This window comes from Eptesicus fuscus, chromosome 5 (assembly GCF_027574615.1).
Source record: "Eptesicus fuscus isolate TK198812 chromosome 5, DD_ASM_mEF_20220401, whole genome shotgun sequence".
Classification (NCBI taxonomy): Eukaryota; Metazoa; Chordata; class Mammalia; order Chiroptera; family Vespertilionidae; genus Eptesicus; species Eptesicus fuscus.
The window spans coordinates 94637276-94781454 of NC_072477.1; the positions used below are offsets into that span (position 1 = coordinate 94637276).

The 144179-nt window shown below is 39.8% G+C and overlaps 1 protein-coding gene and 1 non-coding gene across 2 annotated transcripts; one reads left to right on the top strand and one right to left on the bottom strand.

The window, feature by feature from the left end:
* Nucleotides 1–9626: 9626 nt before the first annotated feature.
* Nucleotides 9627–120790, bottom strand: ANKRD26 (ankyrin repeat domain containing 26). Its single transcript, XM_054716586.1, has 33 exons — nt 120507–120790; nt 113061–113175; nt 112727–112900; nt 107113–107219; nt 102376–102449; nt 98181–98214; nt 95459–95522; nt 88491–88551; nt 88197–88399; nt 85404–85533; nt 85043–85104; nt 81361–81454; nt 79615–79713; nt 78959–78987; nt 78793–78865; nt 72344–72417; nt 70417–70577; nt 63460–63511; nt 63042–63183; nt 54411–54624; nt 52669–52852; nt 52000–52137; nt 49951–50907; nt 48290–48442; nt 45324–45394; nt 44898–44991; nt 40479–40591; nt 38520–38649; nt 31891–32181; nt 30752–30966; nt 28871–29099; nt 10907–10952; nt 9627–9814 (listed from the first exon to the last, which is right to left on the bottom strand). The coding sequence occupies exons 1-33, from the start codon at nt 120749–120751 to the stop codon at nt 9687–9689; spliced, it is 4956 nt and encodes a 1651-aa protein (XP_054572561.1). The 5' UTR covers nt 120752–120790; the 3' UTR covers nt 9627–9686.
* A 6463-nt stretch (nt 120791–127253) lies between these two features.
* Nucleotides 127254–127321, top strand: MIR9209B (microRNA mir-9209b; the record flags this gene model as incomplete). The annotated part of the gene is given in 1 exon segment (NR_130503.2): nt 127254–127321. It is a non-coding gene; the product is annotated as a microRNA mir-9209b (primary transcript).
* Nucleotides 127322–144179: the final 16858 nt, after the last annotated feature.

Here is a 144179-nt window from a genome sequence, read left to right on the forward strand (position 1 = left end):
ACTTTAGGAGGTTGGAAAGAGGAAGTATATATATTGGGAGAAAGGTATCCTCATCTTCCATAGTAGGGAACTAACTGTTAATATAAAAAAAACTGAGACATTACTCCTGCTTTCTTTTGATTAATGTTAGCCTGGTATACTTTTCTATCTCTTTCCCTTAATCTATACTAAATGGAGTTTCTTATTAACAACATATAGTTGAGTTTCTTTTAACCTAGTCTGACAATTTGTCTTCTAGTTGGTGCATTTAGACTATTGATGTTCAAAGTAATTATTAACCATTAAGGAAATTAAAGATAAATATCACTAATCTTCCCAAACTTTATAGATAATTTTAAAATAATTTTAATGTCACCTAAGCCGGTTTGGCTCAATGGATAGAGCATTGGCCTGCAGACTGAAAGGTCCCAGGTTTGATTCTGGTCAAGGGCACATGGCTGGATTGTGGGCTCGATACTCAGTAGGGGGTGTGAGGAGGCAGCCGATCAATGATTCCCTCTCATCATTGGTGTTTCTCTTTCTCCTTCTCTCCCTTCCTCTCTGAAATCAATAAAAATACATTTTAAAAATAATAATAATTTTAATTTCAGAATCTTTACTGGCAAAACAAAACTGATGCAAATATTACTATTGTATAAATTAAGTTGATCATATGAAGTTCTCAAAAATAACACTAATATAAATTTTCTAATATCACAAAGAAATATTGTGCTCTCAACTCAACATTTCAATGGTGTAACACTTAAAAGAATGTTACATAATTTAAGAATGCTACTTAATATAAGCTTTCAAACATTGAAAAGCATAGTGAAATATATTTTTGTGAGGGAGATTATTTTATGATAGTACATATGACAACTATAGTTTTTGATGGAAAAACACATTTGGAATTTTTTATTAAATTTATTGAGGTGACATGGTTAATAGAGTTCAAGACATGATCTGTATTTTGCATTGTGTGCCCACCACCCAAAGTCAACTACAATGAGATACCAACTCACACCTGTTAGAATGGCTATCTATCTATCTACATATATACTAGTAACCTGTTTGCACGAAGATTCGTGCAACAGACCTTCATTCACCTGGCTGCCTGCACCAGTTTTCTGCCGGCACCGGGGACCCAGGCCTTGGCTGTGGCCACGGCCTTCTGCCTTCTTTCAGGGTCGGGGCTTGGCCCGGGCGGTGGCCTTGGGCTCGGCCGAACACAGCATCCCTGCTAAGGATCGCAGGAGCCGACCCCCAGTGGTTGCCTGCGATCCGTGCAGGCTCCCCGCTGGTGCCCAAGGCCAGGAAAGCCTCCACCCGAGGCTTTCCCGGCCTTGGGCTCCGCCACACCCCAACGTCCCTGCAACAGTTTCCTGGTGGGCGTGGCTTGGTTGGTGGGCGTGGCTTGGTTGGTGGGCGTGGCTTGGGCGTAGCAAAGGTGCGGTCAATTTGCATATTTGTCTATTATAAGGTAAGATATTTAAGGCTAATATGCAAAGTGTCCCCTCTGAAGTTCAACCAGGAGACCAGGAGTTCTATCACTCGGTATGATGTGCACTGACCACCAGGGGGCAGTGCAAAACGAAGGAAGGCCCTGGCCAGCAGCTGGAAGGAAGGCCCTGATTGGCCCTGCTCGCCGGCAAAGCCTAGGGACCCTATCTGTGCACGAATTTCATGCACCAGACCTCTAGTTATTAATATTTGGAATTTTTAAGAAAAATCTTATTTCAAAAATTCTTACTGAAATATCAAGAAAGTTATAGCAGAGAGGCAATTTGGGGAAGATGAAAGAGGTAATTCTAAAACAATCCAGGAAGCCATATTAAAGGAGAAATGAGTCTGGCCGGCATGTCTCAGTGGTTGAGCATCAACTTATGAACCAAGAGGTCATGGTTCGATTCCTGATCAGAACACATGCCAGGGTTGCGCGTTCAATCTCCACTGTGGGGCATGCAGGAAGCAGCCAATCAATCAATGATTCTCTCTCATCATTGATGTCTTTCTCTCTCTCTCTCCCTCTCTGAAATCAATAAAAATATATTTTTTTTTAAGAGAGAAATGAGGGTTCATCTAAGGTAGTGGTTCTCAACCTTTCTAATGCCGCAACCCTTTAATATAGTTCCTCATGTTTTGGTGACCCCCAACCATAAAATTATTTTCGTTGCTACTTCATAACTGTAATTTTGCTACTGTTATGAATCGTAATGTAAATATCTGTGTTTTCCGATGGTCTTAGGCAACCCACAGGTTGAGAACTGCTGCTGCAGAGCCTAAGACCATCGGAAAACACAGATATTTACATTACGATTCATGACAGTAGCAAAATTACAGTTATTAAGTAGCAATGAAAATAATTTTATGGTTGGGGGTCACCACAACATGAGGAACTGTATTAAAGGGTCGCGGCATTAGAATCTCTCTATGTCTTTAACCTTTGGCATTTTGATTATGGGTGTTGCTGTGAGCCTCTTTGGGTTCATCTTGTTTGGGACTCTTTCCACTTCTTGGACTTGTAAATCTATTTCTTTCACCAGGTTAGGGAAGTTTTCTGTCATTTTTTTTCAAATAGGTTTTCAATTTTTTGCTCCCTCTCTTCTCCTTCCATCACCCTCATGATGTGAATGTTGGTACCCTTGAAGTTGTCCCAGAGGCTCCTTATACTATCTTCATATTTTATATTCTTTTTGCTGTTCTGATTGGGTGTTTTCTGCTTCCTCATATTCAAATCACTAATTTGATTCTTGCGTGGAGCCAAGCCTCCTGCTTGCTCTGCAGCTGCAGCCATTTTTGTTGGGATTTATTTATCTTCTATAATTGAAAGTTTGTAGCCTTGAGTGGAGGCCTGGGCCTGCCAGGGTGTGCGGAAAGCTTGGCTTCCTCCATTGCCGGGGAAACCCAAGCCTCCTGCTCACTTTGTGGCCACAGCCATCTTGGTTGGGTTAATTTGCATACTCACTCCTGATTGACTGGTAGGTGTGGCTTGTAGGTGTAGCAGAGTGACAGTTAATTTGCATATTGCTCTTTCATTAGATAGGATAGCCACAGTTTGGAAGCAGCCAAACAGTCAATCAGTAGATGAGTAGATAAAAAAAAAAGCTGTGGTATGCTTACACTATGGAATACTGCTCTGCCAGCCATAAAAAAAAAAAAAGAAGGAAATTTTATCCTTTGTGACAGCATTGATGGACCTGGAGAGCATCATGCTAAGTGAAATAAGCCTGTCAGAGAAAGACAAGTTCCATATGATTTCACTCATATGTGAAATCTAATAAACAAGATGAACAAGCAAAATAGAGACAAACTCATAGATAGAGAGCAGGCTGACAACTGTCGGGGCAAGGCTGGGTGGGGAGAGTGCAGAGATTAAGCAACAAAGAAAAACAGAAAAAAACTTATGGACACAAACAACAGTGTGATGATTGCTGGGGAAAGGGGTTGTGGGAGAGGTAGAGGGGGTTATAAGGAGGATAAATGGTGAAATTCTATAACACATCATCAGTGTATAGATGATGTGTTGTAGAGTTGTGTACCTGAATCCTGTATAGTTTTGTTAACCAGTGTCTTCCCAATAAATTCAATAAAGAGGAAAAATAAAATTAAAAATTAAAACACTTACCCTACAATTTTGCAGATTAAAACAACAAATGTATTATCTCACAGTTTCCATAGGTCTGAAATTTTGGTGTGATGTGGTTGGGTGGTTCTGGCTCAGGGTCTCTTATGAGGTTACCATCAAGCTGACAGCCAAGGCTGCAATCAGCTCAAGGCTTAACTGGGGCTGTAAGATCTGGTTTGGGCTTTTCCTCGTGGCTAGTGAGAGGCCAGATGGCTGTTGGACACACTTCAGTTCCTTGCTATATGGACCTCTCCATTGGGCTGCTTCCCCCAGAGTGAATGATCCAACACAGAAAGAGAACTCATCAAGGAAGCCACCATTTTTTTTGCAATCTAATCTCTAGATGTGACATACCATCACTTCTGCTATATGCTATTGGTCACACAGACCCCCCTGCTGCAGTGTGGGAGGGTGTGAATCCCAGGAGTGGCAGAGTTGTTGGGGGCCCCTGTGGAGGCTGCCTACCACAAGGTATATGAGATGTCCAAGGGGAAATGTCATATAGGCTGTTGGGTATATTCTACTGTAGCTCCCAGGAGAGATCTGGGCTACACATAATTATTTCAAAGTCATTCATCATGGTATATGAAGCTGCTGGAAATGTAGAAGAGAACCCAGGGAGAGAAACAGATGGAGGAAGGAAGAGGACCCTTGACCCAGTCTGGAAAAGCCCAACATTTAGAGATCAGTGGAGGAGCCAGCAAAGGAAGATGGCCAGTGGGGATGCAGGCATACCAGGACAATGTGTATTCTGGCATTGACTTAAATGAAGGCAGGGAATACCTTGAATATGGCTAAAGTGAAAAGAATTACTGGAAAAAAAAGCAATTTAATACACTTTAAAAGAGTATTTAAATTTTGACCCAGATAGAATCAAAGAACAAGAGATTGCATATACCAATAGAACTAAAGTCTTAAAAAGTCTATGCTTGTGTATTTACTGCCCCCTTGGCCTGAGGCTTGGCCGTAAGCTTCCTGGGATTGTAGTAGTGTGTAGAAAATCCCTATGTAAGGCTTTTAAAGGTTGCTCTTGGAAATTAAGCTTGAAGACAAGATAATAAACTGTATTGTATGGGAGGAGCTACTGACTTTGGAAAATATCCATCCTTGTTTCCATATGCTTTAAGTGCTATATGAGGAGTCTTTTTCTTCAATTGTCTTAAACATACCAAAAACCATATAGTAACAATACTGGAAATTCCTGATTAAGCTGTGCTCAGTGGTTCTATGAACTTCACTGTTAATAAGAGGACCTGAGATGGCTGTTGAATATGTTTTTCATATATCAGATGTGGCCTCCTTCCTCCGTTTTCTTTAGCTGCTCTTTGCAGTGGTCACCAACCTTTCAGACCTCACAGACCACCAGTGGTCCGCGGACCACCAGTTGGCAAGTGCAGCTTAAAGTATATTTTCAATCGTCCAGGTTTTTATAAAGAATTTCATTTTAAAAAATGAAGAAGAAGAAGAAGAAGAAGAAGAAGAAGAAGAAGAAGAAGAAGAAGAAGAAGAAGACGACGGAAGAGGAGGAGGAGGAGGAGGAGGAGGAGGAGGAGGAGGAGGAAGGAAAAAGGAAGAAGAAGGAAGAGGAAGGAAGAAGAGGAGGAGGAGGGGAAGGGAAGAAGAAGAAGGAGGAGGAGGAGGAGGAGGAGGGGAAGGGAAGGAGGAGGAAGAAGGAAGAAGGAAGAAAAAGAAGGAAGAAGAGGAGGAGGAGGGGAAGGGAAGGGAAGAAGAAGGAGGAGGAGGAGGAGGAGGAGGGGAAGGGAAGGAGGAGGAGGAAGGAAGAAGGAAGAAAAAGAAGGAAGAAGAGGAGGAGGAGGGGAAGGGAAGGAGGAGGAGGAGGAAGAGGAGGAGGAAGAGGAGGAGGAGGAGAGAGAGGAGGAGGAGAAGAAGAAGGAGACGGAGACGAAGACGAAGACGAAGACGAAGACGAAGACGAAGAAGAAGAAGAAGAAGAAGAAGAAGAAGAAGAAGAAGAAGAAGAAACCTGTTCTCATCTGGCCACCAGGCCCAAACTGGCTTTGTGGTTCTGACTACCTGCTTCATGAAAACAATATCTGCATGTACAAATACCTCTGCCTGCACAACATGAGTCATGAGGGTTAACTATTTCTCTGTCCCCACCCAATTAGGCATGGCCATGTAACTTGCTTTGGTCAATGAAATATATGTGGAGTGACATGTGTTCCTTGCAGGTGGAAGCTTTAAAAGCCAGTAAGAGATTTGTCACATATTCTTTCCCTCTTCCAGAATGACAAAATTTCTAGATCACGGCTATTCTGTCAGCTTGGGTCATGGGATGAAGACAATGAGCAGAACGCCCCCGTCACTCTGTGTTAGACACAGTGTGAACTAGAAATAAGCATTTGTTATGTTTAAACCCTGTGATTTTGGGATTTGCTTGCTAGCCTATCCTGACTAATATACTCAGGTAAGATCTGAGACACATGCCTGTAAGGATTACAGGTCTCCAGTTTATCAGACACCTTGGGAGCCTAAGAGGGAGCCTGATTTAATCAGGTGAAAAACCTTAAAAGAAGACTGAGCCCTCCATGAAGGGGTAGATTCTCCTTCCTTGCTGGCCTCATGAAGTAGGCAGCCATATTGAGTAAGCTCACATGGACATGAACTTTAAATGAACTTGCTACAGACTGAATGCTTCTGTCCACTTCCCTCCCTCCAATTCATATGTTAAAGCCTAATGCCCGATATGATAGTATTCAGAAGTGGTGCTTTTAGGAAATAATTAGGTCATCAGGATGGACCTGTCATAAATGGGATTAGAGCCCTTATAAAACAGGCTTAAGAGAAATCCCTTAACTCTCTGCCATGTACCACAAGATCCGGTCTCCAAGAACAAGGAAGTGGGCCCTCACCAGTCACTGAATCTTGATCTTGGACTTCCCAGCCTCCAGAATTGTGAAAAATAAAGTTCTGTTGTTTATCATTCTATAGTACTTTGTTGTAGCAGTCCAAATTGTACTAAGTAAGCTCTTAGGAACTGTAGACAACCACTGTGACCCAAGGACAGCCTTCAACTGAGAGGTAGCAACTAGCTGGGAAAATACATAGACAGTCGTAAGAAAATAAATTCTGCGAAGAAACTAAATGAGCTTCAAAGCAGTCTTCCAGTTAAGCCTCCAAATGACAATGCAGCCCAGCGGACACCCTGACTGCAGCCTTGTGAGACCCAGAGCAAAGGACACAGGTGAGCATGCCCAGACTCCTGCCCTACGAAAATGTGAAATAATGTGTGTGGTTTTAAAGTGCAAAGTTGGTCGTGATCTGTTATAGGGAAAATTATAACTGATACACTAATAAAGGATTTCTACTTTAACTGCCCCCCCGCCCCCGCACTATCTACATAATTATAGATATTGTTTCTTTGGAATTTCAAAACAATGTGAGTACCCATTATCCCACTTTTATCCAACACCACTTTGTAGTATCAAAGGAAAAGAATGTAAAACTCTAAATATTGGAAAGAAAACTCACAATTTATAAATTGTATGTCTGTCCATGTGGAAAATCCAAAAAAATCTGCAGATAAATTATTTGAGTAAGAAAAAATGAGAGTTTAGCAAGATACTAAATCCAAGCTCAAAATGCAACATAGCAATTTTATTTCTACAAGCTAACAACAAAAAGGAAATTGATTTTTTAAATAACCATTATTATAGGATCAAAAGTATCAAATAAGTGAGAATAAATCTAAAAAAATATATGCAAGACCTCTATGGGAAATATTTTAAACATTGAGAATTAATGAGATCAACTATTAAGTAGTTTGAAAAATTCAATATGAACTTTTTCTCCACAATTTATTTATAAATTCAATGCAATTCCATCAAAATCCTTGCTGTGTATTGGTAGAGCTTGACTAGTTGATTATAAAAGATATATTGAGCCCTTTTCCTGCTTTCTTTTTTCTTTTTCCAAACATTTCGATTCAAAGGCCTGGCGACAAAATCAGGGAGGTGTTGTGCCCAGAGTGAGATGTTGGAGCCTATTTGGAATGAGCAAGGTGTAAGTCTGGGAGGGCCACGCTGCACAGTGTTGGAGCTCAAGCCAGAGCATCCCTGAAAGGTGAACGACATAGGATGAGAGATCAACGACTGAACAAGGTCAGGAGGCATGCATACTGGGGCAGGACAGCCCAGCTTGGGTTTCCAGAGCCTGATGGGGTAAATCATCTGCACAAGAGGTGGCCTGGCAGCACTCTGAGGAAGGATGGGGTGAAGAGAGCATACACTTTGGAGTGTTACAATTCAAGTGGGAGTGAGGAGGATATGCCTGTATGTGGCAGGGACAACAGAGACTGGGTACAAACAAGAAGATTAAACAAATAATCGAAGATACTGATGATGGGAGACAGCTTACTGTCAGGAAAGGAAGTTAAAATTGAAAGGGAAAAACTAGAATGAAACACGTGGGATTGGATTGGAATGGAAATATTGGTAAGAATTCCTGCTTTTCAATATATTTTGATTCAGAACTGCAGATTCATGTATGCATGTATGTATGTGTATTTATGTATACACATATGATCACTACTGCTCACTAAGGGAGCCTATGAACAATGACAACCCCAATAGCGATATGCACACTTACCACAATTAGTGCCGAGATCTGGTTTCTAAACATCACTGGCCCCTGAGAGGAATCAGGGCTTTTATGAAAAATGGCTGATTCTAGGGCTGGGGCAGAAAAACTACAGGATGAGCTTGAAACATCTTATTGTCCAGAGAGTAAGGAAGTGCTCAAAGAATAATGGGGACAGATCGAAAAGACATGAAGTCAGCTTGAAATGGCTACCACTGGCCAAATTGTGGGGAAATTAGCACCAAAATAATAAGATTTTCCTTCTCCCTCATTTGTTCGTTTGTTTGGTTTGGCTTTATGTATTTATCAATGTAGAAGGAATGACAGATTAAGAATATCATCATTTGGCAAACAACATAATAATGTATTTAAACAAGAGTCATCAATGGATGTTATATTGACTGGGAGAAATTCTGAGGAATAACCAAATATTTACGAGACTCAAATTACCTCCACACCAGATATGTGTGAAATACAAAAGGTAAATAGTACCTTTACTGTGGACAAACCTGGCAGATGCTTCTTAACCACATGATCAAAGTCAACACTGGAAGTAATGGAGCTGAGCACATCCCTGCAGATTTGCTGCACGGGAAGAACTCAGCATCGCCTGTGTGACATTCCTGCCCAAATGGCATAACCTGAAGCTACATGAGGAAACGTCATACAGTCCTAAGCGGAAAGTCTACAAATAACTGGCCTATACTCTTCAAACTGTAAACGTCATGAAAAGTAAAGGAAGCCTAAAGAATTGTGCCCGACTGAAGAAGACTAAAGAAACAGGACAATTGGACGCCCTTATCATTTTGAGTCTTCTTTTACTATAAAGGATATTCTTGAGATGATTGGAAAAATCTGAATAAGATCCAATATTAAATACTAATACTGAACCAATTTTAATTCCCTGATTTTGAGAATTATACTACAGTTCCTTTTTCTTAGGAATTACACACTAAAGTCTTTAGGAGTAAAGAGGCACCATGTCTACAACTTACAAATGCTTCATATATTATACATATTACATATGATACATTATGTGTTATAGTTGATAAGTCTAATGGCACCATAACAATGGTAATATATCCAAACTTTGACAGTAGCCATAGCAGCAGATATAAAAATGATGTCTGTCTAAATCTTTAGGACCAAATATAGAGATAAAATTGAAAAATTCACAAAAGCTATCAATTATATAGCTAGAGTATGAATGACAACTTGGTTGTTTGGGTGTTGTTCAAAGAGCTGGCATTTCGATAGTTTGAGTTTGTAAAACTAAACAGTGCTGGCTTTAACCTACAAAATCTGCTTAAAAGTTAATTAGATGCCAAGAAACAGAGTTTAAAATACTATATAAATTTTCATCACACAAATGTGATCCAAAAATATTTTTCTTTAATAAAGATTTCACATGTCATGTGTTTAATAGAAAATAATAAAAATGTTTTGTAAATAGTCCAGTAAATACATTTTTACTATTTATGTTTCAGATCATATAATTTTTCTTCAAAATCTGTACATATTCTCGTGACGTTTTCAAAAGTAAGTCTTCATATGAATTTGACTGATCAACTGATCCTACAGGATAGGATTCAGATTCAAATTCAGCAGCATCTGGAAAAAAAAGAAAGAATTACATTCTTTACCTAAACTATAGCTAAATAAAAGTGTTAAGGAGAATAAAACATCTATATATGACTACAGTACATAACACAAGATTACTATGAAATATAATTTGCCCATGGTTGCACACTGAATTGGTTGACATTGTGGCTATCAAAGCTTCTAGTTTTCTTGTCTTTCATTCATTTATTCAACACTATGCACTAAGGTAATATGACAAGCGCTGGAGTTACAAGACAAAGATGACAGAGTCAAACTGAAAAGACAGATAAGTAGGCAGTTTTCACTCAGAGTCATATGTACTGAAAAAAAAAAATACAAACAGGGCACCATTGGAGCACACAGAAGGGACATCCCAGTTTTGTGTCATTCTTGTCGGCTTTTTGGTAGAGGGATTTTTAAGTTCATACCTGAAGGACAAGGAAAAGGTATGCCAGAAAGAGAAATGCAGCAGATGCCAAGATTAGAGGTGAGGAAGAGCACTGTAGAATTATAAGTAGTCCAGTTTGCCGAGATGCTAGAGCAAAGGGCAGAGTAGGGTAAGGAGCATCTAGAAATGACTGAATTATATGGCAAGAACTAAATGGACTGTGGTATTTTTACTCCATGCAAAGGAATCTGGGGATTTTCCTGAGGGTAAAAGGTAAACCAATGACAAAGTCAATGACTGGAGATCTAAATGTCGCCCCTCGGGTGATAGCTATATGAACTGTAACTGCTTGACTAAGTATCACATCACTAGCAAAAACATGAGAAGTGGATGAAGCCCAGTTTTCTGACAGTTTCAGTGTGTAGGTTGACAGTTTCATAGGGATGGCAGAGGAAAGGAAGGGGACAGCCAGAAATGAAAAGAGGTACATGGACTTTTGAGATTTTTAAAAAGCTATGGAATGTGATGAATAAATGCAAAACAAGTATATTCTTCCTTATGAATATTTATGCTTTCACATTTTCATTATGTATAAGAAAATATTTAATGCAGTATATGTTACCCAAACATGGAAACAAATGCCACTTACTATTTACAGTTTATTTCAGAAATCAATGCTATCTAAATTTAATTAATAAATTTTGGCAACATACCTTCTTTTAATTCTCTAGTTAGAGTTTTTTCAAAGTCCTGCTGCATCTGAAATAAGTCAAATATTATTTGTTGTTTTTAAGTAAAACATGAGACATTATTATAGGAATGATAAACAGCCTATGAAAAGTATCCTTTAGAGACCAGACCTAACTTGGGGATTACATAAACAGAAAAATAATCACATAACTAAAGTAAAATAAATTCTTATTATAATTTTAGATCATGGAAAACAGGGATGTGTACTAGTAATGCTATTTATATTAATCTGATAAAAAGTATAATTAATATTGGTCTATTGAATAAACATGATCTCACTAGTACAAAGAAGCTTAAACATGTCAAGCCATATTTTACACATAATGCATAACTTTGAAATTCTTAGAAAAACTGCCCTTTATAAAAATTTAATCAGATACTTCCTGGCAAGATGGCAGTATAGGTAAATGTGGGACTCGAATCCTCCCACAACCACATCAAAACTACAACAAAACTACAGAACAACCATCATTCAGAACTGCCTGAAATCTATCTGAATGAAAGTTCTCCAACTAGGGATTCAAATACGAAGGCACATTGAGACTGGTAGGAGGGGAGGACAGTGGAAACAGGTTGGTCCCACACCCACATAAATCAGCAGAGGTATCTTGGCTGCCGAGGTCCGCTGAGGAGTGAGGGATCCCAGCCCCACACCAGGTACCCCAGCCCAGGGTTCAAATGCCAGGAAGAGAAGTCCCCATAACTTCTGGCTATAACAACCAGCAGGGATTGTGGCTGAGGGAGACTGAGGGCTGCTGGGAGTCCCAGGCAGTTCCTCTTAAAGGGATCATGCACAGAATTACTCTGGACTCACAGCCTCTGAGCTCTAGTGCTGTGGCAGCAGCTCCATATGAGGAGGAACTGAATTGTCTGGCATCAGGGCAAGAGCACAGCTTTCTGCCAGACAAAACTGCTGGCAGAGGCCATTGTTCCTATTCTAAGACCCACCCCACCCCCCACTGGCACAGAGAGGGCAGGCAGGCATTATATCTGAGGCTCCATCAACCAGGCTTGCACTGTTTGCGTGCCCTGGTGATCCCCCGAGACTCCACCAAAACCAACATGTGGCGCCACCCAAGCTGTTCCCAGTGGCTTTTCCATATGAATACCGTGTCTTGGCTCATGCTTCAGATTTTCCTAAAATCTTTCAAACAAGCAGCATCTAGCCTCAGTGTGCCATGTACCTCTTTGTTAAGTGGCCCCAGACACAGTACTAGCAGCAGTCAGTATTAGTTCGCAGCTTGGGCGCCTCCAAACCCAGCTATCTTCAGATTGCTTTGTAACTCATGCTGTGCTGTCCCAGGTAGAACATGGGTGACAGCTAACCTTGGCCAGCACCTCCCAGAAGGCCCCAGAACCAGCAAAACCAGTGGACAGCTTCAGACCATATCGAAGCACCACCCAACCACCTCCACAAATGAAACGCTCAAGAGGCGGGACTCAGCTGGCACCAGAGCCCCGAGGAAGTTAGAGCTGCCCAGTAGGGTGGGCCCCTACACAGCTAATCCTTTGTGGTGGTTGGTGGTCACAGCCATTCCATGCAGCTGATAGGCCAGGGGGTAAATCGCTCCCACTTACAGCAATCAAAGGCCAACTATAACAGGAGGGTATACAGTATATAGCCCACAAAAGGAAGGGGGGTGTGCACCTGGAGTGCCCAGCCTGTGTGATTGAGGAGGCTATGCAGTTGGACCCTACAGAACAGCCACTAGATTAGGCCACTCTACCAAGCTTGGGAGATGTAGCAGCTCTATCTAGTACATAGACACAAACCAAAGGAGGCCACCAAAGTGAGGAGAAAAAAATCACAAATGAAAGAATAGAATAAAACTCCAGAAAAAGAACTAAACAAAATGGAGATGAGCTATCTACTAGATGCAGAGTTAAAAACACAGGTTATAAGGTTGCTCAGTGACCTTAGGAAGAACATCAACAGCATAATAAAATACATGGAAACCATAAAAAAAACCCCACAAAGAATGCACTAACTGAAATGAAGAATAATTTACAGGGAAATGAACAGTAGAGTAGATGAAGCCAAGAATAAATCAGAAAGTTGATATACAAGGAAGCAAAAAACATCCAATCAGAACAGAAAAGAAATTTTTAAAAATGAGGATAGTGTAAGGAGCCTCTGGGACAACTTCAAGCCTACCAACATTCACATCATGGGGGTGCTGGAAAGAGAAGAGACAGAACAAGAAATTGAAACCTATTTGAAAAAGTAATGATAAAAAAACTCTAACCTGGTGAAGGAAATAAACATACAAATCCAGGAAGAGCAGAGACGCCCAAAACAGATGAACCCAAAGAGGCCCATAGCAAGATACATCATAATTGAAATGCAAAAGTTTAAAGGCAAATACAGAATCTTAACAGCAGCATGAGAAAAGCAGTAGTACCTACAAGGGAGAGCTCCCAGAAGACTATCAGCTAATTTCTCAACAGAAAGTTTGCAGGTCAGAAGGGATTGACACGAAAATATTCAAAGTGATAAAAAGCAAAGACCCATGAAATGTTAAAGGGTCTCTTTTAAGAGAAGGAAAAAATATGAACAAATAAATGGCAATAAATACGTATCTATCAACAATTGAATCTAGAAAACAAAGTAAGTGAACAAGCAGAACAGGATCACATTCATAGATACAGAGAACATTTTGACGGTTGCCAGATGGGAGGAGTTTGGGGGATGAATGAAATAGGAAAAAGGATTAAGAAGTATATATTGGTTATTACAGAAGAGTAATAGGGATGTATAGTATAGCATAGGGAATATAGTAAATAATATTCTAATAACTATGTATGGTGTCAGATGTGTATGAGATTTATCAAGATGATCTAAGTTATATAATGTCTAAGCACTGGGGTGTAAACCTGAAACTAATATAATATTGTATGTCGACTGTAATTAAAAAATAAAAAATTATTTAAATTTTTAAAAAGTAAAAATAAAAATTTAAAAGTTTAATCAGTTTTTTAATATTTTAATGGATTTTGCCTTAAAATGAGCTTTCTATTCTTACACTTTTAAAATTAAAATTTTAAGGTATATTCTATGCTACTGATTTTTCAATCTAAAATGATGAAAGTGGCACTGTCAAGGTCATGTGAAAATTCTAGTGGCAAAAAACCCCCACATAAAGCTATTTTGTGGTCTATATTATGACTGAAACATTGTTTTATTCATATGGACACAAAATATTTCAGAAAATCTTTAATTTTAGTAACAAAGAAACCAATACAAGATCCAAGATGGTGGTAGAGTAGAAGGAAGCTACACTCACCTCCTCTCCGGACAAAATTGGAATTACCGCTAAATTATAGAACAATCATCCTGAATAACAAACTGAAAAGAAGCTGAAGAGAAGTTTTATAACCAAGTATTTACAAAAGAAACCACACTGAGACTTCCACTCACCATGGCCTCCTGCAGAGGGAGGGTAGAGCAGACTAGAGTCATGTGATGAAGTCTGGGAATTATTCTGTGAAAGGAGCTAAAGGGACAGCCACTAGGATCCCCGTGCTGAGTCATTTTCCCATACCACGGATGTCATCTTTCATGTGGCATCAGCCTGGAGGAAAGCAATGATCCCATCCTCTGGACTCCCTCTCGTCCTAGCCCTTGGAGTTTACACCGAGAGGCTCTTTCAGTGAGTGAGCATAACAGGCGGCCTGCAGGCAGAGGCAGGCCAAGGTAGATCTTGGGGTGCCTTGGGACTTTTTCTGACATGCACCTGGGACAGATGCTGATAAAAGCTGACCATGGTGAGTAGCTTTGTCATTCCCTCATACACACAGGCCCACAGAGGCAGCCAGAAACTATACATCATTTGTAGTTGCAAACAGGTTGTTGAGGGACAGTAACAGGCAGCTTCTTACATTAGCATGTGCCAAAGTCCCTCCGAAGAGGCCCAAAACAAACACACCCAGTGGCTAGCTTCAGACAAAATCAGAGAAGGATCCAATAAGTTTCACAAGCAGCATATCCAAAGGGAGATCTTGGCAGGCACTAAACCCTGCTGAGGCAAATTCTGCTTCTTATAGTCAGCACCTGCACAGCAGCTCACAAACCTTGGTTGGGGTTGAGCCTCACAGTTAGCTAGCCTGAGTTTATCCCATGCACAAACAGGCCAATAGCAACCAAGACTCAATTATAATAGGAGGGCCCACATAGCATACACAAGGGACATTCCTGTAACAACCAGTTCAGGTGATCAAGGAGACTGCACCACTGGAATCCACAGGACACCTACTACATAAGACTGGGAGTCATGGAAGATCTATCTAACACAGTGATGGCGAACCTATGACACGCGTGTCAGCACTGACACGCGTAGCCATTTCTGATGACATGCGGCCGCTGAGGTGGCCACATGCCGAGGATGAAACATTTGCTGCTCCTGAGGATGAAACATTTGCGACTAGAGTCTTGGAGTTAGCTCCAAGACTCTAGTCGCAAATGTTTCATCCTCGCCTATTAGACACTCTGTGCCGGAGGTCTGTAGGCCAAAACAACAGAAGTCCGGCACAGAGCGTCTAGTTCTGGGATTTCCGGTTAAGCCGGGAGCCGGGATCTTTGCCCTCACTTCCGCCGGCAGAGCAGGGAGCAGCGGAACGCAGCAGGGGACACATCTCTGGGGGCCCTGCCATTACCAGTAACCAAATAACAGTTAACCACAGCAACCATTATCTACTGTTCTGGGGTGTCATGGATTTCTAATCCATCATTACTGAGATAAGTGAGGGGGAGGCTGGGAGAGGCGAGGGTTTGTGGCATGCTATGGGTACCATTTCCCGCCATTAGAAATAGCGGCAGCCATTTTAATTCACGTAAGGAACACCATCTTGCTCCATAGTGCAGACTCCATTTCACTATTACTGTTGTGCATCCTTATTAACCCCTATTTCTGCTTATTAACCCTGCCCTTTCCTAAAAGACAGTTATATGCACCATTTTGTGGTTAGTTAGGCTAGCTAACCCCTAATTGCCTGCAGGCCTAACAAGCTATCTATAATTCTATCTTCTGTCACTGCCCCCCTGATGGAGAACCCAAAATATTAAAAACTAAGGTTAAGTAAAGGAAGTGGTAGTAGCAGTGGCCGACCCTTTCAAGAGACATGGACCGAGATGTATGGCTTTATAGAAAAAAATGGCAGATCATTTTGCGTTCTATGTACTGAAACGGTAGTAAGCAGAACGTGGAATATAAATAGACAGTTTGAAACAAATCATTCCCAGCTCTTGGAAAATAGTGAGGATGAAAGGAAGGAATACATTTCCAGGCAGCTACACCTTTATAAGAGCCAATCTAATTCCATCCTTAAATTTATGAAAGGCTCTACAAATTTAACATCTGCAAGTTTGAGCATTGCTCACTCTATAGCTCAGCATGGAAAAGCGCTCAGTGAGGGAGAATTTATTAAAGAAACTCTCCTAAGATGTGCACCAGTTCTATTTCACGATATGCAGAATAAAGATGCAATTATTAAGAGAATATCTGAGTTACCACTCAGTAGAAATATCATAAAAGACCGAATAATGAGACTGAACACAAACGTATAACATCAATTAAAGAGAGACATAAGAAAGTGTAAATATTTTTCGATCTCTCTTGATGAAACTACTGATGTCACATCACATGCTCTGTTGGCTGTTATTGGTCGATATTCTGATGGTCTCACAATAAGAGAAGAGTTGATAAAGTTAGTATCAGTGTCAACAAGTAAATCAGGAAGCGAAATATGCAAGGTTGTTATACAAACATTTCGTGACCTAAGCATTGATATCTCTAAAGTTGTGTCAGTGACGACAGATGGGGCACCAAATATGGTGGGGGAAAAGGTCGGATTTGTCAAATTGTTTACAGAAGCTATTGGACATCCGATTGTGCCTTTTCATTGTATTATCCATCAGGAGGCTTTATGTGCCAAGGCAGGATTCACCGACTTAAACGACTTAATGTCAGTTGTTACAAAAATAGTTAATTTAATAGCTGCTCGCCCCCTTCACAAGCGAGAATTTTCAGCACTTTTACTGGAGGTTGATTCCACCTACAGTGGACTGCTGATGTACAATAATGTAAGATGGCTGAGCCGAGGCAAAGTTCTTGAGCGCTTTGTGGAGTGCTTTGAAGAAATTAAGGTATTTCTTGACGATAAGGATCTGGGAAACTTTCCTCAGCTTAATGATGATAAGTGGGTCAACACCCTGATTTTTTTTACAAATCTCTCTGTTCATATTAATGAATTGAATTTAAAGTTACAAGGTTTTGGCAAAAGTATTGACGTTATGTTTGGATACATAAAAGCTTTTGAAAGTAAAGTTAAAATTTTCAAGCGAGATGTAGAAACTAAAACTTGTAAGTATTTTCCTCGAGTAACAAAGTATTTTGAGAAGGCCAGTGCAGCTGTACAAAATGAAATGGAACTCTTGCATATGAAGTACCAGCATGTTTTAGACTCATTACTTGACCAGTTTAGTGATAGATTTAGTCAATTTATAAGTCTATAACAGACCATGAACATAATTAAGTATCCTGATGTAGTAGTCTACAGTAGTTTGGAATTAAATGGTTTCCAATGGATGCAAATTGATAATTTGGAGATGCAACTTGCAGAATTTCAAGATAGTATCTGGGCTCAGGTGTTTGTCGACTTGAGGTCAAAGCTTGAGAATCTGGAAAGGTGCCTCTTGGAGAATCAAGAGGAGTGTCACTACGAACAGGAAATTTGGAGTGCCTGGAACCAACTACCAGACACTTTTAGCACCCTGAAAAATATAGCAATGACTTTACTCACAATTTTTCCCTCTACATATTTTTGTGAGGCCTTATTCTCAGCGTTAAATAATATCAAAACCAACAAAAGAAACAGATTGACAGATGAAGTTAGTAGCGCTTGCTTGGGCCTGAAGTATACAAAATACCAACCTTCAACTGAAGATTTAGCCAATGAAATTCAGCAACAAAAAAGTCACTAATAGGCAGTTTAGTTAAAGAATTCCCCCTCCCCCTCACTTATCTTAGTTCACGGCACCCCACACAAGCTAAATAATATCAAGACCAACAAAAGAAACCGACTGATGGATGAACAAAGAAGTCACTAAGCAGGTAAGTTAAATATTTAGTTTTTGGTTTATTAAATACAATTATATGTAACAATTATACATTTATGTTATTTAAACTATAAATATCACGAAATAATGTTTTTTCCTCAAAGTGACACACTACCTGAGTTATGCTCAGTTTTTTGGTGAAATTTGACACACCAAGCTCAAAACGTTGCCCATCACTGATCTAACACATAGAAAAAAACAAAGAGGCAAAGAAATAGGGGAGACAAAGAAATAGGCTCCAAATGATAGAAAGAGAGCTAAATGAAATGGAGGTAAGCAATTTATAGGATATAGAGTTCAAAGTAATGGTTATAAGGATACTCAACAGCATGAAAAAGGACATAGATACCATCAAAAAAGACCAGTCAGAAATGAAGAATACATTATATGAAATGATGAATACACTGGAAGAAATAAATGGTAGGTTGGCTGAAGCAGAGGATTGAATCAGCAGTTTGGAAGAGAAAGTAGAAAAAAATACAATCAGAGCAGCAAAAGGAGAAAAGAATTTTTAAAAATGAGGATAGTTTAAGGGATCTTTGGGACAACATAAAGCTTAACAACATGTGCATCACAGCAGTACCAGAAGAAGAGAGAGAACAAGGAATTGAGAACCTATTTGAAGAAATAATGACTGAAAACTTCCCTAGCTTGGTGAAGTTAAAATACACACAAGTCCAAGAAGCTCAAAGAGTTGCAAACAAGATGGACCCAAAGAGGCCTAAAACAAGACATATCCTAATTAATACGGCAAAGGTTAAAGACAAACAAAGAAACTTAAAAGCCACAAGAGAAAGACAGTTATCTACAAGGGAATTCCCATTAGACTGTCATCTGATTTCTTAACAGAGACAGTTCATGCCAGAAGGGATTGACATGAAATAATCAAAATTAAAAGCAAGGACCTACAACCAAGACTACTTTACCCAGCAAAGCTATCATTTAAAATTGAAGGACAAATAAAAAGCTTCCCAGACATGAAAAAACTAAAGGAGTTTGTTATTACCAAACCGATATTACAAGAAATGTTAAAGGGCCTGTTTGAAGAACCAGGAGGAGGAGGAAGATGGGGGTGGGAGGAGAGGAGGAGGAGTAAGGGAAGGAGGAAAAAGGGGAGGAGGAGGAGGAGGAGGAGGAGGAGGAAGAGGAGGAAGAGGAAGGAGGACAGAGGAATAGAGTTAAAAGAATGAAATGGCAATTAACAAGTACCTAGCAATAATCACTTTAAATGTGAATGGCTTATAGGCTTCAATCAAAAGACAGAAGGTAGCTGAATGGATAAGAAAACAAGACCCATGTATGTGCTATTATCTATAAGAGACCTAACTCAGAACAAAAGATACACACAGACTAAAAATAGAGGGGAAAAGACATTTCATGCAAATGTAAATGAAAATAAAATCTGGGGTAGCAATACTTATATAAGATAAATAAATGTTAAAATAAAGGCTATAGCAAGAGACAAAGAAGGACATGGCATAATGATAAAGGGAACAATCCAACAAGAGGATAAAACTTTGTATTAACCCTGTAGACATTTATGCACCCAACAGAGGAGAACCTAAATTTGTAAAGCAAATAATGATCGACAGTAATGCAGTCATAGTAGGGGATTTTAACACCCCTTTGACATCAATGAATAGCTCTTCCAGACAGAAAATCAACAAGGAAACGGTGGCCTTAAATGACACACTAGGTCAGATGGGCTTAATTGATATATTCAGAATATTTTACCTAAAGCAGCAGAATATACATTCTTCTCAAGTGCACATGGAACATTCTCAAAGATAGACCACATGTTAGGACACAAAATAAGTCTTAATAAATCCACCAAGATTGAAGTAATATCAAGCATCTTCTCTGACCATAATAGTATGAAACTAGAAATCAATCACAAGAAAAAAAACTAAAAAACACACAAAAACATGAGGCTAAATAATGTTACTAAATAATGACTAGGTTAATAATGAGATCAAGGAAGAAATAAAAAGATACCTTGAAACAAATGAAAATGCAACCTAGGAAAAATGTTAATAAAAGATATAAAAGACCTGTACTTAGAAAATTATAAGATAATGAGGAAAGAAATTATGGAATCCTATCTAATCTAATAAAAGAGTAATATGCAAATTGACCACCACACCAAGACACAAGATGGCCACCCCCATGTGGTCAAAGATGGCTGCCCCCATGTGGACACAAGATGGCCGCCACAAGATGACCTGCAGGGGAGGGCAGGTGTGGGAAGATAGGGGTGACTAGGCCAGCAGAAGGAGGGCAGTTGGGGGTGACCAGGCCATCAAGGAAGGGCAGTTAGGGGTGACCAGGCCAGCAGGGGAGGGCAGTTGGGGAGGACAGGCCTGCAGGGGAGGGCAGTTGGAAGCCAGCAGTCCTGGATTGTGAGAGGGATGTCTGACCAACCATTTAGGCCCAATCCAGTGGGATCGGGCCTAAACGGGTGGTGGGACATCCCTCAAGGGGTGCCAGATTGGAGAGGGTGCAGGCTGGGCTGAGGGACACCCCCCCGTGCAGGAATTTCATGCACTGGGCCTCTAGTCTATATCTATCTATCTATCTATCTATCTATCTATCTATCTATATACCCTAATATGCAAATTGACCAAATGGCGGAACAACCAAACAACCAGTCACTATGACGTGTGCTGACCACCAGGGGACACGCGCAGAACATGGCAGGCATCGGCAGCAGGCGGCAGAGTGTGGAATATGGTGGGCATTGGCTGCAGCAGGATGGTGGAGCAGGTGAGTGGGGGCGCCAGACCAAGGTAGGGCGCCAGTAGCTGTCATTGGGGCGAGCCTCTGGTGGTTACTGAAAAGTCTTTGCTCCTGCAGGCCAGGGTCCCATCTGATGCTCGCACTTGCTGCTGGCGCCTGGCACAGGCCCTGATTGCTTAGGGCTGTCAGCGGGTGTGAGCGGTGGCTGCTGGCCCCGATTACCCCTCAGGGCTTCTCACCTCCCCCTGCTCCTGAGGGGCAATCAGGACCAGCAGCTGCCTCTCGCACCCACAGCTGGCACAGGAGCCGCCGCTTGCACCCGCTGTAGTTTCCGGAGCCGGTCCCAATTGCTCGGCGAAGTCAGTGGGTGTGAGTGGTGGCTGCCGATCACTCCTGAGGGCTTCTCTACCTCCCCCTGCTCCTGAGGGGCGATCAGGGCAGCAGCTGCTGCTCACACCCACTGACGGCGCTGGCCCCAATCACTCCACGCCATCAGTGGGTGCGAGTGGGGCTGGCGCTGTCAATACATGGGAGCAGTGGTGGTGGTGGGGACTGTCGGCAGACAGGGGACTCGGGGCCGTGGCTGGAGGGGCTGGGTGGGGGCACGGAGGATGGGCCGAGACCTGCCCCTGTGTCCATGGTAGCCCACAGTTCCTTTCAAGGTGCACAAATTTGTAAACTGGGCCCCTAGTGCCGTGGTCGGCAAACTGCGGCTTGCGAGCCACATGCAGCTCTTAGGCCCCTTGAGTGTGGCTCTTCCACAAAATACCACGGCCTGGGTGAGTCTATTTTGAAGAAGTAGCGTTAGAAGAAGTTTAAGTTTAAAAAAACTGGCTCTCAAAAGAAATTTCAATCGTTGTACTGTTGATATTTGGCTCTGTTGACTAATGAGTTTGCCAACCACTGCCCTAGTATACAAATAAGTGGGAGCATATACTGTGTTCATACATAGGAAGAATGAACATCATTGAAGTGTCCATACTACCCCAAGGAATCTACAGATTTAATGCAACTCCTATCAAGACACCAGTGACATATTTCAAATTAGAACAAATATTCCAAAAATTTATATAGAACCACAAAAGACCCCAAATAGCAACAACAATCTTAAGAAAGAACCACAATGAGGTATCACCTCACATCTGCCAGAATGGCTACCCATCAATAAATCAACAAACAACAAGTGTTGATGAGGATGTGGAGGAAAGGGAACCACAGTACACTGTTGGTGGGATTACAGACTGGTGCAGCCACTGTGGAAAGCAGTATAGAATTACCTCAAAGAATAAAAATGGAACTGCCTTTTCACACAGCGATTCCACTTCTGGGAATATATCCAAAGAAACCTGAAATACTAATTTGAAAAAATATATGCATCCCTATGTTCATTGTGCCATTATTTATAACTAGAGGCCCGATGCATGAAATTTGTGCAAGGGGCTAGGCCCTCGCAGCCGCAATGGCTGCCTCGGCCCTTGCAGCCCTGGCTTCATACAGAAGGTCGTTCTGCTGTTTGGCCATCCAGTCTAATTAGCATATTACGCTTTTATTATTATAGATTATTATAGATAGCCAAGATTTAGAAGCAGCCCAAGTGTCCATCAGTAGATGTGTGTATAAAAAAGCTGTCGTACATTTACACAATGGAATACTACTTGCCCATAAAAAAGGAAGGAGGAACCGCGGGAGGTTGGCTGGCCATGGGAGGTTGGCTGTGGGAGTGCACTGACCACCAGGGGGAAGATCCTGCATTGAGCATCTGGCCCCTGGTGGTCAGTGCACTTCATAGCGACTGGTCGACGGTCGTTCAGTCGCTTAGGCTTTTATATATACCGTATAGATTACAGGTTGAAAAATAATGTTGCATTCTCTTTTTGAGACCAATTTGACAAACCGCACACACAAACATTTCCAAAGTTAATATATTTTCAGTAACTATTGATACTTTTAAGTTAAAATTTGTTATCATTCTTATTTTATGAATGATTTTAAATTAAAAAAAAATAAATCCTATATAATAAAAGCCTAATATGCTAAGTGTCCAGTTGTCCGTTCAACCAATCAATGCTAATGATATGTTAAGGCCGCTCAACTGCTCGCTATGATGTGCACTGACCACCAGGGGGCAAATACTCCAACTGGTAGGTGAACTTGCTGCTGGGGTCTGGCCGATCGGGACTGAGTGAGACGTGCCAGACATACCCTGGAGCCCTCCCATGGTCCTTCCCTGGCTGGCCAACCTCCCACGTCCCTCCCCGGCCCTGATCGTGCACTGGTGGGGTCTCTTGGCCTGGCCTGCACCATCTTGCAATCCGGGACCCCTCGGGGGATGTCAGAGAGCCGGTTTCAGCCTGATCCTGCAGGCCAGGCCGAGGGATCCCACTGGTGCACAAATTCGTGCACCGGACCGCTAGTGTAATATAAATTGTAATAAAATCAAGTAAGTTTACCCATTTGAAACATTGAGTTTTAGTATACAACTGTAAAAAGGTTAATGTGCAAAAGAAATATACTTGTTAGTCTGTGAATATTATAAATGTACTTTCCTACAGAGTAAAGAACTGAAGAAAACTTTGTTGATCAAGGGGCTTAAAAGTTAAGTACAGAGAAAATGAATGAAAAAGAATAGTAAGAAGTTGAGCAATTATCTGTATCCTTCAAAAGATAAAATGACTATGGGACAATTGTCTATAAGTGGGCAAAATGACATGGGGACATAAACAATTATATAGAGCATATAACTGATACAATAAACAAGTTTATTAAACTTGTCTCTGCCTTGTGAGAAACTAGCATAACTACTGTGATAGTTTGATTAGATTTAAAATTTAGAGTAGAGAGGCACTGCCTATTTTTAGTAGAGAAGAACTGTAACTCAACGTTCTGCTGAGACACAATGTTCTGCCTGCCATGTAGAGTTCATGTATTTGTATAGAAAAGTTGCTAAACTGAAATGACATTTGAGAAATGTAAAATAAATTACATAAATAAATAATTTGAAATTTTCTTAAAGTGTCAGCAATGGACCAAAAATCCAAAATCAATCAATGTAAAATTGAGTCTTTCTATTTAACACAGATTTAAAAAACAGTGATTGAGTAACTATCATGGCTATGCAATGTTAGGCACACAGATATGAAAAAAATGCTTGAACATAAAACATTTTGAAACCAGAGAAATTTCATCTGTTATAAAATTGTCTGGAATAAATTTTTAAGTTTTAGTTCTTAGGGAAAAATTCTATATGCAAGAAAATCTATTAATATATATCTGTTAAAGCTAATTTTTTAAACTTTTGTATTTTATAATATCATTAAATAATACAATTGGATAAAACTGTAAAATTACTTCTGATGTGTAGGATAAATACCCCAGGATTAAACTAGAATGTGAAAACTAAAGGTAAAAATTAGGAAAATAGATACGTAGTAATCTATACCACTAAATGGAATCCAGTGGGCAAGGCTAACTTTCATGTAATGGTGAGAGAGGCAACAAATCTACCGTATTTTCCAGTGTATAAGACGACTGGGCATATAAGACGACCCCCAACTTTTCCAGTTAAAATATAGAGTTTGGGATATACTCCAAAATATAGAGTTTGGAAGACTACCCCTCTTCCAATGCACACCAAATAAAAATTAAAAAAAACATCAGATTTGATTTCAATATGGTAATTTTAATTCAATTGCCTATGACATGCAGGTACTTAGCAGGAAAACTGTCACTTATAAACATAAGGCTGTTTGTCATCAAACATGTAAACATAAAACAGTGCAAGTGGATTAAACTTCTCCTAATTCACTCTAAAGCTGAAAGGAAGGATAATACAATAAACCCATGGGAGCTGCCACGCTATTTGTTTTCTAAGCTGTCAACCAAACTGGAACTGATGATGATAGGAGGAAGATAACAAACAAACAGAGAGAGCAAGTGCTGGGCAAGTCCCTGGCGAGTTAGCAACGCTGCTTCACTGCAGTCCTCCGGAGCGAGATCTGAGAGGCAGAGGAGGAGGTACGGTAATAGGATACCAGGGCGGGCCAGACGGGTGAAAGAGGCGTGTTTTTCTGGGCACAGCGCCGCTCTATCTCTTTTTTCCATACCCCGGGCATCCCGGACGCCTGCAGCTTGCTCCACCCTTCACTTACACCTTCCTGGTGAGGCGCCCCCTCACCTTGTCATCGGGACCGCGTTAAGTCACTTCTTTCCACGAATCCTGGTGAGTGGATTTTCTTCTACCGTACTTGTACAGCGCCGCCCTTGCTGCTTTCATACGGTCGCCTCATACGGTGGGGGGGGAGCTCAAAATCGGCCATGGCTGCATCCCCGCCATATGCGGTGAGCACCCGGCCACACTCCATTCATTTCAATGGAGCCGGACGGAGACCGGAGACCGTTTGTGGCACAAAAAGGAGCCGACCGGAGACACTTGCGGACTCCGTCTGGCTCCATTGAAATGAATGGAGTGCAGCCGTTTTTGAGATCCCCCCACAGTATGCGGCGACAGCAGAATCTCCAGTCTGGCTCGGAAGTTTCAGCACCCGCCCTATAAGAGGACACCCGGCGTATAAGACGACCCCGACTTTTGAGAAGATTTTCCTGGGTTAAAAAATCGTCTTATAAGCCGGAAAATACGGTAAATATTCTGAAAGCAATATTCTAAATATTGCTTCAACAACCAGTAGAACTGAAAGCACAGATTAGATAGAGCATTACTTTATTATAATTATTATCCTTAAAACTGGAAAAATAATGCTGAATAAGATAGCATTTCATAGTAGGAATAGTCCAAAATATTAATGCCTTACAAAAAAGGGGATTGATAAACAATTTAGTATTAATGCTATTTTTAACATTTTACCCTCCAGAATCACAGCTTAAAAATCTTTTCTTGTTTTATAAAGCCCCATCCAAAACCCATCCCTTTCTATCATTTTAGATAGCATATTACCACCTGTCATAGAATTATTTTATATTTTCCTAGTGGTAATAATTAAATTCCCAGCAACTTCAGAAGTTACCTTCTTTCTGTAAATCTAAGAATTCTGTAAACAACAACTGTTTAGTAAGTCTTTCCAGGCATTCTGTAGAGCTTTTGCAGCCTCTCTTTATATCTTGATAGAGTGGTGCTTTTTACTCTCTTATTAAGTCCAGCTTGATGTGGCGGACCAATGCCCCACAAGGAAACTATGTATACTTTGGAACCAACATTCAGTTTAAAATAAACTATTTTTTCCAATTTATCTAGAAATATCAAAAAAATAAACATTTTATTCCTCCCCAAACATTAATTAAAGGGAAAAATTTCGACAAAAATATCTTGCATTGCTTTTGCATTTATACACTCTTTCATCTTCATCTTATAAAATAAGACGTTATCTGAATTTTCCAGTGAGAACTAACAAGAATATTTTAGGTGTGCATCATGCTTAACAATTTACAGAAGTATTTGACATCCATTTTCTTTTTGTACTTATTGGTCCAGTTTTACAACTTGGAAGCACTTAGACCTTATTTGGTCAAAAGGCTATCTAAAAGTCCTTAGCTTTGCTCTTCTCTGATGTGTTTTGATGAAGCCAAATGAAAAAGAAGGTTAAAGCCTCATTTAGCACAGGTCTCTTATGCTATTTTCCCTGCATTAAGAAGACCATAAAAGCACAATGAAAATCACAAACCAACGTGCATTGATTGAAATGGAAATTTTAGTGAGTGACATCAGCATCACGGGGAAGTGAGACACCCCTTTACATCTCCCCTGACATATACAACTAGCCGGACATCCAGAACCCAATAAGGTTCCTCTGCTCGACACACTGAAAGGTCCATACACCAGCATCTCAGAAAGTGGGTGTACTGGAATGTGCAGGAGAGGCAGGATGTGGGGGAGAATAGGGACAGGCCTTTAGCTGCAGTTGTCCAAGGACAAGGATGAACCTATAGCCCCAGCAAACACAGTGGCAGTGGAGGAGTGGGGGTGTAGCTCCCACACCACAGCCAGCAGGGGTAACAGTCCAGCAGCATTCCATCCACCCTCCCCCTCCAAAATCCAGATCCCTCCTCAGCTTCAGTGGTGCTCACACCACCCAGACTAATGTAGCAGCGGCAGAGAGAAGTCTCCAGCCTCCTGGCCACAGCACAGTGGCCAGAGGGAATGAGGCAGCAGCTCAGTGGATTCACAAACTGGCTAGCCTCAAATGGCCACATCTCTCTCCCACGGTGGTGGTGGCCTGAGATCCAGGCAATCTGAACCCAGCACCAGTACCACCACCCAGGTCACCCAGGCCGACAGTCCCACAACCATGGCTAAGCCTCTTATACTTTGACTCACCAACAAGGTAACACTAACAAAGAAAGAAAATGACACAACTCTCCAGAAGGAAACTCAAAATGATGGATGTTTGTGATACAAATGAGCGAGAAAGAAAAATAGCAGTCATGAAGAAACTCAACGAAATACAAACAAATTCAAAAGGTAGTTCAATGAGCTCAGAAAAAAATTAATAAACTGAAGTACTTTACCAAAGAGATGAAAACTACAGAAAGAATCAAACTGTTACAGCATTCCAAGGCAGGTGGAATATGGAAATTGAGATAGGAAAGTTAAAACAAGGCCAAACTCTGTGGGCAATGTGCAGCCAGCTTGTAAATAACAAGGCATTATCTTCCCCAGCCAAGGATACTTGAGAGCAAAGTTTTTAAAACCTCCCTAAGGAGAGAATGCAGAAAGGGGAGGGGGAAGGGGAAAGGAAAATAGGGCAGTTCTATTTCCTCAGCAGAAAAGCCAGCAGTCTCAAGGCTTGGCAAGATAAAGTTCTTCTTATGAGTTCTGGGAAGGCCACAACAAAGTAAAAAGGGACCTTGAGAATGAACCTGTTGCAAAATAATCAGCAAAGGAATTTTGAAACCTATAGACAGGAGGGTATATAACACCTCGGACCCCCACCCAACTCGCTCTTCTGATTAGCTGAGAGCCCATCTGCACTTCATAAGCCAGATGAATAGGCTTGTTTGCTTTGCTTCTTTAATTTGCTTTGCATGTTTTAATTGCTTTAATAAATTGGCTTTACACAATGCAATCAAGGTCTCTCGTGTTAATTCACTTATATGAGAAGACAGGGATTGAGGCTGCGGACAGCCCTCTCCCACTGACTCGGGGCTGTCCAGTAACACCTCTCTGGTATCTGTGAGAGGCGCCTCTAACAAAACAAATTCTGGAGCTAAAGAAGTCAACAAATGAGATGAAGAATGGATATATTAATAACAATGACACACAATGAAAACTAGTTGCTATTTCAAGACTCCCTATCACTGCCATCTTAGTCATCAGTCATTCAAGGGCTAACAAGGTATTCAGACATAAGTGAACTTCATTTTAAAAATTCACAGATAAAAAATAAATTAAAAAAATTTAAAATTCAAATATTTTCTTAATTTAACTATATAGAAAATGTACAACTGCTCAGCAACACATTTGATAAAAATTGAAATAAAAAATGCTATAAGTAAAATAGCAATTAAGAATGTTTTCTCCCATAAGATGACAAAAATTTTCACTTAAAAACAGAAATTAATCCTTTCAGTGTTACAAGTTTATTTAATTCATAAAAGGATTTATCTCAGTTTCATTTAAATAACTACATCCATATATGGATAAGTGCTTGGATGTCAATCATTCACTTATGCTTAGAGGTAAAAAAAAACAGGGTGCAACAAAACTTTAAAATCATTACGAACCATCACCAAAATAAAACCCATTAGAAAGTAAGCTAAAGCATCATTAGGCAATACTATTTAATTTCTAAAATAAAACTTTAATGCAGCTTTTCAAGAAATTTAAAATGTATCACTTTAGTTACATTTATTCAATACAGTTAACTATAGGTATTTCTTGAAAATGAAAGCCCTAGGGACTTAGAAAAGATTGTAAAATTTTTGTCTCCTTTCTATGTAAGCAAAATAATGAAGACTTTTACTTAGTGTGCATTAGTCAATTAAACAACTCAGAATTTCACCAAATTAAATGCAAGAATTGTATCAAAAATCTGAAACCCAAAGGAAAAAAGATAATATAACAAACCTTGATCAAGTAAGTCTCTATGCTGTTATTTGAAATCCGTGGCCTTGAGGTAGGAATCACCATGTTTTCTCTTGGAGTAGAATGTCCATAGAGCACAAAACTATTATTAACGTTTCCAACACCAGGTGTCTCCAGGCCTGGCCTTGTGTTAGGAACACTGACTAAAAGTCTGTTCTGCTGTTTCTGCAGGAGAAGTTCGGTGCTGACCTCTGCTAGCCTCTCATGAGCCCTGTGAACATTGAAACAAATGCTCAGTACTTACCTTTTCCCTCAGTGACTTACATTGTTTTAAGTTCCACAATAGTAAATGGAATTTCCCATTCATTAAACAGGATTTTAACACTGAAAATGTGTCAGAGCAGACCTAGTACACGTAAGTATAGGTTCTAAATTGTTCTAAAGAAGTACCTGTGTGGAATGGGGGTTTCTAACTAACAAGTAATCTAAAGCACAGAGGAGAGAGAAATGACTATTAGTGATGTAAATGGCTTATCAAATAATACTTGCTGCCTTTTGGAAGGGCTATACTCAGAAGACTCTCAAAGATGCCCTTGGACATATTTAGTGAACCAGTTTAGAGATTAAAAAAAACACACCTCTCTAAGACATTGTCAAGCATTTGCTTTCATCACCCTTGTACAATACACTCTTTATCTTGGAGATTTTAACCATTTTGCCAAGGCATAATTTAGAGCAACAACCTCTAAGGCAGAACAAGATAGCCAAGCTCAGTGGTTCCCAACCTGGGGCACACGCCCCACGGGGGGGCAATTCGAGAATGAGTTATTAACTGAATTTTTTGCATTTCTTATGGTTCTAGGGGCCTCATATACAGTATATAAATATACATTGACATATGTATGCATTTCAGTTCTCTACTTGTATGTTTTGAAACTTTATTTGCTATTTTGTCACTTCATATTATTATTTTTTAACAATTTCTTAGTGATTTCTTCCTCAGTACTTCAACTGTCCTTTCATTCTTTTATTTTTCTTTCATGGATGACATGTTCTTTGGAAGCTTGTTTAGACCAAATTAATGGCCTTTTAGGCTTCCTCCATGTGAATAGGAGTTAACTTTTTGAATAATAAGAATTATATGTCACGGCGGCGGAGGGGGGCGGGGGGCGGGCATCAGGATTTTAGAGGTGGGGCATGGCCAAACAAAGTTGGGAACCAGTGGCCTAGCTGGTGATCAGAATGAATAAAAACAGCTCTGGAGGCAAGCAGCTTATAACATTGTTATCAAGGCATTGGAGGTGGGATCTGCCCTTAGTCTTCCACATCCCCCTCAGACAGACCACCTTATTACTGTTAGCCACTTTGTCAATTATACTGCCCTTCACACCTGTGTTCATCTTTCCCTATTTAACACATATATCTCTATGTAAGGATAGTTTTCTCAAGGTGCCCTTTAGTGATAATAACAAAGATCACAATCAAGAAAGTAAATTTACCAAGTGCCAGAATGTGTCTGGTACTTAACCCTTTGGGTTTAAGTTATTAACTTCAAAAAAATAGTTAAACTCGTTAATATTCCTATTTAGGGGAATTCTGACCATTTTATAATAATATTGCTGTCTAAATTATAAAACCTTCAAAGCACTTAGCTTAAAGACTAGTAAATCAGGTTAGTTACATTAAGGGAAAAAACATAAAGGCACATAAAACCAAAAATGATGGAGCAATGCAAACTGTTCTGAACAAAGATTTGAAGGATAAGTTCATTCAGTAACATTTTCCAAAATTATACTACTTAGTTTCCACATTCTACTAATCTCATGAACCTGGTTCGATAAAAATTATGCTTTAGAAACTAATTGAGGTAAATTTATATTCTCTGATCTGCCCTTTGTCTTCCACACCTGTGTTTTGACTTACTTGTCTAGTTTATTTGCCAATGATTTTCTATCTTCTAATTCTTCTAGGTAAAGTTGCTTATATTTTTCCAAATTTATTTCTTTAGAATCTTGAGAAGTTTTCATTTTGAAGAGTTCATATTCCAGATCTTTAATTCTGAGTTCCAACTGACTTCTTATTGAAGTATTATGATTCTCTCTTAACTGCTCTCGATTTTCTTGAGATGCTGCTTGTGTCTAGAGCAATAAGAAGAATATATATTTATAAAATAAGTATAATCTGAATAGTTATATTTGTTTCCTTTGATTTTGAATCAATGATTAAGGGAGCATCTTTAAACATGAAAAAAAGCTGAAGTTTAAAAAATTTATTATCAATGTTAGCTAAATATACATTATAAAAATAAAGTCTCTCTTTTAATAATACCCATACATTCGGATAATTCAAGACTAATAGAATCAATTTAAAATTTTAAAAATTGAACAGTATAATTAGAGGCCCGGTGCATGAAATTCGTGCACTGGAGGGGGGGGTGTCACGTCAGCCCGGCCTATGCCCTATCTCAGTCCAGGACCCCTTGGCAGACATCCCTCCTGCAGTCTGGGACCCCTTTGCTCCTTACCACCCGCCTGCTCGCTGCTCCTTACTGCTCAGCTCGCTGCTCTTTAGCACTGCCGCAGAGGTGGGAGAGGCTCCTGCCATCACGGCTGTGCTCGCCAGCCATGAGCCCGGCTTCTGGCTGAGCGGCATTCCCCCTGTGGGAGCACACTGACCACCAGGGGGCAGCTCCTGTGTTGAGCGTCTGCCCCCTGGTGATCAGTGCTCATCAGAGCGACCGGTCATTCTGGTTGTTCTGCCGTAATGGTCGCTTAGACTTTTATGATATAGATGATGGTATAATTTTTAAATTACATTTTTTTATTTTCTTCCTAATAGTCTTATTTTACATTCATTGGTCTTAAAAATAAAATGATCCTTTAATAAAAATCATTCTGAAAGATTGATTTGGTGATAATGATGAAAATGGAAATATTGGAAGGAGAAACAAAAGCTACCTTCCTTCCAGAAATCTACAAAACAAACTGCTATTAAGGGAAGTAGGAAAATACATGCAATGTAATTTACAGTGAAATGAATTAAAGCACATTAAGATCATTAACCTGTAAAAATAGATTGACTTCTTTTAATTTTTCTACTACATCCTGTCTTGCTCTTTCTTCAATCTTCCGTTTATACTGTTCTACTTCACCAAATTCTACCACATTCATTTCCATAAGTCTATTGAGGTTTAGTACTTCTTGTTTCCACTTCTTTTTTTCATTCTCTAGCTTTTCACATTTCTTTTGTATTGCTTTCATAGATAATAACTCCTGTTGAAGAAATTTATTTTTTTCATCCAGACGTATACACTGTGAAGATGCACTTTCCAGTTTTGCTGTAAGATCATCATTCTGCATGAATAAAATAATATAGTTTGGTTATGAAGGTGTAGACTAAGAATAGTCTAACTCAACACCAGTATCAAATTTTGAAATAAATTCAGTTGCAATCAAATGTTATCTGTAACTGTAATAGAGTCTTAGAATGTGGAATTTTGAATTATTTAGGATCAAGACCAAAGTTAAAACCATCAGGAGTCACAAAAATATTAATTACTGTCATCTTTGCCACACAATGTGTACACTTGAATTTATACTCTTTTTTCTATGACTGTTTCATGTCTTTCCTCCACATAATGACTATAAGTCACCTCTTAGTAGAAAGTCTCTTCCCCAATATTAATTATCCATAGTTTTTAAAGTTTTAGGGACATCATATTGAGATATTTAGACCTGAATAAATAAATGCCTCCCCAAATAAGACTTTCAAAATAAGACTTTAATTAATGAATCTCATAAATATAGATTCTAATATCATAGACTGAATTACCAATGTTTGCTGTTAATTAATTAATTAATTAATTAATTTTAATTTCTTTATTGATTAAGTTATTACATGTTTTATGCTAATTTAAATTGCATTCCAAGAAGAAATGATTACCAGGGTTAAATAGAAATCACATCTTCCACTATAAAAGTTTAGTGAGATGAGCGTACATTTTTAAGAAAAATAACAACAAAAAGGCTTATTTTAGTAGTGCTACCTTGAAATTGTTATTTTCCACAAAATAAGAGAACATACTAAACAACAACAACAACAACAACAAAAACTTGCTGGAAAGTCAGTCCTACTGACTTGGGGAAAACTACTTTCTTTAGATATGATGATTATTTGATCAGACAAGGTGAATGCTGTGGAGTTTCTAAAACACATCTACAAATTCTTTGGCACTTCTCCATGAAATAGATGCTGGCCTTACTACTAACGGTTTCTAGTGAACAGAATAGGGTGGCACTGCAGGGTGACTGCTATGTCTGGTGATACAGCTTCCGTCTGACTCTCTCCCTCTAGGGAAGCTCGCCCTGGGAACCGAGCCACCATGCTGTGAAGCACGAAGCAGCCCGGGCCACATAGCCCGTCCTCGTGTAGACCCGCTGAGACTGCCCCAGCGAACGGCCCAGCAAGAAGCCCGCTGCACCTGACAGACAGGTGAATGAACAGGCCTGAAGGTGATTCCAGTTCCCAGCTTCAAGTCATCCCAGCTGGTGGCAAGTGGAAAGGAAATGAGCTGGCCTTACTGAACCTGGCCTCACTGCAGATTTGTGAGCAAAATTAATGCTGTTTTGAGCTACTAGCTTTGGAGGTGTCTTATATAGCAGCAATCAATAACTGGCACCAATACTGACATTAAAAATAGAGTGTTAACACTAAAAGAGAAAAAAACACACACATGTCGGGGTACCTTTGAACAGGAGGTAGGTGGAACCTGAGATAGTGTAGAAAAACATGAGAATGAAAACCAAAGGGCCTCCAAGAAACGGCGAGTGGAGGCCTGATGGCCCCTAAAGAGGCTGACAGCAGGAGCTTCTAGGCAAGTGAACAAAACGACATTGAAACAAGGATGACAGGGATTCTCACCATGAAGCAACTGACAGAGAAATCAATGAGAAAAATAAGCTAAAGAAAGACTATCCTATATAATAAGAGAGGAATATGCTAATTATCCACTATGCCTTGAGGCGTAACAACCAATGTGTAATGACCAGATCACGGATCTGCAGGAGGGTGGGGCAGCAAACTACAAGCAGGCAGCAAAAAGCTACAGGAGGGTACAGGGCAGCAAGCTATGAGGGAGGTGTGGGGAGAGGGAGGTGTGGGGAGAGGGAGGTGGGGAGAGCTACAGGAGGGCGGCAGAGAGCTACTGGCTCACGGATTCATGCACAGGGCTACTAGTTAAATATAAAAGAACCAGTACTTACGGTTTCAAATATCCATTTCCCATTTATAGGTTCTCCCACATGTCCAATTGTCAAATAATTTTAAAATAAACAATGGCTTCTGGGCTAACATCAAATCCAGTTACTTCTGGAAAACAGTCTAAGGATGACTAAGCAAGACTATAAAACCCTTAAGATCTCAGAGAGATTTGCATGGTGCTTCAAATTCCTCTAAGGATTTTCAGAATGTAAGAATTTTAAAGGCAATGTCCTCCAGGAAGCCCCAGCTATCTGAAAACCATTTGTGAGAGTGGCTTTTCTAATGGCATGAATCCCAATAAAATTCACAAGAAACTCAAAGCTTCTAAGAGAACTGTAGTAGCAAAACCCTGCTTGCTAGCTTGGACTAAAGGAGACCAAGACCATAAAGAGAGATCTGTGGGAGTTAGCTGTTCCACAGGGAGGAAGCAGGCTTAGAAAAGAGCTGCAGGCCCAGGTCACTTCTTATGAAAAGGACAGAACAAAGAGCTCAGAGAGAACAGCCACGGGCCACGGAGAATCATTCATGTTCAGGACTAAGTTTTCCTCTCCTCAGTGAGGGAACAGACAACATTATGAAATCATTTTAAATCTCAGTAGTAAAACAAACACAGTGGTTTTTGGCACTATTTAAATACAATTTCTCCTCTACCTTACTTTAAGCTTGTCTGTATTGGAGGGTAAGACCACCTCATCTATATGTTATACTGCAATACTTCTCCATGGGACACAAATTTGCTTTAAAATTTTGACATTTCCAATTGAGAGATTTCCAAAGAGGAAAGGTGACAGTCCGGATTTTAATCTTCTCCTCCCTAGGTGGTAAAATCTATCAATGAGTCTATGGATTAGGAGTTAAACATCCTATATAATAAAAAGTTAATATGCAAATAGAACGAATGGCAGAACAAATGAACAACTGAACAACCGGTCGCTATGACATGCACTGACCACCAGGGGGTGCACGTGGAACATGGCAGGCATCGGCAGCAGGCAGACCAAGGTGGGGTGCTGGTCACTGTCATCGGGGCGAGCCTCTGGTGGTTACTGAAAATTCTTCGCTCCCGCGCACCATGGTCCCACCCGGCATTCGCACCTGCTGCCAGTGCTGGCCCCGCTCACACCTGCTGCCGGCACCTGGCACCGGCCCCAATGGCTTGGCGCCATCAGTGGGTGTGAGCAGTGGCTGCTGGCCCCGATTGCTCCTTAGGACTTCTCCACCTCCCCCTGCTCCTGAGTGGCCATCGGGACCAGCAGCTGCCGCTGGCGCTGGCCCTGCTCGCACCCGCAGCTGGCACCGGAGCCACCGCTCACACCCACTGCCAGTGCCCGGCGCCAGTCCCGATCACTCGGTGCCGTAAGTGGGTGCGAGTGGCGGCTGCTGGCCCCCATTGCCCCTGAGGGCTTCTTCACCTCCCCCTGCTCCTGAGGGGCGATCGGGGCAGCAGCCACCGCTTGCTCCCCCTGCTGGCACCAGCCCCAATCGTTCCATGCCATCAGTGGGTGTGAGGGTGGCTGGCGCTCTCAGTGCGTGGGAGCAGTGGCAGTGGGAGCAGGGCTGCCGGCAGACGGGGGACCGAGGGCTGTGGTGGGAGGGGCCAGGTGGAGGCATGGAGGATGGGCCAAGACCCGCCCCTGTGCCCACCGCAGCCTTGCAGCCCACAGTTCCTTTCAAGGTGCATGAATTCATGCACTGGGCCCCTAGTAGTGAAATAAATGACTAAGTCATATTAACATAAGAAACATTCAAACCTGTAAATAATTTTTGTGAATTTGTTTGAGCCAAACTGTTGACAACTGCCAGGAAGCAGAATCTCAACCCATTGAGACAACGCTCCTGAGAATGGTGAGTTTTCACCTATTTTTACAAATTACCATAAAAACTGGAGACGTAACTGGGTTATATGAATCCATTGAAGATAGAATAGGGAGGCAGGAGAAATCAGAGTAGGGAGGACCTTTGGGATTGGGTAAAAAGTAAAATGACAGACACAAGCTTCTTTTACAGAGGTGGGTACGGGATAGTTATCAGTCAACAATTAACACGATAACAATAATAATGGGATAATTTGTGGTCTCCACCCTGAGGGATCTGAAAAAAGGGAAGTTACAAGTTACCCTGACATTCCAAAGATATGTTATTTAGATGCAAAAAGAAATTAGGCTCAGTTAAGATCAAAATTGATCCTTGTCAGGAAAGAAACCAGCCTAAGATATGACTACCCACCATAGACTTTTAATTAAGAGGTTTTAATTTCAGACTATTGTTTGTAGTTACTTTAGGTCTCTGAGTTTGCAAGGCCATTATGCAGGCCTTTCCTGAGCTAGTCAGGTTAGCATGTGGCCCCTTTTCATCCAGTCAGAAGATCCTGTTACCAGGATTTTAATGGAAATGGGAGTGAAGTGGGAGGCACTGGGTTAGAGATTAAACTTTTGCATGGAGAAAAAAGAAATGGATATTATCTTTGTAAGCCTACTTTTTCCATCACATCACAGAGTCAGCAAAACATAAGTTGGCCACAGGCTTTATCAAGAAGAAAAGAATCTTCACAAAAGTAGAGTTAAAAACATTCCACTACACTGACTTTTTATTATTATACTAGAAGCCCGATGCACGAAATTCATGCAAGGGGCTCGGCCCCCGCTGCCACGGAGGCTGCCTTGGCCCCCACCACCACTGCGGCCACCTCTGCCTCGGTGGGGCCCGCCACCACGGCTTCATCCAGAAGGTCGTCCGGTGTAATTAGCATAGACTATGTTTTTATTATTATAGATAAAACAACTGGTAATGTGCAAAACGACTGGGAAGGAGTTCTCATAAAATTTGATTTGGTACTGGCATAAGGACAGACTTATAGATCAATGAATTAGAAGGGAGAATTCAAAAATTAACCCTCACATTATCACCTAGTGCTTTTCAACAAGGGTGCCAAACAAGTAAATCAGACATGAATAATCTTTTTAACAAATTGTACTGGGACAACTGGATATTCACAAGCTAAATAATAAAATTAGACATCTAACGCATACCATACATAAAAATGAACTCAAAATGGAAATGCTAAAACTACAAAACTCTTAGAAGGAAACATAGGTGTATATCTTCATAACTGGATTTGGATGTCTTTCTTAGTTGTGAAACCAAAAGATAAAAATAGATTAACTGGACTTCAAAATCAAAAACTTCTGTGCTTTAATAGACACCATCAAGAAAGTGAAAAGGTGAGCTACTGAATGGAAGGAATATTTGAAAATCCTTTATCTAATAAGGAATTTGTATCTAGGATATATGAAGAACTCTTACAACTCAATAATAAAAAATCCAATTAAAATCAGGCAAAGGAATTGAATAGACAGTTCTTCAAAGAAGATATACGAATGGATAATAAGCACAAGAAACGATGGTCAACATTATTAGCCACTAGAAAACTACAAATCAAAACCACAATAAGATGCCACTTCACACCCACCAGGATGGCTACAATCAAGACAGGCAATGACAGTGTTGGCAAGAATGTGGAGGAATTGGAACTCTCATACACTGCATATGAAAATGTAAAATGGTCAGCCACTTTGGAAAACAGTCTGGCTGTTCCTCAAAAGGTTAAAGATATGATCCAGCAATTCCATTTATAAGTATATTCCTAAGAGAATGAAAATATATGTTCACATAAAATCTTGGGCGTGGATGTTTATAGCAGCATTATTAACAATGCCAAAAAGTGGTAACAGAAAGATCCACCAAATGATGAATACACAGAAAAATGTGGTCACTCCAGGCAATGAAATGTTATTCAGCAATAAACAGAGATGAAGTACCGATGATACATGCTACAAAATAGATGTACCTTAAAAACATTATGTTAAATAAAAGAGGCAGTCAGGAAGGACCACATATTGTGTGATCCCATTGACAGGAAATGTGCAGAACAGACAAATCTATAGAGACCAAGAGTACAGTAGTGGTTCCCTAGGGCTCGGAAGAGGAGAGAGTGGACAGACACCCTGCACAGGGTGGTTGCTAAAGGGCAAAGGGTTACTTTTTAAGGTGATGAAAATGTTCTAAAATTGATTTGTGATAATCATTGTATAACTCTTTGAATACAGAAAAAGCCACTGCATTGTACACTTTAAATGAGTGAACTTGCATGGTATGTGCATTATATCTCAATAAAGCTGTTACTCCCCAAAAGTTTTTTATTTGGTGTTGGTGCCTGGGGACCTGTAATGAAATGGTATGCTTCTTATCAGGGTTCAAGATAGGAGAATTAACAGTACATCCTTTTTATAGAAAAGTGATCAGGAAAAAAGCTGTCTTTTTCACTGATATCAAGTCTATAAAATTAATAGAAAAATCTATATTTAACTGCTCAAAGCATCAAATGATATATATTTCCCCAACTTTTGTGGTCCCAAAACTGATTAAAAATTACCTTATGTTTTAATATATTAATCTGAATATCCATTTCAATTTGTTTCGGTTTTAAATCTCCAGGGAAACTAAGCTCTTCATTTTCATATTCATTTAACTTCCTTTTTGTAATTTTTAAGAGTTTCTTTAATCTGCAGAAATGTACAAAATGAGTAAGTCAAATTCTTTAAGGGTACATATTTAATAATTATTTAAACAGATATTATGTTGTCATATAAATCTATAAATTATGTCCTTTCATTTGTTCCAATCTAATATTGTTTGAAACTATACTACTAAATTATAATATTATATAAATAACATGAAAAAAAATTCATGACATATATGATACAGAGTTAATATTGTAACTATACAGAATTCTTATAAATAAGTTATTATTAATATTAATTTTAGTATATTAAATAAAACATTAGCCTATTATTAAATATCAACTAGAAACCAGAAATCACTATCCAAGGTGAAATAGAAAAGCATAATTACATGTGAATGTTTGAAAAGACACGAAAATACCTTTTGATACCTACTGACAACAAGAAGAAAAGAAGAAAAGTACCAACAAAAAGCATCAAGGTGGTCATTCAAAATAGAAAGAGAAGCAAGAAAGAAAAATATTTGAAGTCTGAGTTGAAGGAAAATTTGGAAAGGGGCAGGGCTTTAGAAGAAAGGAAATCAGAGATAATGTGTAACAGTCTCTTCAACAGACTTTTTTTTTTAAATAAAGATTTTAAAACCCATCAACTTTTTCATATATATATATATATTTTTTTTTTCATATATATAATTGATTTCAAAAAGGGAGGGAGAGGGAGAGAGAGAGAGAAGAGAGAAAAATCAATGATGAGAAAGAATCATTGATTGGCTGCTTCCTGCACACCCCACACTGGGGATCGAACATGCAATCCAGGCATGTGCCCTGACCGGGAATCAAACCATGACCTCCTGGTTCATAGGTCAAGGCTCAACCACTGAGCAATACCGGCCAGGCTCAAGACTGTTTTAGGAAGAGATACTTGCTAGCACAATCTTAACAAAATGAAAGAGATACAAAACAACTGTAGAGAAAGACAGTTAAATGAGGAAAAACACTGATGAGAATGAGAGGACAAACTTACTAGTAAAGTGCTCAGCGAATCAACAGGAAGGAAGCCATGTGGGAACTTCCCAGACACTGGGAAAGTCCATTATTATTATTATTATTGTTATTGTTATTATTATTAATTTAATCTTCACCCAAGGATGTTTTTATTGATTTTTAGAGAGAAAGAGGAAAAGCAAGCAAGAGAAACATTCATTAGCTGCCTCCCATGTGTACCCCGACTGGTAATTGAACCCGCAATCTAGGTATGTGTCCTGGCCTGCAATCTAGCCTGTAACCTTTTGGTGCATGGGACAAAGCTCCTACTAACTGAGCCACCGGCCAGGGTCTATTTTTTTTTTTTTTAATGAGATATAAAAACATGATTACACAACTTTTTAAAGTCATATATACATTTTTGTATATGTGATATATTTTATCACTAAAAATGGAGAAAGAAACGTAAGCCAAATCAAGATAATGTTTGATGTTGTTAAGCAATGACAGAGATAGTTTTTTAGATATTAAACTATTTCAATGCTGAAGGAGAGCACACTCCTAAACATAGGAAAGATTACCACAGAGAGCAAAGATACCTTGCAGAAATAAAAATTCAAGGTAGACTTGAAAAGTGCAATTGACAGGATATGCAAAAGGTATCCTCATTACTTTTAGGAATCAGTAAAGACTAAATATAATATTTTGGCACTCAAAAAAGTTTCAGATTGTGCTCTGAGTTTCTTAAGTAAATTTTTTAAATAGGGTAATTTGTTTAATTATGAAAATTACAGAAAGAATATAAATTTGTATTTTGGCTTTAATAAAGTAAAATGACAGTTGAATATTAATGAATGGTAGGAATGTTCTGAAATATTAAAATCTTACCTGGTAATTTCTTTTTCTAATTGATCATTTTTCTTCATTTCTTGATCCAAGCTATATTCCAAAGACTGTTTTGACTCAATATATTTCTTTAACTGTTCCTTTTCATCCTGAGACTTGGAAAAACATTTTTGAAGAAAATTAACTTTTTAAAATCTAGAGACTCACTCTTCTTTCTTAAAAATACAATTTCTCAATAGTTCATGAATAATATGTGTAAACAGGTTTATAAACCTGATGCCAATAAGGTAGACTTAAAAAATAATGACTTCTTACAGCAGCTTAAATTGACTTTATATTTTCATCACTTTTTTTCTGGTATTTAAATTGCCAGCATTTGTTAAAACAGAGGTTTTTACATATAAAATACTAAGTCTTAAAAAAAAAATTGACATTTTAATTTCTAAAGATGCCTTAGAAACATTTTCATCAATAGTTCAAGATATTCTAGGTTGTATTAAATCCCATCTTACTAAGATAATCTTTGAAAAATTCCCATTTCTTTATGACAATCTGACTTTAGGATGAGCTAAAGATCTCATTCTCTGTAAACTTTCTTGCAGAGGTTTCAATTTCTCCTTTTCTATTAAACACGTTTCTTTTTAAATAAAGTTTGTCTTGTCTATATTTCATAAAAACATAACTTTTGATTCTTGAAGCTTTTTCTACCATCCTCTTTTCCCTTTTCATTAAACTCTAACATTCTATAATGCAAGGTCTCATCCGCATATTCATATTTTTAATACTTATTCTCTTCTTTTACATAAGAATCTGATTTTCAATCCTATAATTGCACTAAAAAAATTTGAGGGTCATCTTTTTCTTTAGCCCTGTATCCTGATTTACTTCTCAGCAATAATTGATAACAATGATTACACACACACCCTCCCTCTACTTCTCTAACCCCATTTGTTTCTAAACAGTAACCCTGATGTATAGGACTTGACTCTATTACTTTTTAAAAAATTCTCTCTGAATTCCTTAAACCACAACACTTCAAACCAGATTCCCTAATCGGGGTGGAGGGGCCAATCGGGGGCAGGGCCAGCCAGGTGTAGGCACTGAGGGTGGTTGGTCAGCTGACCCCGCCCCCAATCATGGTCGGGGGGCGGGGGGCGATAAGGGGCAGGGCCAGCCAGGGGAGGGGCCCCACCACCTGGTTGAACTCCCAGTTGCACTCCTGGTCACGGGGACAATTTGCATATTAGCCTTTTATTATCCCTCTAGAGGCCCGGCGCATGAAATTTGTGCACGGGGGGAGGAGGGGACGTCCCTCAGCCTGGCCTGCACCGTCTCCAATCCAGGACCCCTTGGGGGATGTCCGACTGCCTCTCACAATCCGGGACTGCTGGCTCCTAACCACGCACCTGCCTGCCTGCCTGATTGCCCCTAACCACCTCTGCCTGCCTGCCTGATTGCCCCTAACCACCTCTGCCTGCCTGCCTGATCACCCTAACTGCTCCCCTGCTGATCTGATCACCCCTAACCGCCTCTGCCTCGCCCCGCACCTGGGACCCAGGATTCCCTCCTCTGGCCGGTTGCAGGCACCCAGGACCTGGGCCAGCTTCGCCCGGGCCAGCTGCAGCTGCAGGGGACCGTGGGCAGGTGGCTTCACCTGGGTCGCAGCTGCAGGTGCCCGGGACCATGGGGTGGGCAGCTTGTCTCTCTCCAAGGCTGCAGCCTGGCTGGTCCCCATTCCGCTCTTGTGAGCTCATTTGTGCCTGGCTGGTCCCCATTCCTCTCTCCCCAATGTTGAGTATCTGAGCCATTACGGTGTGATGACCATTTGCATATTAGCTCTTTATTATATAGGATCTATACATATAAAACCCTAAGCGACCGGTCAACCGTTTGACTGGTTGACCATTTGACTGGTTGCTATGACGCACACTAACCACTAGGGTGCAGACGCTCAATGCAGGAGCTGCCCCCTGGTGGTCAGTGTGCTCCCACAGCAGAAGTGCCACTCAGCAAGCTTACCAAACGGTGGCAGCAGCAGGCGCAGTGGAGCCTGGATGATCAGGAGCGGCATGGTGCCCAGGCCAGCTCGAGCTCCTCCCCAGCCACCTGCCACTTCGTGCACTACTACATCCCTTGGGGGATGTAGGACTGCCAATTTCAGCCTGGTCCCCCAACATCCCCTGAAGGGTTCTGGGTTGCGAGAGGGTGCAGGCTAGGCTGAGGGACCCCACTGGTGCACGAATCTGTGCACCGGGCCTCTAGTATATAATAAATGCCTAATATGCTAACTGTCCGTTCGTTCGTTCAACCAATCAAAGTGTAACATGCTAATGATATGCTAAGGCCACTCAACCACTCGCTATAACGTGCACTGACCACCAGGATGCAGATGCTCCAACCAGTAGGTTAGCTTGCTGCTGGGGTCCGGCCGATCGGGACAGCAAGATGGGCCAGCCATGCCATGGAGCCCTCCAACGGTCCCTTCCCAGCTGGCCAACCTCCCGCGTCCCTCCCTGGCCCCGATCATGCACTGATGGGGTTCCTTGGCCTGGCCTGCACCCTCTCACAATCCAGGACCCCTTGGGGGATGTTGGAGAGCCGGTTTTGGCCTGATCCCACAGGCCAGGCCGAGGGACACCACTGGTGCACAAATTCGTGCACTGGACCTCGAGTATAGGATAATTTCCTATTCCATAGAGACCTGACCTATGGAAGTTTTCTGAAGTTCTTTTCACGTGCATACTCAACTATATGGTTTGAAGGTTTGAGAAAACTGGAGCTATCTTCTTGCCAATTCAGACTCTTCACCACAATATGGTGTTGGTCAAATATCCTAACCCAGGTAGTATCTGGCATGGGGATTCATGAGATGAGAACCTTTCAGAAAAGTTAGGTCTATTGATTAAATTGGTTGAAATGTTTACTCTATAAATTTTTTATTCACAGGGTAGGCCTTAAGGTGGCTAATAATTCTATGTCATAAACCTAACTGGAATCTACAAAAAATCTCTCATTATTTTTGTATAAGCTTAATCAATTTTGGGTATTCTTACAAATTTTTCAATTTTTGATACCTTAAGAGATTTTTGTATGAAATTTTAAGGTAATAACTCCTGGCACTCTAATTCACAGAAAACTCCTTATTAATATATTGTTTCACTTGTATGGTATGAAAAGTATGCTAATACAATATGACTTATTCATATAAAGTCCAGAAAAAAATAAATTTAAATGTTTCTTCAGCCATAAGAAGGACCAGCCAACACAATGTTCTAGTTCCCCTGATAGGTATACCTTGTATAATGAAACTGCAGGAACCTAGCTATTGAGACGGAAAGAAACTAGTTGGTAGGTGCATCTATCTGGCTGCTCCAACTTCGGGTTCACAGTGCAATCTTCTGATCTTAAATTATAGGTAGCCTCTCCTACAGATGAAAGTATGAATGGCAGAGGAAACCTGTTCTGCTGGGTAATGAGTTATGTAGTTTTCAGCATTCATTAAAAAATTAAAGTACTGGATTACACACCCATCTTTTCTGAGATTGGATTGTTAAATCTTTGAAAGGCTGATTAGCACAAGTGAATAGAAAATAAATAATCTGCAAATTTGCAGTGCTAGAAGTAATATGTTGCTATGTAAGGCCCTGATTGAGCAGCCTTTCCTACTTTTTCATTGGCATCTCTTTTCTTTTTTAAAATCCAGCAAAGGGCCCAGCTGGTGTGGCTCAGTGGTTGAGTGTCTACCTGTGAACCATGAGATCGCAGTCCAAGGCACATGCCCAGGTTGCAAGCTTGATCCCCAGTGTGGGGCATGCATGAAACAGCCAATCAATGATTCTCTCTCATTATTGATGTTTCTATTGCTCTCTCCCTCTCCCTTTCTCTCTGAAATCAATAAAAATATATATTTTTAAAAACTAGAAAAATCCAGCAAAGGGAAAAAATATACTCCTTTTAAAAAACACTTGTATAATGACCTAGTATTCATTCTTGATGAAGAGAACAAATTAGAACATTAAAAGTAATTCATTTACAAAATCTCACTGAAGGGTTTATATTACAAGAGAAATTGAGAATTGTAGATTAAATCATTACTCAAATTTCTGGACTCAAATAAATATTTATAATGTCTATATCAGCATTATTAACAATAGCCAGAAGCTGGAAAAACCCATATGTTAGACAAATGAATAGATAAAGAAAATGTGATATATATCAAATATTGCTTCTGGACTACCACAATCTTTTTATTAAAATCTTACTATAAAGACCATTAATTTTATGAATTCAGTAAATTTCCTCTATAAAGAGGAATTACATTACTAGAAGCAAGTATTACCATATGAATACAATAAATACTTTAATCAGTGAGACTTTCATGATGTCCAAAATATCTTATATACTACTACTAGAGAAATAAAAATTCATTTTTAGTATGTGGAAATTAAGAGATTGACTTACCGAATTGTTTCCCGACAGGTTTGTCTGAAGCTGTTCAATTTTGTGTTCTTGCTTTTTTATTGTAACTTTTAACTTGGCATTTTCAATTTCAAGCCTAAAATGTATATTTTACAATAGTTATTCTCACACATAGATATAAAAAATACCAAATAATTTCTGAAAAAGACTTCTGAAGGTGCAATTACATAAAATCTTAAAATTTGAAAAGTAGATGATTTGGCAATTAGGCCATATTTCTAGTTGTGTTTTGTGGGTAATGTGCAAAATTTAGAGATAATGTACACAAATTATGCATTTCAAAATAGCTCAAAGCTGAAATATTTATCCAGCTTAACACAGATGTTTTTCCTACAATAATTGATCTAATTCTCATATGATACTGCTCATCTGCTTTATAAATATTTTCTGTGCTGTCTTAAATTATACTTTTGCACGTGATCTTGCGTCTCCTCAGCACATCTTACGGCCGCAGTACATCGATCTTGTGCTTCTTGCAACTAAAATAAAGGGGAAAAAAATACTTTTAACTACTGATAGTCTAGTACAAATCTACCAGTTTTTGTAACTAAAATGTTATTGCAACACAGCCACACTCTTTCATGTGCATTTTTTTATGGCTACTTTGTGCCAAACAGCAGAGCTGAGTTGTGACAACAGAGACCTCATGGCCCACAAAGCCTAAAATATTTACTACCTGGCCCTTTCCAGAAAAGTTCACAACCTCTCCGCTAGTACTAAAACAAAAACATTATTCAGGTTTTAAAATTATATGTATCAAATAAATATACAAATTTATAAATTGGTCAAATGGGTTAAAACAGAAAATTACCCTATGATAAACATTTGTATTTTGTATTTGAAGCACCTCATCAACTATAATTTTAAGTATTCACAAATGTGAATGGCCATGGCTATTCCAGTGCTTATGAGAGTTAACATGCCACTTTCATTGACACCTAGAAGTTTCATGGAATAGCTTGAGAGGCAGACTCTAAGCAGGAGCCAGAATGTCTGGGTTTGCATCCCAAGTCCCCCATTTATTAGCTGTGCGAACTTGAGCAAGTCACTTAAATTTCCTGTGTCAGTTTCTTCATCTGTAAAATGGAGATAATAATGCATTTACCTTACTAGGATGTTGGGAAGATTAAATTGGGAACATATGTAAAGTACTTAGAAGAGTATGTGGCCCATGGCATACGCTAAGGGTCTGTAGTTAGCATTATTATTATTGTTGCTATATTTTATGTTCTAATAAAATTTTATACTTTAGGCAAATGGTATGTCAATTTGATCTCTTGTACAAGTTACTCTGAAATCATTCTTCATACCATTGACTGTGGCAGCCAATGGGGAGCAGGAGGCCCAGTACTTCAAAAAGCTTTCACCAATTCTACTAGCCAACAGTACTTTTCTGCTTATAATAATTTATAACATACTTCCTCTTTGCACTTATCAGTGGGCAATCATCTCGAGCTACAATGCAAACAGTACCTCCTGGACTGAGTACATGACTTATAGGAGAAAACTGCTAACATGGAGATAATTATATAAATACAGGTGTGTTTTTTATTGCTAAATCCAAGTTCCCAAATCCATTCATTTCCAGGAACTGTTTATGTTGGGCTGTTTTAGTAAGTACTCTGATGAGTACATTAAGGTGATGTGGTATAGCATACCAGAAAAGCCATTCCAGAGTTTGCAAAGTGCTATAAATCTGTAAATCCCAGTTCTGGCTGCATAGTCAAGGAAGGCTGATTTATATATATTTTTTTTCTTACAGTGAGGGTAAAAAAGATGAGCTTCTGATTAAACAATTCTCTATTATATTTATATTTAATTGCTTAAAATACATTGAAAATAAATGATTATGTCAACATCTACAAGAAGAAAGTATGGTGTAGTATAAAGTATTTAATTTTATCCTAACAATAGTTAAGCTAAAATATTTTCAAGTTATACAAGGATAGGAATCATCATATCTAATAATATGCCCCAAAGACAAACTTATACTTAGACAAGATTATCTTTCGTGAAAATAATTTAAAAAATGTAAAACTGAGGGCCAAATTGTTCTGGACAGACAAGATGACAAGTGTTGAAAAGAATGAGGTCAATGAGTGTTTGAACAGTCAGAGCATGCTTCATGGAGAAGGAGAGATTGGGAGCCAGGTCTGAATACATGCAGGATTAAGCAAGAAGAATAGAGACTGAAAAGACAGAGTGGATAACATGAGTAAAGGCCAAGAGATGCTGAAATCAGCCCAGTTCTCTCAGAGGAGAAAATCCAATGCCAGGGAAAGAAAAACATGCTCACATAATAACTTGTGCCCTAATGTACATAGAATTATTAACAGCCAAAAAGTGAGAACAATACAAAGTTCCATCAACTGATGAATGGATAAGTGGTTGAGCCACACAACGAGGTATCATTCTGAGAAAAAAATACATAAAATAGTGATGTGTCATAATATGGATGAACCTTTAACATGTGACAGGAAGTCAAAGAAGCCAGTCACAAAGGGCTGCGATTTGTGAGACTGCACATATATGAGATACACAGAACAGGCAAATCTAGAGAGACAGAAAGTAGACTGGTTGTGGCCTGGTGCAGGGCGAGATGAGAAGCTGGTAGTGACAGCTAAAAGGTGTGGAGTTTGTTATTTTGGAATAATACAAATATTCTATAATTGACTGAGGTGACAGGTAGACAACTCTCTAAATATGTCAAAAATGTTGAAATGTACAATTTAAATGAGCAAATTATATGATATGTGAATTATATAAATACAGGTGTGTTTTTTAATCCAATGGTGGATCTAATTTTCATTTTCTTAATTGTCTGTTGTGGATGTACATATTATAATGATCTGAATATTTCCATGCTTTTATAATATTTCTAAGGGAGAGAAATGAAGGCTATGCCTACTTCAACTGTTTTGTATAATGAACTTCCTGTACAAGTTATTCTGAAATCTGTGATATAAATAGATTCTATATCCATTCACCAAAGTGAAGATAAGAAATAAAACAATTTTCTGCAACATCCCATTAAATATTATCCTCTGATTTCACCTGACTGTCTCATCATGATAATGGAGATATCACTAAAGTTATTCTTTAGTAGAAAAACTCTCTTGACTTCCATGAAGAATGATGCATTTTTCTCAACTTTCCTAAGGGTAAATATTATTAAGAGAAAAAAAAACTATAAAATATAAGTGGCAGAATTAAAGCCAGGGTCTCAGAAATAAACACATTATAAAGACAATAAAATTATAATTAATTACAATAAAAATACAAAAGAAAGCTGCCCATGAAAAGCAGTACCCTAAAACACTTTGTTATTTAACCAGCTATAGATTAACTGATGACAGGCTAAATTTCATACATACCTGACTTCTGATTTGATCTAGTTCCTTCTTTAACTCTTGTTTCTCATCTTCTAAATTCATACGATAACGTGATGTAACCTCCAATGAAGCCTCCGACATAGACTGTTTTTTTAGTGTATCAGCCAGTTCTTGTTGAAGTTGTCTCACAACTGCCTAGGTAAGATATTTCTGATTTTATAAATTACATTATTATTAAGTTATGTTAATAATAAATAACTTCACATACAGGATGAAGCAAAAGAAGGTTTACAGTTGTGAATACGTGAAACACAGACTTTATTCTTGTATTGTTATTTTATTAATTATTGTATTATTCTCTGTCTGAACAACTATAAACCTACCTTTGCCCCATTCTGTTTGTACTTTGTTAGAATCATATATTATTAGCATAATATATAACTGGAAAAATATCACCACCTACATCCATTTGCTTTCTTTTTCTCATATGGACACATTCCTGTTTGCTCAATCAGGTTAAAGACAGAGAAAATGTAATCCTCTTGCCTAATCAGTATTAGGTTACTTAGACAATTGATTCAACCCCCCTCTTAATTCCCCCCTCATGAATCTCAAATCTTTACAATCTACTGATGTCTGAAAGAAAAATGGGTACGTAGGTGAATCAAGTGGTAGGAAATTCAATACTGCAGAACATTCTCTTTTTTCTTTTATCAGAGGCTTCAAGTATTCAAGTAACTTTAGAGTTCCTTGCATATTCAATCTCCTGCTCAAATTCTTCCAATAGTTTCCGATCTTAGAAGAAAAGTGAAGTCATTCCAATGGTCTTGGCCTCCCTCCCTGCTACACATAAATCCTGCCACCCCTCACTAGTCTGAATAGAGATACAATGCCAAATTAATAAGTCACAGAAAGCTACAATTTTCTCTTTGGAGAAACTTATCTCCAAACGATAGTAAGTTCGCCTTGAAATGAGAAATATGAGTAAATTACTTGTAAAAATATTCAAAGAAAATTGCAAATAGCAGTGGAAAGATTGAATCAAGTATAGTTTTGCTAAAATTCGTCATACTTGACCCAAAATATGATTTAATTAAGTAGATGCTTCTAAAGAATTGAGAGGTCATAAGAATATATTACTTGAGACTGAAACACTACCAAATTTAATTCAAATTGACATGAATAAAAATAACATTATAACTACTAAAATGTATAAGAAGCCACTGAAGGAAAGATACTATGAGATACAACATCTACACTTCAGTTCACCTGGGAAATCTGAACTTAACTGTCAAGATAATATATTTAATTGAATCTTAATTTCAAAATGATAATTTTAGGTATAGCATTTCCATTTATCCGCTTTCCAATGGTATTAAAATATGGTGACAGAAAGATTAAAATTATTATTTATCAGTATAAGACTAAATTATTAATATCAATCTATAAACCTATTAACAATCTATAACTTAAACTCTTAAAATTTCATGGGCAACACAATGTCTCTACTCAAAACAAAGTACCTCTCAGGTTTAATGTTCATTTGCTGGATACAATGTCTTCTTTTAAGCTGATCGAGCAAACGCATTTGTAATCTATATATTTTTAATATTCAGCTAGATTCAACAATTAGCCATCATCAAATATTACTTTGAATTTTCTTTTAGGAAATTTGAAAAATATTTACCTTTCAGGATACTTACATCTCTTTCCACTTTATCATTTTCATACTGATGCATTCTTTCTTTTAAATGATTACATTCATTGATTAACTCCTTATTTCTTTCATTCAGCAGAAGACCTTGCTTTTCACTTTCAGCTTGAAATATTTTTATGATATCCTGAAACTGATCTTGGATATTAATGACTGTCTTTTCTTTACTGTCAGCTTTGTTGTGAGCATCATCCAGGTGCTGTCGGAGCAACATATTTTCACTCTGTAGGTGAGATAACCTCTCCTCTAAGGATCCCTGCTTTCCAACATATTTATTCACTTTACCTTGTTCCTTTTGATACAGGTGTTCAATTTCCTTCTTTTGACACTGTGTTTGGCTTAGGTCTCTTTGTACACCTTCTAAAACCAATGTTCTTTCTCTGAGAGCATCTCTTGTGTGATGAAGCTCAATTTCTAGGCTATTGAATTTACTTTCTGCTTTAGAAAGTTGTTGAGAAAGAACTTCATTGTTATCTTTTAGGTTAGACATATCAAAATTCATTTTGTCCCGTAAACAAAACCATTCATCTCTTTCTCGCTGGAAAGCAAATTGTAGGTCTTTCTTTGATGTCTGACAGTGCTCATAATCCTGTATAGCAGTAGCCAGTCTAGACCGGTATGATTCAACTTCTGCTTCCAGTCTTTCTCTGTTTTGTTTTTCATTCTCCAGTTTAGAGTTTAGCATTGTATTCTCAGCCGTCAGAACACCAAGCTGTCCGTTATGTTGAAATATTGTTTTTGTTAATGTTTCCTCATTCAGTTTTATTGTCTTTTGAAGATGGTCATTCTTTTCTTTGACAATTGCAATGTCCTCAAAATATTTCTTTTCCATTTCCTGGTTTTGATTTTTTACTGTGTCTATTTCCAGTCTTAGCTTGGTAATTTCATCCTGAAACATGTGATTTTCATGCAACAAAGTTTTTTCTTTTTCATAACTATCGGAAACCTAAGTAAAACAAAGAAGACTTTAAGCGAAAATTCATTGAAATGACATATCATGATATCTTCTGAAATTAAAGGATAACCTGTATGTTTATATAATAAAAAAGGTTGCAATAAGTGGTTATCCCACTAGAAAAAAATGGAGTTGGATCCAAACCTCCAAATTTATACAATTCCCCAAAGTTCTAATTTAATCTAAGATGATGAATCCATGAAAGTGAAAAAGGAATCATGAGAGAATTTTTAAGAGTCTCAAAATTAGAAAGGCCTTTCTCTGAATTATCACAAACCCAGAAGGCATAAAATAAAAGATTAATAAATCTGATTACATTTAAAAATTGAGTGTATGGTCTCAGCCCTGGCAGTGTGGCTCAGTTGGTTGGAGCATCATCCCATGGACCAAAGGGTCTCAGGTTTGATCCCCAGTCAGGCCTTGTGCAGGAAGCAACCAATCGATGTTTCTCTTCACACTGATGTTTCTCTCTCTCTCTCTCTCTCTCTTCCTTGTTCTCTCTCTAAAACTTATTTTAAAAACTTAAACAAACAAGAAACTGAAAGAAAATGTTCATAGGATTTTGTTCTCTCTCTAAAACCTATTTTAAAAACTTAAACAAGAAACTGAAAGAAAAGGTTCATAGGATTTATTTTAGCAGGTAGAAATCTTTAAAATAAAGTAAATAAATATTGATTGTACACTCTGAATATATAGCTACCCCACAGTAAGAATATTAACCCTGCATATATTAGGACAGATTAAATTTCCTATAATTCTTTTTTTTCCCTGAGAATATCCCATAGATATACTACTTCTCTAATATTTTCATAGTCAGTTATAAGAACTACATCTACTAATAACTGATCATCTAGGCATTGTCCTAAGCACTTGTACATCTATCACTGAACTCATTCATTTATAGACAATCTTGAATGGAGAGGTTAAAAAAACAAGCAAATTCAGGATTTTGTGTATTGTGCACAAACACAGAGATATGCTTTTAAAACCCTCTATACTTTCCATTATATTCAGTATTGGTTTTTTAAATATATGCACACAAATTCATGCACAAGAGCATTTGAAAATTACTGAATAAAATACCTCAGAATTCATTTTCTTACGAGCTATTTCTATCTCCTTTTCTTTGCATAGGTGATTGGTCAGAATTCCATCTTGTAATATTCTGGCATTCTGTTCTCGAGAGAGTTGCCTCTGAATGTCATTTCGCTCTTCTACAACCTAGAGACACATTTCATTAGTTTTTTGCACTCATACCAATTAGGAAGTTATAAGCTTAGAGCAGAACCTTTAAAAAACTGTTAAAAGAAGATAGCCTTTTCAAACACAAGGATCTTAACTTCCATGAAAAACTCAAATCTAAACCTAAATCACAGCTAACTTGTTAAAGAGCAAAAAAAAAAACAGTACTGTGAAATGTCTTTACGAAACATTTGACTTCTATCACGGTCTCAAGGCAACTTAGCCTGCACGTTAAACATTTTAAAAAGCCAAAATTAATGTTTATGTTAATGGTTAAACTCAATTTACCTTCCATTTCTTCATTTAGAAAGGATAAACATAGCATTTATTAGATGTCAAAAGTTGCAATAAATTGATAGTTTTAATTATATGTGTCATAGTTCATATTTTGAGTGAGAGAACATTTTTGAATTGTTTTACACTTAAATAATACATATTAAACCAAGGGGATATTATAAATATTGATGAAATACTGTAAGAAATAAGAAATTTTACCAAAGATAAATTTACCTGATTTAAATTCTTTCTTACAATTTTCAATTCCATCTCTAGTGTTCTAAGAGTGGTTTCAAGTTGTTGGTTCGCTTCAACTTCTTTAATGTATTGCTCTTCTTTATTTCTCAACTGCTCCCTAATTTTGTCATATAACAAATCAGAATTTCTTCTCTTCTCTTTTTCTTCTTTTAAGGTAAATCTGCAGTTAAATACACTTATCTTAAAATTCATTTTATTAGAAAATAAAATGTTCATTTTATAATATGGTTGTACATATGTTGGTTTATTATCCTAATTAAATTCCTATGTTCTTGCATTTTTTTCCTTGCCAGGTCTCATGTTTTTATTTCTCACTTAAATCTCTTCCAAAAGTTATATATACCTGAAAGGCAGCAATGAGAAAACATTCTTCTACTTAGTAAGCTTTAGTCAATAATAACTCTGGTAAATAATATAGGAAAGAAAATGTGAAATTATTCAGTGAAGGTAAAGTTGAAATTAGCCTATTCCCACAGTCATAATTACTCTTCCATTAGGAAAAATAACTTAGTTACTAATTAAAAAGAGCAGTTGTTTACAAACAAGTTTATAAATTCACTAGAAATAAAATTTGAGCTTGACAAAATATATAGGTACCCCTAAAATGATTTACAGTGAAAGGCAGCATCTGCAGATGTCTTTTACAGAAGACATATCCACTGACTACTGTACTCTAAGACTAGTCTAGGGAGTCTTTATCTGTTACTCTATACTTTTTGTTTCTTTTTTTTAGAAGACTTTCTTCTTCGTCAAGGATATGCTTACTGATTTGAAAAAGAGGGAGGGAGGGAGAGGGAGAAGAAGAGAGAGAGAGAGAGAGAGAGAGAGAGAGAGAGAGAGAGAAACATCATCGTGAAAAAGAACACTGATTGGTTGCCCTGACCGGGGATCAAACACACAACCTAGGTATGTGCCTTGACCAGGAATTGAACCCACAACCTTTAGGTGTATGGGACGATGCTCCAACCAACTGAGCCACACCTTCTCTTGTCGGTCATTATTTACTTTATAGTTCACTTTATAATCCTTATTAGAACAAAATAGAATTCATATTAAGTCAACAATAAAGAGTATGGACCTTTCAGTATGGACCTTTTAATTAATTTTATCTATGTATAAGATGCTGAATAAACTAATCAGTCATCACTTTCTATTTTACTTTTCATTTCATGCATATATTAAAACTAAAACTGCATTAGTTTTTTTTAATTTTCTGTCTTGATAAAAATGGTCATTTAATAACTCTGTTGGTGTGAACTACCTTGATAACAATTTAGAAATATGAATAAAAATCCTTTTTAAAAGTTTTTACATGTAACCAAATACTAATACTTTATTAAATAATTTATTCAGAGTATATAATAAAAAATGTAGAAATAAACATATATGAGACATTCCTGGAAGCATTAATTATAATACACAATAATGAAAAACAACCAAAATTCAATTTATTAAATAAATAATGAGGTTTCCATTTGGTGAACTTCTACATTGTTATTCAAATGATATATAAAAATATACATTAACTTATTACTAGAAGTATGCACTATTAAAAATTGCTATATTATTTCCAAAAATGACATACTCCATACTACTAAAGAAGTGTTCTTCCCTATAAAATCTTAGAAGGTAAGAAGGCAGTTGAAAAACTTTTCCTACATATATGTAGAATAAAAGTAAATATTCAAATATTTCTTTAAAATCAAATTATTCAATACCTCAAATTGCAGAGTTCTTGTTCCCATTCCACTTTTTGATGCTCTAATTGTGATTTCATTTCTTTTGTTTCTGATAGCTCCTTCTGTAGTCCACTAATCCTCTTTTCCATTTTTTTAATTTTCCCAGTAAGCAGTTCACAGTGATTTTTTCTAAGTTCTATTAATCTTTCATATGAAAGAACTGCATCCTGGATTTTCAATAAGCTAATAGAATCTGCATAAGAAAGAAAACAAGAAAATAGAAAAATATATGAATTATATTTGTACATAAAGAACTGTGCATATTCACATTCATTCATACATTGAAGGGTACCTATCCTGTGGAATACTAAGCTCTGCAGATAAAACAGACAAAACCCCTGGCTCTTATTTAGCGTAAAGTCTAGCAGCGGAGAAAGACAAATAAACTGATCATCATAAATCAGATATATACATAGAAAACAGAGTTCTATGGTTACATAACAGAACTTGACCTAGACTGGGCCCAGGGAAGATTTCCCAGGAGGGGATGGCTACACTGACAAAGGCAGGATGAGCAGGAAGCAATCTGACAAAGGAGGAAGGAGAGCAGTCTAGACACTCTACAGCACCTGCAAAAGTTCTATGCAATCTGCTTCTAGCAAGATGGAGCAACAGGTACTGATTTATCTTCCTACCTGAAACAAGCCAAAACAAAACAGACATAACACATTAAAAACTTACTTTCAAGACAATGGACTTCAAGTAATAAAGGCAATGATTCCTGAAACAAATGAAGTGAGCCTAATGAATGTCCCAGCTCACTGCCTTGAGAGAATTTCCAGGCCACAAAGCAGGAAGAAGGAACTGAGGCAGAGTCCACCAGACTCCTTGACTTAGGGGATGAAGCTGAGGGTCTGGTAAACAAAGGCAGGTAGAGATCACAGGTCTGGACCCTGAGGAGGAGGGAGTAGAACAGAAAAACCCTAGAGATCTGCAGAGGGTACTCAGCTGAGTAATGCATAGTGCATACTTGTGAGGAAATCACTTGAGACCGAGGAAAACAAACATGTGAAAAGAGTAGAGGAAACAGTGCCTGGTGCTCACTCAGCACCAGGAATAGTGTCTATTCCCATTAGCCAGGCTGAAAAACTCGTAACTCACAGGACAAGGAATAGAGTAGGCAGGAAGGTCTCTCCTTAGTAGTGGGGAATAATTAGTCCTTAGTCAAGCACTGCTCTGGATTCACCTAACAAATCATAAGAGCAAGACCAAAAAGGATCAAACTGTTTTTAAGTAACTCAACTATATACCAAAACAAGCTAAAAAAAATATAGATAGAGGCATGAAACCTATATTCTAAAACTCAAATAGCACTTATAGAGATGCAAATTATAATGTCTGATATGAAAAATATGCTGGGTGGGAATAAATGCATATTAGAACCGAGGAGGTTCCCGGGACCCAGGTATGTATGCAAATTAACCGCCATCTTTGTTGGGTTAAATTGCATACTCTGATTGGCTGCTGGGTCAAAATAGTAATGAAGATTTTTTTTTGTGGGGGAGGAGAAAATGGAGACCAAATAGGCAGACCTGTCGGGCACCCCATCCCAGGGCCAGGCTGGAAATACAACTAAATGGGAGAACATTCATCTGGAATTTCCAACTGTGGTCCAGCTGAGGAGGTGACTTATACCAAGGAAGGACAGAAAACACCTGGGGAGGGGTAGAAAGGGCGAGATCTCGAGAGGTGGGCAGCCCCGCGAGGAGGGACCTGAGCTACGGGGAGAACTGCTCCGGGAGCAGAGGCAGGGCTCCACACACAGGCAGGAGGTGGCAGAGGGGAGCTGACCAGCAGCACTTCTGACCCACAGGGCATGACCTGCAGTGCCCCTACCATCCAAGCTGCTGCAAAAGGCAGGACTGCTGGGGGCAGCGGAGTCTAGACCCAGCAGACTAGAGCCGGTGGAGGAGAGAGCCCCAGTTTCCATTGCCTTTTTATTTTTATCTCTAAACCCAGAGCACAGGAGTTTTCATTTGCAACTACTCACCCAGGCATTGGTGCAGGGAAGGAGGTGAGGACTTGAGGTGCCTGAGGATAGACTGGGGGGGGGGGTGGTTTGGGGGGAGAGAATCAGGGCAGGGAACCTGGAAAAGCAGTAACCAGGAGTTCTGCACTGGGTCATTCATACACTTCCAAACCGAAATGGCCATTTTCCCTGGGAGGAGCTACCTCCTCCCAACAGCTAGAAGACAGGTAAAGGGGAAAAAAACCCACCCTAGGTGATACAGCCTGCCACACGCTGCCTTTAGAGCTTTACTGAGGAAACAAAGGCAGAGGCCAAGCTTAGGGATCTGAACAGTCTCAAGGAGCCCTCAGTGACAGGATTGAAGGAGGGGCCATCCGCCCCACTATTCTAGGAACCAGATTGATAAAAAGTACAGCGCTCCCAGCTGACCTCATTGGTCTCCATACAAGGATCTCTGTCCAGCCAAGGGCAGAGTAATATTTTGGGTCACTCATGGAGGAGTACCTCTGGGACAGAAAAAAAAACACCCATCAGAGTTCCAGCACCTCCACAACCCCACCTAGAGCCCTGTCAGAAACAGACTCTTGAGTGATGAAGATTGACAGCTGACAGATAGGCACAGAGGGCAGATTGGCCCTCCTGCTTGCAGCCAAGGCCTGTGGAGACAGACAGAAGCAGTGGACAGGTGGAGTGGTTGGAGCTTCAATCAGGGTGCTAAAAGCCAAAAGATAGTTCCTGACAGTGGTTAGCACCTAAGTACCCAACAGAAAGCCCAGAATTGGCAGACAGAACAGAAGAATGGGGGACTAAGCTAACTCCAATGAGGCATTAAAACTCAGCTGAAGCAAACGAACTCCGTTCACTTCACTTTTATTTAATACCTTTTTCTTCTCTTTTCTTTTTTCCCTCCCGTTTTTCATTTCCCTTTCTCTTTCCTTCCTTTCTTCCTCCTTTTTTAAATTGATCTTATTTATGTATCTACTTTATTAATTTGTTATTATTCTAGTCTCTGTTTTGTTCACATATCTAATTTCCTCTTCCCTGCTCTTTTCCTCTTTTCCTTTCTCTTTCCTTTTTTTTCCACTAATCAATTTTTAATTTCTTTTTCCTCTCTTCTCTTTCTCTTTTCTTCTTCTAATTTCTTAACTTCACTTCCTAAATTTAGACCTATCTGCTCTCTCCTCTATACTCCTTTTCAAAAAAGAATTTTTTCTTGTCTTCTCATTTCTTTTCTCCCACTGTTATTCTAAACCATGGTCCTTCTCCTATTCCTCTAACTCCTTAACCTGCCTGCCTGATTGCCCCTAACCACTCGCCTACCTGCTTGATCACCCCTAACCGTCTCTGCCTCAGCCCCCGTCACAGCGGCTTTGTCCGGAAGGATGTCTGGAATGATATCCAGAAGGTCGTTCAGCTGTCCGATCTAATTAGCATATTATGCCTTTATTATCCTATATAATAAAGAGGTAATATGCAAATTGACCATCACTCCAACACACAAGATGGCCTGCCCCCATGTGGTCAAAGATGGCCACCCCCATATGAACACAAGTTGGCCACAAGATGGCTGGCAGGAGGGGCGGTTGTTGGGAGCGACCAAGCCTGCAGGGGAGGGCAGTTGGGGGAGACCAGGCCTGCAGGGGAGGGCAGTTTGGGGTGACCGGGCCTGCAGAGGAGGATAGTTGGGGCAACCGGACCAGCAGGGGAGGGCAGTTGGGGGTGACCAGGCTGGCAGGGGAGGGCAGTTAGGGGCAATCAGTCTGGCAGGGGAGCAGTTAGGCATTCATCAGGCTGGTAGGGGAGTGGTTAGGGGGTGATCAGGCTGGCAGGCAGAAGTGGTTAGGGGCAATCAGGAAGGCAGGCAGGCAAGCGGTTGGGAGCCAGCAGTCCTGGATTGTGAGAGGGATGTCCAACTGCCCAGTGGGATTGGACCTAAATGGGTGTCAGACATCCCTCGAGGGGTTCCAGATTGGAGAGGGTGCAGGCTGGGTTGAGGGACACAGACCCCCCCATGCACGAATTTCGTGCACTGGGCTTCTAGTTATAGATATAAAAGGCTAAGTGGATTCGCATATGCATGATACATATAAAGCTCTTGCTGGCGCCAATCGTACACATGTGTTTTGATCTGTCATTGTCGATAGTGAATTCGGTTGACACTTCACTTCTATTATAGAGAAAGGGCGAATATAGATATTAAAATATTTCTTTTAATTAATTTCCTTTCAATGTGCACGAATCTGTTCACCGGAATACTAGTTCCATTATAAAAGTTTACTAATTTTGTTGATTATGCACTAAGAGTACAACTAGATGGATGTTTGTGAATCTCAGTGTGACCAATTTATCACTGGATAAGTCAAATTTAGCTAGTTATTCATTCTAATACAATAGCAAATGAAGTTTTTGTTTTGTTTAAGAAAGACTCTTTCAAATTACAGCTATTTAATCCAGCCTCTTACCAAATGAGAGAGAAAAAATGTTTTTCTTTTGAGCTGCATACTCCTAAATTTGTCTTTAAAAGTAGTTATAAATGGGTATAGGGTTTCATTTGGGGGTGATGAAAATGTCCTTACATTGTGATGATGGTTGTACAATTCTATGAAAACACTAAAATCTACTGTATTGTGTTCTTTAAATTGATAATCTGTGTATCATATATTATATCTCAATAAAGGCATTTTTTAAAGTAAAAAGAAATCAACTGTTATTCACCATATTAATAAACTTGTAATCAATTAGTGCCGAGAACCAATTCCAGCATGTAATAATTACAAGAGTTCCATCAAAAGGTTGATGGGACTTGGGGAGCTCAACAGGGTTGAGTCATATGTAATTTACCTATTGCAAACGGCTAAGGCACTTCCCCCAAACCTGAATAGGATTGTTTGCTGCCAGACAGCTCAGGGCATTTTATTGCCTCCTGTTGGCCAAACACCTGAATAGCTATAGGCTATTCCCCAAACTGACAATGATTCTGTAAACCCTTTGAAACCTTGCCCTTTGAAGTGTATATTTCCACCTTGCCTTAGAATAAATCGTGCTGAATAAAAGCACGGGTCCTTGGTCAAGGGAGAGTCTTCAGTTCCCTTTAGCTGAAGCTCCTCTAACCCCCAATGCCTTTCAAAACTATCTTTTGTCCTTGGACTCCTTCTTGAATCTATGCGTAGCACCTTTCTCCAGAATGCTGAACCCTTTGTAAGGCTGGGAAAAGAACTCTGGCATTATGGTGCCCTAACAGGAGACACCAACAAATCAGTAGGGGGGGAAAAGCACTGGACAAAATTCAACAAGTATTCCTGATAAAAGCTTTCAGCAAACTAGGAATACAAGGAAACTTCTTCAATATGATAAGAAAAGATCTATGAGAACTCTACAGTTGACATCATAGATAATATTGAAAAGCTGAATTCTTGCCCTAGAGGATCAGGAACAAGACAGGAATGATGGCTTTTACTCTTATTCAGCATTAAACCAGAGGTTCTAGTATAATTATGCAAGATAAATAAACAAAAGGCATCCATATGGGAAAGGAAGAAGTAGATCTGTCTTTATTAGCAGACAACATGATCACATAATAAGACCCAGCAAACTCCCACATGTGGGGCAGGTTGCTTATTTTAGTAAATTAATTTTTATGGAAATATGGTCATGTCCATTAAATTATGTATTGTCTATGGCTACTCTCATGCTACAATGTCAGAGCTGATTAGGTGTAATAGAGAATGTTACAAGTCTTAAATATTTCCTATCTTTAGTAAAATAGTAGTTAAGAAAGAAAGTTTGACAACCTTTGGTTATATAGAAAATCTGGTAGAACCTATCAAAAAGCTACTAGAACTAATAAATGAATTTAGCAAAGTTGACGGATAACCAATATACAAAAATCAAATGTATGTCTATATACTAGTAGTGAGCAATCAGAGATTAAAATTTAAGATACATTAATTACAACTGCATTGATAAATAAGAAATACTTATGAGTAATATAATAAAAGACAGAAAGATGTATATAATAAAATATTTCTGAGAAAATAAAAGAAGACTTGAATACTTTGATTAAGGGTAGAAAATTCAATATTATTAAAAAGTCAATTTTTCAAAAATTAATCTGTGAATTCAACATGATCCAAACCTAATTTTGAGAATGCTAGCAGACTATCTTTAGAAATTGAAAAACTGATTTAAATTTGATGTGGAAATGCATAAGGAATCTAGAATAGCAAAATGATCATTAAAAAGAACATATTATCTGATTTCAAGAACTTTTATAAACCTAAAGTAATTAAAACACATTTTAATTACTTTAGTTAAAAAGATGGCCAAATAGATCAATGGGACAGAACAGAGTCCAGAAATAAACCTATAAACATATGCTCAACTGATTTTGACAAAGACACAGTAGCATGAAGTAAATAAAATATAGCCTTTTTAAAAAATGGTGCTGGAAGAACTTGAATATCCATGCATAAAAAAAATTAATTTGGATCCATACTCTGCATTATATGTAAAAGAGAACACAAAATGAATCATAGATCTAAACACAAAACCTAAAAGTATAAAACTTCTAAGGGAACTCTTTAAAGAAAATGTTGTGACCTTGTGCTAGGCAAAGTATTCTTAGACATGAATAACAAAAGCAAAATCTATAAAATAACAAAGGATAAATTGAGTTTTATCAAAAAGAAAAAGAGCTGCTCTTCAAAAGATACTGTGAAAAGGAGGAAAAGACAAGCCATAGATTAAGAGAAACCCTTCCAAAAAAATATAGCTGATAAAGGAATTGTATGTAGAATATATAAAGAATCTTCAAAACTACAAATAAGAAGACAACCTAATTTTCAAAATGGCAAAAGATCCAGACAGACAGTTCAGAGATGTACAGATAGCAAATACACATATGAAAAGATGTTCAACATTATTATTAGGGAAATGAATACTAAAACTATCCTATCTAATAAAGAGGGAATATGCTACTTGAACCTCACGCCATTGCAAAGATGGCGGCGCCCACAGCCAATAAGGAGGGAATATGCTAATTGACTGCCCCACCCTCAAAGATGGTGGTGCCCACAGCCAATAAGGAGAGAATATGCTAATTGACTGCGATGCCCTCAAAGATGGTGGCGCCCAGTCCCCTCAGCCCTGCCAGGGCTCCAGGCGCATGGCAAGGCCAGGCCCACCCCCAGGCAGGCCTGGCCACTCCATGCATCTGCCTCCTGAGTCCCCCAGTCCCCTCAGTCCCGCAGCTGCCCAAAGCCGGCCAAAGGCGCAGGCAAGACTCAGATGGTGGCTGCCCAGCCGCCCAGCGCTGTCCGAGGCTCAGGTAACCAGGGCCAGCCGAGGCTTGTGCTGCCGGCAGTGGCAGCAGCAGAGGTGTGATGGGGCATCGCCTTCCCCTGATCGCCGGGTCGCCTCCCGCCCCTGAGAGCTCCCGGACTGTGAGAGGGGGCAGGATGGGCTGAGTGACCCCCCTCCAGTGCATGAATTTTCATGCACCGGACCTCTAGTAATGATATATACACCCCACCCCCATCAGAATGGCTAAGGTTTTTAAAAACTGACACTACTAAAAGTCTGTGAAGATATCATGCACTGCTGGTGGGAATGGAAAATGGTACAACTACTTCAGAAAACAATTTGGCAGTCTCTTAATAAGAGATATAAAGGGTCATGAGGAGACTTTTAGGGGTGATGGATATGTTAACTATCTGGATTGTGCTGATGAATTCATATTTGTTCACATATATCAGAACTATAAAGTTATACACTTCATATATGTGTAGTTTACCTAACCAAACTGTTGGAAAAAAGCTTTACTATAGGAAAAAACATATAAGACGTTGGCTATAAGATAGATGGAAAGAAGGATGGTACAAAATGAAGCTAGAGGATTATGGCCTTTAACCTTAGAGCAATGAGAATAATAGCTTGGTCTTACACATGATGAGATCTGAATGTTTAAGTGTATAATAATTATGGCGGCAATAGAGACCAAGGTTCCAGGAGGTGGAATGGCACACAATCACTCTCATTTTATCTATATACTAGAGGCCTGATGCACAAAATTCATGCAAGGGGCTTGGCCCTCACAACCCCTCACAGCCTCGGCCGGCCCTCACAGCCCCAGCTTCGTCCTGAAGGTTGTCTGGACAGTTGTTCTGCTGTTCAGCCTAATTAGCATGTTAGCTCTTTATTATATTGGGTTATATTGGATATATAAAAGCCTAAGCGACTGTTCAACAGTTCGACCGTTTGACCGGTAGCTATGACACGTACTGACCACCAGGGGGCAGATGCTCAACACACAGGCATGGAAACATGGAACAGACTGATGAATCTCAGAGGGAAGGGGGGGACAGGGGAGGGCAGGAAGAAATTAACCAAAGATCTTATATGCATACTAGAGGCCCAGTGCATGAATCCGTGTACCGGGCTGGTTTTGGCCTGATCCCCATAAGCTAGGCCAAGGGTCCCCACCAGTGCATGAATCTGTGCACTGGGCCTCTAGTTTTAATATAAAACATATTTCCCAGATAAATACCTCAACAATATATCCTCGGTTGTGCAGAACTAGACAAGTTGTGCATATATTTCTACATTATACAGAAAAAGGCTTTACATTTATACAATGATGTTACCTTTACAATCCATGCTAAGTTGTTCAATTAGCAACATGGAATTCTTATAATTGGAGTAAGGCAACTCGCAATGTTCTGAAATTGTTTCAGATGACTGAGTTAAGTCATCAAGGTCATCCACGGAATCAATTTTCTCTTTAACCTACAAATAAATAATACTGTTTTCAAAATGTTGATAAAATATACTAAGTGCATACTGTATGGATAAATATCCACCTTTTTATAAAAGCCAACACATAGGTATTCTTAAAAGAACTGATTGTTACCAAATAGGTCCTTTATGAATAACTAGTGTTTCTAAATTACTTTTTAAAAATAAATGTCTCTACAACAAAGGAAGATTTTCTATTTTTCACTATATTTTTATAATGCATTTTTACTACAGATAATATTTTTAATAATTTCATTTTTAAAATACCTTGTTCTCTTCACTAGATATTTTCTCTTCACTAGATGTTTGCTTTGCTGACCTAAAAAAAAAAATAAACATTTCTTTTCAGGCAAATATTAAATACTTAAAATACAAAGAATAGCTAACCTATTATTTTTTATATATAAAATCTCTGAATTTGTAATTAACTTCTATAAGGGGGATTAAACAATAAATAAAAAGAATAACATTAAGGGACAAAGTAGATATATTAATAATATTAACACAATGTATTAAAATTAGATCAAGATGATAGAGCAAAAGGAAAAACATAATGTTTATTAATAATATACCATGGTTTTTATTGTCATATTCAATAAAAACAAGTTTTTACTGGCCCTGAGACCTATTAGGAAAGTATGACTTAAGTTCTTACCTGAAGGAAACCCTTTTATAGTAGTCATGATATTAGCTTCTTTAGGACTTACTATGCATTACTATGAGCATTTTACATGTCTTATGAACATTTTAATCCTCACAAAAATTATGGGAGGTAGGCAATATGTTAGGTATTTTACAGAGGAAGAAATTTAGGCACAGAAAGGCTAAGTAACTTGCCAGAGTCTACAAAGCTAGTCAATAGCAGAACCAGAATTCAAACCCAGAAAATCTGCGTTAAAAACATGTGCTTCACAATATGCTTTGAAAATAATACTTATTTTTAAGTGTGCTTAAGTACCGTATTTTTCCATGTATAAGATGTCCCCATGTATAAGATGCACCCCACTTTTCCAACCCAAAATTAAAAAATCAATATTTTAAACATTTTGCTGATTTTCCTCTTAAGGCCTTCTTCTTTTTTTGGCATCTTAAGGAGTTGTTCTTCCTGTTTTCTCCAATGTCTGATCATACACACAGTGGAAGGGGGTCCAAATTGTATTTCTGCAGCTCTATTTCCATGCTCTCTTGCATAGCTGATTACATTCTGCTTGAATTTTGCAGAGTAAGACAATCGCTTACCGGTATTTATCTTTTTATTTTTTTACATCTTTATGGGCCCCAAACCCTCTGATTCCTATTGCATCTGCGCACTCTCCACCTCCACCTCAATTAGGGCATCAGCTGATGTCAGTAATGATAAGGCTCGTGATTGCAAACAGGAGGAAGCCTATTTGACAAGGTATGGGCAGCTACACACCCGCATGGTGCCCTCCTTGCCTGACTTCCATGTATAAGATGCCCCTCGATTTTCAGTGTAACGATTTTAGGAAAAAATAGCACTTTTACAAGAAAAAATACGGTTCTATGATGGCAAATGAGTTTATATTATTATTCAATTTCCAGCTACAATTATAAATCATTTCTAAATATTATACATATTTTTTAAATAAAATGGAATTTATATCTGGGCCATATTGAAAATAGTTTTTCAATAAACTAAAGATTTTTTAAAAATTGATTTTGAGAGAGAGAGGAAGGGAGAGGGATAGAAAGATAGAAACATCAATGAGAGAGAAATATCATTGACTGGCTGCCTCCTGCATACTCCCTACTGAGGATTGAACCCACAACCGAGGCATATGGCCTGACCTGGAATCAAACCAGTAACCTCTTGGTTCATGGGTCAATGCTCAACCACTGAGCCATACCAGCTGGTCAAGATGTTTTTGATAAACAAATTCACCAACAGGCATTCATTCATCCATTCAACAATTTATACATGCATTGGACATACACTTATTGAGAACATAGTATGTGTTAATGATACTGTTACAGAAAGCATGGTTTTTATATTTCAGAACTTTAGAATCCAAAAGTGATAGATTGTTACTAGTAAAGGTTGGCGGGGGGGTGGGGGGGGGGGCAGTTGGGGGCAACCAGGCCAGCAGAAGGGGCAGTAAGAGGCAATCAGGCTGGGGAGGGCAGCAGTTAGGGGTGACCAGGCTGGTGTTGGGGGGGCCGTTAGGAGCGACCAGGCTGGCAGGGAGGGGGCAATTGGGGGCTACCTGGCTGGCAGCAGAGGGCAGTTAGGGGCGATCAGGTTGGCACACAGAGGCAGTGAGGGGCAATCAGGCTGGTGGGGGGAGGGGGCAGTCAGGGGTGACCAGGCAGGCAGGCAGGTGAGCGATTAGGAGCCAGCGTCCAGGATTGTGAGAGGGATGTCCAACTGCCAGTTTAGGCCCGATCCCTGGGACATCCCCTGAGGGGTCCCAGATGGGCTGAGGGGACCCCCCCATGCTCAAATTTCATGCACCGGGCCTCTAGTCTTATATAAAAAGCAATTTTTTGCCCTAGCCAGTTTAGCTCAGTGGATAGAGTGCTGGCCTGTGGACTGAAGGGTCCTGGATTCAATTCCTATCAAGGGCACAAACCTTGGTTGCAGGCTCCTCCCTGACCTGGGCCCTGGTCAGGGTTTGTGCAGGAGGCAACCAATCGATGTGTTTCTCTCACATTGATGTTTCTCTGTCTTTCCCTCTCTTTCCTATTCTCTCTAAAAATCAATGGAAAAATATTCTTGGGTGAGGATTAACAACAACAAAAAATACTTAAAAATCTAGTTTTACCAACAGAAAATTATATTTACATTTCTTAAAATTGATTTTTAGGGACAGTAAGAGAGAGAGAGAGAGAGGGACAGAGAGAGAAAGAGCAATACATAGATGTGAGAGAAAAACAGTGAACATTGATTGGTTACCTGCTGCACTTGCCCTGATCGGGGATCAAATCTGCAACCAGGGTATGTGCCCTGACTGGGAATCAAACCCACCACCTTTTGGTGTACCAGATGATACTCCAACCAACCAAACAACACCTGCCAGGGCTAGAATTACCTTTTTATGGAGCAAATGCACACATAAGAATATCAGTATCATATACCTACAAAAAGACTTAAGTTTTCTAAGAGATTCTTATTTTCAGAGTTGAGCCTGAGCCTGTAAGAGTATCAAAACAAAGCGAACAATACTTTAAAAAATATACAGCTATGTAGCCCTGGTTGGTGTGACGCGGTTGGAGCATTGTCCTGTGCAACTAAGGGTTTTGTTTCGATTCCTGATTAGGGCACATCCTCAGGTTGCAGGTTTGTTCCCTTGTTGGGGCGCATGTGGGAGGCAACTGATTGATGATTTTCTCTCTCACTCTCTCTCTCTCTCTATCTCTATCTCTATCTATCTCTATCTCTATCTCTATCACCCTCTCTATCTTCTTCTCTCTCCCAAATCAATTTTAAAAAGACCAAAATACAATATTCTCAGGTGATGATTAAAATATCCTATATAATAAAAGGGTAATATGCAAATTGACCCTAAGGGCAGAATGACCGGGAACAACCGGTCGCTATGACGTGCTTTTATATATATACTAGAGGCCCGGCTGGCTCACGAAATTCGTTCATGGGTACGGTCCCTAAGCAGTTGAGCAGTTGACTTGTCACTTAGGCTTTTATATATATAGATATACTAGAGGCCTAGTGCATGTAAATTTGTGCACTCAGGGAGTGCCTCAGCCCGGCCTGTGCCCTCTTGCAGTCTGGGACCCCTCGGGGGATGACTGAATGATGACTTAGGCCCGCTACCCGGGGAATTGGGACTAAGCTGGCAGTCAGACATCCCTCTGGCAGCTGATTGCCTGATGACCGGTAGGGGAGAGGCCGGCGAGCAGGCGGAAACAGCCAACCTCTCAGGACCTTCCGACACCAATCACCTGATGGTGAACAGGGAACTGGGGGTGGGTGGCGGTGGGGGGCGGGGCAAGCTGCGGGCAGCTGTGGAAGATGGTCCTGATTGCAGGCCAGGCCTAGGGACCGTACCCACAAGCCAATTTCGTGAGCTGGGCCTCTAGTATATATATAAAAGCCTAATATGATAAGTGTCCAACTGTTTGAACAGTCACTATGACGTGCACTGACCACCAGGGGGAAGACACTCCGACAGGTAGGTTAGCTTGCTGCTGGGGTCTAGCTGATAGGGATTGGGTGAGACAGACTGGACATGCCCTGGAACCCTCTCGCAGTCCCTCCCCGGCCAGCCAACCTCCCGCGGCCCCTCCCTGGCTGGCTGGACCCAATAGGCCCTAATCAGGACTAGGTGAATTAGGCTGGACATGCCCTGGAGTCCTCTCACAGTCCCTCCCCAGCCCTGACTGGCCCTGCTTGGGACTGGGCCAGACACGCCCTGGAGCCCTCCCGCAGATCCTCCCTGGCCCCAATCACGCACCGGTGGGGTGTCTTGGCCTGGCCTGCACCCTCTTCCAATCCAGGATCCCTCGGGGGATGTCGGAGAACCGATTTCAGCCCGATCCCCACAGGCCAGGCTGAGGGACTCCATTGGTGTACGAGTCTGTGAACCGGGCCTCTAGTATTTATATAAATGTCCTTGATGCATATATGTATATTACTTATCCTTAACATGTCATATTATATCCTAATATATAAAAAGTCAGGGGCTGTCACGACTGAAACAACCAGACGGACGACTGAACACAAGCTGCGTGGGGTGACAAGGCTGGCAGGGGGGTTAGTGAGGGATGACCAAATGACTGAACAGCAGGCTGCATGGGGCAACCAGGCTGGCAGGGAGGGTAGTTAGGGGTGACCAGGTCGGCAGGGGGGGCAGTTGGGGGCGACCAGGCCGGCAGGGGGGCAGTGAGGAGTGACCAGGCCAGAAGGGGGGGGCAGTTAGGGGAGGCCAGGATGGTGGGGGGGGCAGTTGGGGGTGACCAGGCCAGCAGGGGGGGAAGTTAGGGGCAATTAGGCAGGCAGGCAGGTGAGCAGTTAGGAGCCAGTTGTTCAGGATTATGAGAGGGATGTCCGACTGCCGGTTTAGGCCCCATCCCATGGATCGGGCCTAAACCGGCAGTTGAAAATCCCTGAGGGGTCCTGGAATGGAGAGGGTGCACGCTGGGATGAGGGGACACCCCCGTGCACAAATTTCATGCACTAGGCCTCCAGTATAATAAATAATGACCTGTTGTATGTCTTATATACATAGTAATCTATATATATAAAAGGCTAAGCAACCATCTGACCCACTGATTGTCCGGTAGGTACGATGCTCACTGACCATCAGGAGGAAGATGCTCAACGCAGGAGTTGCAAAGCGAGAGCAACTGTGCAGAGTACCCTCTTGCACTCCGGGACCCCTCGGGGGATGTTGGGAGAGCCAGTTTCTGCCCGATCCCTGCAGGCCAGGCCCAGGGACCCCAACTGCCAGAGGGACCCTGCTCACTCTGCAGACACCCTTTGAGCTGTGGCACTGCCCCAGGTGCGACTGCCAGGGAAGGACTGTGGGAATTTGGCTCCAGGGCATGTCTGGCCCATCTTGCCAAGTCCTGCCAGACACCGTCTAATTAATTTCCTTTCAATGTGCACAAATCCATGCACCAGGCCACTAGTCCTATCTAATAAAGAGTAATATGCAAATTAACCATCACTCCGCTACACACCCACAAGCCACCCCCACCAGCCAATCAGGAGCGAATATGCAAATAAACCCAACCATGATGGCTATGGCCACAGAGAGCAGGAGGGAGGCTTGGGTTTCCCTGGTGATGGAGGAAGCCAAGCTTTCCGCCTGCCCTTGCCAGCCTAGGCCTCCACTCAAGGTTACAAAGTTTCAATGATAGAAGATACATAAATCCCAACAGAAATGGCTGCCGCCAAGGAGCAAGCAGAAGGCTTGGCTCTGCTCCAGGCTACAAAGTTTCAATTGTATAAGATAAATAAACCCCAGATACCAGGGCCTCCGCTTGGGTCGCCAGGGAGCATGGCCGGCCTGCAAACCACCACAGGCCCCTCGCCCAGGCCGCCCCATGCCCCAAGGGAACCCCCACCCTGATCCGGGACATCCTTCAGGGCAAACCAGCCGGCCCCCACCCGTGCACCAGGCCTCTATCCTATCTTATAAAAGAGTAATATGCAGATTGACCATCACTCCAACACACAAGATGGCTGCCCCCATATGGTCAAAGATCCTCTCCCATGTGGACACAAGATGGCCACCACAAGATGGCAAGCAGGGGAGGGCAGTTGGGAGGGACCAGGCCTTGCAAGGGAGGGCAGTTGTGGGTGATCAGGCCAGCAGGGGAGGGCAGTTGGGAGGGACCAGGCCTGCAAGGGAGAGCAGTTGGGGGCGATCAAGCCTGCAGGGGAGGGCAGTTAGGGGCGACCAAGACGGCAGAGGAGGGAAGTTGGGGGCGACCAGACCTGCAGGGAAGAGCAGTTGAGAGGGACCCAGGCCTGCAGGGGAGGGCAGTTAGGGGTGACCAGGCCTGCAGGGGAGGGCAGTTAGGGGCAAACAGGCTGGCAGGGGAGCAGTTAGGCATCGATCAGGCTTGTAGGGGAGTGGTTAGGGGGTGATCAGACTGGCAGGCAGAAGCGGTTAGGGGCAATCAGGAAGGCAGGCAGGCGAGCAGTTGGGAGCCAGCAGTCCTGGATTGTGAGAGGGATGTTCGACTGCCCATTTAGGCCTGATCCCAGTCGGACATCCCTTGAGGGGTCCCAGAATGGAGAGGGTGCAGGCTGGGCTGAGGGACAACTCCGCCCCCCCCCCTGCCGCCCGGTGCACGAATTTCATGCACCGGGCCTCTATATATAATAAATGTCCTTAGAATGTGTGTGTATGTTTATACAAGTCATGTTTTCCTGTAGAATCTAGTTCTAGAAGTGAAGCTGTTAGGATAAATAGATGACACATTTGAAATTTTGAAACATGCTGCTAAATTTCCCTTCAAGAAAGATGTACCAATTTCATCTACCAACAGTGTGTAAGAATGTCTTTTTTCTCCCATTTTGCAAACATGGTTGTTATTTTTTAAATAAGATATTTATTATTATGACTTCGAAAAATGGTAGCTCATTGTTTATTAATTTGAATTTTTCTGATTACCAGGCAAGGTTGAATATCCCTAGTAGAAATACATAATTTGTTGATCATGAATATTAGCTCAAATTAGGATTTGTTTTATAGGGAAATAATTACCTACTGTTAAATATTGCTATAGGCTTACCAATCAGTATCTTCATTCTCCATAGTAGGAAATTGCTGGTTACCGGTTTGTCCACTCTTTCTTTGTTGAATTAATTCATCGCTGTCATCAGCATCAGCATTACAGAAGTTTTCTGTAACGTCCATTTCACAACTTCTGTGCATCTTTTTTTCTTTTTCAACCTTTAATGAAAGTTGGATATTAAGGACAATTGTTACCACTTTATTCATTAAAAATTTTTTTGTGTTTTCATTAATTTATCATTTGTCTTAGTTTAACTGCCATAACTTATCAATAAACATATTTTTGTGCTTATTTTAATTTTATCATTACAGGTCTTTGAAATTTTTATAAATTCTGCTTTATTTCTGTTTCAGTTAAGAAGCAAAATTTTCCAAGATTTCAAAAAGGGCTTGCTTAACTTTGCGCTCTTATTCACATCTACTTTTTACTAACTAACAGCCCCCTTATTCCCCCTGCATTTGTCTAGGAGAGACAGAGAAATAAAAAGACAAAGACACAAAATTTGTCCTCTTCTGTCTTTCCCACCTGGGTTTTGCATTACACAGCCAGATTTAGAAGATGTGACATTGTGCTTCAGTAACAAACAGGAAGCTTTTGTCTTTCTGTACGAAGCTAATCTTTTCCCCATTGCCTTTTATAATTCTTTTTGCTTTTAGATAGGTTATCAAAAAAGTGATGGTATTCATAAAATATATGAACCAAAGTTTACCACATGACAGGAGCAGAGCAAATGTGATAAATTGTTAGATAATGTAGAACTCTGGAAAATGAGTAATGCTCCCCAAATTTCACATTGAATAATCATAAAATGTTATAGCTAGAGGGCATAGGTATAGAAGTAATTATCTACTTTAGCCTCATATTTGCTGATAATGTGAACAAAACAAAGAAAGGTTAAATAATCTGCCCAAAGCTCCTAAAGTTGCATTACCTAACATTTTATGGTACCAAAAGAGATGATACAATTTTTTTCATTTTTCTATGTTATGTGTCTGAGTATTTTTATGATTATCTAACAACTATGCTGCATACCTGAAACTAATACAAAATAATAATGAATGTAAACTATAATTGAAGTATAAAATAGAAAAAAGAATAAAAACAATAAAAAAGAATAAAAAAATAACTGGAGAAGAGGCAAACTTTAAATTAGGAGCCAAAATCATTAAAATCAATCAAGCAAATTCTGAAATTTTAATTCAAATGATATACTATGATAATTTATGCATTGATATAGTTATTTGGTGCATCCAACTCTGGTATGTTCTAATATTCACTAATGAGAGTGGATAAAAAATTTAATAATATTTTACTGATTTTCTATACTGAAATGAAATAAATTTAAAAGTTATTGTTTGTACCCTAACAGCAAAAGGTTTGATCCAGAAAGGTGTGATTCCTTTAATAGGCAGATGAGTCTATTTTACGACCCCATTCTCCACCTGAATGTAGTTCCTGAAGTCAATTACATAGAGATCACAAGGCAGAATATAGCTTTAACCTTGGCATTAGTGATTAGCAACATGACACTGCAAATTCTGAATCAATGACCATGATTACTTTTTCACATTAATCCAACTCAGTGGCCATCAGTTATATTGCTCATAATTTCAATTGTTTAATCACATGATTCAATAGTTGATGTTACCTTCTTTATCATGTAGGGAAGTAATAAAAATGAAAGAAGCAAACAATATTTAGGATTGTTTGGTCTCAACTACAAGAATAAAGTTTAGCTATCAGTTATTATAGATTCTAACACTATTTAAGCCTCATAACTAGTTCAAAAGTTTTAAAAACTAAATATTCAACTATGGTCTATTGACTCTAAAAGCCTAGCTTGAAAGGTAATTTCAACTGGACTACGTTACATTTTTAAAACAGAGAAAACAATATTATACTAGAAGTTTAAATTTTTACATACCTGTGGGTGGTTATTTTCACTTCCAATAAGCCTTTCTTGTTCTTCCTGTGATGTCATTTCTAAGTCTAGCTCTGCTAACAAATCTACATATTAGTTAAAATGAACTACTTAAACCAGTTAAATAAAAGCTATAATCATTATTAAAAAATTGAAAAATACATTTTATCAATTGAGGGTTAACCGGTTTGGCTCAGTGGGTAGAGCATCGGCCTGCAGACTGAAGGGTCCCCAGGTTCAATTCCGGTCAAGGGCATGTACCTTGGTTGCGGGCACATCCCCAGTAGGGGATGTGCAGGAGGCAGCTGATCGATGTTTCTCTCTGATCGATGTTTCTAACTCTTTCTCCCTCTCCCTTCCTCTCTGAAATCAATAAAAATATATTTTAAAAAAAGAAATATAGTACAAATATATACAGTCACACTATATTCTCTATCTCATAATGGTACCTTTTTAACATCTCCCTAAGTTTCAATTGCCACGTTATTCACAATTTTCAAAATCTGTCACTTTTTATGCCTTTATCAGTGTACACCTTTGTTATATCTGAAATGTTTTCCTCTACTATTCTGACAAATTTCTTTTCAATTTTTAGGACTCAGCACTGGGGCTTAAAGAACATAGATAAGAGGTGTCAGGAATGGCTTTTCTAGAGACATTGCCTCAGCTGAGACTTAAACATTGTGGTTAGCCAGAATCAAAGGGGAAGAGAGCAGGAAAGGGAGACAGACAGCATGTGAGGCTATATCAAGACAGGGAGGAAAGCATACAATAGGATCAATTTTGTCTAAAATACAGAGATTGGTGAGAAGGGCATCACCAGCAGTTTAGTAAATGAGCTAAAGATGGAGAGTTAGGCAGAAGTCAGATTATAAGAGCCTTGGACATTAATTTTAAGAGACCTGGACATTAAATATCTATATCTTTTTTAAACCTCACCCAGCCCTAGAGGGTTTGGCTCAGTGGATTGAGCGTCAGCCTGCAGACCAAAGGGTCCCTGGTTCGATTCCAGTCAAGGGCATGTACCTTGGTTGCAGGTTCCTCCCTGGCCTGGGCCCTGATCAGGGCTCATGCAGGAGGCAACCTGTCAATGTGTTTCTCTCACACTTATATTTCTGTCTTTCTCTCTTTCTTACACTCTCTCTAAAAATCTGCTCTTTCATCATTCAATGATGCTCTCTCATCATGCACGTTTCTATCCCTCTGTCCCTCTCTCTTCCTCTCTGAAATCAATTAAAAATATTTTAAAAATCCTCACTCAAAGATATGTTCATCGATTTTAGAAAAAGGAACGGATATATCTAATCTAATAATAGACAAATAATGCAAATTGACCGCACCTTCGCTACACCTAAGCCACGCCCACCAGCCAAGCCACGCCCACCAACCAATCAGGACGCGTATGCAAATTACCCCAACAAAGATGGCGGCTAATTTGCATATCAAGACAGTGTCGAAAGAAGCCAAGAGCTGCAGAAGGGAGTAAAGCTTCGAAGAAGCAAGCAAGCCGGGGGGAGGGGGGAGGCGGGGAGGAGAAGGGAGGAGCGAAGTCAGGGCCTGGGGCGAAGGGAAAAGCAGGCGGGCTGGAGAAGGCGGGGCGGGCGACAAGGGCGGAGCGGAGGTGGGGCCAGGGGTGAAGGGAAAAGCAGGCGGGCTGGTGGAGAAGGCGGGGCGGGCAACAAGGGAGGAACGGAGGTGGGATAGAATGCAGCAGGAAATCCTATTGCAGGATTTTTCCTGCAATGGGAACGCTAGTATATATATATTAGAGAGAGAGAGAGAGAGAGAGAGACAGATACACACATCGATATGACAAGTATCCATCAGTTGCCTCCCTTACATGTTCTTACCAGGGATCGAACCTGCAACCTAGTTATGTGCCCTGACCAGGAACAGAGCCCGCAACTTTTTGGTGCACAGACTATGCTCCAACCAAATGAGCTCCTGGCCAGGGCAACATTAATGTGTTTTAAACAGTGGCCTATGGTCATATTTGCATTTGAGATACATCACTCTAAATGCTGTCAAAGTGATAATTTGGGGGGTATATAAATAATGGAGGAGGATGAATTAGAAGGCAATAATGCAAAATAGAGGATACAGGCCTGAACTGAGGAAATGTTTTCAGAAATAGTTAAGATATAAAAACTTCAGGCGACAGTATATATAATAAAACTTTATTCAATGAATAAATATACAAATTCTGGGTCAACTTGATTCTGCTCATCCTATATAATAAAAGCCTAGGTGGCAACCAGGCCTGCAGGAGAGGGCAATTGGGGGCAACCAGGCCTGCAGGAGAGGGCAATTGGGGGCGACCAGGCCGGCAAGGAGAGGGCAGGTGGGGGTGACTAGGTTGGCAGGGGAGGGCAGTTGGGGGCCATCAGGCTGGCAGGGGAGGGCAATTAGGGGCGATCAGGCCAGCAGGGTAGGGCAGTTGGGGGCCATCAGGCCGGCAGGCAGGCGAGCGGTTAGGAGCCAGCAGTCCCGGATTGTGAGAGGGATATCCGACTGCCGGTTTAGGCCCAATTCCGCAGTCAGACATCCCCCAAGAGGTCCCAGATTGGAGAGGGTGCAGGCCTGACTGAGGGACACCCTCCTCCCCCATACACGAATTTTGTGCACCAGGCCTCTAGTTATTTTATAAAAGGTATCAAGTATGAAGAAAAAAATACTAAAACTACATTAACTGTGTTCAGTTGCTTGAATTTATTTTGCAGTTTTTCTGTTTCACATACTTCTGTAATGAGGGAGCTTATGTAGGTATTTTCTTGTATCTACCAAGTTCATGAAGAAATGAAACCCTTGTATAGACAGGTAAGTAACTGAATTTTAGCTTGAAGTTACTACACTAGGAGATAATTAAAAATCTTTTGTAAATACATTGTTAGCTCTAGAAGTAAGAAAAGAAGATGAAATTATACATGTTTGTTCTATTACTATACACCTGATCATATGACTTTTAAAGGTTACTAAGTTAATAGTACATAAAGTGGAACATAGATGTAGTTAGTCCATATAATGAGTAAACTAGTAGAATTAAAATTGGCTTTCCATGCATTAATTTTAAATGATAAAGTGCTCCTTAAAACCAAAATTCTTTGTGAACTATGTAGTTGTTAAAAAAATAAAATGAAGTGACAGTTGATATGAACACAGCTGAGAAGCAGGTACTATGTAGCAAATTCTCAATGATTCCCATTACCGCTGGAAAGCCTATTCTATGTATCAAGCCATAGAAAATATAAGAAAAACTTTAATATTCGGTTTTGGATGGTGCTTTTTCAGTTACATTTAATATAGTTATAACTAATACTTGTAAATTGAGAGTTATAAAAATATAGGTAAGAAACCATGTTTTGTTTGAGTATGCAATCTTTAAATCTCTTAGTTTTCCCATCTAGTCTCAAAGTTCTAAATTTAATTCTGCTACTTACCCACAAGCGTATGCTAAATACTAATGGAAAGGAGCTTACTCTTTCTTTGTAATTCTCTTTATTATTTAAGTACATGTTACTTTGGTTACAGTACAGGAAGAATGCAAATGTCTTGTTAAAAGATATTCTGTTTGGTTGTAGGTTCCATAAAAGGATAAAACATAAAGTAGATTTTGCCACAAAATGACTTTTGAAAAGTTAAAACTATGGTAAGGCCACAGAGGTGGTCTAGAGATGAACTCTGTTTCTTTTTTCTTTTCTTTTTTTTTAATCCTCACCCAAGGTTATTTTTCCACTGATTTTTAGAGAGAGTAGAAGAGAGGGAAAGATATAGAGAAACATGGATGTGAGAGAAACACATCAATTAGTTGTCTCCTGCAGGAGCCCCTGACTAGGGCCTGGCCAGGGAGAAGCCTGGAACCACAGTATGTGCCCTTGACCAGACCAGAACCTGGGACCTTTCAGTCTGTAGGCCGACGCTCTATCCACTGAGCCATACCAGCTATGTGTCTGTTTCTTTATTACCATTTTTGCCCTCTTTCTTTCCTGGTAGCTGCGATTCACACAGGTCATGGAGACTATAATTTCCTAATAGAAACAAAGCTCTGATATTATTCTTTTCTTTATCTATTAAGGTCATCTGTCTAAAGTCTGTGGATGCTGACTGACTTTTGGTCATTGATTGTAATACTAATGGACATTTATCATCAACCTTAAAATCCTCAGATCTACGACAAGTCTCATGTTTGAGAGTCAAACTAGTAGTAGACCCACATTCTGAAGAACCTGAAAATAAAGTTTTCATTTATTAGAATGTAAATAATTATACAAATTTGCCAGACTTGTAAAAATTCTTTCTTCAGAAAAGTAGTTCCATGTCCACCTCTTCCCCAAAACACACTATTCCTTCATTGGACGTTTTACTTTTTTATGTGTCCTATCCTTTCCGTTCACATAGAGAAGTTTAACTAAATGTTGTCTCTCATTTTTGTACTTTTTTTATTTTCTCATACTACTTATTTTTATTCACTCAGCAATTTCTATTGTATTCTGTTTTCCATAAAAGCTTTTTTTTTTTGTCAATAGTTAAGATTCTTCAGGGCATACGATTTTTGTTATTATAAAAATTTATGTCTAACAACTTATTTTAAGTTTAAATATGCATGACAAACATGGGTTTAAAAAACCTTTTAATGAATGGTACAACTTCAAAAAATAAATTAGACCCCTAGCCAGTTTGGCTCACTGGATAGAGCATTGGCCTTCGAACCAAAGGTCCTGGATTCTATTCCGGCCAAGGGCACATACTTTGGTTGCGGACTCTTCCCTGGCCTGGGCCCTGGTCAGGGCTCCTGCAGGAGGCAACCAATTGAGGTGTTTCTCTCACATCCATGTTTCTCTATGTCTTTCCCTCTCTCGTCCACTCTCTCTAAAAATCAGTGGAAAAATATCCTCATGTGAGGATTAAAAAATAAATAAAAACAAACAAAAGAAAGAAATTACATAATTACAACACAATGGTCTTTTCTAGGTGCATGGGTATCTTCAGAATTCACTCTTAAGCCTTAGATAAATTCATATGAGAAATGAGAGCCTTGAGTGACCTCATTGTCTTCATGCAAAAATACAATCAGTCTAGGTCCACACTACATCCAATGAGTAAGCAGTGCATTGACACAGGAAATGAATATAACAAAAATATTTTCCTTTTATGTCAGATTTAAACTTTTAAAAACAAGTGAAAGCAAAAGGCAACAAATGTATAAATAAAGCTTTAAAATTGTTTCATCACAAGGGTCCCTTTATCATTTGACATCCATGAACCTCATATATAATTTAAAACAGCAGTATTCAAGTATCACATGAGAATCCCTTAAGTCCTAAGATACCCTGGTTCAGGGGGTCCAAGGGATCAAGACTATTTTCACAGTAATACTAAATATTTGCCGTTTTCACTCTCATTCTCTTGTAAGTATACAGTAGAGCTCTCCACAGACATGATATGTGACAACATCATAGCTCTAATGGTTAATAGAATTTATGATTGTATTTAAAATTTTTCAGTTTGAATTTCTAGTATTGTACAAATCAATAGGTACTTCCTACTTAAAAAAATTCTTGGAATTCTCAATAATTTTTAATAGTATAAAAGAATCCCATGGACACAAAGTTTCAGAATTACTGTTTAAAAAGATTGTGTCTACCAAACATTCACTATGATTAACTACTTCCCCTATTTTTAATACTCAAAGACACCATAAACACACACACACACACACACACACACACACACACACACACACACACACCATACACACTGAGTCTGCTAATCAGAACATCTGGTTGGTTAAAGATCATCAGTGTAACAACTCTAAGATGAAATAAAGTTAAAACACTATTAACATGTTAGCAAATGAAGCTTTACTCTAGGTAAAGGTCAGAATTCAAATAAGTACTTTATAACAATGGGAAAATCTTACAGTCTAAAAATTAACCTCTGGAAATCCCTAATAAGTGTAGGGATTCCAAACTTAGAAATTTAGGTTACCAAAACAAATGTAAAAACATCTTCCTTAAAGCTTACATTAAAAAAAAATATTTTCTTTTAAATTTCCCTTTTTCAAACATGGATACCAACAATGACATCTACATTACTTATGTCAAAACCTACAATTAAACTTGCAAAGCAAAAAAAGAATTAGGGCCCAGCCGGTGTGGCTCAGTGGTTGAGTGTCGACATATGAACCAGGAGGTCATGATTCGGTTCTAGTTTAGGGCACATGCCCGGATTTCGGGCTCACGGGCTCAATCCCCAGTAGGGAGATGTGCAGGAGGCAGTTGATCAATGATTCTCTCTCATCATTGATGTTTCTATCTCTCTCTCCCTTTCCCTTCCTCTCTGAAATCAATAAAAACATATATTTTTTAAAAAGGGATTAGGAATAAAAAGACTGTGAGCATGTCAAGTATTTTCCTGATTCCTTTCTAGAGTTAAATATGAATTACAGAATTCACCTGATTTGAATGCTTGTACATCCTTCATTCCTTGTGCTTTCTTGGGAACAGGATCTGTCACTACAAGGGTAGGCTGAATGGGTTTGAAATAAGATGATTACTAAATAATGTACTTTTCATACGATCTGTAGTTAATACTTAAATGTAAAAATATAGAAGTTATTACCTTCAAGTGAGGATATTTTCCAGGAGAATCTAAGAGCAAGAGACATATACTCAATTACATGAAAATATGGAAGCCAATTATACATTCATGCAGAGTTAGTATGGAGTTGAATCCCATGCTTAGCTTTGGACATGATTACATTGGGTGTTAGTGGGGTTTTTGTGTGTTGTCTTTCCCCCCCCCCCAGTAGGCAGGTGGATTAGGACAACAACTAGGCAGAAATATGAATCTACCATAAATACTGAAGAAAAAAACAGGAATATAGGTTTAACAAAACATGCAGTTGAGATTTCAAAAGATTATGTTTCAAAAGACTATAACTAAAGTAGAAGTGTGGATATACCAATGTGAACATAATGCTTGATGGGAGAAAAGTGATCTTTAATCAGAGGAACAAATCATGACCCTGACAAGATAAATGTGAAACAGAATGCAACAGCGTATCTTTAATGCAATACATCAGAATCACTTATACATTATGCTACAGGTATTTATCATGTTCTTCAATCTGTCTTGTAATTTAGGAAGTACACAACTGTGATGACAGTTCAGTTGAATGCATAATCCATTTATCAACAGAGAAAGTGTTATGAATTGATCAGCTTGGATATACATTAATAGAATACTAGTTAATAAAAATATTCATATTTTCATACCAATGCAGGCTACTGGTATGCCTATATTTCTTGTATCCTCTACTTTAGCCATCTTAAAGCTTCTTGATCCATTCATGCAAGAAGGTATATAAAGCACATCTAAGAAATAATGTAAAATAAGCTTTCAATTTTAAAATATGGTTACTAAAAATTAAAAGAATTTAATTGCCACAGAAATATTAGATATTAAAAATCTTTATTTCTAAATCTGTGTAATATATATTGAAAATAACAACTGCAGCACTTAGGGAATATACTCTACTTTCTTTTCTTTCCAAAATCAGTTTGGTATATTATGCTAGTCTTTAAATGAGTTTTATAAAACAGCTATACTTTCAAAACCTGAGTTACCATAAAAAAACAGCCAATGTTTCTATATTCAAATTACTCTCACTGGAATAACAAATACTGATGTAACATATATCTTTGATGCCTGATACTTATGAGGAAGATAAATGAGGAGCTACAGTTTACCCCAATTCTAGCACTCCCTCCTGCTTCCAGTATTCTCTGGATGGAACAGCAATTATCTAATCTTTTGTTTCAATGCCAATATCCTAAAGCCATCTAAAGTAAGGTCTCTTAATTTTCCTCAACTCTAAAATGACCTTAGCTAATGCCTTTCTTTCCTCTTCCTTCTCTTCACTATCCCCCTTTCCTCTTCAAAAGTAATTTCTAGATCTGTAGTCTTAATTCTTCTCCTATTTCCACTCTTTTGTGAATTATTCCCACCACTTCTTCTTTCCTATTTAGCAGTAGTATCTTACATCTATAATTTCTATTTCTTCATCTCTTTGCTTCCCTTTGGCTATAGACATGCTCAGGAATAATCACAAAATAATGCTTTTCATGAATCCTTTCATGTCTTAAACTACCTATCCAAAGGCTCTTCTTCCAAATTTCTCTGAAGAGAAGTCTCATGCCTTCGACTCGGACACACAGGGTCTGAGGACCAGCCATGTTGGCATCATCTGAGAGCTTTGAGAAATGCAGAATAGCCAGCCTGCTGCCATCATTTCTTCAAAATTGAAACTGCACTCGAAGTCATAAACTTTCTACTGGACTTTTTATCAGGCTATAGCTTCCTTCATCTCCCCATAACTGATCCTGCTCTCTCCTTCTTTCCAATGCTCTTATTTTGTACTACATAACACTAACCTATAAAGTAGCAAAATTTTATGACTTCAAAAGTATAGGCATTCATAGCTGACCATAGGTGCTTATGCTCATCCATGGTAGATAAAATACAGCTCTACTTGATCAGATAACTTAATCCATAATGCCTTCCCACAGTGAGGAGAAGAGTAAGAGTGGGAAAATTTTGCTGTACTTCTCTGACAAGTTTTGGCACTGGAAGCTGTCTTTACAGTCTTCCCACATTGCAAACACTCTGCTCCTCCTTTTTTTAAAGAATTATTTTATCACCTCCCACTATATATACCTACTTCTTTTCCCTTCATTTACTCATTGTCATTTCTGCCTTTCTCATTCTTCACTCCCTATTTGATTCTTCTCCTCTTCCTTATTTCCTGACTTTCCTCAGGTCTTAGAGTTTCTTGAAATGGAACAAATAAGTTAGCTCCTGCAGTGGCACTCTCAATCTAATAAGATATTCAACTTTTCGCCTTTTCACTTCTTACTTACTATGCATCTAACAGGTGATTTTCTTTGGCTATTAGAATATATAAATATTCATGTTTAAATCAACATTCTGTCAAAAGACCTTTTTATAAAATACATTCTTACCTTCTACTTGTTCATTTAGTATATATTTTCCTCTTTGATCTGCAGCTTCAGATAAGTGGTCAACATACTTCTGTGGAAGACTTGTAGAGAAACTCTAAAAATTTATATCAATAATGAGTTACATAAAGATTTCTGAAGCCCTTTCTAAGAAAAATATCTCAATTTCTTACTTTAAAAGCAAATAGACTTAAAAATAAGAGAAGCATGTGTTGACCAAAACATTTAAATAGAAAACCTCATATATGCTCTCTGTATCAAGTTTTCATTTATCTTCATTTGGCTACTGACTGTATATTGAGCATGGAAAGCTAGAGAAAATGCTTTCGTACACAAAATACTGATATCTATCCACATTTCAACAGAGCTAACTTCATAACACCTAATTCTACATTGCATTCCCCATCAAAATAAGAGGACATTTTGAAAAATTACCCTTTTAAACAAATTATTTAGTAAGTACACTTGATATAAATTTAAAATGACATATTAATGACAGAATTCTTTTTAGTGTTAAAAAAAGATACTTGAGCCGAAACCGGTTTGGCTCAGTGGATAGAGCGTCGGTCTGCGGACTGAAAGGTCCCAGGTTCGATTCCGGTCAAGGGCATGTACATTGGTTGCGGGCACATCCCCAGTAGGGGGTGTGCAGGAGGCAGCTGGTCGATGTTTCTTTCTCATCGATGTTTCTAGCTCTCTGTCCCTCTCCATTCCTCTCTGTAAGAAATCAATAAAATATATTAAAAAAAAAAAAAAAAAAAAAAGATACTTGAGCCCGGTCGGTGTGGTTCAGTGGTTGAGGATTGACCTATGAACCAGGAAGTCATGGTTTGATTCCTGATCAGGGTACATGCCCGGGTTTCAGGCTAGATCCCCTGTAGGAGGCAGCCAATCAATGATTCTCTCTCACCACTGATGTTTCTATCTCTCTCTCTCCCGTCCTCTCTCTGAAATTTTTTTAAAAAAAGAAAAAGAAAAAAAGATACTTCATATGATAGGAAACCTTGGAGTATGTTATATTGAATATAAACAGAACACTGTAGTACTTGCTTCATTTAGGTACACTAAGGCTTAGAATAGATAAAGCTATTATTTGATAAAATTTTTGATAGGAAAAATGGTTGAATAAAATATCAAAGTAGTAAGAAAACCTTTTCTTTAAATTATGTTTAAATAACTGCAAAAAACTGTATATACTATTATGCAACTCTTCCAAAAAATTATAGTAAGCTTTATAACAGAAGAATAAGAACATTTATTCATTAACCACCTAAAATGTGCCAGCCACTTATTATGCACATTTTGTTTCTTTTCTATGCAAAACGATAATAAAAATGATATGAAGATGGTTAATCCGCTTCCTGCTTTCTGCTCATTCCAAGATGTTAGAGTAAAATGATAATCAGATGTGATCTATTGTTCTCTCTGTCCAGTATGTCCTTCCCTAGATCTTCACATGACTGGCTCATTTACTTGGCAAACTTAGTCACACTTAGGAAGATCTTTTCTGACCACCTAAATTCCATTCCCACTCCCATTCTAACTATAAACTCCCCCCATATTCTCTAACCTAACATTCTCCATTTTCTTTATATGAAGCACTTGTAGTGACTTATAATGAACTGTTGTTTACTTATTTTTCTGCTCTTCCCACTCACGATAGCCTAATCCCTCAACCTATACATTCAGTGTCTAACTGCCCAGCACATAGCTGCTATACAATAACAGAAGTTTACTTAAGGTCAAAACATGCAAGATCTCATTAAGAAGACCTCAAGTACCAAAGCAGTACATACCTATAGGATATCTCCATTAATAGTCTAAAAATATTTATCCCCCAAATTAGAAATCCTCATACCCAAACTTGCCCATTTTTTCCTTGATACTACTGCCATTTTATTGCCCTTCAGGTTTATAAAAAGTGTCCTTAGTATTTAGTAAGTCACTGTATACCACTGTGATCTTACATTTCCATAGCACCCTTTACAGTTTACAAAATGTTTTCATATTGTTACCACATTTGTTCATCACACATACACGAAAGGTAGATCTACAGTGGAACCTCAGTTCTCGAACCTAATTTGTTCCAGAAGACTGTTCGAGAAGTGATTTGTTAAAAAACCGAATCATTTTTTTCCCATTAGAAATAATGTAAATTGAACTAATCCATTCCAAATGATTCCCTGCTTTAACCTTTCTTATATACAGTACATGTCTAATGTACTGTTTAATCCATAAATAAACACTTCTTTTCTTAAATTTATCGAACCACCCCCTCCTAGCCTTAAACAAATTTTTCATATATCACTGGCTCTGAAATGCTATCACTGGCTAACTGCTTTTCAGCTAACTGCTTTTTCATTTATCCAATCAACAACAGTTTTTCTAACAATTCAATTGCCTGTGATTGTTGTTTTGTGAGTACTTTCACACTGCTAGCAACATTGGCACTCTTGATGGCCTCTCTGTGTTTTTAAATTGTGCTAATCCTTGATTTTGCCAGCAACAAAAGCATTCTTTCCTTTGTTTGCTGTGTGAGAGATGCTTTTAGTCATGCTCAGGTATCAGCAGGAAAGGGTTGTCAGGTCAAGAACTGAAGTTTTGGTCAACAATGGAAACATTTTTTCTAAGACTGGTTGAGAACCAAATTGTTCCAGATGGGAGAAATTCGAGAAATGGGGTTTGACTGTAGTACCATTATTATGAATGAGGTCACCAACATTCCAACAGGATACTAGTAAAACAAATTTTCCCAAGATCCCATAGCTAGTCAAAGACTGTTCCATGATCTTAGTGTTTGTACTATTAGGCAACAGATGCCTATATCCAAGAGATCACAGCTGTTACCTTAGATCAGCTTATCATGTTTTTATATCTATATTACTACACTAGAGGCCCGGTGCACAAAATTCATGCACTCAGGGGACGGGGGTCCCTCAGCCTGGCCTGCACCCTCTAGCAGTCTGGGAGCCCTCGGGGGATGGCCAACTGACAGCTTAGGCCCGATCCCTGTAAGCCGGCAGTTGGACATCCTTAGTGCTGCCACATAGGAGGGAGAGGCTCCCACCACTGCCGCTGTGCTTGCCAGCTGTGAGCCCAGCTTCTGGCTGAGCGGCGCTCCCCACTGTGGGAGCGCACTGTCCACCAGGGGGCAGCCCCTGCATTGAGTGTCTGCCCCCTGGTGGTCAGTGCATGTCATAGGGGGCAGTTGAGTGGTCTTAGCATATCATTAGTATATTATGCTTTGATTGGTTGAATGACCACTGGATGACTGGACACTTAGCATATTAGGGTTTTATTATATAGGATGTATTGCTGTCATAAAGGTACTCAATGCATGCTGTCTTAACCATACAAAACAACTGTTACTTACCAAAACACCACTAGACCAAATTGTTATTATTATAATCCTACATATATTACTATTCACTATGCTTTTCTTTCTCTGGAAATGTTCCTTTCAGATCTACTTGACTGGTCGACTGGTCATTCAATTACTTTGGCTTTTATATATATAGGTAGTTATAAAACATAAAAATAATTTTAAAAAAAATAATTAAAAAAATAATAATAATTTTTATGGGCAAATGTAGAGGTGAGAAGTAAAGTTAAAGCATCCCTTTTATGTTTTAATATCATCAATGCTTATATTTAAAGTGATAAGAATAATAATGATAAATAGTACCTCAGAATCCCAAGGTGATTCTATATCTTCGTCTTCTCCTAATCCTAATGCTGACATTTTATCTATAAAATGTAGTCACAGATACATTAATGTTAACATTTTTACTATGAATTTTAAGTATATATATATATATATGTCTATCACCATTTATGAATATTTCAATAAAATAAAAAAAATAGCAGAAAAGACTTTCAGAGGGATGAAGATTTTCAAGAAGAAAAATATGATAGCAGTTGGGATACTTTTGAATAAAGATAGCAAAAAATTTCTTTTAAAAATGAATAACACTTGGATCTATTCAAATTAGATTTGTTTATATCAACATTTAAGAATAGGAAAAAGTTCATAGTCACTAACTTACCACTACTACTATTTTTGTGTTCTCCATCAACATAGGTCAAATTGTCATTATTTGTTTGGCTCTTTGGAGCACTTTCAATAATATCAATACCATTTTCTTTTTTTTTAATTGCTGGCTTTGTTGTGTCTTCCTATAAAAACGAAACAAAAACCCAACTTTAGAAAATGTCATATTCATTCACTTGCTCAGTCACTCGGTAAGACAACAAACATTTACTGTATCTATCAATCATAGGCACTAACCCAGAAGCTATAAATATAAATAAAAGATTTTGTCCTATATTCTAATAAGGGTAGAGATATGTGGAAACATAAAGAGAAAAGTATCATTTGCTAGTTCTACAACTGAAGTGAATAAACTACAGTAAGGGCACAGAGGAGATAACAGTGGGTTGTACCTGGGAAGCTCAGGAAATGATAGACATCAATCTTGAAAGATATACTAAGTGCAGTAGGAAGGCATGAAGGACATTCTAGAAAGAGCAGCATGAGCAAAAGTATAAGGTCTGAGACAACTCAGTAAGTGAGGGTACCAAAGTAATGTGATAAAACTGGAATGGGGAAATGGAATGGAGAGAGAAAACTGGAGAATCAGAGCCTAATCAAAAAAGGGAAGTGTCATGCTTGCATATGAATTTTACCCTCAAGTAATGGAGAGACACTAAATAAACAGAGAAGCTACATCATCACAAATGTATTTTAGAGCAGTCACTCTGGCAGCAATGTAAAGATGAACATAAAGGGAGCCAAACTAGAAAGAATATTTAAAAATTAAAAGTGAGGAAGTAAATTACTATAATAAGTAAATTACTGATATAAAATGGTAGCAGGTAGAAAATATAATACTACTTGAGTGACTAGAGGTGGTGATTTCAGGGAGGATTGAAGTCCAGGATTTTTCGTGCTTCAGTGTTTTAGTGCTGCTATGTAGGAGGATAGGAAAACAGATTACAGTAGATTACAGAGAGTCAGGGAAGAGGAAAGGGTCAGGGGCAATGTCTTCAGTTTGGGACATATCAAATGTGAGGCACCCAGGGGACTTAGAAGAAAGATCTAGATAAATACACTTGAAGTAAAAATAGATGATCTTATTCATGAAAAGCATATGATGTTAAAAAGGTAGGTTTTGTAAAATACACTACACTGATATAATTCAATAATGCAAACCTACACAGAACTTCTGAAATTCTAAAAATAAAAACAACATAAAATTCAAATGTTTAATTATACATTTCAAAATTTGCTTCAACAACATAACATAACCTTTTACAAATATATGCAAATATTTCTGGGATATTTTGGTAATAAGCATTTTAAGTTTAATGAAAATGTAATGGTAAAACACCAATTCATAATTGTAGAAGACTCCTTTTTAAAAATTAAGTTTAAAAGGCAAGTTTTAAATTGTAGAAGAGAAATGCTTATGTGACTATAGAATTATGAGGCATTTTTAAGTATCATTATGATGTATGAAAGAAAACCCCATTTTAAAATTCACATGACTTTCTTAATGGCTCTAATTGCCTGTTACTCCATATAAAATGGCAATTAAAGATGTATAAAAATATCTAGTATAAAAACTAATAAAACTATGATTATCCAAGTTAAAGATCAAAGTCTTCAGATACATCTATGATTAGCAAGGAGGAGTGAATGAAACAGGACTAAAAAAATCAAGTCACTAGGATGTCTGAGATTTAGATCTGAAAGAATTTTTATTTTAGGTTTAACAACTATGTATACCCAAGTTAATAAAGTTTCTTAAGAATAATAAGAAATGCACCCATTGCTGGAGTTGGAGGCAACCAGGCCGGCAGGGAGGCACTAAGGGGTGACCAGGCCAGCGGGGGGGGAGGGGCAGTTGGGGGCAACCAGGCTGATGGGGGGGGCAATTGGGGGCAACCAGGCTGGCGGGGGGGGGCAGTTAGGGGTGATCAGGCTGGCAGGCAGAGGTGGTTAGGGGCGATCAGGCAGGCAGGCAGGTGAGCAGTTAGGAGCCAGCAGTCCAGGATTGTGAGAAGAATGTCCAAATTGGAGAGGGTGCAGGCTGGGCTGAGGGGATCCCCTTCCCCCCATGCACAAATTTCGTGCACTGGGTCTAGTTATTTTATAACAGCAAGAATTTTATATCAAGAAAATAATAAATTTTGATTTCATTTATTTGATGTGTGCATATCTGTCCATTAATTGAAGATATTATCAGGAAAAAGTAAAAATTTTCTTTCCTTATCTATACTAATAAAACGGTAATATGCAAATTGGTTATGACGCCCTCACAGTAACAACTGAAAAGCAGGCTGCATGGGGCGACCAAGCCGGCAGGGGGTTAGCAAGGGATGACCAAATGACTGACCAGCAGGCTGCATGGGGCAACCAGGCCAGCAGGGGGGGCAGTGAGGGTTAACCAGGCCGGCAGAGGGGGACAGTGAGGGGCAACCAGGCCGGTGGCGGGGAGCAGTTGGGGGCGACCAGGCTGTCGGGGGGGCAGTGAGGGGTGACCAGGCTGGCAGAGGGGGGCAGTGAGGGGTAACCAGGCCGGCAGGGGGGTGGTAGTTTGGGGCGACCAGGCCAGTGGGAGGGGACAGGGAGCAAACCCACAACCCAGGTACCTGCCCTTGTCTGGGAATCGAACCTGCAACACTTGGGTCCAAGGGCCAACACTCTAACCACTTAGTCACACTGGCCAGGGATATGCTGTACATTTGAAACAAATATTAAATAACACGAATTGCCAACTGTAATGTTAAAATTATAAATAAAGGAAAAAAACTTTAAAAAACATAAAACAACTTACCTTTGTAAGACCTATGACTGCTGAAGACATAGGAGAAGCTTTTAGAAGAGGTTCAAGTGATGAAAAGGCAGGTTGAGAAAAGCCCTGGATTTTTTCTGATGTGTTGGGAAAGGTTTCAACCACATTTTCATTTTCACTATGAAAATTATTGTCCTCATATGAGGTCCTATTTTCTGATCTCACAGTGGCATATTTTGCTTCTACTACAGTAAAACAAAGTAAAGAACACATTAAAAAATCTGTATCTTCAAATCAGTGAATAACACAAGAACAGACAGTCTTCAAATAACTTACTGTTTTTCTGGGATTGTTGAATAGCAGTCTTTAGCTTTGCTAAGCTTGGCTTCATGAAATTCTAGGAAAAAAATCATATCTTTAAGTATCAAATTTGATAACAATAATGATAATATTCACATTAGTATGTGATCTCACACAAATATGGAATTATTCAGATGTAGAGTTGTATTCCAGTTCTGCCATTTACTAAACCTACATCTTCTCATGGGGTTAGGATTATGAGATGACACAGTAAGCCCCAAAATGTTACCATTTTTACCTGTAAATAAATATTATCCAAATACTTTGATATCAATTAGATTATAAAATTTATCCCTAGGTAGTTTACAGGACTGTTGCAAAAAACTAGTATTAAGAAATGTAAATTATTTGTTGTATTTTGTAATGTATTTGCATGATTTATATTGATATGAATTATCTCTTGTGGGGGGAAATATGAGAGTTTAGTTTTTAGTAATATCATGTTTAAACAGGTTGGAACTGCAAACAGTATAAAATTGTTTCTTCTATTCTGTTTATCAAAAAGCTAAGAAGAAATGATTGTTTAACTTCAACTCCCTCCAAGAAAGAGAATAGAAAATATTAAATCTGTGGGGCAGTGACTCATGACTGAGAATAGTAAATAGAAAGCCATGACCAAATATGTTGACAATGGAGACAGAGATGGACTGACAACACAGACACTGAAGAAATGTTTTCTACAATTTTTTCCTTGTGGCTGGTGGTAAATCAGAAAGAAAAAGGTGGGGGAAGAGAAAGGAAAAAAAAAGGGATATAATCAGTTAATCAAGTAGTAGAAGCTTAAGACAAGAAAAAAAAGAAAAGCATAAATACAATATAATATGCAGAGAAAAATATGTAGAATTTTAGTACATATGAATATCTTTATAATCTCTGAGTAACACATTAATTAGTGTTATTAGGAATATACTATGAACAAAAGCCTGTTTTATATTTCATTATATTACATGAAAGTACACAAAATTTTATAAAACTATATAAATAGATTACATATAAAATATTACATAAAGTATATAAATTTTATAAAATAAATATATTATATAATACATATAAAATGTATAAATATAAAAAAACACATAAAATAGAGGTTTTGTTCATAGTATAACCCTAATAAACTGATTTACAGGAGAAATGTATGGCTTGAAAAGACATATTTAATGGAAGATGAGATGGGGCTAAGAAAAGGTTAAAACATTTTAGTCTAAAATCATAAATTGAAGGATACAAAAAAATACTGTAACCCAGTGTCTACATATCACAAAGTTCTCATGTCCTTATTTATAACATATTTCCTCAGCATAACTCAATAGAACTTACACATCCTAAACATTAAAAAGGACTATTATGGTTAAGCCATATTTCTAGAAATTCAATTAATTTAATTAGGATTTTTGATGTCTAATACATTACTTGCAACATTTCATTACACAGATCTCCATTTGTTCATTTATATACATTTAAAAATATAAAAAATGCTTCTTAAATAAAGACCTTATAGGTGCTCCAGGATATGCACAATTATATTTCCTAACCTCTAGTAGCTTATAGTGATGCAGGGAATTTAAAATGAATGTTTAAATAACTATAATAATAAAAATCTGAAACTTGAACTTTTAAAAGGTGATACAGGACTTTGGGTAACTTTTTTTTTTTTTAAATATAATACAAAACTTTATATTCTTGGCTCCTGGTCAAGATGGTGGAGTAGGTAATGCTGTGCTCAACTGCTCCACAACCACATCAAAATAACAATTAAATTGTAGAACCACCACCCTTGAGATCCACCTGAAGACTAGCTGAGCAGAATTCTTATTAATAAGAATATCAAGAAGAAGCCAAGTTAAGACTGGTAGGAGGGGCAAGATGTAAAATGGACTGGTCCTACACCCATGTTTGCCAGTTAAGAATTGGGAGGGATAACGCAGCTTCATTGGTCTCTCAGTGATTGAGCCCAGAGCAGCAGTGTTGGGAAGAGGAGTCCCCACAGCATCTGACTTTGAATATCAATGAGAATTCCATCCTGTGAGACAGACGGCTGGTAGGAGGGGCAAGAGTCCCTGGCATTTCTCTTAGAGTCCACACACAAACTCACTTACTCACTCACTGACACACTCACTTAGCTGGACAGCAGCTTGAAAAGCATCAGGGACATAGGAGTAGGAACTGAATGGTCTGATTTCAGGGCAAGGGTGGAGGAGAAGCTCACTCCACCATTTTGTTCTTTTATTTAGACCTCCCCACACAAAACTGGCAGGTGTAGGTGAACTCCTAATCTGAGTCTCCATCAAATTCCCCACACCCTGGTGATTTCCTGAGAACCCACCACAGCCAATTCATGCACAGGCCAGGACTTCTCTCTGTGGCTCTTATTCACAAGCTGCTGGCCTCGGCCCATGCTGTGGATTTCCCTAACATCTCACAAAGGTCCAGGCCATGGCATGCCCTGTAACTCTTGCAAAGCAGCCCTCAGTCCCAACGGTGGCAGCCAGATTTGGATCACAACATAGCTTCTCCCAGGAGCCTCCAAGCCACGCACAGGTACCTACCAACCACAGATCACTTTGAAGCTCCTACCAGGGGTCCCCAGGCAATCGATAAGCAGGAGCTGACAAGGTACTGCACTGGAACCCTTCCCAAGAGGCCCCAGAACTGATACATCCAGTGACAAGCTTCAGACCACACTAGAGCACTACCCAATTAGCTCCACAAACCCAAAGGATAGACTCAGCAGGCACCAGAGCCTGCAACAGTAAATTTTACTCCGTGAGGTTGATCCCCCAACACAACAGCTCATCCACTATAGTCAGGACCAGTTATCACAGAAGGTCACCCTGAGGTGCAATTTCACCCACCGATGTGGCAATAGCAATCAAGACTCAAGTACAACATTAAGGCACTTACAACCCACATAAGGGACACCCCTAAAGCACCACTAAAGGTGATCAGGGAGACTATGCTATACCACTGGGCCCCACAGAATACCAACTACATAAGGTCACCCTGTCAAGACTGGAGACTTAGAAACTCTACCTAATACATAGAAAAAAAACAACAACAGACAGGCAGTCAAAATAAGGAGACAAAGAAACATCCCAAATGAAAGAACAGGAAAAACATTTCAGAAAAAGAAATAAACAAAATGGAGGCAAACAATCTACTAAATAGAGAGCTCAAAACATCGGTTATAAAGATGCTCAATTGATTTAAAAGAAGAATAGATGAACCTAGTGAGAACTTCCAACAAAGATAGTAAACACACAAAAAAGACATAGAAACCATAAAAAAAAAAATAGGTAAAACCGAAGAATACAATAATTGCAATGAAGAATACATTAGATAAAATCAACAGCTGATTAAATGATGCAGAGGATCAATTCAGTTTTTTGAAAGACAAGGTAGCGGAAAATACCCAAGCAAAACAGAAAAAAGAAAATCCAATAAAAATGAGGATAGTTTAAGGCAGCGGTCGCCAACCTTTCAGACCTCGCAAACCACCGGTTGGCCACCGCTACTCCAAAGGTTTCCTTAAACCAGCTGTCGCCAACCTTTCAGAACTCATGGACCACAAGTGGTCCGCGGACCACTGGTTGGCGACCACTGGTTTAAGGGACCTCTGGGATGACATCAAGCATAAGAACAATAGCATCATATTGGTACAAAAAGGATGAGAGAGCAAAGAATTAAAAACCTTTTGAGGAAATAATAACTAAAACCTCTCTTTCCTGGCAGAGCAAATAAGAACACAAGTCTAAGAAGTGTGGAGAGCCCAAAAAAAGATGAACCCAAAGAGACCCACATCTTAAAAGCAGCATAAAAAAAATCAGTTGTATATAAGGGAGCTCCCATGAAAGACTGTCAGTTGATCTCTCAACAGAAACTTTGCAAGCCAGAGGGATTGGTACTACACATTCAAAGTAAAGCAAGGACCTACAACCAAGATTACTATCCTCATCAAGGATATCATTTAGAATCAAAGGAGAGATAAAGACAAGAAAAAAAATGAAGAGTTCATCACCACCAAACCAGTATTACAGTAAATGTTACAGGGATTTCTTGAAAAAAGAAAGAATAATAAAAAAGTAATAACTAACTGCCCTGACTGGTTTGGCTCAGTGGCTAGAGCGTCGGCCTGCGGACTGAAGGGTCCCAAGTTCGATTCCGGTCAAGGGCATGTACCTTGGTTACTGGCACATCCCCAGTAGAGGGTGTGCAGGAGGCAGCTGATCGATGTTTCTCTCTCATCGATGTTTCTGACTCTCTATCCCTCTCCCTTCCCCTCTGTAAAAATTCAATAAAATATATTTTTTTAAAAGTAATAACCACATACCTATAAATAATTACTTTAAATGTAAATGAACACTCCAATCAAAGAACAGAGGGTGGCTGAATAAATCAGGAAGCAAGCCCCATTCATGTGACATCAAACTAAACAGTTTTGGCACAAAAAACAAAAAAACAAAAAACCATCAACAACAAAAAAAAGAAAGAAAAAGGCAATCTAATAAATGGGGGAAGATTTTTGCCAATGACACACCCAATAGGGTTTAATATCCAAAATATATAAGGAACTCATAAAACATAGCAACAAAAAGATAAACAATACAATTAAAAAATGGGCAGAAGACCTGAATAAGCATTTCTCCAAAGAGGGCATACAGATGGCCAATAGATATGAAAAAATGCTCAATGCCACTAATCATCAGAGTGATAACAAATTAAAATCAATTTGAGATATCACCTCATTCCTGTCAGGATGTATATCATCAATAAATCAAAAATCAAGTGTTGGTGAGGATATGGAGGAAAGGGAATCCTTGTACACTGTTGGTGGGATTGCAAATTGCTACAGCCATTATGGAAAACAATAAGAAGGTCCTCAAAAAATTAAAAATAGAACTACCATATGATCCAGCAATCCCACTTCTAGGTATTTATGCTAAGAAAGCCAAAACACTAATTCAAAAAGACATATGCATCCCTATGTTCACTGCAGAATTATTTAAAATAGCCAAGATATGGAAGCAACCATAGTGTCTGCTGATAGATGATTGGATAAACAAGATGTGAAACATACATACAATGGAATGTTACTTAGCCATAAAAAAGAATGGTATTTTACCATTTGCAATGACATGGATGGACCTAGAGAGTATTGTGCTAAGTGACATGTCAAAAAGAGGAAGACAAATACCATGTGATTTTACTTATATGTGGAATCTACAGAACAAAGAAAAGGGACAAACAAACTAATAGATACAGAGAACAAATGGTTGCCAGGTGGAAGCAGGGGTTGGGTAAAATGGTGAAGGGATTAAGAAACACAAATTAGTAGTTACAAAATAGTCATGGGGATATAAAATACAGCATAGTGAATACAGTCAATCATATTTTAATAACTATGTATGGTGTCAGAGGGATACTATCTTTATTGGGAAGGTCACTTCATAATTTCTATGAATATCTAACTACTATGCTATATACCTGAAACTAATATGCTATTGAATGTTGATTGTAATTGAAATAAAAAACTTTAAAAAGCAAAACCAATAACACATTTACTGAAATCTGAAATTTTACCATCTATAATAATAAAAGGGTAATATGCTAATTAGACCAGACGTCTTCCGGACATCATTCCAGACGTCCTTCCTGATGAAGCCGGGGCCTGAGGGAAGCCAGCCCGAGTCCATGGTGCCAGAGGGAAGCTGGTGCCAGCAGCTGGGGGAAGGAAGGCCTACTCTTGAGTGAATTTTTGTGCATCAGGCCTCTAGTCCTATATAATAAAAGGCTAATATGCAAATTGTCCCCTCAACTGAGAGTTCAACCGGGAGTTCATCCAGGATTTGGACCAGGGGGCAGGGCCAGCCAGCCCACTGCCCGTGGCCCCTCCCCCTGGCTGGCCCCTCCCTGACTACCCTCACCCCCTATTGGGGATGGGGCCAGCTAGCCAGACCCCACCAGTGCACGAGTTCATGCACCGGGTCTCTAGTATGGTTATAAAGAACTTCTGCTTCTAGATCTGGTTATTATTTTAGGCAAAACATGTATTTTTCAATTAAATAAATAGTGTTAAATAGACTTTTAATAGAATGATTTAGAACACAGTGGAATCCCTTTGTAATACAGTTTTCAAGAAAAAGAATTTAAATTCTTAAGTTTACATATTTTATAATATTATTTCAGTTCAAATGTGGAACCCAGGTTAGAAAAAAAATAACTCTCACCTAACCATTATGTGATACCAAAATAAATATGGTCCAAGAAAAAAATAGATATTATATGATATAGTTTTAGAACTGAGAAGCACCAGGAAGATTTCATGATTATTACAATAAGTAATTAGATCCATTTAAGAATTCATTTATTTAGGCATATTATAGAAGTCATGTTGGTATGATTTAAAAGTCACATTAAAAATTCTTATCCTTGCCGAAACCGGTTTGGCTCAGTGGATAGAGCGTCGGCCTGCGGACTCAAGGGTCCCAGGTTTGATTCTGGTCAAGGGCATGTACCTTGGTTGTGGGCACATCCCAGTAGGGGGTGTGCAAGAGGCAGCTGATCGATGTTTCTCTCTCATCGATGTTTCTAACTCTCTATCCCTCTCTCTTCCTCTCTGTAAAAAATCAATAAAATATATTTAAAAAAAAAATTCTTATCCTTGACCAAATTTCATATCTCCTCTATTGTGGGAAACTTTTCCCAAATGTAATTTTCTATCACTATATATTTTCCAGCCCTTTCTCTTTTTCAGCCCCTACCTTCAGTACTTACCAAAATAAATAAAAATGCAATGCATCATATTTCTACAAATATGGTTTTCTCTGACCAATTTTCCATTATAATCATAAAATGATAGGCAGACCACTACTAAATTTTAAGAGTAAATACTACACAAAACTAAATTCAGAGCAGTGGAAAACTAATTTTATGACAGAGCACTTCACCTTGGTATCTAAATCGAAGTCTTCATCCTCTGATGTAGGCCATGAATCATCAATGCCAGGTTTGCTGGAAAATAACCAACAAAAATAATTGAGTTCATTTTTTTAAAAGATCAACCAAAAAAATTGAGTGAAAGGTCAACTATCTGTGTATAAGATGAAGTTTCTTGATATAACTAAATTTTGGCCTGTTTTTAAAAAATTTTTTAGTTACCTATTTCTACCTCCATCACTCATCCAGCCTATGAACTATTCAATAAAGGCACACTCTCTGTTTCCATAAAAAAGGGTAACAACCAATATATTGGCAAAGCCTGAAGTTAATTTGTTTTCACCAAAAGTCCTGAAGTCTGAATTGAAAATCCAATGATGGCTGACATAAGTTAAAAAAATCTGATGACCTAAATCAATGTAGAAAATACACTGTTTCTTCTCCATTGCCTGTCCTTGGTTCAAAGACTAATCTATATCAGTCAAAAATGACAGTCTTGGTTATTTAGGATGAAAACCACCTAATAAGGGGACTCCATTTCTTCCTTTTACCCTAAAACAGTACAGGGAGTTCCTTGAAATGTTTAAAAGTTAAATGTCCAAATGTTGAAAAAAAGGCTTATTTCTTAGCCTTCCCACTCTCAGATCACTCTTCTACTCTTCCAAAGGCTCCATGGCAGTCTCCAAACTTTAAATCTTCAGCCTCTGAAGGCACAGACTGCTGAAACAAGGATGGGCTCAAATGACCAAGAATAGGAGCTCTCTATTTTGCCTGCTCCTGGAAAACAAACTAAATAGAGTCGCAATGATCCACTCATAACATAGGTGTGTCACCAACTACCCAAATCCATTACTGATTTGACAGCCAGTCCTCCTGCCCAACCCTCCATGCACATGGGAAGCACACCAGCTAATTGGGAAAAGAAGTAGAGGTGAGAAGACACCTGCCTTGGAACACAGATCTATGCAGTTCAGCATCTCCAGTCCCCTAGGACTCAAGGGGACCTAAGCCCCACTCTGAAAGTCATAATTCAGGTAGATGATACCAGTCCTGTTTGCAATAAAAAGAATCTTTCCAGTGGCTCAAATGATTTTAATATCTTTCTACAGAAACCTTGACTTTTGCTAGTTCCTCCAATTAAAGAAACAAAAGACCAGCAACTTCTTCTGGACTCCCTTGAACACTTTATTTTATTTTATTTTTTAAATACACTTTGTTAGTATTATAGATATCTCCCTTCCCCCCCCCCCCCCCGCCTTTACCCTACTCCTCCCAACCTTTACCTTCCCCCAGGTTTTCACTATCTTATTGCCTGTGTCCATGGGTTACGCATACTAGTATAAGTATGTAAGTTCTTTGAATCCTTTATTTTAATCTCCCTTTCTAGAGAACTCCTAACATCCTGTGGTCTTCCTTGCTGTAACCTATCTTTAACTTGTCATAAACCCCAATATTCTGATCTCTTTTCCCTTATCTGATCTCTCATCTCTTTTTTAAAATCCAGAAACTTGCTGTTCCTCTTGAAACTTGGATTTACCTGTTAATTTCATTCTTATCTTCCTCCACTGCATTCACTAAACCCACGCCCTACTTTTCTATGATTAAAACACTCACCTACAAGATGATAAAAAAGAGTTCTAAACTTAGAAACCTGAATTTACATCTCATGTCCACCACTTACCATATCCAAATAAGTCATTTTAATCTCTTTGAGTTTCAAATTCTCCATGCAAGCAACCAGTTGGCCAGGATGTTAAAAACAGGTTGAAGTACTAAAGGGTGTTTGATTAATTAATCGCTAAGATTCCTTAAACTCTTAAAATTCTATATGCTTTTGATTCTGCCTATAGAAAAATGGAGAACACATAGCTGACAGAAGTGGAGAAAATAACACGAGAAAAACACCAAGAACAGCAGAGAAGAAAATTTAAAAAGTCATGGAAGAAAAAAAAAGGACTCTAGGAAAAAACTTCATACAACTAAGCAAAGTCAGTAGCCTGAAGGGAAAACCAGACTAGGAAGTCAATGAGGAGAGAAATCAATTAGAAATACCCTCTTAATAGATGCTGAATACAATTGACATAATATGGTCCATACATAGACATTCTTCACTTACAGAAAAATAATTCATTTCAAGAAGAACAGATACCATTATACTTAAAAACACTTGCCTGATTAGGGCTTCTGTAAGTAAAACATTTGGTTCTGGCCATAGCTAACTGAGATGTGCCATAAAATCTTTGATGGGTAAAACAAGGTACTATTTAACACTGCAATTGTCAAGTATAGTAAGACAAATGCTTGGACTAACTGGGCTTCTTAGGAAAACTCTAAATCAGAGTTAATAAACAATTAGATTTTACTTTCTGAATTGATCTGATTAGCATCTGTATTTCGATGCCAGTGCTACAGAGGAACTTATTAGTGTTTGTTGAGGGACAATAGAATAATTTGGGAGCCAAGCAGGTTGATAGTCAAATCATGGGTCAGCCATTTGCTAACTATGGAATTATGGGTCAATTAATCAACCTCCCTGAACTACAGTTGCCTCATTAATAAAAAGTAGGCTACAACAGCACAGCTACTTTGCAAAGCTATTGTGATGACTATATAACACGTGTTAATTACATAATATAGTGTCCAGCCCAGGTCAGAACACTTCAGAACTGTTAGTTGCTTTTCACTGCATTCCCTTAGTTAATACATAACTTTTAAAAATCCACAAAATCCTACCTCCTTAAAGAGTCTTCTTCAGAGCTCTCATCCGCTATTAAAGAAAAAAAAAATACATTTAAAGACAACAGAAAAATACTCCCCTTTATATATCAAATGCAAGGGAAAAAAAGAAAAGAAAAGAATGGGATCTATCATAATTTGACACCTACAAGTAAACTGCTATTTACAATTATCATAATCCTAACCAAACCCCATCAGATTGACAGAAAATGGTATCATTAGCAGAATCAATATCATAAACTAACAATGTCAAACTTAAATAGCATGATTTTTCTCAACTCCTTCCATTAAGAGCAGTTAGAAGAGAATGTACTTATTTTGCTGTAACACAATACAACTTTTTCAGCTCTTCGGTGAAGACTAGCCAGTTCAGGATGAAACATTATCACAAAAAAGCTTGGTTGCTAGGCACTATACTTTACAGCACAGCAAAACATAGGAAACAGACTCTTTCTGGGCCTATTTCCAATTGCAAGACATGTAAGAAAGACAGTGATTCCAGTTGTATAAAGTGTAACCCCTGGAGATCATCTCCTTCCATTGCTAGAGTCTACCTAGACCAGTGGTCAGCAAACTCATTAGTCAACAGAGCCAAATATCAACAGGACAACGATTGAAATTTCTTTTGAGAGCCAAAATTTTTAAACGTAAACTTCTTCTAATGCCACTTCTTCAAAATAGACTCGCCCAGGCTATGGTATTTTGTGGAAGAGCCACACTCTAGGGGCCAAAGGGCCGCATGTGGCTCGCGAGCCGCAGTTTGCCGACCACGGCCCTAGACCCACCTCGCAGAGCAGGGTGGTCCAGACAGTGCTCTGCAGTAGTGCGTGAGGTCATTTTTCTCAAACCTCCCCATTCTATGGCAAATGCCTGTAGAAATCATGCTTTTGAGCTTATATGGCAGATGTCAGCAGAGCCTATGCTGATGAACAATAACAACAACAAACCCCGAAGATCAAAGAACATCTTGGATAACTATGTTCAATTACCTTGAAATTTAAAATTTTTAAACATTCAAAAAGATATCCTCTGTATGATTCCAACTATATAACATTCAGAAAAAGGCAAAATTAAGAGGACAGTAAAAAGATCAGTGGTTTCCAGGGTTTAAGGAGAAGGGAAGGATGAATAAGCACAGCACAGAGGATTTTTAGGGCAGTGAGATGATCCTGTAATGGGAGATATGTGTCATCACACATGTGTCAAAACCCATACAATGTACACCACCAAGAGTGAACCCTAATGTAAACTATGGACTTTGAGTGATAATGATGAGTAACTATTTAGGCTGATGTGTGATACATGATGACAGTCAGAAAGTTAATTCACAGAATACCTGTCCTTAAATTAGTTTTTCTTGGTACTTGTTTTAGAGATTCTTGTAGATCTATATCCATTTGAATAAAGGCATGAAAGGGATAAATGAAACAATGATGTCAGAAAATAATGTGAAACAAGCAATAATCCTATTTTAATCAGTATAAAGAATTCTAATGATTGACAACATATTCTATGGTATGAAACTTTCTATAAAGAAAATAAAAACATCACACTGCCAATTTTCTCCAACTAAGCAGGGTTTAATTTCTTTTTATAATAGTGGTGAATCAATCAAATAACTGGGATAACCACAGAAAAACAATAATTACCATATCTTACCTAATAATAGACAAACATGCTAATTGACCATACCTTTGTGATGCCCACAGCCAATCAGGAGTGAGTAACCAACAAAGATGGCGGTTAATTTGCATACGTGGCCGCCAAGCGGCCAGGGGTGGGGCGGGCCTCTGAGCAGCGTAGGAAGGTGGAAAGGCAGGTCCGGACCAGAGCGAAAGCGGTGCCGGCAGCCAGGGAAAGGAAGGCCCATTCTGGCACGAATCTTCGTGCATCGGGCTTCTAGTATAGTACAATGGTATAGTAGTAATTATAGAGTCCTTTATTTGTTCCTAATTTTTTCTTATTTTCTTGTTAAACTAAAAACATAGCTCAGCTATTAAAGGCAGCTATTGATAATGGACAAGTTGAAAAGCCAAAGAAATTGCATCCAAAATATAGGATGAGTTATCCATGGATATTCCATCAAACTAAACATGTATGGAAAAAAAGCTGATCTTTCCTGTTGACCTGTTGCTCTTCCCTGTTCATGTGATAAAGTCCTGTTCTTCATGTCCAATTTAAATGCCAGTGCACAACCTGGAAACCTATGAATCATATCAATTTCTCTCTCCCCATTAACTTTTTACATTCAATCATCACTAAGTCATATTAACTGTACCTATTTTCTGTCTCTGCTTTTATTTTACCATTCCTTTGCCCTAGTCAAACATGGGCTCTTAACAGATGAGGAGGCGGGCGAGGGGGACAAAACACTACCAATTATTGTTGCTATTTCTTAAATAAATAAGATTTTTTAAGCAAAACAAATAAAAAACATATAGGCCTAGAAAAAGACCACATTTTTTATTAAATAAATTGAGCTTCCTGAGTTTTTAATTTCAACTTCATAATGGACTGATTCTAGTCCAAGGAAAATTCTACCCACTTTTTAAAAACTTAACTCCCCATTATACACTTGAAGTGTCTGGCACATATTATGCAATAATAATAATTATGAGCTCCTACTGGGTGCTGGCACCTAGTAAGCACTGAATAAAGTATAGCAAATAATAAAAATTGCAATAATAACAACAACCTCTTAGAGCGTAGGGACAGTATTTTTTAAATGTTTGAATTCTGCAACATCAGAATAATACTTAGTGCCTAAAAGACAATTGAGAATTAAATAGCAAACCAGTAAGCAAACAAATTAATAAATAAATTTTGAAATTTTTTTTGAAAATTCTGTTTTAAGAAAACCACAGAAATAAACCAGGGACAGGTCTATGATATGACGAGCATCTTAAAGGCCAAAACTCTATTTCATCTTTGTTTCCTATAACTTGCAAATCCAACCTACACAAGTTCTTTGATTAAGGTCTACTAAGTCCAAGTTGTCCTCATACAGTTCAGATTGCACAATGAACTGGGTGCCACATATGAGTAGCACAGTAGCATTTTTGTTATAATGAAATATTTTTATACTTTTATTGTAATTTGTTGAGTCCTGAGTTGGGCTATTTGAATATCTATTATGATTATTTTTTGACCAATGGCAACAGAGCACCTGTTCTAAAGAAATTACAGTGTCATGGCAATTATCCAACAAACAGAAGGAAACTTCTTGTAATGAAGACAACATATCTCATTCTGTTTTGCCTTCTGAAGAATGAAACTGATAATAGTGAGACCTTGTTGGTATAAGGATATGTAAAATAACTTATGCTTCTCAACAAGGCATTGCCTTTCTGACTTCTGTACTATGTTGGTAAATATCTTTAAAAAACCAATTTCATTGGGATTGCAGCACACTGGACAAATATAGTTCTTATTGTTTGCCATTTGTTTGTGGTACCAGGAAAGTATTAAGCTCCTACTTTTAGTAACTTTTTTTATTGAAACAAAGCACTATGTAATAACAAGTATTCATTTACTAAATGTAATCCATTTGCTGTAAAAAATAAACAAAAGATCACCCTGGCCAGTTTTGCTTGGTGATTAGAGCGTCGGCCCACAGAAGGGTCGTGGGCTCGATTCCCAGTCAAGGGTGCATACCCTGGTTGCAGGTTCAATCCCAGGCCCTATTTGGGGCACATGTAGGAGGCAACCAGTCTATGTGTCTCTCTCACATAGATCTCTCTCGATCTCTCTCTCCCCCTCTCCTCTGTCCTTTCCACTCTCTAAAGATTAATGGAAAAAATATCCTCGTTGAGGATTAAAAAAAAAATAAGTAAACAAAAGATTCATTTTTATAACAAGTCCAATTTGTTATAATGTGATTAGAGAGAAAACATACAACATCCTAACTTTAAAATCTCTTCTTTTGTACATAAAGATATCATATGGGATTTTAGGGGTAATAATTATATAAATGAATTTCTTTTCAGACAATATTGCCCCAGATTTTTTTAATTACCTACAATTACTTTTTAAATAATTCTGAATATTGAACTATTTTAAAGAAATTAAGAAAAAAAACTATACATGCAATTTACACATTTTTTTTTCACTGCTCTTTCATTATCAAAATTTCCTTACTCTTACTTTATCTATGGTGGGACCACCAAGAATAATTCACTATTAGAAGTCTTACCAAAACTTTTGCTACTTTCAGAAGACTTTTTAGCTCTCCTTTCTTCTTTATATTCAGACATTACTTGTTGATTGCTGTGTATAAAAAAAGGATGACAAATAATATTACTATCTTAATACTAATATAAAAAATATTTTCCAAATATAATATATTCTTGGGATATTTCAAATAATATCAAAGTTAATATTAAAACTTTAATTATACCATACACTTCAAAGTTGTTAAGTTCTATAAACTTTTTATTAAGCATGTAATTTTTAAAAGGTAACATGAAACAGTCATGATTTGAGGGCAGTATACATAGTTCAGTTAATTAGAGTTAGCTTGACATAATGGCAAGTGTCTTGAACTCAGACATCCTAGTTCTACAATGAATAGCTATTTATTCTCAAGCAAGTCACTTTTCTTTGGCTCAAAGTCCTCTAAAAAATAAAAATCTTACTTTACAAGGTTGTTAGGATGATTAAATGATAACATAGCAAAAAGTGATGCTCGGAGAAACAGTAAGGCAAAGGAAAAATCTGTTCATGAACTTTATTTGTTGAAACTATTTTGGAATCCCAAATAAATCCCAATATTGGTTTTTCATAGTTTGTAACATTCAAATGTTACAGTTTTCAGAAATTATTAACTTTGGTTATTAGCTATTCTTTCTTTGTGGTTTATAATTCAGGGTATCTCAGCTATTCTATAACTTGCAACTAAGTTTATTTATAAATATACTAGAGGCCCAGTGCACAAAATTCATGCACAGGGGGGAGGGGGAGGGGGAGAGAGGAGGAGGAGAAAGGGTCCCCTCAGCCCAGCCTGCACCCTCTTCAATCCAGGACCCCTCGGGGGATGTACAACTGCCGGTCTAGGCCCAATCCTAGCAGTCAGACATCCCTCTCACAATCCTGGACCACTGGCTCCTAACCACTCACCTGCCTGCCTGCCTGTTCGCCCCTCACTGGCCTTCCTGCAGACCTGGTCACCCCTAACTGCCCCCCTGCCAGCCTGATCACCCCTAACTGCCTCTGCCTGCCAGCCTGATCTCCCCCAACTGCCCCCCCCCCCACCGGCCTGGTTGCCCCCAACTGCCCCCCTTGCCTGCCTGGTCACCCCACACAGCCTGTTGCTCGGTCATTTGGTCACCCCTCACTAACCCCCCTGCCGGGCTGGTCGCCCCACGCAGCCTGCTGCTCGGTTGTTTGGTTGCCCCTCACTAACCCCCCTGCCAGCCTGGTCGTCCCACGCAGCCTGCTGCTCGGTTGTTTGGTCGCCCCTCACTAACCCCCCTGCCGGCCTGGTCGCCCCACGCAGCCTGCTGCTCGGTTGTTTGGTCGCCCCTCACTAACCCCCCTGCCGGGCTGGTTGCCCCACGCAGCCTGTTTGGTCGTCCGTTCGGTTGCGATGGTTGCTTAGGCTTTTATATAGATAGATTACCTCATGAAGTCCAATAACAAAATGTTACCCTATCTTTGTAACAAACGCAGAAAACCAATAGAAGTCAGGACTTGGCCTGGACTACTACTATCCCTCTCTACCTACTCCAACTGTGAACCTGCAGATCTTTATGAGAATGATGCTTAACCTCCCTGTCCACCCCCAATTGGCTTGTATGATATAATCCTACGCATGGATACTGATGAGTCATGGATGGGACCTTAGCAATTCTAAGGATCAATAACTTTTGATTCACAGCTTTCTGTTGACTGGCTTCCATGTGAGGCATAATTTAAAATATTTTGAAACCTGAGGTAAATTCGATTTACTTGGGAAAGTTTCATTGTTATGGCAAAGAGATCGCCTGAGGGACCAACCTCAATTATGGAATCTCAGGCAAGTTGGTGCCTACTACTCTGGGAAAGGCGATATGGGATCTTCCACTATCTAAACAACAATGCTACAGGATATAAAGTACCTTAGGGTACAGATCTGGTAACAAAGGAGAAAGGAAAGTCTGGTCTTTTCCTGCTGGATTATTTGAACCTCTCTGACAACTTACAATGGCTCCTAGCAAAAACACAAACAGGAAACTCAAAGGGTGACTTGTCCACAAAGGTCTGGGCTAAGAAGTGAGCTCCACATAGGCTTTCCAGTGTGAGCGGGGGGGGGGAAGGCTGTGGGTGGCTAAAGCTAGGAGGCCCAGATTTCAGAACACGGTACTGGTAATTGGAATAGTGACTGAGCATACAAGCATCTGTAGATAAACTAATAAAAAGCTGTAATTTTCAAGTAAAAGTGTGAATCAACATGAAAGCTCAGGAATCTGGATCAGCAATGGCCACCTGGGAGCAAAGGTCAATCATGACTACAGAAGCAGTTTCAATAGCAACTCTGTAGCAATAGAATCAATGGAAACAACAGAAAGACTAGACTCTCCTTTTTTACCTCTCCATCTGACTTGAGAAAGAAGGTTGTCCCCCTTGGACTTAGGTAATTCTTTAGGTTCTTGAAAAATTCAAGGGGGAGAATATAGGAGATAGCCCCCAGAAAATACAGTTTTTTCTGCTAAAGTGAACACTTTAAAACATCAAATAACTAGTTAGAAAAATCAGTTATTTGTACTCCAAGCATAAGAGTTCTACATGGAATGAAATAAATAATGTTAGGATGCCTAAAGATAAAGGTCTTAAAAGTTCTGAGATAAAGAATCTGGCCCATTGCTACTTCTAACTAGTTGAGCCTTTTTGCTAGGTTTCTGGCTGATGACATAGACTAACCCACTTCCATTCCCAAACTGCCTGAACCAAACTATGAAATCTCACCTGTTACGTAAAAAGTAGCAGTGAAATTATTTTAAACCTCAGTTTAGTGATTACTAGCATTTTAATGTAAGCACTTACAAATTAAAACTACAACAAAAGCATACTCTTCTGCAGTCTACCCAAGTCATCTTGAGAAAAGACATCAGTACCTTGCTGAAAAAGAAGCCTGACTACATTTTCAGATTCATCATTTATAGCAAGCATGAGTGTTGTATATATAACACAGAGATCACTTTACCCTCAGGAACTTCAATTATGTTATTTAAACAGCTAATTTGATATACTTACCATATACCCTGCCGTCTATCTAGAATTGACCGTTTATGTGCTGAAGTGTTCACCTTTGTAAATTACCTCGAAGGCTAAAATAAAGGGACAAAAAGGAAGCCTCCTGTCCTACTTGGGTATTGCATAGTAGAAGTTGCTAATTTAAAATCCTCAAACTGATAAGGAACTATGCTGAGGTCACTAATCTGAAGTAGGTGAAGATTTAAATGTAGAATTTCCTGTTTCATTCTTAGTCTGATATTATATTTCAAAGTGAGCTAGAAGTCAGAATAATAAAGCTATTTGGCAGGCTTAAAACAGTAATCTACACTAATAAAAGAGAAACATGCTAATTGACCGTACCTTCGCAATGCCCACCAGCCAATCAGGAGTGAGTATGCAAATTAACCCAACAAAGCTGGTGGGTTAATTTGCATATGCAGGCGCTCTGAGCGGTCAGGGGTGGGCGTTCCGCACCACCCCAGCCGTTCCAGTCCTCTGGGCAGTGTGGGAAGGCGGAAAGGCGGCTCCGGCCAGAGCGAAGCTGGTGCCAGCAGCCAAGGGAAGGAAGGCCCATTCTTGCACCAATCTTCGTGCATCAGGCCTCTAGTGTTAATAATAATTATAACAATAATAGCCATACTTAAGAGTTAATGATGCTGATAAGCAGCTACTAGCCACTAAATTAAATGCAAGATAACCTTATACACGATCACCCTAGAAGGATATAGTATTATTCTCCATTTTATATGAGGGAACATATTTGATAATAAGTAATTAAATACCAATTAAAAATAAAAACATCAAAATATACTGGAAGTTAAAAAGGATAAAAACTGATGAGCCCACAGTGTCTGGTAGCAGTAATTCATAGTCATTAGGGATAACCTAATAACATCAGTATTCATCAAAGAAAGAAATCTAAAGCAGAGTCATCCAAATGACAAAATCAACTCTTAATTATGCTTAATATACATTTTTTAAGGAAAACTACATACCAAGTTAAAAAAAAAAAAAACTACAAGAGAGACTAAGTCCACTATCTATATATATAAAAGCCTAATATGCAGTGTTCCCTCGGGAGTTCGACCGACCGGAAGTTCGATCGCTCAATATGACATGCACTGACCACCAGGGGGTGGCGCGGAACGAAGGAAGGCTCTGGCCAGCAGCCGGCAGCCAGGGAATGAAGGCCCCGGCCAGCTGCCGGCAGCCACTAGATATCCTACCCGTGCACAAATTTCATGCACTGGGCCTCTAGTTCTATCATGAAGTAAACTAACAGAGTCCATATAATATCTATAATAATAAAAGCGTAATATGCTAATTAAACCGAACATCCTTCAGGATGAAGCTGGGGCTACAAAGGAAGCCCGGTGTCGGCAGCTGGGAAAAAGAAGGCCTACTCTTGCATGAATTTCATGCATTGGGCCTCTAGTAAAATTAGTAAGAAACTCCTCTATTTAATATAAGAATATATGACCCAAAAAATCATATTACAAATGACATCAGTCAGTATTATAAATGAATATGAATCCTGCAGTACATTGTTTTTCCAGTTTCCCAGTAGTCAGAATAATTGCTTTTCTACCTAACTGATGTGTTGATATTTCTCACTATATAAAGATAAGTTAATCTTCTTCTTATTAACTTAATTTCTGACTTCAGTGATTATGACCACTCTAGAGCAGCATTAAGGTTTATAAAAAATGAACTGTACCTTTCCATCTGATCGACTGTGTGTATTCTTGCACCTCTATTTACTAAAAATTCCACCATATGATCTTTATTTTCACTTTGAGCAAGAGAAAGTGGTGTGAGGTCATCCTGTAAAGCAGCAAAAACATTTATAATTTATAAAATTACATATATCCAAACTGAATTTTAAAACTTATAAAAGATCCTCTGGACTTAAACATCCTATATAATAAAAGCCTAATATGCAAATTGTCCTCTCGGGCAGTCATTCAACCAGGAGTTCAACCACTCGCTATGACATGCGCTAACCACCAGGGGGCGGCATGGAACATGGTGGGCATCAGCAATGTGCTACAACCTCTCGCCAGCTACCTGGGGGTGGGGGTGACGGGAATGGAGGTGCGGTGAGGATGCAGGGTGTCTGCCAAGCTCGCTCTCACTCTCCCCGCTACCCTCTCCCAGGATGCCAGGGCTCATGCACCAGGGGAAGCTCCTGTGCTCAGGTGCTGGGCACCCGCGAGGAGCCCACCCCACACCCTCATGGCCTCTTCTGGGTGAGTTGGACCGCAGCCGCCTGGACCACAGGGGCCAGTCGGGTTCCCCGTGGGTTCACACAGGAGTCGGTCTGTGAGGACGGATGGGAGAGTGTGCACTGCCCGCACGGCTTCCATGCAGCACCGCTGGGCAGCCCAGAGGCCCACGCTGCACCCTGGCCCACGGTGTCCAGCCGTGCTCACCGCATTCCGCAAGGGGCCTCAGGCGCTGTGACTCAGGCGTAGGAGGTACATGGGGGCCCGGGGGCCCAGGTGCTGCCCAGGGCCCAGAGGTCAGCTGGGACCTGCCCTTCCACACCAGACGCTCGTGCTTCGATCGCCAGCCAGGTCTAGGGACTGCACTCGTGCACGAATTTCGTGCACTGGGCCTCTAGTATAATATAGAAAGTAAATAAAAAGTAGCCCCTTCCTTCTCACCCCTGTGCTGTCACTGGCTGTTCCTTCCCTTTAAAATGCCCTCCACTCCCTCCTTCAAAAGATTAGCTGCAACACCATTCTCTAAAACTCACCTCAAACATTTACAGTACTGGTTCCAAGAATCTTTGTTCCTGTCACAGTATCTATCGTGCTATAGTGTCGTTATTTTATTGCTCTTCATCTAAACCAAAAGCTTCTTGGGCCTATTTTTTTATCTCTGTGTCTCCAAACTATAAAACATAGTAGTAAATGCTTTAAATATTTTTACTGAATAAATAACCTAAATGATTAGCTCTAGAGTAGTGTTTCTTAAATTATATTTCAAAGAATATGTAGTTTACCAGAAGTTCAGTACTTTACCCCAATAGAAAAAGGATCCAGAAAGATCATCTGAGTTTAAGAAATATTACAAAACTTACACTGTATGCCTAGTACTAAAAATGTTTAACTTCGCTTAATCCTGATTTGACAATAGTTTTCTGTCGCAAACATTAACATTTGAAAAATTACAGGGTTTCAGGTATACAGTTTTGAGAACTTTTCAACAAAGGTGAAGGTTTTCTCCAGGTTACACACAGCTGATGCTCTTCTACCAATGCTATCAAGAACCCAGATGTCAACATCAGTCACTCCTGCTCCAAAAGGGTCTCTAAAAAAATTGACTAAATTAATAGGCTTCAAATGAACTCTGATTGCTTATTACTAAGTGGTCCATGGTTTTCTTCTTTTATGACATGATAGCTTTTTATTTTAACTGTTAGAAAGCTCAATACGAAACTATATACTCAATTATGTTGATAGTCTTGGGATGTTGCAGTGAATCTTTTGAAGAAGGGAGTGCAGGGCATTTTAAAGGGAAGGAGCAGCCGAAACCGGTTTGGCTCAGTGGATAGAGCATCGGCCTGCAGCTCAAGGGTCCCAGGTTCGATTCTGGTCAAGGTCATGTACCTTGGTTGCGGGCACATCCCCAGTAGGGGGTGTGCAAGAGGCAGCTGATCAATGTTTCTCTCTCATCGATGTTTCTAACTCTCTATCCCTTGCTCTTCCTCTCTGTAAAAAATCAATAAAATATATTTAAAAAATAAAAAAAAAATAAAGGGAAGGAGCAGCCAGTGACAGCACAGGGGTAAGAAGGAAGGGGCTCTGTTTTCTATGCTCAGTAGTTCACTCCTAATCCGCTTAATCGAATGCTTTGTTTCTCCCCCCCCCCCCCCCATGTTTTTATTGATTTCAGAAAGAGGAAGGAAGAGGGAGAGAGAGAAACATCTATGTGAAAGCAGAACAACAATCTGCTGCTTCCTGCATGCCCCTACCAGGGATTAAGCCACAACCCGGGCATGTGCCCTGACTGAGAATCGAACTGGCAACCTTTCAGCGCATGAAAGGATGACCAACCAACTGAGCCATACCGGCCAGAGTAGAATATATACTTTTTAAAAAAATTGTTTTTATTCTGATTTCATTTTAATTTTACTTAAAAGTATTTTATATTTGAGACAAAATATAAATCAGAAGCAAAAATATAATGGCTTATCAATAAAAGGTTTAACACTGATCTATATAAATTATTTTTAGCACAATGAAAGCTACTAAATCACTTGCATTTCTGAGGAACAATGCTGAGGAGAAAGATATAATATTGTCTGGAATATGTATCCCCCTATACAACTCTAACCATGATTAACCTCATGAGACTTATAGACATTCCAATGAGAATATGATTATTTACAGGACATATAAAGGAAAAGAGTTTTTTAAAATAATAACCTATAAATTCTAACTTGAAAAATTCCATTCCATTCTTGGAGATTAATATAAAACATGTATTATAAATTAATGTAGATGATCTTGAATATCTTGAAGTTTTTAATAAAATATACTATAAAATAGGAATTGTAAACTCAAGTGCTTATGGAGGCAAAGTAGGTGAGCCAAGTAAGTGAGGAATCTAGGTGAGGACAGCAGCAAACTAGAGAACACATGTTTCAAATGCAAGGGGCAGCTCTGCACAGCATTCCAAACAGCAGTGGGGGCTTATGGGATGCCAGATTTTATTCCTTAGAGAAGCTTGAAATTCAGATTTCTACATGAGTCTTCTAAAATTTTAATGTTGAGTCAACTTATGAAGGCAAACTAAACATATCCAGGGCCCTTATTTAGTCAGGAGCCCACTTGTGTTTTTATATTTGCTATGTTTTTAAATGGTCATGCATGAAGCAAATATTTGTATGTAAAACCTTTCCTTTCATTTGTATCATGTTTTATCAATATTTTTGACCCCAACATGTAATAAAAATCATTATTTAGACTGATAATACTCATTATAAAAAAAATCTTGCTAATACATATTAAACTACAATCGATTTACGTATATTTATTTCTCCCAGATTGTTGATGTGGGACAAATAAATAATTAGTTCATAGAACTGCTGGAACTAAATTATTAAAGCAATTCTCATCTTTATTGTTACTAATTTCATGGTTTTTGATGTATATCTTTTTAATAATTTATTGATTTTTAGAGAAAGAGAAAAGGAGAGGAGAGAAATATCAAAGTGAGAGCACAACATTCACCGGTTGCCTCCTACACACCCCCTACAGGGATCAAGTCGGCCACCTAGGCATATGTCCCTATTGGGAATCAACCCAGCAACCTCTTGGTGCATGGGACAATGCACGACCAACTAAGCCACACCAGCTAGGGCAGTTTTTGATGTTTTGATGTTTAAAACTGCCAGCCTGATTATGCCAAGGCTCTGTGAAATTAACAGACACACTGAGACAACCTATCACACAGCTTCAACTAAAAAGAGGGCTCAAGACTTACGCTATTGCAGGAAAATCCTGCTTGTAGTAAACATTTGGTGATCTAAGGACTGAATGAGAAAGGATGAAAAATTCTTAAAGGGTCAGATTCTACTTATTAACAGACTCCCCGTAAGCAAATTTCTAAAGACTCTCAGTGTGCCAGTAAATGATTGATGGCTGGAAGGAAAAAGGTGTTAAGTCATTAGATATCACCAACAATGTTCCCTATAACTTTTCAAGAGAAGAGGTAGAACCAGTTGAAAGTCAGGCCAATATTCCTGGAAAGGAAAGAGTTGAAGGAAGTATCACCTATCAAATTCTAACTCTTCTAGAGATTTCTTAAGTTTGTGAGAACTGTGCATTTATACATTATACTTATCCATTCAGAAGTTCTTAACCAAGAATTGTATCAGAAACTCAAGGAAATATTTCTACATATACATATAGATGCATATTTCTACATATACATTAGATTTACTCGATCTAAATCTTCAGGGAAGAGCAGAGGCTTGTAAACTTAAGTTCCTCAGGTGATTGTGATTCACCAGCACAATTCTAGCTGAGAACTAGTGCAGTACACCATCACTTTGGTCTCATCTCAGCAGCATAATTTCTATTATAGTATAAAATGCTTTGCTATGTTTGAGACTTAAGATAAAGCCTATTTCTGTGGCAAATTTTGCTCTCCAGTGTTGTTTTATATTAATTAGAAAAAACTCAGGTGCAAAAAAATATTTTTAAAAAGAGTTTTGCCTCTGACAAATTGTGTTTTCACAAATATTTGTCATAAGGGCATAAAAGAGAGCTGTAATAACTACTGCTTCTTCAGAAATGTCATTATGTAAAGTGAAATCCTGGACAATTAAGTTATTTCAAAACATTTCAATTCAGGGAATGTTTGAGCTTCCAAATATGTAAAATTGACCCTACCTGTGTCAGCCAAGACCATTCCTGTCAGGGTTGCAGTGGTGATATACACTGAGTGGCCAGATTATTATGATCTCTAATATATATATTAGAGGCCCGGTGCATGAATTCGTTCATGGGTGGGGTCCGGCCAGCCTGGCCAGGGGGAGGGTACATGGGCGGTTGGCTGGCCTGCCTGCTGGTCAAACTCCTGGTCGAGGGGACAATCTGCATATTAGCCTTTTATTATATAGGATATACACTAAGTGGCCAGATTATTATGCGTTCAGAGATCATAATAATCTGGCCACTCAGTGTATAATGTATGTCCAGAAGAAAAAGCAGGTGAACAGCTTTGCCATCACCTGCTCCATATGTACAACTACAACCCCGCTGAGAAGCTATATGAGGCTTACGTGGAAAACCCAAGGTGGTATGTGGCTGGCAGAGTGGCCACAAGCATAAGTGGGTGTCCTTGCTAGATGTTAAGACATGACCTGACCCTCTTTCTGCAATCTTCAAGACCTTGGGGTCCTGGAGAGTTCAGGGCCTGTGGACTGCTGCTTCCCCTTCCCACTTGCACTCCTCCAGATCCCCCTATGGAGTACTAGGTCTCCTCCTCCCACCCATCTCCAAGAGCACCCATTTCCTAAGCCCCTGCCTGCATAAGAGCCAGCCCCCACCATCACTTCATTCCCCTACGCCTTCCGTCCTTTGTGGGTCTGAGCCTATCACCCACTCCCAGGCACTAACAGGAAGTTCTTCCTTCTGGAGTGGAAGGGAGAAAGACCTTTGCTCCTTCCGTGGACACTGCATTTCTCCAACCTTCCTTGCCTGGGCTCTGGAGTAGTTTCCATGGTGACAGGGTCTGACAGTGTATGTATATGAGAAAGAAAATGCTTTTGGCTAAAGTAAAAACATGTATTTCAAATATTTTTAAAATAAAGTTACCTTGTTTCTCGCTTCAATATTTGCCTTGAATGAAAGCAGCTTGTCCACTATAGCTATATTTTGACCAAGGACAGCATGGTGGAGAGCAGTATTGCCATCGATGTCCATTATGTTTGGATCAGCACCATGGTCTAGTAGAATAGTTGCACATTCCTCTTCCTGGCATTGTACGGCCTGTCAGTATTATACCAAAAAGTAGATGATAAATTCTAGCAATTTAAAGTAAACATTCCACAAGTTTCACCAATAACATAGTCAAATGAGATAAATTCATTTTTATCCTAAGTAATTGAATCAAATCCACCTCATGTTGACATAGTTGGCTACTACATACCTTCATCAGAGCGGTCCTGTTTTCATTATCACAGAGGTTCAACAGACATTTTCTGTCTGCTAGGAGAGTTACCACTCCTGGATGTCCATTGGCACAGGCCAAATGGAGAGCAGTCCTGTGAAAGTGAGAGGACTCCTTAGGAACTTAAGAGTGCATTATCTCAAAACATATAATTATTCATGTAATTGTAGACTTTACATGTTATCTCTACACCTTTAAAATATTTAATTTTCTTCTGGAGACAATACAATATTTATTAGTTTTTATTAATGAAGGAGCGGCCTATTTGAACAGAGAGAGGATGACCTGGGAATTCAGCTCAACTTGTGTCTGGTCCTATTTTAACTGTCATGTATTAGCTACCTATCACTTGGCCTTTCTGAACCTCAATTTCCTCATCAACAACCTGGGGATAAAAACAGTAGTGATCTCACCTGGCCGGCATGGCTCAGTGGTTGAGCATCGACCTATGAATCAGGAAGTCATGGTTTGATTCCCAGTCAGGGCATATGCCCTGGTTGTGAGCTTGATCCCCAGTGTGGGGCATGTAGGAGTCAACCAATCAATGATTCTCTCTCATCATTGATGTTTCTATCTCTCTCTCCCTCTTCCTTCATCTCTGAAAGGAATAAAAATATATTTAAAAAAATAGTAGTGATCTCACAGATCACCATTGTTTGCTTAAATAAAAAGCTAAGTAGTGTTTACTATAGTATCTAGAATAAAAAATTTCAATAATTGTTAGATTAAATTATTATAATTTTTACTATTGCTACAACTTTACAAAGACATATCAATTAAGTAAAATCATATCTACTTTACAGATGTGTTTTAAGAATTAAAAGTACACTGTATTTCAATGATTCTAATATGCTAACTTTTTCACATTTTAACATCTCTGACATTGGGATGCAATTTATAATTCAAAATGTCTTACAACTATAATTGGCGGCAACTTTTTTTTAAAAAATTCTTATTGGTATATTGGGCATCATACCATCCATGGTGTCTTATATTAAGTGAAATAATGGTAAATACAACAGACCTTTTGCAGTTCTAGTCAAACGGTTGGGATTTAAACCATCTTTAGTTCTTAAAAGCATTATAGAAAAAGAGGACTAAAATATCAAAACAAGAAAATAATTTTTTTTTAAATAACTTTTACTTTGGTCTTCAAGAAACTTAAAGCCAAAGGAAACTCAGGATTCAAATGAACAGGGATGGCTCATTTTACTCAATATTTAGATTTACAGATTTATGAAAATCAGATATTTCCAATGATCAACATTAGTATTTAATACTATGATACATTTTCAAAAGAGCAGGTAAAGGTTATCTTTTACAATTTCCTACCTTCAGAAATACTTTGGTTTGAAAGGACGAAGAAAAAGCTTCAATTAAGATTAGGTCCTAATACTACCATTTTAAATTTCTCATTTTTATCATACTGGACAACATGCAGTTTTTAAGAATGAAAAGGGCCTGGGAGACAGATTGCAAAGGTCCTAAGTAGAATATATCTGCTACACAGCTATTCAGGTTATATTTCATCAATAAATAAATTGAAAGAATGAATAAATTTAATTGGAGAGTTCAATATTTTTAAAGAACATTTTTAAAAGTAAAGCAATACTTTTGCAATAGTAATCTATACTAATAAAAGCCTAGGTGGCCCTCGCGTGTGATGTCATCACAAGATGGCCACCACAAGATGGCCACGCGCACAGCGGAGGTGGGGCCTGGCAGCTGCTCCGCGGGGTGAGGCCTGGGAGTCCCGCGGCTCCACATGGCATGGAGGAGGCCAGTCCCGGTGTCTCTGCCACCTTGCACAGAAGAGGCAGGTCACAGCATGGGAGGGCAGTTGTGGGCGATCGGGCTGGCACGGGAGGACTGTTGGGGGCGATCGGCCCGGCCGTGGAGGGCAGTTGGGAGCCGTCGGGCTGGCAGGGGAGGGCAGTTGGGGACAATCGGGCCAACAGGGGAGCAGTTAGGCATCAATCAGGCTGGCAGGGAAGCGGTTAGGGGGCGATCAAGGCAGAAGCAGTTAGGGGAATCAGGCAGGCAGGCAGGTGAGCGGTTAGGAGCCAGCGATCCCGGATTGTGAGAAGGATGTAAACTGGCAGTCAGACATCCCCAAAGGGGTCCCAAATTGGAGAGGGTGCAGGCCAGGCTGAGGGACCCCCGCCCCCATGAACGAATTTCATGCACTGGGCTTCTAGCTTCTAGTAGTAACATATTTGCTGTTTTGTTTTTTGTTGTAATAAGAACATAACTAAATTAATTTACTAGAGGCCTGGTGCACAAAATTGTGCACGGGTAGGGTTCCTAGGCCTGGCTGGCAATCAGGGCTGACCTGTGGGGTGACTGGCAGGATGATCGGGGGTCCCCCACTGGTACCCACCTTGGCCGGCCTGGCGCCACCCACTCGTCGCACCCCCCCCCCCCGCCACCGCCACCTGCCGCCTCCCTCTGCGGGGTGACCTGGAGGATGATCGGGGGGCCTCTGCTGACACCCACCTTGGCCGGCCTGGCACCACCCGCTCACCGGCCCCACCCACTGCTGCCACCTCCCTCTGCGGGGTGACCAGCAGGGCAATCTGGGGGCCTCCACTGACACCTGCCTTGGCTGGCCTGGGGTTTGTGGGCTGGGGGAAGCTCCTGCATTGAACATCTGCCCCCTGGTGATCAGAGAGCATCATAGCAACCAGTCGTTCTGGGCCGTTCAGTCAATTTGCATATTAGGCTTTTATTATATAGGATAATCACTTATATATTATACTAGAGGCCCGGTGCACAAATTTGTGCACGGGTGGGGTCCCTCTGGGTGGCCTGCAGGGATCTGGCTGAAACCTGCAGTCCAACACCGCCTGCAGCTCCTACCTGCCACTCCCGCTCATCCCGGCCCCATTGTGCCTCCCACGGGCTTGCGCCCAATCAGTCCCAAACGGGAGAGGCTCTCACTGCCACAGCAGTGCTCACCAGCCATGAGCCCTGTGTCTGACGCCCTCCCAAGGGAGTGGCCTGCAGAATCAGGCTAAAACCGGCTCTCCAACATTCTCCAAGGGGTCCCAGATTGCTAGAGGGTACAGGCCATGCTGAGGGATCCCACTGGTGCATGATCGGGCTGGGGAGGGACCACAGGAGGGCTCCAGAGCATGTCTGGCCCATCTCACTCAGTCCCAATTGGCCGGACCCTACCGGTAGGAGTATCTGCCCCTGGTGGTCAATGCACATCACAACGACCAGTCAACCAGTTGACTATCTGCCCCCTGGTGGTCAGTGCATGTCATAGCAAGCTGTTGAGCAGCCTTAGCATATCATTAGCATATTACGTTTTGATTGGCTGTTCAGTTGTTCTGCCGTTCAGTCTATTTGCATATTACCCTTTTATTATATAGGATTATTATATAGGATGTAATAAAGCTATCCTATATAATAAAAGCCTAATATGCTAAGTGTTCAGTCGTCCATTCAACCAATCAAAACGAAATATGCTAATGATATGCTAAGGCTGCTCAACCACTCGCTGTGATGTGCACTGACCACCAGAGGGCAGACACTCCGATAGGTAGGTTAGCTTGCTGCTGGGGTCTGGCCGATCAGGACTGAGCAAGACGAGCAAAATGGACCGGACACACCCTGGAGCCCTCCTGCAGTCCCTCCCTGGTTGGCCAACCTCCCACATCCCTCCCCAGCCCCGATTGTGTACCAGTGGGGTCCCTCGGCCTGGCCTGGCCTGTGCCCTCTTGCAATCTGGGACCCCTCAGGGGATGTCAGGGAGCCGGTTTCGGCCCGATCCCACAGGCCAGGCAGAGGGACCCCACTGGTGCACGAATTCATGCACCGGGCCTCTAGTATAAAGTAAAAAAAAATGTGTACAATTAGATATATACATACTAGAGGCCCAGTGCACAAAATTCATGCACTTGGGGGGGGGTGGTCCCTCAGCCCGGCCTGTGCCTCTCACAGTCCGGGAGCCCTCGGGGGATGTCTGACTGATGGCTTAGGCTAGCTCACCAGCTGTGAGCCTGCTTCTGGCTGAGCGGTGCTCCCCCTGTGGGAGCACATTGACTACTGGGGAAGCTCCTGCATTGAGCGTCTGCCCCCGGTGGTCAGTGCGTGTTATAGCAACCAGTCATTCTGCCATTAGGCTGAATCTGGCTCTCCAACATCCCCCAAGGGGTCTAGCTCAGCCCGGCCTGTGCCCTCTCACAGTCCGGGAGCCCTGGGGGATGTCTGACTGATGGCTTAGGCTAGCTCACCAGCTGTGAGCCCGGCTTCTGGCTGAGCGGTGCTCCCCCTGTGGGAGCACATTGACTACTGGGGAAGCTCCTGCATTGAGCGTCTGCCCCCGGTGGTCAGTGCGTGTTATAGCAACCAGTCATTCTGCCATTAGGCTGAATCTGGCTCTCCAACATCCCCCAAGGGGTCCCAGATTGCGAGAGGGCACAGTCCAGGCTGAGGGACCCCACTGGTGCATGATTGGAGCCGGGGAGGGATGTGGGAGGTTGGCCAGCCAGGGAGGTGTCGCGGGAGGGGTCCAGGGTGTGTCCGGTCTGTCTTGCTCAGTCCTGATCGGCCAGACTCCAGCAGCAAGCTAACCTACCGGTTGGAGCATCTGCCCCCTGGTGGTCAGTGCACATCACAGCGAGCAGTTGAGCAGCCTTAGCATATCATTAGCATATTACGCTTTGATTGTTTGAATGGCCAACTGGACGACCGGACACTTAGCATATTAGGCTTTTATTATATAGGATACACTACAAACACAGATAAAAAGATTCCTTTTACTTCTGAAAAGGTTAAAAGTTGTCAGAAGGTGCCAATCCTCAAAAACATTTTTTTTAAAAAGTGAGGAATTACTTTTTATCTGTGTAAGATTCATATTCCTGCTCTTCCCCAGGATTATTTCAATCATAATATACTTTTACTAGAATTTCTATACTTGTTCATTGTAAAAATCAGATTTTTAAAACTGGAAATGTTCAGATATAATACAAACTAGAGGCCCAGTGCACAAATTCGTGCATGGGTGGGGTCCAAGCTGGCCCACCCCAATCGGGGCCAATCGGGCCAGGCCAGCTGGGGGGAGGGGCTGCAGGCAGTTGGCTGGCTGGCCAGTCCCCCGATCAGAAGGGGGGGCCAATCGGGGGTGGGGCCAGCCGGGTGGAGAGGCCGTGGGCAGTTGGCCGACGGCCCCACCCCCTGGTCCAACTCCCGGTTGAACTCCCGGTTGAACTCCCGGGAGAGGAGACAATTTGCATATTAGCCTATTATTATATAAAGATGTTCAGGAATAAATTTTATCACATTTTGCACATTTTTTTGGCTAATATAAGATCATAGTCCAGTGATGGCGAATCTATGACACACGTGTCAGCACTGACACGTGTAGCCATTTCTGATGACACGCGGCCGCTGAGGCAGGCCGCATGCCGAGGATGAAACATTTGCTGCTCCTGAGGATGAAACATTTGAGAAATAATGTTTTTTCCTCAAAGTGACACACTACCCGAGTTATGCTCAGTTTTTTGGCGAAGTTTGACACACCAAGCTCAAAAGGTTGCCCATCACTGTCATAGTCTGTGTGTGTGGCTAATCCAACTGATTTTTGTCTCCCTTTCTGATCTACCAAAGTACATCTTTGCATGTCAACATATATCTCTTATCTATACCACCTTCTATGGTCATATTTTATGTCATCCTATGGATATACTGTAATTTTTAAATAAAATCCATTTATATGAGTTCTTAATACACTGCTATTATGAGCAGTGCTGAGAAAAAACAAATTTTATGTAATTTAGCTAATCTATAATAATAAAAGCATAATATGCTAATTAGAGTAGACGTCTTTCCGGACTAAGCTGGGGCTGCAGGCACCACGGCTGTGAGGGAGGGATCCAGGTAGCCACCTGCGGCTGCAAAGACCTACTCTTGCATGAATTTCATGCATTGGGCCTCTAGTTATTTGATAAAGATATTTTAGTATAAATAGAATTAATGGGCAAAAATAACATATAAATTTTTAAATGTGGTACTAATAAACAAGTTGTATATTTGAAAAGTCAAAAGCAACTTAAACTTTAAGAAGCAGTATAAGTACCACTGCTGGTCATCTTCACAAACTTTGTGGATGGAAAATGGTATTTCACTCCTTTTCTTACCAGTGACACTAAATATTTTGTCCTATGTCCATCATTCCCTTGTACATAAGCTAAAAATTTTTGTCCAATTTCAATTTAGAGTTCTTTTCTTGTTGATTTCAAAGTCTCCTCTGTAAAGTAAAGATAGTCTTTTTCTCCTATATGCATACGTTGTAAATATTTTGCAAGTACATTTTCTTAATATTACTTTCTGATAGAGGGTTTTAATTTTTTACATCACTCAACCTCCTATTTTTCTTGCTTTTAAAGTCTCTGTCAACTTAAAATATATATATATATAGGCATTTATGTTTTCTTCTGATAATTTTCATATTTTGTATATTTGAAATTTTTAATCTATATTCCATCTGGAATTTATTTTTCTGAAATAAAATCTAGCTAGTTTTCTCCAAATACTTAACAATTATTTCTCAACCATTTATGAGTAATTCATCTTTTCCTACAAACATGTAATGTCACCAGTATCAAGTTCTAAAGTATTACATACATTTGGGTGTTTAGACATTTCTAATCTGTTCTAATAATTTCTGTCTTTTCAGCTATTGATAGACAAATAACGTGTGGAAATTTATAGCACATGTTGATATCTAGAAGGGCAAAACTTTATCTACTAACTACACAATAATTTTCTTAATTTCATCACAACAATAAAGACAGCATGTGTGACTCAAAAATTTTAAAACCATATTTTATTGTTTATGTAAAATTAATAAATATAGGAAGAGCACACATTTTGAGAAAATGAATCTTCCTATTCAAGACCACAGCTATCTTTTCACTTCAAAGTTCCCTTTGGAGGTCCCTCAATAAAGAACACAGGTTTACACTGATTTGTATTTGTTATTGGATTTTATCCGAGGAATTTTTAGGCCAAAAGTTGATCTATTATGGGAATTATTTCTCTCATTATGCACTTGGCTGTAATATACAGCATTATGGTATAAAGATGTGAACACCAAATATATAATGCTAAATATACTTAATTTCGTTTCTATTATTGCTATATAATTAAATCACTTAAAAATGTCAGTAAGTGCTCTGGAAGAGGCATTAGGAGCGGGTCCTTGAGTTTTTGTTTTTGCTGCTCAGAAAAGTCGGCCTGGCGCTGAACCCCAGGGAAGGTGTCCATGCCGACCTGCCCGGGCGCGGGAGGGAAGACAGCCGGCACCTGGGTGACAGCGGGGCGGCGCCCCCACCTGCTGAGCCCGGCCGGAGTGCCTTCCCCCAGGTCCGCCCGCCTCCTCCCGGGGGCCGGCGGGAGCCCCGCGGGCCCTATTACCTGTTCATCTTGTCTCTATCATTCAAGCCATTTATCCGGAGCAGCAGAATCTGCTTCACTTTCGCTACGCTGCCCACGCTGGCAGCTCGGTGGATCTTCCCCAGGTCTCTGTCCCGGACGTGGTACCCGGGCTGCGCGGGGCCTCGGCTACCACTCAGCCTCTCCCCCCGGCTCCTCCCGGGGCTGGAGGCCGCGCCCAAGGGCGACACGCCCTTCCTACTCCCAAAGCCGAAAATCTTCTTCATCGCAGAGCGCCTGGCGGCTTCAGGGAAGCCTCACCTTCCCCTCAGCTGTGCGCGCCGCCCCCGGAGTGCAGCACTGAGGCTGCAGAGAGCGCGCGGCCTCAGGCCACAGCATCCGGCCGGCAGCGCCGCGGTTTGAAATCTTACAGCCCGCAGGGATTGTAACCCGGCGGAGCCCCTCCGCACACAACTGCGCGTGCGCGCCTCAGAGCCGACGTCACTGCGCTTGCGCACCAAGTCCCCGCGGCCAGAGATACCCAGAGCGCATGTGCAAGGTCCAGACTTCTAAAATCTCAGGGATTGCTTCTGGGCACCGTTCTAACATCGATGGGAACTGGCCGAATCTTGCGAAACATCTGCAAAGGTTAGAATCACTCCAGTGGAAAAGGGCGTCTTTACTCACTGGGGGCTAGGCTGGCATGGAACTTAAGGATGCTAAAGCCTCCTCCCCCAGAAAGCTCATCTAAAAAAATATATAAATAAATATTTTTGTTCCTCTTCCACATCTCTCTGGGCCCCAGCCAGTCTCCAGGGAATATAGCGGCTGCAACAACAGAAAGATGTTTCACTGTTTTTAGAGATTGTGGCAATATGTGTATACAAGTGCAAATTTCTTTTTTTTTTTAATATATTTTATTGATTTTTTTTTTTTTTTTTTACAGAGAGGAAGGGAGAGGGATAGAGAGCCAGAAACATCGATGAGAGAGAAACATCTATCAATTGCCTCCTGCACACCCCCCACTGGGGATGTGCCCGCAACCAAGGTACCTGCCCTAGACCGGAATCGAACCTGGGACCCCCCCAGTCCGCAGGCGGACGCTCGATCCACTGAGCCAAACCAGTCAGGGCTACAAGTGCAAATTTCTGAGAAACAAATGTACCTTCTCCAGATGAAATGAAAGCACATTTATGAATGCCTGTTAATCCTCCCTTTGGCCCAGCCATATATTTACATTTTCTTTACTTTTATTTCCCTTATTAAGTCTTTAATCAATGAAATATTTATTTTGGAGCATGGAGTAACATTTAAGAACTTTTTTTTTAAAAAAAGCTATTGTGGAAACCATGCCAGGTCCGCAGATAGTCAAAGCAGGTGGGAGCACAGAGGCCTCATTATCAATACACCAGAATGACCAAAGGCCGCTCTGGGCATGTGCCTAAATGGAATGTTCAAGGACTCTGAGCCTGGGAATCCTAATCAGGCCACCACACCATGAGCGGGTGCAAGGACACACGGTACACTGTGCCCTTCAGTAGCCAATATGATTGATGTAACGATTGGCACGAAGCCTTCTTTGTCTAAATAGTATAAAAGTAGGTTACTGACCAGCTAGTTGGCTGGAGTCGGCTGAGGATGGAGTGAGAAGAAGTCTGCTGGAGAGAGCAGCTAGGATGGAGTGTGGGAAGAAGTCTGCTAGAGAGAGCAGCTGGGCAGGAGAGACAGGAGAAGCTGCTGAGCCAGAGAGCTCAGGTACTGCTACGATGTGAGGCAGTGAGCCTAGGAGGCAGCATGTGGCTGCTCAGATAATAGTTGTGGGTACAGAGACTGATGCTACTTTATGGGAAAGATTTATGTTCACCAGCGGGTGTCCGTCTGCCTGTCTGTATGGACTTTGCTGTGAGGACTGTTCTCTGGATTCAGCAATACTCATTCTTATACACCCTCAACTTCTCCATCTCCTTCTCTGTCTCCCAAGACCCTCTGCCAAGCTCTGCCCAGACTCAGAACAGTGCTCTGATAGCTATTCACATGTCACAAACCATCTTTTCTTACATAGTTTAAAATATATTTTATTTTGCATTAAATCCTTGGTATGTTTTTTTCTTTATCTGGTGTTACTGTTCTGTTCTACTGAATGATCTTATTCTTGCAAAAGAACTCAAGTATTTTAACTTCTTTATAAAATACTCGAAGCCCGATGCACGAAATCCGTGCAAGAGTAGGCCTTCCTACCCCCAGCTGCCAGCACCGGCTTCCCTCTGGCACCCAGGACCCAGGTTTCCCTCACAGACCCAGCTTCGTCCAGAAGGTCATCCGGTCTAATTAGCATATTATGCTTTTATTATTATAGATATGTTCTCTATCATTTAGAGACCCAAAGTTTCTCCTTCTTAATCTTTTTAAGTGTTCTCCTGGCAATATTTACCTTGAAATTATTTGAGGTGAATTTTAATTAGGTTGAGAATTTTAGCAGAGTATAAAAATCTTGAATCAGTGTTTGCAGATACATGTTATGTCTCTCTATTTAATTCTTATTTTATGTCCCTAATTAGCTTTTGGTAGCTCTTCCTTATGTAAATCCTTCCTACTTCTTGATATATTTATACCTGGGGATTTTTCATTTTCTATTGTGATGGTATATTTTTTCATTATAATTTGTGATTATTGTTTTTATATCTGTGTTTTTATTTGACAAACACTAGAGAACTTCTTTTCTCTTTTCTTTAAAAATTGATTTTAGAGAGAGGAAGGGAGAAAGATGGAAACATCAATCAGTTGCCTCCCACACCAGCCCTGACTGGGAATCGAACCTGCAACCTTTTGGTATACAGGAGGATTCTCCAACCAACTGAGCCAGAGTGTGAATAACTTTTTAAAGCTATCTTCTATATATATAAAAGCCTAAGCAACCGAATGACCAGTTGACCAGTCGCTATGATCCACACTGACCACCGGGGAGCAGACGCTCAACACAGGAGCTGCCCCCTTGTGGTCAATGCGCTCCAACTTCCCGCAGCTGGCCAACCTCCTGCAGTCCCTACCCCTGGCCAGCCAGCCCCAATCGGCCCTGATTGGGACTGGACGAGACGGCCCCGATTGGCCCTTATTGCTGGCAAAGCCGAGGGACTCCACCCGTGCACGAATTCGTGCACCAGGCCTCTAGTCTATATATATAAAAGCCTAAGTGACCATCTGACCGTTTGACCATCTGACTGGTAGCTATGACGTGCACTGACCACCAGGGGGCAGACGCTCAGCGCAGGAGCTGCCAAGCTGTGGTGACTTGGCAGCTGCAGTTCTCAGGTGACGCACCTGGAACCAGAGAGAAGGGAGCCCGATTCCGGGGTGCATCACCCAAGAACTGCCTTCTCACAATCCGGGAGCCCTCGGGGGATGTTGGAGAACCGGTTTTGGCCTGATCCCTGCAGGCCAGGCCAAGGAACTCCACCTGCCAGAGGGACCCTGCTCACTCCACAGATGACGTTTGAGCTGTGGCACTGCCCCAGGTGCAGCCAGCTGGGGAGGGACCACGGGTGGTTGACTCCAGGGCATGTCCAGCCTGTCTTGCCCAGTCCCACCCAGCTGACCACCTTCTAATTAATTTCCTTTTGATGTGCATGAATCCATGCACTGGGGCACTAGTAATTTTATAACAGGAGAAGTTGACAATTTCTGGTAGGTTCTTAGGGAAAGCAAACTGGATAGTAAAGATTTCACCAGAAAGATGTAATATTAAAGAACGGTATGAAGCAGATGAAAAAAATCAAGTAAAAATGCAAGTAAGTGGGTTTGTGGGGTTTTTGGAGGATATCAGTTAAAAAGAAAATTTTAAAACATATAACTATTTTTTCCTCAAATCCCAATAGCCATTTTTTTTTCAGTAATTACTTAAGAGGGACACCTAACCTTTTTGTTTCCTTTTAATAGTGTTTCTTTACTTTATTTACCCAAATCTGTTCTCTGCCCTTATATCTAATCCTCTTACTGACCTTTTGTAATCTTATCTTCTTGATCATTATGAAGTCTCTTGTGCTCTACACGTGTTCCATGCTCTTTAAGATCTTACAAAGTTAAAGTCTAAATACTCATTTCATCTTCCTTCCATCTTTCTCCATCAGCAACTCTTATCTTTTCATCTTTATTCCATTTCTGCGGAAGGCAAAATATACTGGTTCTGTACTCCATAAAAACTGCTATGAAAAGGAAAGTTTATAGATAAACTAGTTTTAATGTAGGACTTGATCCAGTAATTCCAACTGGACTATACCTGGTATTGTGAGTGAAGCAGATAGGAACAGGAGCAGGCCTGGAACAACAGCTAATGCAAAACCAGGTAACCCAGAACTCATCAGGTTCTTATTACATTTGCTAATGATTTCAAGTGCTAACCAAAATGAAAAGCAACAGAAACCACCATTACATAATATGCAACAAAATTTGAAAGTTTGGCAGTTATGTTTTACAGCAAGACAAATGCATAGACACCAATTTAAGTAATTATTCTTCAGAGGCCATTAAATGCCATTTTGTTCTTTGTCAGTTGAATGATTTCACAATAAATTGCTTGAAATTAGCAACTCAGAAACTGAGTGTCTGGACTATCAGCATAAATTGCTGCTAAAATGCACATACATAGCTCTGGCAAGTGCTGGGGTCCTTGCCGAGGGACGGACATCTTTACTGGTGAAAGAACAATTTATAAAAACAAACAAAACAACAACAACAAGAAAAATTTTGCAGTCATATCTAACTTAACTAGACCAAATGGTTTTGGCATGTGTGAATGATTTCAACTATGATCACCAAGCATTTGCCTCTTATAGGAGGCCAACCAGAAAATTATCTTTTCTACCCTATTTTTCTTGCTCAGGGTGACATAGGAGACCAGTAAAGACTTTTTGTAGAGATATCTGAGGAGAAGAGTCTGACATTTTTGAAGCAGCCTGTAATGAGGGTCAAAGACATTACCAGGTTGCAGAGAGGTAGGAACCACACACCAGGACTCCTGGTCAGTTGTAGAGATTTGATTGATCCTAGTGCTTTTGTATGGATCAAAGAGACTAAGGCGTACATGTTAGGCCAACTCCGAGCTTCGGTATTCCCCCGTCAAATGCTATCTGGATCCCAAGAGTTTCTTACAAGCAGTTGGAACTTAAGATTTCCCATTCCCAGACTTCTAGTTTTGGATCCAGAGCAGGTGCCCTGTAGAACGTTGTTACTTTGAACTCTCACGCCTATCTAAGATTCAAATGGTGCCTTGGTTGAGCTCTCCTGCACACTCATATAATAGCTATACTAATGGAATTAATAATGTGATATTTGTTTTATCATGAGAAACAGCTGAGAGGTGGATGCCGTAACAAATCCCATAGCTAAGGTTTTCCAATTCTAGTTCAAAGGCTGTTATTAATGTTTTCTTCTTGTAAGAATTACTGCAAAACTAACGAACACTTTTCCACAAACTGGTTAATTTGTTCTTCGGGATGTGTCTTCCCATGCATTCTCCTGTACTAAGGAAATCTGATATGATGATTATTTTAAAATAATATAAAAATAGATTCGTTTGTTCTTCCTGGAAATCTTTTAGCAAACAACTTCTCCAATTGCTCTATAATTTTTCTCTTTTTCCTCCATTTTCTCCTACCTCTATCTCTTTTCTTTACCTAGCAAAGTTATGCAGATGTAAATAACATCTCAGGTTGAAGAACTACTGGTCTTTAACGTGCCTCCAGACTGTGAAGAGTAGCAAAATTTGAGGTGAGAGCCTAAAATCATTTCTACAGAGCAGAAAGGAAACGTGAAAGATAAGCACATTTAAGTAAAACATATTCACTCTGACATAGTTCTCTGTTAATTCGGACACGAAATCCTACCTTGCATGTTTTTTCCTTCTAAAAAAGAAATCGGTGAGTGAAGGTAGAAGAGGGTATTGGGGTTGCGGGGGGAGATAAATGGTGATGGAAATAAATGAATAAAATAAAAAGAAATCATATTTTCCTCTATAAGAAACCAATTCAGTTGTCTAAAGGATATCTACTCTACAGTTATACTTCCTGGGATGTTTTAACAGATGAAAGAGTCACTTAATGCTCATAGTCTTCATAGCATTTTTAACCCTCTATGATGAATCTGATCCATCTATTCCATGCTCTGCCTAATGGTGAGGGGATTAGGATAATTAATCTACTGAATACCTATTATTCTTTTATTCACTGAAAATGTATTAACTGATGCCCTAGAAAGCATTCTGTTTAGTCCTGAAGATAGAAAAGAATTCATGATTGCTTCTTAGAACTCACCATCAGGTGGGAGAATGCAGACAAAGAAACAGTAACCTAGAGAACAATTTATTACAGAATTACAAATCAAATGCTATGGGGAAACGGAGAAAGTAGTTGGACAAAGAGCCTAAATAGAAAAGGGCTTGAGAGAAAGACTAAGAAGAAGTCACCAGCATACAGATGGTAGAAAAATATAGGGAAAAGCTAAAAGGACCAAGGATACAACCTTAGAGTTTACCAACATGAAAGCGAGAGTAAAGAATAAAAACCCACAAGATAATTCCTGAATTTTAACATCATCATAGAATTGTTAAAACAGAAAAAAGGGGGAAATGAGAGCTGTAACCAACTAAAGCATTCATCAGAAAGGGTATCTTTGTCTCCATTATTAACTTAGCAATGGTATAAATTGTTTTCTAACTTACTGTTTCTTTGTTTGCATTCTCCCACCTGATGGTGAGTTCTAAGAAGCAATCATGAATTCTTTTCTAGCTCCAGGACGCAGTGGTCGGCAAACTGCGGCTCTCGAGCTACATGCTGCTCTTTGGCCCCTTGAGTGTGGCTCTTCCACAAAATACCACGTGCGGGCGCGCATGTACAGTGTGATTGAAACTTCGTGGCCCATGCTCAGAAATCGGTTTTCAGCTCTCAAAATAAATTTCAATCGTGGTACTGTTGATATTTGGCTCTGTTGACTAATGAGTTTGCTGACCACTGGTATAAACAGATAATTCTACCAGATCCCTGGATTAGTTCTTTCATTGTTAACAGTATTAATTTTGATAATCATAAAAATAACATAACTACATTTCATTGAAATTTTAATGGGAAAAAATACTAAGCCATAACATAGTATAATCAAAATTACATAAAGTACCAAGACAATAGTTTTGTTTCAAAAATTAATATTCAAAAACTTTAGTATAAAAATGTAAAATATATCAATAATTTTAATATTGATTACATGTTGGTATAATAATATTTTTGTTAATCAGTCTAAATTACATAAAATATTACATTTTAAAAAGTTAATATAAAGGTGATATTCACACACATACATTGTGATAAATTATGCAAATATATCAGTTTTGAATAATCATATAAATAAAGATATATTACCAAAAAAAGTGTTCAAACAAAAATATGTTAATATATGTAACCACTATTTTTTAAAAATATGTTTTTATTGATTTTAGAGGGAGGATGGGAGAGATGAAAACATCAATCAGCTATCTCTTGCACAACCCCCACCAGGAACAGAAACTGGGCATGTACCCTGACCAGGAATCAACCAGTGACCTCTCAGTGCTTGGGACCATGCTCAACCAACTGAGTCGCACCAGCCAGGGTTATGTAACCACTATTTTTGATTCATGGGACATAATCAGAAAGCAACATTGTCTCCTACTACTCTTTTACATACTCAGATATTTTTCTCCCAACCCAGATTGAAAAACCCAGTTTATTACTCTCAAGTAATAAAAAGTTCATAGGGTTGCTTTAACTCACAAAATTCTGAAACAGAATTTCCAACCCTACATAATTATAAAAACTCCCGAAGTTAGAGTTAATCGCTAGGCCAGGCTACAGGGCCACTTGCAGTAAGGGTGGAAGTAAAGCTTTCCTTCTTTCCTGCCTAACTGAATCCCCCACTCCCTCAGCTGACCCTACCAGGATCAAAATTATAGTGGACTAGAGGCCCGGTGCACGAAATTCGTGAACGGAGGGGGGTTGTCCCTCAGCCCAGCCTGTATCCTCTCCAATATGGGACCCCTTGAGGGATGTCCGACTCCCCGTTTAGGCCCGATCCCGGTGGGCAGTCAGACATCCCTCTCACAATCCAGGACTGCTGGCTCCCAACTGCTTGCCTGCCTGCCTTCCTGATTGCCCCTAACCGCTTCTGCCTGCCAGCCTGATCACTCCCTAACCACACCACTGCCAGCCTGTTTGCCCCCAACTTCCCTCCTCTGCCAGCCTGGTCACCCCTAACTGCCCTCTCCTGCAGGTTTGATCACCTCCAACTGCCCTCCCTTGCAGGCCAGGTGCCTCCCAACTGCCCTCTCCTGCTGGCCATCTTGTGGTGGCCATCTTGTGTCCACATGGGGGCATGATCTTTGACCACATGGGGGCAGCTATATTGTGTGTTGCAGTGATGATCAATCTGCATATTACTCTTTTATTAGATAGGATAGAGGCCTGGTACAGGGGTGGGGGCCAGCTGGTTTGCCCTGAAGGGCGTCCCAGATCAGGTGGGGGTTCCCTTGGGGCGTGGGGCTGCCTGAGCAAGGGGCCTGTGGTGGTTTGCAGGCCGGCCACGCCCCCTGGCAACCCAAGCAGAGGCCCTGGTATCTGGAATTTATTTTCCTTCTACAATTGAAACTTTGTAGCCTAGAGCGGAGCCAAGCCTGGGGCTCCCTCCGAGGAGGCCGGCAGCCATTTGTGTTGGGGTTATAATTGAAACTTTGTTGCCTTAAGCGGGTGGGCCTGGCCAGGGTGTGTGGAAAGCTTTGCTTTCCCTGTTGCCGGCGGCAACCCTGGCCTGCTCTCTCAAGCTCCATTCTGCCACCATTTGTTTGAATTTGTTTACCTTCTATAATTGAAATTTTGTAGCTTGAGTGGAGGCTGAGGCCTGGCCAGGGCAGGTGGAAAGCTTGGCTTCCTCAGTTACCTAGGAAACCTTGCTCTCTGTGGCTGTAGCCATCTTGGTTTGGGTTAATTTGCATACTCACTCTGATTGGATGGTGGGCGTGGCTTGTGGGTGTGTCGGAGGTATGGTCAATTTGCATATTTGTCTATTCTTAGATAGGATAGTTGAGTTCTTATCCACATGATACTGTGAAATGGTTTTGACCAGTCTGGATCTGGCAATTATTTTAAAGCTAGCTCTCTTTCTCAGGATCACATCTGTACCCTCAGATGTTGTCACCTGCAACTCCCTTGACCTGAGTAAGTGCAGTCCATTCTGTTGGCCTTTCTTTCTTCTTAGGTCTTAGGAAATACAGAGATCCACTTTTAATCCTTCTCTTCTGAGGCTTCCTCAAACTTCTGACCTGCTGTTTTGTACAGTATCTAAAGTGGCTTCTCCATAATGGCTTACTCTTTTTTATGCTTGATGAAAATTTGGTCCTTCATAAACACTCTAGTAGTTTTTGTCAAAACAAATGCTGAGAGTGCAGAAAAGTCTAAACCCATTAGCAATTATTCTCCCTTCATCAGCCAAAGCAATTTACCAGTCCTTTCAGGTTCCAGGTTACCTGTGTATGAGTGAAACACCTGTTTTTAGAACTGTAGCTGTGTATAAAACTCACCAAACTAGATTTTATGAGAAATAAGCTCCCTCTTCTCTACCTATAGCATATTTGTATGTAACTTAAAATGCATTTTCAAATTTATACAAATTCCTAACAGATCCATTACCATTATATTACCATTAGAGGCCCGTTGTACGAAGAGATTCGTGCAATAGGCCTTCCTTCCCTTGGCTTCCAGCACCGGTTTTCCTCCGGCACCCGGGACCCAGGCCTTTGCTCCGGCCAGTGTCTGCCATCTTCGTCTTTGCTGCAGACTCCAACTGGAGTCTGCCATCTTAGTCTTCGCTGCAGACTCCGGAGTCTGCAATCTTGTCTTCGCTGCGGCATTCTGCTCCTGTAGATCCCTTTGCCCCCCCCCCGCCCTCCCTCTCATAGTAGGTGTCCTGCCCCGCCCAGCCACTCCACACCTGGAGCAGCTGGGCGGCCGCCATCTTTGGCCTTCTAATTTGCATACTCATTCTGATTGGCTGTGGGCATAGCAGAGGTATGGTTAATTTACATGTTTGTCTATTATTAGGTAAGATATGATGAAAGGCTGAAAACAGGATAGCACAGTTTCTGTTGTAAATGGGAGTGGGTGTTCACATTCTTGCCTGACAAAATGGGGATTCATCTGTGACAGAATTGAGTCAGGGGAGAATTTAGACAGAAATAAAATCTCCAATTTTAGTGTATTAACCTTCCAATGTTTTATGTACATCATTAGGTAGTATTTCTTCAATCCAAAGATGATTTCCATATTCCTACATATTTTATTATATATCACACACTTACATTAAGAAATATGTGCATAACTAGCTGGATTGAATTAACTCAGTATTTACTTTAAAAGGAATATAAACAAATACTAAGAATATCTAAAAGTAAGAACATGTGATTGATTACTAAAAACAATCAATTTCATAAATATAGTTTACATCTGAACCTCTTGCATCTGGTAGCTTTGAAAGGTTTATGAGTCCTCCCAACATCCATTTTGTTGATGATTTCTTTTGCTGTGCAAAAACTTTTTACTTTGATGTAGCCCCTTATTTTTTCTTTTGTTTCCCTTGTCCGAGGAGATATATCAGAAAAAAATATTGCTCCGAGAAATATGCGAGATTTTATTGCCTATGTTTTCTTCTAGGATTTTTATGATTTGGGGCCTAACATTTAAATCTTTACTCCATTTTGAGCTTATTCTTGTATGCAGTATAAAAAGGTAGTCTGGTTTCATTTTTTTTGCATATATCTCTCCAATTTTCCCAAAGCCATTTAATGAATAGACTATCTTTAACAAATTGTATGTTTTTGCCTCCTTTGTAGAACATTAATTAACTATAAAGGTGTGGGTTTATTTCTGGGCTCTCTATTCTGTTCCATTGATCTATATGTCTGTGTTTATGCCACTGCCATGCTGTTTTGATTACTATGGCCTTATAGTATAGTTTTATATCAGGTAGCATGATTTCTCCAACTTTGTTCTTCTTTCTCAAGATTGCTGTTGCTATCCAGGGTCTTTTGTGGTTCCATATAAATTTTTTGAATATTTGTTCTAGTTATGTGAAATACATCATTGGTATCTTGATAGGAATTGCACTCAAGTTGTATATTGCTTTTGGTAGTATGGACATTTTAATGATGTTAATTCTTTCTATTCATGAACATGGTATATACGTCCTCTTATTTGTATCGTCTTCTATTTCTTTCTTCAGTATCTTATACTTTTCAGAGTACAAGTCTTTTACATCCTTAGTTAAGTTTATTGTTTGGTATTTTATTCGTTTTGAAACAATTGTGAATGGGATTATTTTTTTAGTTTCCTTTTCTGATACTTCATTATTGTTGTATAAAAATCCAACTGATTTCTGATTTATTGTGTATCCTGCTACTGAATTCATTTATTAGTTCTAGTAGTTTTTTTGGTGGAATCTATAGGGTTCTCTCTATTTAATATCATGTCATCTGCAAATAATGACAGTTTTAATTCTTCTTTTCCAACTTGAATGCCTTTTATTTCTTCTTCTTGTCTGATTACTGTGGCTAGGACTTCCAGTACTACTGAATAAGAGTGATGAAAGGGGACATCCCTGTCTTGTTCCTGATCTGAAGGGGAAAGCTAGTAGTTTTTTCCCATTGAGTATGAGGTTGCCTAGAATCATGAGAACATAGAAAGTAGAAAAACATTGCCACAATCACATGGCATAAAGTAGTACACTGCAAACTTGTGAGGACATGAACCCTCAGGGCCTCCCCTACAAAAGCCCTATTCTCTAAATATTAATTAGTTCCTGATATATAAACCAAAAACAAAAAGCAAAATCTTAAAAGTAGCCAAATATTGTGGGGGACAGGGGCAGGGTAGGGGTAGATTATGTTCAAAGAAGGAACAGTTGGAGAGCCAAGTTCTCAATAGCAATTATGGAAGCCAAAGGCAGCAGAATGACATATTCCATATGATTGAAGACAATAGCTACCAAACCTAGAATTCTCTATGCAGTGGAAATATGTGTCAAAAGTAGAAGAGATAAAACATTTTAAAACAGATTCATTACCCAACAGTTCTCACTGATAAAAATTCTAAAAGTTGTACATTTCCAACAGAAAAAAAAAATGTATCCCAGATGGAAATTCTGAGATGTATGAAGAAAATGAAGAAAGGAAAGAATTAAATATATAGGTAAATTTAAATGAACATTGATAATATCATGTAAAAGTTATAAACATGTCTATTGTTTTTAAAAGATACAAGACAAGCCCAGCTGTTGTGGCTCAATGGTTGAGCACTGACCCATGAACTAGGAGGTCACTGTTCAATTCCCAGTCAGGGCACATGCCTGGGTTGTAGGCTCAATCCCAAGTAGGGGGCATGCAGGTGACAGCTGATCAGTGATTATCTCTCATTATTGATGTTTATATTCTCTCTTTCCTCTCTGTTCCTCTCTCTGAAATCAATACAAGCATTTTAAAAAATATATTAGACCAAATTTAAATATACCATAAAAGCAACAAAATACATAAGCTTAGAGAAATATTAATGAGGTTAAAGTATTAAAAATTCCTTGTATTATTATTTATCCATGAACAGAGATTTGAAAAAAACAAAACACCTCCTTAACAAAATATTAGCATACCAAGAATTGCAATGTGTAAGCAAACCAGCAAAAATAAATGTATTAAACATGATAATTTTACCTGAGAAATGCAAAGCTGGTTTAACAAGAGCTATAGGGAGTGGCTATATGGTTAAGCCTCGTACTAACCTGTGTCCGGGTCACAAACAAGTCCTAGCTTGGAGGACAGAGCCCTCCTAGCATAATTAAGCTTGATCTTCTAGTCCTCCCTTGCTCCTTCCTATGTAGCTAATGGGCTGTGGGAGGTGCAGTAAGTGCTGCCAAAACAAGGTGAAACTCACAAGAACATTGTAAACATGTTGACCACTTCCCTTGTTTTGCTTTGTGTGCTCTGACTATAAAATAAAGCTTTGGCTTGCAGGCCAAGGCGCTGTCTCTCCATCAGAGAAGCAGGGTTCCACCGAGCCCCAGCTGTATTCTCTTGTCTGTCTTCTTTAATCCTTCACCGCCCCTCCTCAGGCTAACCGAACCTGCCTGTGCTGGAGTGGCACAAAGAGCAAATAATATAATTCACATTAACAAATTTAAAAATTATATATCATCTCAATAGATGCAAAATAAGGATTGAGTAAAATTCAGTATTCATTTATGATAAAACTCAGATACCTAATAATATAAGGAAACTATCTTAACATTATTGAAGCAGACAGACTCTAGTATGACTTCATCATATCTGCCTTTTACTGTTTTCATTTAAAAATGCTTTTCTCTAGAGTGTGGGTAGGATCTATGATTTGCCTCTAGCCATTAGAATATGGCAACTGTATAGGAATTTTGTAGATATAATTAATTCCCTTAATTTTGAGTTAATCAAAATTGATGTTCTGGGTGTACCTTATTTAATCAAGTAAAAACCCTTGAAAGAAGACTGAGCCCTTCTTGAAGAGATAAATTCTCCTACTGGCCTCATGAAGTAGGCAGTAAGCCCATATGAACAAAACTTAAAATGACCTTGCTGTACACTGAATGCTTCTGTCCACCCCCTACCCCGAAATCATATGTTAAATCCTAATGCCCAATGTGATTGTATTTGGAAGCGATGCCTTTGGGAGGGGACTAAGTCATGAGGTTGGACCTGTCATGAATGGGATTAGTGCCTTTATGAAACAAGCCTAAGAGAAATCCCTTAACTCTGCCATGTGCCACAGCAAGATCGATCTCCAGGAACAAGTGGGCCCTCACCAGACGTGGAATCTGCCAGTGCCTACATCTTGGACTTCCCAGCCTCCAGAATTGTGATAAATAAAGTTCTGTTGTTTATCAGTCTATAGTATTTTGTTAAAGCAGTTCAAATTGTACTAAGTAAGCTCTTAGGAACTGAATACAACCAGTATGACCCGAGGACAGCCTTCCAAAGAAAGCCATCAAATAGATGGGAAAATACATACATAGTCATTAAAAATAAATTCTGCCAACAAATTAAATGAGCTTCAAAAATGATTCTTTCAGTTAAGACTCCACATGACAATGCAGCCCAGCTGACACCTTGACTACAGCCGTGTGAAACAGCTGGGCCATGCCCAGACTCCAGACTTAGGAAAATGTGAAATAATGTGTATGGTTTTAAAATGCTAAGTTGGTCATTATAGAGCAATACAAAATTAATACTTTAAAAATCCACTATCTACATAATTGTAGATATTGTTTCTCCTTTATAATTTCAACAAGACATCAATACCCACTATCCCCACTCTTATCCAACACAATTCTTGAAATTAAAACAAAGTTAAAACTCTAAGAATTTGAAAGGAAGAAGCAAAGTTGTCACAATTTATAAAATACATGACTACAAATGTAGAAAACCCAAAATACTCTGTAGATAGAATATTCCAGTAAGAAAAAATGAGAGTTTAGCAAGACTATGAATCCAAACTCAAAATGCAACATAGCAATTTTATTTCTACATGCTAGCAACAAACAGGAATTAAAACTGATTTTTCTTTACTTATAGATTCAATGAAGTTCCAATCAAAATTGTTGTCATGTATTTATAGAGCTTGATAAGCTGTTTATAAAATATTTTTGGAGCTCTTTGCTGCTCTCTTCTCTTCCCAAACATTTTAGCTCAAAGGCATGGGGACAAAATCAAAGAGATGTGGTGGCTCAGAGTGAGATGTTGGAGCCTATTTGGAATGAGCAAGGTGTAAGTCTGGGAGGGCCACTCTCCACAGTGTTGGAGCTCAAGCCAGAGCATCCCTGAAAGGTGAACGACATAGGATGAGAGATCAACGACTGAACAAGGTCAGGAGGCATGCATACTGGGGCAGGACAGCCCAGCTTGGGTTTCCAGAGCCTGATGGGGTAAATCATCTGCAGAAGAGGTGGCCTGGCAGCGCTCTGAGGAAGGATGGGGTGAAGAGAGCATACACTTTGGAGTGTTACAATTCAAGTGGGAGTGAGGAGGATATGTCTGTATGTGGCAGGGACAACAGAGACTGGTTACAAACAAGAAGATTGAACAAATAATCAAAGATACTGATGATAGGAGCCAGCTTAATGTCAAAAAATGAAGTTAAAATTAAAAAGGAAAAACTAGAATGAAACATGTGGGATTGGATTGGAATGGAAATATTGGTAAGAACTCCTGCTTTACAATATACTTTGATGCAGAACTGCAGATTAATGTATGCACATATGTATATGTATTTCTGTATACACAGTTGATCCCTGCTGCTCACTGAGGGCGACTATGAGCAATGACAACTCCTATAGCAATATGCACACTTACCACAATTAGTGCCAGGATATTGGTTTCTAAACATCACTCTCCCCTAAAAGGAATCAGGGCTTTTATGAAAAATAAAATGGCTGACTCCAGAGCTGGGGCAGAAAACTATAGGATGAGCTTGAAACATCTTTATGTCTAGAGGGTAAGGAAGTACTCAAAGAATAATGGGGACAGGTCAAAAAGACATGAAGTCAGCTTGAAATGGCTACCACTGGCCAAATCTGGGGCAATTTAAGCACCAAAATAATACATTTTCTCTTCTCCCTTTGTTTAGTTTGGCTTTATATTTATCAATGTAGAAGGAATGACAGATTAAGAATATCATCATTTGGCAAACAACATAATAATTGATTCAAGCAAGAATCATCAATGTATGGTAAATCTGGTAGGTGAAATTTTGAGGAGTAACCAAATATTTAAAGAGACTCAAACTACCTCCACACAAGATATGTGTGAAATACTAAAGGTAAATAGTAATTTTACTGGACAAACCCGGAAGACACTTCTGAACCACGTGATCAAAGTCAACATTGCCAGTAATGGAACCAAGCATGTGACTCCAGATTTTCTGCATGGGAAGAACTCAGCATTGTTTGTGTGACATTCCTGCCTAAATGATACTTATGAGAAAATATCATATAAACCTAAACTGAGAGAAGCCTACAAAATAACAGACCTATACTCTTCATAATGTAAATAACATAAAAAGCGAAGGAAGCCCAAAGAGCTATCCCAGATTAAAGAAGACTAAAGAAACAGGACAGGATCCAAGATGGTGGTGAAGTAGGTGGAAGTTACACTTACCTCCTCCTAGGACCAAACTGGAATCACAACTAAAATATAGAACAATCAAACTGAATAACCAATTGAAGACTAGCTGAATAGAAGTCATAACCAGGAATTTATAGAAGAAGCCACATTGAGACTGGTAGGAAAGGCAGAGACTGGAAAAGTGTTGGCCCAACTCCCATGGGAGGCAGCTGCGATTCCAGAAGGTATTTAAGCTACAGTGCTTCCCCCTGGGGAGCATGAGATCTCAGCCCCAAGCCAGGATTCCCAGCTGAGAGCACTAGAGCAGAGAAGAGGTGCCCACATAAGATCTGGCTTCTGTCTACCAGGGAGAGATGAGAGTCTGCTAGAGACATAGGTGCCCTCTTAAAAAGCCAATGTGCAAAATTTCATTTTGCAGTCACTCATTCTGGGCTCTAGCAGAGGGACGGTGGAGCAGACTGGAGTCATGTGAGGAGAGACTAGAAGAAATCTGAAATGACAACTGCCAGGATCCTTGTGCTGAGTCCCTCTCCCACACTGTAGACACCATCTTTGTTGGGTGGAAAAATCCCCTCCACACAGCATCAGCCTGGGCGAATGCAATAGCCCTACCCTCTGGACTCGCTGTCACCCCACCCTGCAGAAATCACACCCTGCTGAAGAGTCAGCTGCCTAGGCAGAGTGTAGAGTACTGCGTAGACTCAGGAGGTGTCAGTGACTGAGTTGTGTGGCTTAGGGGCAATGGACATTCCCCCCACTTTTTCTGAACCTTACCCGTGACACCACCCACACAGGAGAGATCCGCTAGCCTGACACTCCGTGCTCAGCGGTCCTGCCCTGCTAGGGTCTTGCTTTCAGCAGAATTTGGGACAAAGAGAGCTGTGTGGCTCTAGGACAGGGGCCATTTTCCCTGACCATTACAGAGCTTTCCCGTCTCAGGGCCAAATCTTGGTCTGTTTGGGCCCGATAACTCTGCAGCCCCACCCTGATGACTCCCAGAGACCCCACCTCACCATGAAGGTCTGCAGGCACCAGGCAGGGAGAAGCTAGACTTGGTAAGCCCTGGGACTTTGAGTGTGTAGACTCAGACCCAGCTCTGGAACCCAGTTTGAACCTGAATCAATCTGGTGAGCACCACTCGCCCCTACCTGGTGACTCACTAAGAACCTACTTCATGTACCTCAAGTACCACCAGAGGCTCTTTCAGGGATTAAGCCTAATAGGCAGCCAGCAGATGGAGGCAGATGGAGGCAGATCTCAGGGTGCCTTGGGCCTTTTGCTGACCAGCCCACAGGTTTAGTGTTGGTGGAAGCCGGCCTTTGTGTGCAGCCTGGTTCTTCCCATGCACACCCAAGCTCAGCAGAGGCAGCCACAAACTGCAGACTGATTTGTAGCTCCAAACAGATTGCCCAGGGATAGTCACAGGCAGCATCTGACATTGACCTGCACCAGAGTTTCTTCCAAGGATTCTCAGAACAGACACACCCAGTGGTGAGCTTCAGACAACATCAGAGGAAGATCCAACTAGTTTTACAAGCAGAGATCTCACCAGGCATGAGAACCCGCTAATGTAAAATCTACTTTGTATGGTCAGCACCTGCACAGCAGCTCATAGCACTGTGCTTGGGGTTGATCCTCACAGTCAGCCAGCTATTGTGTCCTCCTGACACAAAAGTGGGCCAAGAGCAATCAAAAGTCAATTACAACAGGAGGGCTCACATAACCCAAGCAAGGAACATTCCTGGAGCATTCAGCTCAGGTGAGCAAGGAGATTGTACCACTGGGTCCCATAGGACATCTACTACATAAGGCCACCCTACCAAGACTGGGAGTCAAAGCAGATTTACCTAATGCATAGAAACAAACACAAAAAAAGCAGCCAAAATGGGGAGACAAAGAAATAGGCCCCAAATAAAAGAACAGGAGAAATTCTCAGAAAAAAAGCTAAATGAAATGAAGGCAAGCAATTTATAAGATATAGAGTTCAATAATAAATGGTTATAAGAATTCTCAAAAAACTTAGTGAGAACTTCAACAGCATTAAGAAGGACATAGAAACCATAAAAAAGGACCAGTCAGAAATGAAGAATACAATATCTGAAATGAAAAATACACTAGAAGGAATAATAGCAGGCTAAATGAGGTGGAGGATCAAATTGGTGGTTTAAAAGACAAGGTAGCAGAAAACACCCTATCAGAGAAGTAAAAAGAAAAATAATTTTTCAAAAATGAGGATACTTAAAGGACGTTGGGACAGGAACCATAACAACATTCACATCATAGGAATACCAGAAGGAGAAGAGAGAAAGAGAGAGAGAGCAAGGCATCAAGAACCTGTTTAAAAAACATACCTAACCTGGTAAAAGAAAAAGACACACAAGTCCTAGGCCAGGGATCGAACCTGCAACCCAGGTGTGCATCCTTCACCAGGAATAGAACCCGTGACCCTTCAGTTTGTGGGCCGACACTCTAACCACTGAGCACCACCGGCCAGGGCTAAACTTTTACAAAGGGCAGTTTTTCTAAGAATTGCAAAGTAATGCATTCTGTGTAAAATATGACTTGAATGGTTTAAACTTCTTTGTAACAATGGGATCAAACATCACTAACATTTTATAAGGAAGATGCAAATTGTTCTCAAGTAAACAGGTAGGTTAGCAAAAAGATGACATGGATATATTTTGGGGTGATTAGCAGGCCAGTGTAGAACTGCCACTATTTCAAAATGACTAAGCAAGAAGGAACCCAACTTGGGGTCTGTAATAATTCTGCCCCACTACCACATCTTTAAAAAAAATGGAAGAGGAGGAAAGCAGCTCAAAGTGCATAAGAAAAAGATTGAGCTCACTTTGGAAGAAAATTTCAGGAAATTGCTTTTCCTCTTAAGTAAATTAAGAAGAAACATGATCATAATAATAGATTGGAGAGGAGCACAGACCTCCCGGAGACCCAGGACTTAGCAATGTACGCAGTAATTGTCGGCCCTCATTGCCTCACTTTAGGAAGGAACTAGGTACATTTTATAAAGCTGTGAATACCGTTTAAAATCCATAGAATGGCAAGGGGATAGGCACGTTGGATAACCAGAGAGGTGTGCTGCAGTGAACTGTGCGATTGCTTATCTAACCACACATTCTCCCTCTCTCTTCCTGACACAATTCCTACTGGGTTTAGGTGCCCATCTCTCCACATAGCCGTGCACTTCAGAACAAGGTGACCCCACCTCTGGGCTCTGTGTGCTGACCAGTCCCAGTTTATCAGCGAGTGGGATTGCCCTGGTGACTGTTATTGGTCATGAAAGGCATGTGACACAAGTTGACGCAATTAGGCAGGAAGAACATGCTTGGGACGTATATAGTCCAGCCTTGATTGCCACTGGAAGTCATCTTGTGACTATGAGGATAACGAGCTTGTAGATGAGGCCACCAAAAATAGCAGAGGAGACAGAAAGAACCTGGCACCTTGATGACACTGCAGAGCCCACTCTACCCCTGAACTTCCTGTTGTTTAGTTGTTTATGCTAATTGAGGTCATGGTTTCCTAAACTAAACACGGTGGCTTTTTTCTTTCTTTTTTATACACTTCCAATTGCTTGCATTTCTTTTACATTTAGTGGTTATTCTTTTTGTAATAAGGAAAGAACGTTATTTTTATTTTGACAAGTTAATACAGAATGATACTTAAAGATATTGAAAACTAAGATGTATTATTACATTTAAAAGTAGGTTACAAAGTTTTTGAATGAGATGATTGTAATTTTATTTTAAAATATATACATAATGCTATGTATGTATAGAAAAAATCTGAAGGAATACATGCTGAAATAATTATAGTTACTTTTGAATAATCAGATTATATTTAATTTTTTTATCATTTTTAACTCCTATATATGTAATGAACATAAAATGACTTACATAAAAGATTTAAAATGTAAATAAAAATTGAGGTAAAAATTGAAGCACTTTGATTTGATCAACAAATATTTTCAGGTTTTTCCTCTTTGATTTGAGTTTATAATACTTTGCAACTATTAAAAAAAAGAAAAAAGGAGGCCCTGGTGGGGTAACTCGGTTAGAGCATCTTCCCAATATGACAAGGTTGTGGGTTCAATCCCCAGTCAGAGCACATACAAGAATCAACCAATGAATGCATAAATAAGTGGAATAACAAATCAATGTTTTTTTCTCTCTCTCTCAAAAAAAATTAATAAATAATTTTTTTAAAAGGAAGTAAACTACTCCAGGCACCATCTTTTCTCCCAACCTGAGTATTAAATACAGATTCCACCATTTTGTTGGATTTAGATATGCATGGCCACAACTCTTCCAAGTTTTGTCTTTCTTCTCATGGGGCTGAACCTTCCCAACACTGGTAGTTTTAGGATCTTAGCTGGTATCAGCCTACACCTAAAAGGCTCTATTTCATACCTGCAGTAAATCAGTGCCTGGTCATATTGTGGTCAACAATAAAAAACAAACAAACAAAAAACAATGGCCTTCCATGCCCTGCAAATAAATGCTTTATTCAAAATTGCAATGGGAAATTTGCCTCTAGCTTTTTCCTCTCTCCATTTTAGTATTCCTCCTTACTTTTGTTCTTATTCTCATTCTTATAATATAGCTGGCATTTTCTATACATTAAATCATTTTATCCTCATATAACCTCTGAAAGGTGGAAATTATTAGAACTCTATAAATAGAGGCCTGGTGCACGAAATTTGTGCATGGAGGGGGTTGGGGGGTCCCTCAGCCTGGCCTGCACCCTCTCCAATCCGGGATCTCTCTCACAATCTGGAACCCCTGGCTCCTAACCACTCACCTGCCTGCCTGCCTGATGCCCCTAACTGCTCCCCTGCAGGCCTGATGGCCCTAACTGCACTCCCCTCCTAGCCTGATTCCCCTAACTGCCTATCTGCTCTCCCCTCCTGGTCTGATCCCCCTAACTGCCTATCTGCTCTCTCTTCCTCTTCACGCCCTTCAGAACCCCGCTGCAGGTGTGCTTAGAGCTCTCTGCCGCAGCCCTTCCCCCGTCCTGATTGATTGTTACTTGATGGTGTCCAGGCCAATTTGTATATTTCTCTATTATTAGTATATATAATAAAAGCATAATATGCTAATTAGACTGGACAGCTGAACGACCTCCCAACGTCATTCCAGGTGTCCTTCCGGACAAAACTGCCATGACCGGGGCCAAGGCAGAGGCAGTTAGGGGCAATCAGGCAGGCAGGTGAGTGTTTAGGGGTGATCAGGCAGGCAGACGAGTGGTTAGAGATAATCAGGCAGGCAGGCAAGCAGTTAGGGGCAATCAGGCAGGCAGGTGAGTAGTTAGGGGTGATCAGGAAGGCAGGCGAGTAGTTAGCGGCAATCAGGCAGGCAGGCGAGTGGTTAGGGATAATCAGTCAGGCAGGCAGGCGGGCATTTAAGGGCATGAGGCAAGCAGGCAGAGTGATTAGGGGTGATCAGGCAGGCAGGCGAGTGGTTAGGGGCGATCAGGCAGGCAGGCAGACAGGCCAGCAGTTAGGAACCAGAAGTCCCAGAAGTCAGTCATCCCCTGAGGGGTCCCAGATTGTGAGAGGGTGCAGGCTGGGCTGAGGAATGCTCCCTCCCCCATGCACAAATTTCATGCACTGGGTCTCTAGTCTATATATAAAAAAGCCTAAGCAACCGGCCGACCAGCCGACCGGCCGACCGGCCGGTAGCTATGACACACAATGACCACCAGGGCGCAGATGCTTAATGCACAGGCATGGAAACATGGAACAGACCAATGAATCTCAGAGGGAAGAGGGGATGGGGGAAGGTGGGAAGAGATTAATCAAAGATCTTATATGCATACTAGAGGTCTGATGCATGGATTCGTGCACCAGTGGGGTCCCTCAGCCTGGCCTGTGGGGATCAGGCTGAAACTGGCTCTCTGACATCCCCCGAGGGGTCCCAGATTGTGAGAGGGCGCAGGCCAGGCCAAGGGACCCCACCCGTACACAAATCCATGCACTGGGCCTCTAGTTTTACATATAAATCTTAGAGCAGTTTCTCAACCTTGATACTACTAACATTTGGGCCTGGATATTCCTTGTTAGGGGATAATCCTATGCATTGTAGCAGGTTTAGCAGAATCCCTGACCTCACCCCACTAGATGTCAGTAGCACTCCACATTCTTCCCACCCAGTTGGGCAACTAAAAATGTCTCCAGAAATTTTTAAATATTTCCCGTGTGTGTGTGTGTGTGTGTGTGTGTGTGTGTGTGTATGCGCACACAAAATCATTTCTAGTTGAGAACCACTATCTTGGAGGTTAAGTAACTTACCCAAATGTCATGGCAGAGGCAGGTCAGGTTTTGAATCCAGTTCTGAATCAAAGCTATGCTTTTAACCATTAAGTGCTGCAATTGTTTTTTCCCATCTTCACCTCCCACACTCCTCCCTGCCTCCAGGAACAATGTATTTTTTAAAAAAAGTTTAATTTTCAATTATAATTGACATAAAATATCATATTAGTTTCAGGTGTACAACATAGTGATTAGATATTTATATGCCTTATGAAGTGATGACCCTAGTAAAGTCTAGTACCCATCTGGCACCATATTGCAATTGTATTGATTATATTTCCTAAGCCATACTTTACATTCCTATGAATGTTTTTATAACTTGCAATTGGTACTTCTTAATCCCTTTCACCTTTTTTGCCCATCTCTCCAAAAGACTGCACATCTGGCAACCATCAGTTTGATCTTTATGAGTTTGTTTCTGTATTGTTTGTTTGTTTATTTTGGTATTTAGATTCCACATATAAATACAATCATCCTATATAATAAAAGCCTAATATGCTAAGTGTCCAACTGTTTGACCGTTTGACCGTATGACGCACACTGACCACCAGGGGGCAGACACTCCAACCAGCAGGTTAACTTGCTACTGGGGTCCAGCCGACCGGGACTAGGTGAGACAGGCCGGACATGCCCTGGAGCCCTCCCGCAACCCCTCCCTGGCCCCGATCTTGCACCAGTGGAGTCCCTTGGCCTGGCCTGTGCCCTCTCGCAATCTGGACCCTTCGGGGAATGTCAGAGAGCTGGTGTTGGCCTGATTCCCACAGGCCAGGTCGAGGGACCCCACTGGTACACGAATTCATGCACCTGGGCTCTAGTATGATATAAGTCTTTCTCTGTCTGACTTATTTCATTTAGCATATTACCAGTTTTTTGCAAATCGGAAGATATCATTCTTTTTATAGCTGAGTAATATTCCACTGTATATACATAAAGGGGTAGGCAAAAGCAGGTTTACAGTTAATACAATACGTTTTCCAAAATACAATAATTGATAAATAAATAATAATATAAGAATAAACTCTGTGCTTTGCATACCCACAACTGTAAACCTATTTTGCCCACGTTGTGTCTATGTACCACATCTTCTTCATTCATCTATTGATGGACACTTAGCTGGCTTTCATATCTTGGCTATTGTAAATAATGCTGCAATGAACATAGAGCTGCATATATCTCT

What these genes read in the sequence shown, in the direction of transcription:
- ANKRD26 (XM_054716586.1), bottom strand. Translation starts at nt 120,751, where the DNA reads ATGAAGAAGATTTTCGGCTTTGGGAGTAGGAAGGGCGTGTCGCCCTTG. An exon ending in TGTACAAGCATTCAAATCAG is followed by an intron (nt 72,418 to 78,792) that starts GTGAATTCTGTA and finishes TAGATTTGTTAG; the next exon opens with CAGAGCTAGACTTAGAAATG. An exon ending in TTAATATATTAAAACATAAG is followed by an intron (nt 32,182 to 38,519) that starts GTAATTTTTAAT and finishes TTATTCATGCAG; the next exon opens with AATGATGATCTTACAGCAAA.